Source organism: Archocentrus centrarchus, chromosome 13 (assembly GCF_007364275.1).
Source record: "Archocentrus centrarchus isolate MPI-CPG fArcCen1 chromosome 13, fArcCen1, whole genome shotgun sequence".
Classification (NCBI taxonomy): domain Eukaryota; kingdom Metazoa; phylum Chordata; class Actinopteri; order Cichliformes; family Cichlidae; genus Archocentrus; species Archocentrus centrarchus.
Window position 1 is genome coordinate 13,030,141 of NC_044358.1, and position 144,179 is coordinate 13,174,319.

General features: G+C 43.7%; 3 protein-coding genes across 4 annotated transcripts; 2 read left to right on the forward strand and 1 right to left on the reverse strand.

Annotated features, from left to right (window-relative positions):
• Positions 1 to 3,671: 3,671 nt before the first annotated feature.
• myo7aa (myosin VIIAa) lies at positions 3,672 to 75,485 on the reverse strand. The gene is made up of 49 exons (XM_030744374.1): positions 75,372 to 75,485; positions 55,516 to 55,629; positions 54,999 to 55,151; positions 52,612 to 52,796; positions 52,270 to 52,391; positions 50,662 to 50,804; positions 50,227 to 50,340; positions 49,938 to 50,006; positions 49,738 to 49,822; positions 49,437 to 49,513; positions 47,194 to 47,313; positions 46,794 to 46,936; positions 45,849 to 46,059; positions 44,585 to 44,720; positions 44,018 to 44,124; positions 41,563 to 41,700; positions 40,164 to 40,322; positions 39,724 to 39,816; positions 37,857 to 37,951; positions 37,620 to 37,704; positions 37,283 to 37,501; positions 34,365 to 34,472; positions 33,573 to 33,782; positions 32,885 to 33,091; positions 32,369 to 32,545; positions 31,504 to 31,593; positions 31,063 to 31,190; positions 28,887 to 29,013; positions 28,618 to 28,737; positions 27,821 to 27,994; positions 27,317 to 27,544; positions 26,804 to 26,971; positions 26,378 to 26,495; positions 21,640 to 21,766; positions 16,068 to 16,237; positions 15,556 to 15,746; positions 14,860 to 14,984; positions 13,859 to 14,016; positions 12,935 to 13,088; positions 12,380 to 12,535; positions 12,182 to 12,287; positions 11,993 to 12,106; positions 11,525 to 11,612; positions 8,118 to 8,224; positions 6,990 to 7,175; positions 6,748 to 6,864; positions 5,276 to 5,359; positions 5,016 to 5,135; positions 3,672 to 4,447 (listed from the first exon to the last, which is right to left on the reverse strand). The coding sequence occupies exons 1-49, from the start codon at positions 75,468 to 75,470 to the stop codon at positions 4,355 to 4,357; spliced, it is 6,618 nt and encodes a 2,205-aa protein (XP_030600234.1). The 5' UTR covers positions 75,471 to 75,485; the 3' UTR covers positions 3,672 to 4,354.
• Positions 75,486 to 94,618: 19,133 nt separating this feature from the next.
• Positions 94,619 to 107,795, forward strand: LOC115790535 (flotillin-2). 2 transcript variants are annotated; one of them, XM_030744331.1, is made up of 11 exons: positions 94,619 to 94,829; positions 97,252 to 97,333; positions 98,904 to 98,994; positions 99,930 to 100,053; positions 100,918 to 101,036; positions 103,218 to 103,331; positions 103,419 to 103,538; positions 103,817 to 104,031; positions 105,380 to 105,563; positions 106,607 to 106,756; positions 106,989 to 107,795. In XM_030744331.1, the coding sequence occupies exons 1-11, from the start codon at positions 94,781 to 94,783 to the stop codon at positions 107,019 to 107,021; spliced, it is 1,281 nt and encodes a 426-aa protein (XP_030600191.1). In that variant the 5' UTR covers positions 94,619 to 94,780; the 3' UTR covers positions 107,022 to 107,795. The 2 variants fall into 2 exon arrangements, with proteins under 2 accessions (XP_030600191.1, XP_030600192.1); XM_030744332.1 differs by lacking the exon at positions 97,252 to 97,333.
• Positions 107,796 to 112,297: 4,502 nt separating this feature from the next.
• LOC115791263 (protein FAM222B-like) lies at positions 112,298 to 122,177 on the forward strand. Its single transcript, XM_030745437.1, has 3 exons — positions 112,298 to 112,435; positions 114,777 to 114,904; positions 117,057 to 122,177. The coding sequence occupies exons 2-3, from the start codon at positions 114,823 to 114,825 to the stop codon at positions 119,000 to 119,002; spliced, it is 2,028 nt and encodes a 675-aa protein (XP_030601297.1). The 5' UTR covers positions 112,298 to 112,435; positions 114,777 to 114,822; the 3' UTR covers positions 119,003 to 122,177.
• The last annotated feature ends 22,002 nt before the right edge of the window (positions 122,178 to 144,179 follow it).

Here is a 144,179-nt window from a genome sequence, read left to right on the forward strand (position 1 = left end):
AGCTGCTGGGCGGGGTGCTCGAGGGTGCTCCATCCGTGACTCCATCGTCCTGCTGGGAGACTTCAGCGCTCACGTGGGCAATGACAGCGAGACTTGGAGGGGCGTGATTGGGAGGAGCGGCCTGCACGATCTGAACCCAAATGGTGTTTTGTTATTGGACTTCTGTGTAAACCACAGTTTGTCCATAATGAACACCATGTTCAAACATAAGGATGTCCATAAGTGCACGTGACACTAGGACACCCTAGGTCGCAGGTCAATGATAATTTTGTATCATCAGATCTCTGGCCATATGTTTTGGACACTCAGGTGAAGAGAGGAGCTGAGCTGTCAACTGATCAACACCGGGTGGTGAGTTGGATCAGGCGGCGGGGGATGCTGGACAGACCCGGTGCACCTAAACGTATCATGATGGTGAGCTGGGAACGGGGAGGACATTGAGGACCATGTTCCGCACCTCCATTGTTGAAACTGCTGCTCAGAGCTGCGGCTGCAAGGTGGTTGGTTCCCATCGTGGTGGTAACCCCCGAACCAGATGGTGGTCACCGGAGGTGAAGGAAGCCATCAAGCTGAAGAAGGAGTCCTGTGGAAGTCCGGAAGCAGCTGACGGGTACCAGTAGGCCAAGTGCAATGCAGCTCGGGCAGTGGCCGAAGCAAAAACTCGGGTGGATGACTTTCCCATCACTGGGGGTGAGGTCACTGAGGTGGTTAAACAACTCCTTGGTGGCAGGGCCCCTGGGGGTGGACGAGATTTGCCCCGAGTTCCTGAAGGCTCTGGGTGTTGTAGGGCTGTCTTGGTTGACATGCCTCTGCAACATCACGTGGAGATCTGGGGCAGGATATTCGAGTGTGCATGGGAGTTTGCCCATCCAGTGTACATGTGCTTTGTGGACTTGGAGAAGGCATTCGTCCATGTCCCCTGGGGTATACTGTGGGAGGTCCTGCGGGAGTATGGGGTGTCTGGCCCATTGTTGCAGGCCATTCAGTCCCTGTACAACTGCAGCAAGAGCTTGGTCCGTATAGCCGGCAATAAGTCGGACTCATTTCCTGTGGGTGTTGGACTTCGCCAGGGCTGCCCTTTGTCACCGATTCTGTTCATAATTTTTATGGACAAAATTTCTAGGTGTAGCCAAGTGGTGGAAGGCTTCCGCCTTGGTGGCCTCAGAGTCTCGTCTCTGCTCTTTGCAGATGATGCGGTCCTGTTGGCTTCATCAGGGGGTGGCCTCCAGCTCACAGTGGAACAGTTCGCAGCCGATTTTGAAATGGCTGGCATGAGAATCAGCACCTCTAAGTCTGAGGCCATGGTCCACAGCCAGAAAAGGGTGGAATGCCCACTCTGACTCAGGGACAAGTTCCTGGCCCAGGTGGAGGAGTTCAAGTATCTGGGGTTCTTTTTCACAAGTGATGGGAGAAGGGAGCTGGAGATTGACAGACGGATTGGGGCTGCATCTACAGTGATGCGGACGCTGCACCTGTCTGTAGTCCTGAAGAGGGAGCTGAGCGTAAAAGCAAAGCTGTCGCTTTACCAGTTGCTCTACGTTCCTACCCTCACCTATGGTCACAAGCTTTGGGTAGTGACTGAAAGAATAAGCAAATACAAGTGGCAGAAATGAGTTTGGCTGGCCTCTCTCTTAGAGATGGGGTGAATGGAGTGCATCCATTCAGGAAGGGCTCAAAGTAGAGCCGCTGTTCCTCCACAATGAAAGGAGCCAGTTGAGGTGGCTCGGGCATCTGACTAGGATGCCTCCTGGGCAACTCTTGAGTGAGGTGTTCCAGGCATGTCCTACTGGGAGCAGGCCCTGGGACAGACCCAGGACACGCTGGAGGGATTATATCTTTCGGCTGGCCTGGGAACACCTTGGGGTCCCTCCGGATGAGCTGGTGGAGGTGGTTGGGGAGAGGGAGGTCTGGGCTTCTCTGCTTAGGCTGCTGCCCCCGCAACCCGACCCTGGATAAGCGGAAGAAGATGGCTGGATGGATGGATGTTGAAATATTTTTACTGACAGTAGATTTGATATTACAGATGTTACGACTGTTCAGTGAAGTTAAAGTATGACAGCAATCAAATCTGGTGATCTATATTTTACAGTATGACAGTGATTAAGTATTAATTTATCAGTTGAGTCCAAATGAATTTATTTAACAATTTGTACAAAAGTGAGCACATATTACACAGAACATGGAAACAGGAAATGAGGAGGAGTTAATGATGCTCTGATAACAGCAGCACAACAGGCAAAAACATCAAACAGGAAGTATGAAATGAACTGGCACAGTTACAGGTTATCCCGTGCTGGTTCATGGAAGGACGGTTCAACAGATCCACTTAATGAGATTAAAGAAATCAGGCAGACTTCAGAGCGGCAGGCTGCTGTTTCACACGTTTATACAAAAAAAGGATCTGAAACTTAATAAACTGATAATTAACCTTTAACAGTTATTTAACTGTTGAATTACTGGTTTGTGCACCAGCTGAAACTCCACATTAAACATGCAGATAATGTTTGTAATACACATTTAAAGGTAAGCAAGCAAGCAGGTGCCAGAGGACACTTCAGTCTGAGACACCAGAAAAATCATTTCACACAAAAACTGAACCACAATCCAAACTGAAACCTTCGAGTATTTTCAGTGAATTTGTTTCTAGCAGGTAAACAGACGCAAACGTCTAAATCTGATATGGAGGTATGAGTGGTTCTCATTACTCTGGGTAATTATGGGACATTAAAGAGCTAATCTATGAAACTTTTTAACAGTGATGGAAAAACTGAAGCTTACAGGTCTGCGTGTCACAATGATCCCTGTGAGCGTACCGTACTCCAATCAAAGATGTCAGAGGATAAAAATCTATAAAGAGCATAAAAAGGCAGCACTGTTGTAAATCAGGTGAGATTAATGCTGTGGAAGATGGTTAATCTGGTGATTTTGCACACAGCAGTAAAATATTTGAATTCCAGTTTATTTGATCTGTGAGCGTGCTCGGTGCTCCTTTTAGACATGAACCACTGCGACTTACCGCGTAATGAAGGAGTTTTGACTGAACAGGTGTTCTCGATGTGTTCGAGTCGCTGCAGGTCCAGCAGATTAGAATCCAGCAGAACAACATTTAAACACTTTCTGCATGAGCAGTGAAATTCATGCACATCCCACTTAAGCAGCGCATTACTACAGAGTTCATATATCCAAGGTATTCCCACGGCAGAGAATCTACACTGCACTTAAAACATGCAACATGCATACAAGAATGGGTGAAAACGTGGCGCCGAGCAGGTTATACTGAACTTCAGCCAGAGAGACACTTTCATGAGACAGAAAACTGACTAAGCTCAGCATAGTTCACCAACTCCTCTGGTCCTCTCAGTTTGGATCTAAGGTCGGGGACTAAGCTAACACTTTAAATGATGAAATGCACTGAAAATGGCAGCAGGTACACAACAACACGAAATCTTAAATGTTTCTGAGCTCGGTTTACAGTCAGCGTCGCATCAATGAAAATAATCTTTTTTACCTCAAATATTTCAGAAACAAGCAAACATAAAATGAAGCTTCACTAAATCTGCTGTGGGGCTCTAATGAACAAACTAATGTGCGGAAATGAGGTTTTTCAGGGTCTTTGCAGAGTTCATCAGATCAAACGTGAAGTGCTGAATAAACATAAGGAACCAGCAGGAAATAGTCAACAATAATTTATTATGTGTTTGTACTAAAACATTGAAAGCAGCAGTCGCCTGTTAGTTTGACCTGAGTGGAGTTTAATGGATGAAGTAATGAGTCCTCTGGTTTCCTGCAGGTGCCTAAGACACGATGCTGTCCACATCAGGCAGAGCTAAAAGTATTAGGCTTTCTAAAAGCTGCATGGACCCGCTAACAGTAAATACCCCCTACAGCAGTTTGGCATGTTAGCTTGTTGCTATGCTAATATGTAAAAATGCTCAATTAGAAGTCAGGTTAGCATAACATGCTAATATAGGGTCATGGTCAGGGTCGCTGCAGGATGTGCTTAAGGCACAGACCTTCTAACTTCAACAGGGTCTCACTTTGATCTGGATCAGCTGAATCCAGGAGCCAATCAGAAAGAAGCATGGACAGTTCAGGGGTGTCAGAGGTAGTCATCCTCACTGGACGGCTCATCTTCGTCGTAGCTGTAGTAGTAAGAGTTGCTGGGGCCTTCACCGGGGTCGTTACTGCCGCTAGTGTTTGAACTCTCCCAGGTGAACTTTGACCCTTCTGAGCTAGCAGAAGGACTGCGGCTCATCCTCCATAGCTGGCTGGCAAAGCTCCGCCCCCAGCTGCAGTGCTGGCCAATGGGACGCAAGAGGCGGATGAGCTCAGCGGCCTCCTGCCAGTAAGACGTTCACTTGGTGTGGCCCCGCCCTGACCTGTGCTTGTTCATGGAAGTCAGCATCTGGCTGATGTAGGAGGTCAGCAGGTCGTCCATCTTGTAGCCCTGCAGGTATGATCACATGGTCAGCTGACCTCCCCACTTTAATGATAATGACTTTGTTTGGTTATTCTTCAAAAATCAAAAAACCACTAACAGAAAACAAAGAACTGAATCAGGTAGAAAGAACAATCATTGAGCTCCGGATACTTGGGAGATTGTTTTTACGATTAAAGCATTTCTGCTCTGTTGTTCTGTTTGGTTTGAAGTGTAAAGTGTTGCTCTCGCCGTTACCCAGTCAGGCCCAGCGGGGGGCGCCGTGGGGCAACAATCAAATCCTGCTTAGAAAGTGCTAAACAGCCACAGGAGAAGCTTTTTACTCATGCCTGTATGACTCCTCAAACAACCAAAATATTATTACAAATGATGGAGGAGCATTCAGTTTACTGGGGCTCCATCAGTTCAGCAGTCTCATATTTATTTATTATTATTATTTATTATTATTAAACCACTTCAGGCTTCCCAGCTGGAGCACCTGGACTCATTCTTCATTAGAGGAGAGAGGTTTCTCTTTGAGGTAGGTGTGTGTATGTGTGTGTGTGTGTGTGTGTGTGTGTGTGCTGCTGCCACCCACCAGTGAGGTCTCACACAGCAGTTTACTTCCTCTGACCAGGTTGCCGATGGTGATGTGGAAGTAGGTGTTCCCGCTGCTCCAGTTGGAGATCTTGGTGAAGGGGTGGGTGGTCAGTATGTCCTGCACAGATACACAGAGGACCTCAAAGCTACGCTGCCAACGTAACAGGTTAATGAACGCAGTAACGACAAGAAATCAAACATATCTGTGACAAAAACGTGTGATGCTGTGAAAGAATCAATGCTGGGAGATTATTAAACCTTTGATTTGGGATCGATGAGACTGACTCCGTGCTTGTTGATGGCGATCAGCAGGATCTCGGGGTAGTTGGGCTCTGTGGTTTGCTGAAGACAAAAGTCACATGTTACTATGTTACTATGTATGAAAACATCTACTGATCACCTCTAATATCATTTTAGATTTGCAGCATAAACGTGGACATCCCGTTTTTTATGTAATCATAGTTTCCTCAGGACTTCTCTGCAGCTCTGCTCCAATGCCAACAACTACACAACACAGTGATGCTCACTGTGTCAGATTAGGCCAACACACACACACACACACACACACACACACACACACACACACACACACACACACACACACACACACACGACAGTCCTGATCAACTATGGTGTACGATACTGGCCCGTCTGCTGCATTTCACTTCACTGCACCAGCAGCAGGAAATCAGAGTGCTCAGTGCTGAGACTGGAAGAACAATTCCAACATGGGGCTGCAACAATTCCTCGAGTAACTCAAATAATTCGATTATAAAAATACAAATTTGTTGCTTGGATGCTTTGTTTTAAACTCTGCGGCGCTCAGCTGTCTCTGTAAGCAGAGCGTTTCATCCACATTAGCAGCATTAAAGTTTTCCGTGGCTGTGACGGATTTCCTTCATTTGGGAAAAACGACCCTTTAACACCGAGTGGATCATCGCTGACACGTTTTTCCACACCTCCACTGCTCTCTGCCGTGTGTGTGTGTGTGTGTGTGTGTGTGTGTGTGTGTGTGTGTGTGTGTGTGTGTGTGTGTGTGTGTGTGTGTGTGTGTTGTGCTCGCTGTGCTGAGAATTTCAGCTGTTAGCTACTGGAACAGATTGCTAAAACCACAGTTTGCTAGTGGGCGCCACCGTGAGCACTAGCGATTGTTTGGTACCAACAGTAACCACCCCACCCCTGTTCCTGTAACCTCCATTAAACCTTTACTGGGAAACAGCTGGAGGTCCTTCATCAACCACCTGATCAGCAACATGTGAAGTGGCTGTTTGGCAGGTGTCTCTTTTGAAGACTTTAGTCAGTCGGTCCCTCTGATCAGAGGTTTTAGTCACAGACTAGGAGCTTATGAAAACCATTGGGGATCTTACAGGATAAACTAGATTTCTACTGAGATTATTTCCCATCATCTTAGTGGAAATTTACAGGAAGTTGAACAGGACCATGACGAGACTGCTCCCGTCTGTGAGTGCAGGTGGGTTGTTGCTCTGAGCAGGGACTGCGTGTCTGTGGTTTCTGACTGTTTGTGCAAATAGTGAAATGTATTCAAACAAAGATACAAAAAAACACACTGAACATGTTTCTGATTTTATCTGAATGTCAAGATGAGAATTTATGAACACCAAATTATGCTCTGATTTTATTTTAATATTAGACAAATGCAACCCTGACATCAGACAAACACTCAGGTCACAGTTACAATGCAACAGACTCAACGTAACAGGTGTGTTTACCTTGACCTCAAAGAAAGCGGAGCCAAAGGTGGGCCATTTGTAGATGATCTTCAGAAACATCAGTTTGGCCTCTTCCCTCGATTTCCCGGCATGTTTGTTGAAGTACGCGACCACAGACTGCAAACACACACAGTCTGCATCAGCTCTGCAGCTCTGACGACCAACAGCAGCAGAGCAGGAACTGCTTTTAAACACCAGCTGCTCAGCTTTAGCTCCTGATCAGTTTGTTCAGCGAGTTTTACCCTTTTCCAGTCATCTGGTGACATCTGCCGGACAAGGTCCTGGGGAACCAGCTCCCGGAGCATCTTGGGAATTGTGGGGAAGTGGGATTTGTCGTCCTCAAACTTGACACGATAGATGAGCGCTGCGAGTTGGAAAACCTCTTCACGTGAACATTTATGGTAGCCACGCAGGTATTTAGGCAGCTCCTGATTAAGGGCAGGGAAGGAGAGACAACAAAGCAACAACTCAGGCTGTGGTGCTAAAACAAAGTAGCACACAAAGACACACAAAGGTCACCTTTAAAACTGAAGGGCGTGGGGTGATGGGTAAGACAGGCTTTAGTGTTTCCCACAGAACTACATTTTATTTGTGGGGGCACACACACGTGCACCCATGCTTTTATAAAACACACTGTGACAGTGTACAAGTGGTTCTTCTGTGGACACAGGGCTGTTCAGTTATGGTAAATGTGATCATTACTGTGAGAACTGTGGCACGAGAGACTGAAGACAGCTGAATAACAAAAGATCACAAGAGCAGCCTGAGCAGACGGCCTGCTGATTACCCGATTACTGAACTTTCAGAATAAGAGCCCGAGAATCATCCAGTGTTGTCTCTGACAGATGAACCAATAATAAATCAGAAAATATGCCTGCGGGCCCACTAACATGAAGTCTTCATGTGAAGAACCAACAGAGGGAGGCCTGACACCGTCTGCTATCGTCGCACAAAGGAAACGTATTTAGCTGCATTCCCAGCCACACTGTACGCAGTGACAGTACATGGAACAGGAAGTGTCGGGTCAGGCGTCCTGCAACACTGAGGCCCGTTTACACGAGAACGTTTTCAGTGGAAACGGTGTCGTTTTACCGTTTTTGTTTTCAAAAAGTAACACGTTCAGACGGAAACGTTCCAAGACGATCTCAACGCAACGCAGGACGTTGAAAACGCTGTAGTCCTCACTGCCAGGCCACAAGCTGGCGGTGAGGATACAGGAGCCACAACCGTAGTGCTCACTCTGTTCTCGTGTAAACGGGAAGCTGAAAGTCATCAAAACTTTTTCATCTGAAAATGTTCTTGTGTAAACCTGAGGCCGAGTCATCGATCGATAGCCAATGGGCTCTCAGGACGGGTGTGACGAGACCCACCTGATAGTAATGGAAGATGGAGTCAGCGAAGGAGTCCTTCCCTGGAACTGTGTTAGTCCACAGCTTCTTCATGAAGAACACCTGATAGGTCAAAGAGGGAATGATTCCTGCATGATGAGAGGGAAGAAGGTCAAAGGTCAGCATGAAGAACCTTAAACTGGTCCTGATATTGCACAGTGAGCAAACCCCAACAAACACTAATGTGTGTTCAGCACAACCACAAAGAGGAGTGTGGCTGGAGTGTTCTTGACTGTTTAACAAACTGCTAACAGCATCAGGAGAAGGAGTCACTGAGGAACAGCAACCAGAGTCCCACAAATATCAGTTATTTCTCTCCTTTTTTGTTGTTCTTTGGCTTAGCTAACTACATGATGCTAACATAGCTATTACTATGGACCTGTGACAGTCGTGGTGATGATGTAGGGCAGTCATACTCATCTCACGGCCCGCGGGCCAAATCCGGCCCGTGATTGGCTGGTGACCGGCCCGCGGCCATTTCTTGTAATTGCTCAAAATTAAAATAATTTTCCCTTTTATTGTGTAACAAATGCTGAATAATTCCCCCTTGTGTTCACAAAGTGAACTGTCTGTAAGACAGAATCATTAGTTTGTACACGGCCCTTTAGGTCCTAATGATTTGGGCCTTTAAGGTAGTGAACAGTTTGCGCAGGTCAAGAATCACTGCTGATCTGCGAGGAAAAGACGTGTTCTTAAATGAATATCTTGGCAAAAAATGAGTGAGGTTAGTAAGCGGAGAAAAGTTGACGTCGAAAACAGACAGTTTAATAACAAATGGACAGATGATTTTGCATTCATTTTGCCACCTCATGCCAACGCAAAACCGTTGTGTTTAATTTGCCAAAAGACAGTTGCTGTATGCAAAGTTGCTAACATTAAGCGGCATTACGAGTCAAAACATGCTAGCTTCAGTGCAGCTTTCCCGGTTGGTAGCATTGCACGAAAAGACAAGACTGAGGCCTTAAAGTTGTCTTATGCTACCACATCAACAATCTTGACGACTTCCACTACTGCTGCTGAAAAAGCCACCGCTGCTTCACTGCGTGTAACCTGGGAGCTGGCTAAAAAGGGCAAGCCATTTGTGGACGCTGAGCTTGTGAAAGTGTGCACTTTGGGAATCGTGGAGGAGTTGTTTGCCGGTGACAAACACAAAGATGACATCGTTAACCGCGTGAAGCAGGTTCAGCTTTCGGATTCAACGGCGGCACGGAGACTAGAAACTTTGTATGAGGACAGTTTTTCTACTTTACTTGCTGAACTGAAGTGTGTGGATTACATGTCAATAGCTATGGACGAGTCTACAGATGCAACAGACACTGCACAGCTGTCCGTGTTTGTGAGATATTTTAACGGGGAGCTTTTCAAAGAGGAGCTGCTGTGCCTTTTGCCCATCAAGAGCAATGCAACAGGTGAGGCCATGTACAATTCTATGAAAAGTTTCTTTGATAAGAATTCTCTGGAGCTGGATAAAATCAACCTCCTTGTAACTGACGGTGGGCCATCTATGATAGGACGAGAGAGGGGCTTAGCATCACGTCTCATAGCGGACCACCCCACAGTTAGTTCACTACACTGCATCATTCACCAGACGGTGTTGTGTGCCAAACTGTCTGGTGAAATGAAAGGAGTGATGGACACAGTGATCAAAATTGTAAATCACATTCGCTCAACTTCAAGTTTACAGCACCGGCTTTTCAAAATGCTACTACAGGAGCAAGAAGCTCAATATTCAGAGCTACTACAGCACAATGATGTCAGATGGCTGAGCAGGGGGCGAGTCCTACAGCGCTTCTTTGCACTGCGCAAAGAAATCACAGAATTTCTTTCCGGTCAAAAAACAAAGAAAGCAGATGAGTTCTCTCAGTTTATGCAAGATCAGGAATCTGTGGCTCTGGTTGCATTTCTGTGTGATATCACTAATCACTTGAACCATCTTAACCTGCAGCTCCAAGGTGGGGATTCGGATGTGGGAGAGCTCTTTGAAAAAGTGAGCGCTTTTCAGACAACCTTGGGCGTATTCGTGACGGACATAGAGGGGAAAAAACTTCACTTCCCTACCCTGCGTGATGTTCCTACAAATGGGATTGTGCTGTCACGAATGGTAGCACTGTTAAAAAATCTGTCAGAGAACTTCAGATCGCGGTTTCACAACTTCAAAATCCCACAGCAACTGCTACTGTTTGTGCGCAACCCGTTCGCCGTTGCTGTCACCGGGAGCTGCCCAGCAGAGGCAAAAAACGCTGTGCCTGCTATCAGTGAGGGCGCTTTCCAGCTGGAACTGGTCCAGATGCAGGCTAATGATGTCCTAAAAGCCAAGTTCAGAGAGGAGAGACTGTGTGAATTTTGGGCACACTCTGTTCATCAGTATCCGAACTCTAAAAGACTCGCTATATACATTTTGACAATGTTCGGATCCACTTACATATGCGAGTCGGGGTTTTCAGTGATGAATCTAATTAAGGACAAAAAGCGCAATAGACTCACCGACTCACATCTCAACCAGTGCTTGCATATTGCCTTGACCTCTCAGAAACCAAACTTCAGTAAGCTCTCAAAGGAAATGAGATGTGTTACCTCACATTAAGCATGTAGTCAGTAACTAATAGTATGTGATGCATGAAGAGGTTAAAACATAAACATCTGATTACATACCTGTGCTGTCTGTTCCAAACTTTAAAATAACTGAAATATAGTAAAGCAGTTTTTTTTTTTTTTAAATTGTATTTCTGAACTATTCCAACATTTGGTGGCTTGCACTGTGCAGTTATGTGTTTAATATATTTTATAAACAGCTTTCACACCAAAAGAGCTGAAATATGTTCATTCTATGCCTAAGAACTGTTAATAATCATTTTCATTTTTGAATTTGTCCAATATTTGCCTGCATAATAGGAAACGTTCCAGCTATGCTGTTCAAGATGGTTCAAAATATATCTTGCTGAATTGCAGTGGAGCTAATAAAATGCATCAAAATATGAGCACAAGCTATCAGTCTTTTTTAAAGTTTGCTCATTTTATATGAATGTAGTTTAATGGCTGGCCCTCGGCCACTTCTCATTTTCCAAATGTGGCCCTCGGCTAGATCAAGTTGAGTATCCCTGATGTAGGGTCACATGAATAAGGTCCCAAACAGCCGCTGGCAGCCACCGGTCCTGAGGTGAAACTGGCCAATAAAAACCTTCCTTTGGTCGTTAGAATTCTGAGCAAATCAACCCCAAAGAATTGTGGGTAATATTTCACTGCTGCTGTACTTGCAAGTACACTAACAGTCCTTCCTGTGGGCTTCTGAGAACTTCTCATTAATATTCCACACTTTTATTTTCACAGAGGACAAAACTTGAAACATCCTGAACTCAACCAACGATATCTCACACAGACGCTGTACCGACCGTCTTTAGCCGGGCGAGATTTCTTGATCCAGTCCGTTAAATGTCTGACGAAGTCAAAGAAGAAATCTCCTTCAGGCACACTGATCACCTGCAGAAACACACACAGACACACGTTAATCACACATTAATCCACATCAATAATCCACAAGTTTTAGAAGGCGACAGGTTCCACCATCAGCTGGGCGAAGAATAAAGAAATCAAATGTAATACAACAGTGACACCTGCTGGACCAAATTGTGTCCTACATCATCTTAGTGGCTCCTAAACCAACACATCAGCTGTGTTTGTGTTCAGACACGTGCTGCGATTAAGGACACGCTCTGTGGTCACAGTGGATCTACAAGTTAAAGGGACATTAATCATATGCATGACTGCCAGTATTTCCTCAGAGCTGTATACGGGTTTGAGGGAAACCTCCCAGAAAGCTGCAATTTTCTCAGGCTCTGAAACCATCCATGACCTCTGACCTTGTCTGAGATCTTGACAAAGAGGCTGAAGCCTTCGGGAGATTTGAGCAGCAGTCTGGTTGAAATGTTCTGACAGAAATCCTTGGCCTTGGTGCTGGACTCCACCTCGAAGGCCTGCAGGTTTGAGACAGACACATGCTCATATTTTAAACAGCACTTTATTTACATCTGCAGCTTTGTGAGTCCCACCTCATCTGTGTCATCGGGGAAGTAGACTTTATGGAAGATCTGGGTGGTTTTATGTTGGATGGCCTCCACTTCCACCAAATGAGGAGGGTACTTCCTCGACCCGTTTCTGTTACAGCAACAACAAGCAGCAGAAAAAAAAGTGATTTTTTTTTCCCGATGTGATTTACGGTGTTTCAGGCTGAAAGTCTGAGGAGTTACCGTAGTGCTTTGTGTAGCCTCTGCATGCAGTCTCCAGACAGCGGGTGGTGCTTCTTGGACTGGAGGAAGCGTTGGATGTGCGGCAGCAGCACATTACTGGGAGGAAACAACCCAGTACACAACCAGAGCAGCTCCCAGCCTTTCTCCTCGCTGTACCTGCAGCATCACAAAACTCAGCTTCAGCTTTGACACATAAATCCAGAAAAAAGTCTCCTGTAACTGCAGGGATCACGAAACGATCACTGTCCACCGACTGCAGCAAGTAACGGCCCCGAGTCAGAGTTTTAGCTCATAATGCTCAATCCATGCATTTATTTTACACAAGAGATTAAACGTGAGTCACCTTCATCTCATTTATAGACATGCAAAATAAAGCAGCAACTCTGGAGCTGAAAAGGAAGCCAGTGTGGAAAATGCAGTTCCTCTAATGGCCACTAGAGGCTGAGCGCTCCTATAGACTCCCAGGTTAACGTGCACATCTTTGAGTTACATATACCTCATCATTCTTAAATCTATGGGAGAGGTGTAAAGTGTGACTGAGGTGATTTGACACACTTGACGTGGTTGTCTGTGAGCTGCTTGATGATCTGACAGTAGATCTCATCCTTCAGAGGCTCGGCCTTCAGCGCCCCTTCAAAGATCTGGTCCGTCAGCTCGTTCACAGAGCGCGTCCGTTTGGACGGGTAGTCGCCCATGTACTTCATGATGGGTAGGTTCAGCGTCAAGGACAGACACACAGGTGAAGCTCATCATAAAGACAAAGTGCATAAAAGCAGAGACAGATGATGGCAGAAGTTCAACTTCCAAAAAAGGTCTTTAAACATTATTTTGAAGCAAATTCAGAAACTTTTTAAGTGAGTCTTTACATGCAGTTTTTATGTCCTGTGATCACTGAAACTAAAGTTATTTTAGATAATGGTTCAAGGTAACTGCACAGGTAAGAGCACAAAGGTAACCAAAGTGGGAGCCAAGCTTCTAAAAGGTGCTTTCAGCTCCATCTGAAGGTACTTTATATGTAAGGGAAGGAGTAATAACAGGCCAAAGATAGCAGATCATCCCATTATAATGCAGGAGGGAAGCATTCATTGATTTCTGGGCCATGGTTTTGGTTTGCTTTAGAGGGGATGAATAATAAATCTCTGATGGTTAATGCATGCTGGTGACAGCTGTAATGTTTAAAGATTATTCAGGTAAGAAGTGAGCTGAAAATACGTCAGAATGATGCAGTTTAAATTTTCTTAATGATCCAATCATGATCAAGTAATCAGGGCTTTACTCATCTTACAGAAACACTGAGGTCTGAGTGGGTTTGGAGAACTGTTCCTGAGTAAAGGTCCCACAGAACATCAGATGATCCTCGTTACTGCTCAGGGTGAATGTTTGTGAGAGGCACAATGACCTGAAACCCTCCAGTGACTTTTACTTTAGTCTGACCACAACAAAATCACACACACAGGAGTGAGCTGTTTAACAGGATATCTATGAAGGACATGCAGGCGTCCTGAGCCAGCTCCTCATGGCCGACCACCTTCTTCAGCAGCGGCTGCTTTAGCGGCTCTCTGGTGCAGCTCCACAACTTGTCTTTCCCACGATTCTTAGTGACCATCACTCGACTCAATGTGTGTTTGGGAGGAGGCCTGAAAGAAGCAGGTAACACAAAGTGATCAACATGTCAACAGCGTGTCTTCTGTCCTGTCTCTCTCCCCCCTCAGCAGATGACTGCCCCTCCCTGAGCCTGGTTCTGCTGGAGTTTTTCCTTCCCACTGTCACCAAGTGCTGCTCATAGGGGGTCGTTTTGACTGTTGGGTTTTCTCTGTATTATTGTAGGGTCTTTACCCACAATACAAAGCGCCTTGAGGCGACTGTTTGTTGTGATTTGGTGTTTTATAAATAAAGGAAAAAAAAAACATATCTTCTTCTAACGGTGTTGTTTTACTGCCCGACCTTAATGGAGACGTTAACCATTTAAAATCAAAGTGTGGTCTGTGGAGTGAGCAGTGAATGATTCACACCATCAGAACCAGTTTAGCCTCCTGAGACGCCCTGTCTTCATACAGGGACGCTGCTTTTTCTTTGGTAAACACTTTATTGTGTTCTACTATAAAATAAAATCATTGCCACTCAGTATTTAAAAAACAAAGTTTTACTTTTCATACTTAGCAGGTTCAAGAAATCCCAAATAACTGAGAAATTCAAACTGCATCTTTAAGATGTCAGGAGGCTAAAATCTTCACTGAGCCCAGTTTGATGGAAACCTGAAATTTCAGATTAAATCTTCACAAACAGACACACAAAAACATTGTGTTGTGTGTCTACGAGACTTGAGTGCGTTCACAGTGTTTGTGTTGGAATAGCCAAAGCTTTTTAATTCCCACTACACTAAAAACGATGACACACAGTCTGAAAACAAGAGCACGGATCTCTCTGATCCACACAGGTGTGTAACAAAGCCTAGATACCTGCGCATTAACCACGCCCACCTGAAGTAGTCGTAGGAGAACTCCTCCAGGGTGTAGGGTTTCGTTCTGTCGTCGGTCTCCGTCACGACAATCTGAGAAACGCGGACCGACTCCTGCCGCTGCTCCGGTGTCATGGTAACCAGCGCCTGGTTTGGAGCACAGACTGCATTAAACGTCTCACACCACACCCACACAAATACACAGCGTGCCATCTTTTATATACAGAATAGAGGAAATGGAAGAACCATTTTGATGAAGCAGCATTAAAACACGATTAAAACATGCAGCTTTTTTATTTTAGTTTTAAAAAGTTATCATTGAGCTTCCTGTTGCCACGTGTACACTATCAGCTGATCCTTTTTACTCCTGTGAGACCGAACCTGAAGCTTTTCCTCCTCTTCAGCTGGTTTTTATTTGCTCATCCTGACATTCGTCTTTAAACATTTAAGAAGATGATGGAAAACAATTTAATAATGCTTCAGTTTGCTGCTCATCGGGAGGTTGGAGGAGCAACTGAAACTGCAGAACTTCTGGGTAAAGTGCACATTAATACAGTATTAACAGTAATATAGGATATTAATACAGTAATACAGTATATTAATATAGTATATTTTTTGCATGAATCTTTGAACATTAGAGAAAGATGACATTGGTGACAGAAGTCTGTGTGAGTGCTTCCTAAAAAGCTCCCAGATGTGTTCCTGTGTGTCCTCTCACCACTATGTCCTGCTGAGGTCGGGTCATGGTGGGCAGCACGTAGACGCAGTCAGCTGGGAAATCTCCTTTCTGATTGGTTCGTTCGTTAATGCCGTGTGCCCAGCCTGAATTGAGCACCTGCTCGCCCGTTTCCTGGTCCAATACAATCAGGTCTCCTTTCCGGAAGCTCAGGAACGTCGACTCCTCTCCAGCTGAGGGCGGAAACAGCAGTTTGTAATGAAACTTTAGTTCAGAGTAACAGAGTGACTGTGAATCTCTAACACATAATGTTTCAGTTTCAGATGGACCAATTTAAAGCTAAAATAAATGGAACCACAAAAGCATTTTAAAAGTTTCAAAGTTTGATACATAAATGTTTCCATCTCCTATAATTTAAATGATTAATGGGGCGCTTTGCTGCCTCAGCAGCTAGAGCATCAAACACTAACCATGAGAATATTAATCTCAGTATGAATCTCTTCCCCACTGAATTTATCTCTGTTCAAGCTGAACATGCTTCTCTGCTCTGTTACCGGGGTTGGGGTTGTCCTGCAGAGTGACCACAAACTTTGACCTCTTCCTCAGGCCTTCCAGGAAGGTCACCACCAGGTCGCGGATGTCCTCTGCATTGTTGGAGGTGAAGGTGTACTCGTCTCCTTTGATGGTCGCCAAAGTGAAACTCTGACCCTGCAGCTTTCCTCCCCTGAATCAACAACAAAACATACTGACTGTACAGTGTATGTGGGGATGACGCCTCCTCCAACGTCACAAACGGCTCTGAAACTGCTGCAGCTCAGCTTTACCTTCACAACCCTGCTGTCAGATACTGAAGTCTGAGGATCCGTCCATGCAGACGCCTCCCTCTGCTACAAAGTGAGCTTGGTACAGAGCTGCAAATGCTACTAACTGAGTTCGAACTGACGCAGGCATAAAGGGCTTCATAACTCGATATAAACTGAATCTCTGGAGCTTGAAAAAGGCGACTGGACTTCTTTTTGTTTCTTGAAGACGTTTCACCTCTCATCCGAAAGGCTTCTTCAGTTCTCAACCAAATGGTGGAGAGACCCAGGTATTTAAACCCCTGTGGGCGTAGTCCCCTGGAGGTGGTTATGACCCTCTATTGATCATGTGCGTGAACACATGTGCCCAGGTGTGAAGGGGGCGTGGGTCATATTTAATCAGTGGTTTCAGTTGAAACCAACTTAGGACTCCGCTCCATTGTTTCCTGTGGCCTATTGAGGTCACTGGAACAAAGGTGTGAATGGGGGTTGAGACGTCTGGGAAGGGAGCTCAGGACAGCACTGTAAGCGGGGGAAAGTTGGTGACGTAATCCACCTCCTCTGTTCAATGATGGTTGTTCACAGTGGACATAGATGGCTTCTTTCACTCCTCTTTCAAACCATCTGTTTTCCCTGTCCAAAATGTGGACATTGGCATCCTCAAAAGAGTGCCCTTTTTCCTTCAGATGCAGATGTACTGCTGAATCTTGTCCTGTCGAAGTGGCTCTTCTATGTTGTGCCATTCGTTTGTGAAGAGGCTGTTTGGTTTCACCAATGTAGAGGTCCGAGCACTCTTCACTGCACTGAACAGCATACACTACATCGCTGATCTTGTGTTTGGCGGGTTTGTCCTTGGGATGAACCAGTTTTTGTCTTAGGGTGTGACTTGGTTTGAAGTATACTGGGATGTCATGCTTGGAGAAAATTCTTCTGAGTTTCTCTGACAAGCCTGACACATATGGGATGACAATGTTGTTCCTCTTGTCCTTCCTATTCTCTGTAGTTTGTGTTTGGCCTTCATTCCTGTGCATCTTAGCTGATTTGATGAAGGCCCAGTTGGGGTAACCGCATGTTTTGAGGGCTTTCTTAATGTGTGTGTGTTCCTTATGCTTCCCTTCTGCCTTAGAGGGAACACTTTCCGCATGGTGTTGTAGGGTCCTGATCACCCCAAGTTTGTGTTCCAGAGGGTGGTGGGAGTCAAAGAGGAGATACTGGTCTGTGTGTGTGGGCTTCCGGTAAACTTCAATGTTGAGGCTTCCATCTTCCTCGATAAGCACCGCACAGTCCAGGAATGGTAACTTGTTATCTCTGGTGTCCTCCCTGGTAAAACGCATGTATTTATCCACTGAGTTGATGTGACGAGTGAAGGCTTCTACTTCTTGGGTTTTGATTTTGACCCAGGTGTCATCTACATATCTGTACCAGTGGCTAGGTGCCATCCCTTTGAAAGAACCAAGAGCTTTACTTTCCACTTCCTCCATGTAAAGGTTGGCTACAATGGGAGACACTGGGGAGCCCATGGCACATCCATGCTTCTGTCTGTAGAATCCATCATTGTATTTAAAATATGTTGTGGTAAGGCAGAGATCTAAAAGTGCACAAATCTGATCTGGGGTGAAGCTGGTTCTGTTCAGTAAGGAATCGTCTTCCTGTAGTCGTCTTCTGACGGTCTCCACTGCCTCAGTTGTAGGTATGCAAGTGAAAAGTGAAACCACATCAAAGGACACCATGGTTTCATCTGGATCCAGTACAAGATTCTGGACCTTGTTAGTAAAATCTGTAGAGTTTTCAATGTGGTGGGGTGTGATGCCAACAAGCGGTGATAAGATGGGGGCGAGGTGTTTGGAAATGTTGTAGGTGACCGAGTTTATACTGCTGATAATGGGTCGAAGTGGGACTCCTTCTTTGTGGATCTTTGGGAGTCCATAAATGCATGGAGTGGCTTCTCCAGGGTACAGGCGGTAGTAAGTGGGGGGGTCAATGGCTTTTTCCTTTTCAAGTTGTTGCAGGCAGCAAACAACTTTTTTCTTGTAGTTGCTTGTGGGATCACGTCTCAAGACCTCATAAGTATTGTTGTCACTGAGGAGTGTAGTAATTTTGTTGTGGTAATCCGATGAATTCAGCACAACCGTGCACCTCCCCTTGTCGGCTGGCAGTATGGTGATGTTTTGATCCTTGCTTAGGGCTGTGATGGCCTTCTTCTCCTGAATAGTGAGGTTGGATGGAGGAAGTCTTGCACTGGAGAGAGTGGCTGAAACTCTCTCCAGGTCCATTTCACCATAGATGCACTCCAGAACAAAATCCACCAGACTCAGCAGAAACTCTCATCACTCTTACCTCACACCATCGCAGAAGAAGTTTCTACATTTGTGGACAAAGCCCAGCTTGCACAACACATCAAAGGCAAGGAAAGACAACTACGTAAATTTCAAACTCTGCAAACCAAGGCATACCATTCATCTGTTAACAAACAGGACGACACGATAAGCAATGGAAACCAAGGAAAGTGGGTGAAGAACCTATCAGACAGGGTCCTCACCAAACCAGAAGAAAATGTGCTAGCCAAAGGACTCAACTTTGCCATAGCCCCACAACAGCTTCCTATAGTGGACCTCATCACAGCAACAGAAACCGCTATAAGAAATAACAAACTTTCTCATCCTGAAGCAGAACAGATCAGGATGAAAGTTTCAGCCACTCTCTCCAGTGCAAGACTTCCTCCATCCAACCTCACCATTCAGGAGAAGAAGGCCATCACAGCCCTAAGCAAGGATCAAAACATCACCATACTGCCAGCCGACAAGGGGAGGTGCACGGTTGTGCTGAATTCATCGGATTACCACAACAAAATTACTACACTCCTCAGTGACAACAATACTTATGAGGTCTTGAGACGTGATCCCACAAGCAACTACAAGAAAAAAGTTGTTTGCTGCCTGCAACAACTTGAAAAGGAAAAAGCCATTGACCGCCCCACTTACTACCGCCTGTACCCTGGAGAAGCCACTCCATGCATTTATGGACTCCCAAAGATCCACAAAGAAGGAGTCCCACTTCGACCCATTATCAGCAGTATAAACTCGGTCACCTACAACATTTCCAAACACCTCGCCACCATCTTATCACCGCTTGTTGGCATCACACCCCACCACATTGAAAACTCTACAGATTTTACTAACAAGGTCCAGAATCTTGTACTGGATCCAGATGAAACCATGGTGTCCTTTGATGTGGTTTCACTTTTCACTTGCATACCCACAACTGAGGCAGTGGAGACCGTCAGAAGACGACTACAGGAAGACGATTCCTTACTGAACAGAACCAGCTTCACCCCAGATCAGATTTGTGCACTTTTAGATCTCTGCCTTACCACAACATATTTTAAATACAATGATGGATTCTACAGACAGAAGCATGGATGTGCCATGGGCTCCCCAGTGTCTCCCATTGTAGCCAACCTTTACATGGAGGAAGTGGAAAGTAAAGCTCTTGGCTCTTTCAAAGGGATGGCACCTAGCCACTGGTACAGATATGTAGATGACACCTGGGTCAAAATCAAAACCCAAGAAGTAGAAGCCTTCACTCGTCACATTAACTCAGTGGATAAATACATATGTTTTACCAGGGAGGACACCAGAGATAACAAGTTACCATTCCTGGACTGTGCGGTGCTTATCGAGGAAGATGGAAGCCTCAACATTGAAGTTTACCGGAAGCCCACACACACAGACCAGTATCTCCTCTTTGACTCCCACCACCCTCTGGAACACAAACTTGGGGTGATCAGGACCCTACAACACCGTGCGGAAAGTGTTCCCTCTAAGGCAGAAGGGAAGCATAAGGAACACACACACATTAAGAAAGCCCTCAAAACATGCGGTTACCCCAACTGGGCCTTCATCAAATCAGCTAAGATGCACAGGAATGAAGGCCAAACACAAACTACAGAGAATAGGAAGGACAAGAGGAACAACATTGTCATCCCATATGTGTCAGGCTTGTCAGAGAAACTCAGAAGAATTTTCTCCAAGCATGACATCTCAGTATACTTCAAACCAAGTCACACCCTAAGACAAAAACTGGTTCATCCCAAGGACAAACCCGCCAAACACAAGATCAGCGATGTAGTGTATGCTGTTCAGTGCAGTGAAGAGTGCTCGGACCTCTACATTGGTGAAACCAAACAGCCTCTTCACAAACGAATGGCACAACATAGAAGAGCCACCTCGACAGGACAAGATTCAGCAGTACATCTGCATCTGAAGGAAAAAGGGCACTCTTTTGAGGATGCCAATGTCCACATTTTGGACAGGGAAAACAGATGGTTTGAAAGAGGAGTGAACGAAGCCATCTATGTCCACTGTGAACAACCATCATTGAACAGAGGAGGTGGATTACGTCACCAACTTTCCCCCGCTTACAGTGCTGTCCTGAGCTCCCTTCCCAGACGTCTCAACCCCCATTCACACCTTTGTTCCAGTGACCTCAATAGGCCACAGGAAACAATGGAGCGGAGTCCTAAATTGGTTTCAACTGAAACCACTGATTAAATATGACCCACGCCCCCTTCACACCTGGGCACATGTGTTCACGCACATGATCAATAGAGGGTCATAACCACCTCCAGGGGACCACGCCCACAGGGGTTTAATACCTGGGTCTCTCCACCATTTGGTTGAGAACTGAAGAAGCCTTTCGGATGAGAGGTGAAACGTCTTCAAGAAACAAAAAGAAGTCCAGTCGCCTTTTTCAAGCTCCAGAGACTACTATGACCTGGATGACTGAGAATCTACACAGACATATAAACTGAATATAAAATAAAACATGTTGTTGGGAATTTGGTAAAATTAGGTTTTTTTTCTTGGCAAATGTTAAAGAGATGATGTGCTTACATTGGAGGGCTGAAAGTATGTGATAGCAGGAAGTGGATGGAAGAGGAATTTAAGGGGACCTACTCTATTTTTATTCTTGGAGTAGCTTTGTGTGATTCACAATTAAAAATAAACCTTATTTATCTCATACTGGGTCTTCTACTGACGGCCCCTCAGTTCCTCCTCTGTCTGAAACATGCCATTTTAGCTCCTCCCCTTTTAAGGCAACACTTCCCTGACGTTTATGTCAACATACAAATACACAATTGAATGTATCCGTACACTGTAGTTATTGTATACATGCTCATTACTGTTAAATCACTAAATTGTGCTGGAACCCCACCCCCACCCCCACCCACACACACACACACACACACACACACACAATCCTCAGATCAGAAAACTCAGGTCACAGGTATGAATTTGATTGGTCAGGTGACTGCAGGAGGCCTCACCTGCTGCTGGAAACTGCTGTGATTTCTGGGAAGGAGAGCTCTAAGAGGACCTGTTCCTGCTCATCCACAAAATAAACCCCCGTCCAGTTCACGGCGACGATCAGGTCGTTTTTGGGTAGACTGGGACCTGAAAGGTAACAAAAAACATTAACAAAACCAAAACGGTAACACCCTTTGATGATGAGATGTTCCTGTTCCCACTAGGTGGCGCTGCGACGCTCAGTAAATGTTGTCATATGGATGTGTTCAGGGCCATATCCTACTGTAGAAGTTTGGGCCAGATTGGATAATGTGCAAAAAACATCCAACCAAAATTTTATGGTGAATGATTGAAATTTGTCAAGGCGCCATGGCCACGCCCTCCAACAAAAACTCACCAGTTTCATAATTTAGCTTCACGCATGCCTGTAGATTACACTGACCAAATATGAAGTTGGTCCCATTAAAACCCTGTTGGGTGCAGGGCATCGCTCCAGGATGATTTTTTGTGTGTCTTGACATGTTGTTACACACGTGTAATTTCATTAGTGTTGTAGTACTCGAGACCGGTCTTGGTCTCGAAACCACTTTTTGATGGTCTCAGTCTTGTCATGGCCTCGACCGCATTTGTACTTGGTCCTGTCTCAGTCTCAGACACTGAGGACTCTGGATTTTATTTCAAGACCAGTCAAGACCACAACTGTGGAAATATCACTAAATTGCCAGAATATTGTCCAATTTATTTGTTAACATCTTTGCTTTTATTGGATTCAAAACATACTGATTAAAATCCAACAAAGATTGCCTTCCTCTGCCCTCTCCCAGGCAGTGGCGGTTCTAGGGGCGAGGCCACAGGAGCATTGGCCCCATCTGAAATCTGATTGGCCCCCTGAAGTGCCCCTGTCCTGTCACTCATCTGTCCTTTGTCCGAGAGAGATGATCAGATTATAGGTAGATGCAATTCCATGCTGAAACACCAGTAGGGCTAATGAGCCAAATAAGAATATCCAGCGTGAATAAAGCTTACAGAAGAAGATTTGAACGATCTCGGGAAAAAAGTTTTTTTAACCGATGCAGTCTACATTTTGAGGAGTTTGTTGGTAATGATAAGTAGTGATGGGCAAAGCAAGGCTTTGTGAAACACTGAAGCGTTAGAGGCATTTGTGCCGGAATTGTATTGAAGCTTCGAAACAATCTGAAACCCATCTGCACAGTGACACCCTCTCATCAGACATTTCCCCATCAAGAGCAGGGGGTCCTGTGCAGCCTATTCTTAAGGTTTTCCCCAAGACACAACATGGCAACCGCAAGAGGGCATTCAATGAGTCGTGGTACAGAGACTACACATGGTTGGAGTACTCCATCAGTAGAGACTCTGTATTTTGTTATGCCTGCTGCCATTTTTCCCATGCTCTGTATTCAGAACAGAAACTGGCTTCTCGAACTGGAAGAAAGCTTTGTATAAGGAAGATGGCTTTAAAGACCACTCCAAATCAGAGCACCACCGAAATGCCATGTTTGCATGGAAGCAGCACGAAATGGCCACTCAAACAAAGTCATGCATAATAGATTCTATTAACAGAGATAGAGAAAAGAAAATTATGGAGAACCAGGCATATATTAAAACTATTGCAGAAGTCTTACTTTTAACTGCCACACAGAACATTTCCCAGAGGGGTCACTGTCATGTATCGTCTGTGTGGCAGACAGGAAGGAGGACCCCAAATGCAGGACACGTCAGGCACAGGTAAAAAGTAACTCTTCTTTTATTTTTAGGTGTTTAACAAAAAGGCCAAACTAGCAGAGCTAGTGGAAAAATACAAAGCAAAAATACGAAGGCGGAACAAGACACACAGCGGGAGACGAATACGGGACCACGACGCGACAACAGGCACTGGAAACACAAGACTTAAATACACTGGAGGGCTAATGAGGGAGGTGGAAACAGGTGGTAACACAGGTGACGCTGATAATACTGACTAGACCAGGGGAAGCAAAACTAAACACAAGAGACTGGGACTGGACAACTATCAAAATAAAACAGGAAGTAAGACGATGGAACAGAGACGCAGACCTGACACAGAATACAGAGAGAACACCAGGGACTGGAAATAACAGTTAAACCTCACAACCAAAAGAAATCCAAAAACAGAACAGACAAAATGAAGCAAAACAAAAACACACGGGGTCCTTTGGACCCCGGACCATGACAGTCACAGAGAGTCTGAGCACTCAGATAGCCGAGGCAACTTTTTGGCTATATTAGAAGAGATAGCCAAGCACGATTCATTTCTAGAGAAGCGCATGAAAGCTCATGGAAATGCGAAATACACCAGCAAAACCATTCAAAATGAAATATTGGAATGCCTGGCAGAAATGGTTCAAGAGGAAATAAGGGAAGTAAAACAGAGTGAGGTGTTCAGTGTAATAGCTGATGAAACCAAAGACCTTCAGGAGAAAGAACAAGTGTCACTGGTCATCAGATACTATTACAGAGGGGTCATACGTGACTTCATGAAAGCTGACAGCCTACATGCAGCAGGGCTCGCTGTTTTGATCATAAAATGCCTTCAAAAACATGGGCTAGAACAGGAATCCTCACATCCAGGCCTCGAGAGCCGGTGTCCTGCAGGTTTTAGATGTGTCTCTGCTTCAACACACCTGAGTCAAATCTAGAAGTCATTAGCAGGACTCTGGAAAACTTGACTGCATACTGAGGAGGTCATTCAGTCATTTGAATCAGGTATGTTGGATCAGGGAAACATCTAAAACCTGCAGGACACCGGCTCTCGAGGCCTGGATGTGAGGATCCCTGGGCTAGAATATCGTACCAACCTGATTGGTCAGGGCTACGACGGCGCTGCTGTCATGAGTGGCAAGCACACGGGTGTCTTCACAAGGATTCAGGAAGTTGCCAAATATGCTTTTTATGTGCATTGTAATGTTCATTGTTTGAACTTTGTGATTGTTGATAGTGTGAAGTCAGTCTATGAGGCTGATTGCTTTTTCTCACTTTTTCAAAAACTATGATGTTTTTTGTCTGGATCATATGTGCACACAAAATGACAAAACATTCAGAGAGAAATGTATGATGTCAGCCTTGTGAACGTCCTAAGCTAAGTGACACTAGGTGGGCTTGCAGGTACACAGCCTGTCACAATCTGCTTGATAGACTCGCAGCAGTGTACCGTTTACTGCAAGAAATTGGGCTGGAAAGTCAGGGTGATCGGGCGGTAGATGCTCGTGGCTTACTAACTCAAATTGATCTTAGCTTTTTTGGACTTTTGGTTACTTTCAAGAAGGTTCTGGGTCAGTCCAAGTTTTTGTCGGACATGCTACAGTCTCCCTCACTGGACCTCACAGCAGCGGTCAGTCTTTCCCCCAGGAGTGAGGCCTTTTTTGAGGTTGTGTGGAAAGAGGTGGAGGAAATGGCTGTAAAGTCTGATCTAAGTTTGGAAAAGACTGTGAGGAGGCAGCCTAAGGTGAATAGGCAGCTATGTGATTACATACTTACTACATCAACTGGTGAGCGTAGAGTTGATGGAAACGACAAGGAAAACTTTAAAAGACGTGCTTTCTATCCAGTGCTCGATTCAGTGATGGGTGAACTGCAAAGCCCAAAATCTCTAAGCCCAAAATCCAAGCACTGCACCCTCAAAGCATCACCTTTCTACAAGAAGAGGCTCTTTTTTCCTTTGCCAAGATTTTTGATTCAAATGTTGATGACTTGTCCAACGAGCTGGATCAGATCAAGAGAGTTTTGGAGGGGAAAGAAAGAAGTGGAATGCAGAGGCTTACTACACTTCTAGAATTTGTAGTACTCCTAGAACCATTCAAGGAGGTGTTTCATGAGTTGTTTAGGCTCAGAAAAATAGCTATAGTGGTACCAGTGAGCAGTGCTTCATGTGAGCGCAGCTTTTCAGCCCTAAGATTGATAAAAAAAAATCATCTACGGACAACAATGACAGATGAGAGTTTGAGTCATCTTGGAGTGCTGAGCACCGAGTCCAGACGAGCAAAAGCATTAGACATGAATGAATTTTTGAGACAGTTTAATGCCCAACACAAAAATCGTAGAATAATGCTGTTTTAGAGGAGCAAAGTGTACAGTGCAGCCATGTGGGTGACTTATATGTGTACGTTTGTGAGAGAGAGATGTTTTGAATTAACAGTATTTGTAAAAAAGTAAAAAGGTTTTTAAAAAATTAATAAAATGCTGGATTTTCTCACATGCTGTGTGTTTGAGAGTATTTTGTCTGCGTAAAGTAAAAATGCTTGTAAAATTGATAAGGAGATTTTACTTTGTAAGCTTTTTTTAATTAAGTGTTTGATCATGGTGTGACTGGTGAAATGTATATACCTTACCAAAACAGGGGATTGTCTGCAAGGATGTTGGACAAATACTTGGCCCCTCTATGAATACTGTGGCCTCTTGATGGCCGCTTACTCAGAAAAATCCTAGATCCACCACTGGCAGTGCCACAAACTGTGAGGGGGGATCTATTGCGTTTCGCTGCCCCTCATATTTTGAATCGCATGCCAAACCCATGGATTGTTTCCTGAATCAGTCACGTGGTACGGCTGGCTTGTGAGGCTTCAAACATCACCGACAGAAGCCTCAATACGCACTTCGAAACCTCAACACAGAACGTCACGTCACTACACCGGCCCTCGAGGTCTGGATTTAAGGATCCCTGCTGTAGAGACACTCTGAGTGATTTGGCACAGCAGTTCAGGTGTAAAAAAAAAAAAGTCTCACCTGAGAACTTAAAAGCTTCGTAGAAACGGGAGAAGAGCAGAGGCCACTTGTGGCGAGCAAAGTCCACCACTTCCTCCTTCACCTTCTGAGGGTCGAACCTCTTCTGGGTATAGATGCCCTGAGCAGAGAGCAATGAAGAAAGCGTTATAAAATACACTTGTTTATCAGTTCTTCTCTAATAAGAGCTGCCATAACACTGCAAATATTGGACAAGCTAAACAAGCTTGGATATGAAATTTCAACCTGATCATCACTCTAGAAGAAGAAAAAAAATCCATCAGCTGATTAAAATGCACCTCGAGGGAAACATGTAATCTAACAGCTGCTGAGTGAGTTCACTGAAAACAAGCTTTGAGGCTGCTGGTGGCACTCACAGACAAACAGACAAAGAGCGATGCTGATGGACTTCGCAGCCCTGACAATCACCTTTTTGTGAGCAGCCATGATGAAGTGAGCCCATTTCTCCACCGTCCTGGAGGTGCTGATCTCTCTGTCTGGGATGTAAGAAGGGATGAGGCTCAGCAGGCGCTCCAGGAGGATCTCTGAACCGTAGTCAATGTAATACTGCTGAGACGCCAGCTCCGCAAGGTCATCCTGGAGACAGAAAAGCCAAAACAGTTTGTTTTGTCCCCTCCTGCCTCTGCTGTCCCTCCCCATGCACCAAACTGCCATTATTATGGATTATACTCATTACCAGCTGATCAAGCAGCAGCTTAATGGGTCTGAAAACCAGCACTAAAATTCCTCTAAAGGCCATTTAAGACCAGCTCCAAAAGTCCCCCCAGACTCCCATAGTCTAATGTCCACAGCATTAATGAACATGCTTACAGCCTGCTACAAAAACTGTCTCAGTTTGCCCTCCTTTGCATATTTAATTGCTGAGTATTTATATCATGAGAAGAACGCGTGCACTTCCCAAACAAAGACAAACAGAGTCACCCTGTCACAGCGGTATTCTCCAAACTTGACACCCCTGACGGTTTGCTGGTAGATGAGGTTGGTGGCGACCTGGTCTTCTGTTGGCTCGTGCCACGGTGTAAAGATCTCTTTCCTGAAGAAAAGCCTCCAGGGGGCGTTCCTCTCCTGAGCGCCCTGCTCCTTTGCATACTGCTCACACTGCGACACGGCGTCCATCACATGGTCGCTCCCGCTGCCTAAAGAGGAGACCTGCAGGAGGAGAAACCGGTGACTACATCTTTCTCCCCGGAGAGCAGCGACCGTCACAGGGAATAATTAACAAAGACCAGGCTTTAGCTTTGCTTTCAGGGCTTAAAAACAAAGAAGCATCTTTTTTTAACTCACCAGTAAACATTTAGATTACATAAATATATAGGTATTATAATTCATTGTTATCAGGCTGTCCTAAAAGTTCTGTGGAGGGCCATCAGCTGATCCAAATCACATCAGAGTGAAAAAGAAGATTGTGTGTGTGTGTGTGTCCACCTTGTCAAACAATGCGATGTACAGCGAGAACCCGAAGCGGTCTCGCAGGTTGATCTTGTCGGCGAGGGCGTCGCAGAGCTCCTTTGCTGTGGTGGCCGAGTCAGTCAGCAGCGTTTTGGTCGTGCCGTCCATGAACGTCACGGGCAGCATGATGGGCTTCTTCGACTTGGTGGCCTGAAAATCCACACAGAGTGAGTTACTATCTGCTACATGTAAAGAACAGAGCGGTTTGGCATAATCTGATTCAAATGAGGCCCAAAAAATATTACATTAAAAAAATAAAAGGAAAAAACAAAACATAAGCTGGAAAATGTGCTAGTTTTAAAAATAGTAAAACATTACAGAACTGACTGATTCCATCCTTAACAAACAGCCTGAAGCAGGCTGCAGCCTCCAAGGCTGAAACATTAAACTGGCGCCTTCAAGCCAACAACTGCACTTCCTCTCATGCTGCTCGTTTCCTCCTTCAAACTCTGTTACATACCGACACAGACGACGGCAGCCAATCACAGCCTGCCCTCACGTTCTGTGTACTGTTGGTGCGTTTCTGATGCAATTATCTGACAATGTGGCGTAGTGGTGTACTGTGTGGTACAACAACAAGTTTGTAAGTGTTAACACTAATTAGCAGCATGTGTGCATTGCACCCATACAGTACGTGGATGAACTCTGCAAACCACTCTTACTAGCGTTTGCTAATGACTTAGCACCACCCCAGCTCCAAAGAAAAAAAAAGTCCAGCAAACAGTGGGTGATGTCACGATGGCCATCTTTTCTATACAGTCTGTGGTTTATACCTGCAGCTCCAGCCATGACGGAGGCTGCGTTCTGGTCCCGTTCACAAATGTTCGTCTCAGTCTTTCTTCACAGTACGGAGCGTAACCCGGAGGCCCGCTGCTGATGAAGTTCCTCAGATACTGCAACGAAAGGAAAACAGCAGCTGTGAGGTCAGAGGTCATATATAAATACCAAAAATCCCATCAGCTGTGATTACAGTGCATTTAGTGGTGTGTGTGTGTGTGTGTGTGTGTGTGTGTGTGTGTGTGTGTGTTCTTGATGTACTGACCTTGACAAATTTGTCTGATGGAGCGAAGCAGCCGACACACAGAGAGATGAGGATCCAGCCACGAGCGTGAGAACTCTTAGACGGGTTCTGACTTAGCTGCTTACAGATCTGACAGTAGATCTCATCCCTGACACACACACACACACACACACACACACACACACACACAGTTTGTGTTTACATCACTGTTTTGAGTAGAAGCATTCCTGGATCTGATGCTAACCTGCGGTTAATTAAACTCTACGTCTGCACAAAAACCAGCTTTTTAAGAATTGATGTTCAAATGTTTAAAAGGATCTACTGTGACATTATCACAGCCACGTCACTGTTTTTAAAAGAGCCAATTACTCATTATGAAAACTATTTTCTTTACATCCTTCAGACCTCCTTACCTCAAGGAAACAGGATTATTTATATTATTAGCTTTTTTTATGAGACAAAAAACAAAAAAACAACTACATATCCTTGCACTGGTGCAGCTTAAGGTTGGTTAGTCTCACTATAATAAAACCAATAAATCTCCTACAGGAGATTTATCGGCGTCAGGTGGAAATACCTAAAACATAACTGGAGACCCAGCAGCTGTTTTTAAAACATGTTGAAATAAATTTGATTTCCTCGTCACCCAGCTGAGGTAATCAACCTCAACAAGTTCACATCAGAAGCAACAAAAGAAAACAAAGGAACGACATCATCTCCAGGATCATCTGTGTGATGATCAGAGTTGTAAATACAAGTTTCAGCAGAAGATTTTTACATTTAAAAGTGCAGCAAAGTGGTCTGAAGTCTGAAGCCATTCATCACAGTACAGAAACAGCATTAGTGAAGCTTACAAATGATCTTCTTACAGCCTCTGACAGTGGACTCATCTCTGTTCTTGTCCTGTTGGACCTCAGTGCAGCTTTGATACTGAATGTCTTAAAGATATTAAGGCCTGGATGACCTCTAATTTCCTGCTTCTAAATTCAGATCAAACTGAAGTTCTTGTACTCGGCCCCACAAATCTTAGAAACATGGTGTCTAACCAGATACTTACTCTGGATGGCATTACTTTGGCCTCCAGTAACACTGTGAGAAATCTTGGAGTCATTTTTGACCAGGATATGTCCTTCAATGCACATATTAAACAAATATGTAGGACCGCTTTTTTGCATTTGCGCAATATTTCTAAAATCAGAAACATCTTTTCTCAGAGTGATGCTGAAAAGCTCATTCATGCAGTTATTACTTCTAGGCTGGATTATTGTAATTCGTTATTATCAGGCTGTCCTAAAAGCTCCCTGAAAAGCCTTCAGCTGATCCAAAATGCTGCAGCTAGAGTACTGACAGGGACTAGAAAGAGAGAGCAGATTTCTCCCATATTGGCTTCTCTTCATTGGCTCCCTGTTAAATCTAGAATAGAATTTAAAATTCTTCTCCTCACCTACAAGGTCTTGAATAATCAGGCCCCATCTTATCTCAAAGACCTCATAGTAACATATCACCCCAACAGAGCACTTCTCTCTCAGACTGCTGGCTTACTTGTGGTTCCTAGGATACGTAAGAGTAGAATGGGAGGCAGAGCCTTCAGCTTTCAGGCGCCTCTTCTGTGGAACCAGCTTCCAGCTTGGATTCAGGAGACAGACACCCTCTCTATTTTTAAGATTAGGCTTAAAACTTTCCTTTATGATAAAGCTTATAGTTAGGGCTGGATCAGGTGACCCTGAACCATCCCTTAGTTATGCTGCTATAGGCCTAGGCTGCTGGGGGGTTCCCATGATGCAATGTTTCTTTTCATTCACCTTATTTACTCTGTTTATACTCCACTCTGCATTTAATCATTAGTTATTATTAATCTCTGTCTCTCCCCCCTCAGCAGATGACCCCCCCTCCCTGAGCCTGGTTCTGATGGAGGTTTCTTCCTGTTAAAGGGAGTTTTTCCTTTCCACTGTCACCAAGTGCTGCTCATAGGGGGTCGTTTTGACTGTTGGGTTTTCTCTGTATTATTGTAGGGTCTTTACCCACAATACAAAGCACCTTGAGGCGACTGTTTGTTGTGATTTGTCGCTATATAAATAAAATTCAGTTTTATTTATGTCACTTGTATAAAATACAACAAATTTTAATTCTTTATATCAAAGCACAACAACACACTCATGATCACGTTTGGGAAACCTGATAATGAGTGTTTGTTTACCTCAGTCCTGGCCTCAGGATCCCGTTGCCGATGATAAAGTGAAGTTTTTCCAGGTTGGATGTGGGACGGTCCTCCAGCATGCTGTTGCCATGAAGACCGTACTCACCATCATTCAGGCGCTTGGTGACCTGAGAAGCATCAGATTATGTGATGAGTTCTGAGCAGGATCACTCAAAGTTAAAGATGGATCCGCCCAACTTAGAACTGATCCAGAGCTGGACTGAAACATCTCTACCTTCACCACTGCAACACTTCACTTCATATCTTCAGAAATGTGTATCAGTGTGAGATCAGAACAGATAAAGACATTGACTTGATGTTCTCAACATAATCTGATCCAAATCCAGACGTCCTCCTGCATCCAGAGGCTTAACTGCTGGATAATGTGGAGGGAATTTCCAGGCTGAGCGGTGGTGTCATTATAACACTGCTCTCGCTCACCTCTTCAGTGATCTTGGATTTCTTCTTCAGGGTGAGGGACACCAGTTTGTGTCGGACACTGTTTTTCTTGTGGCTGTCAGAGTGAGGTGTCTGGAGGGAAGATGGGGAAAACAGCTCAGAGACTCTTTATAATCCTGTTATTCTGTATCTTTGGAAAATATCCTGACTCACAAATGTTAAAAATGACATAAACTGAATTATACTCGCCATCCATTTCTTCTCTTAATATTTATTTTTAAGCTTGGTTATATTGTTACAAATAGTTTTTTCTTCCTGTTTAACTATTTAAGATGAAGATGCTAAATATCCATTCGCCCGTTTCCTAACCCCCGTTTAGGGTCCCGGGGTCGACCATCACAGAGACACAACCTCACAGAACATGTTTGAGTGTGTGAGGAAACTTTTTAACCCCTTAACTGGCAAGGGCCCGGTGACGGGCCGTTTGTAGTCCCTTTTATATGGCAGGCTAGACCCTCCCATTTTTATTGACACGTCATTCGGCCAATCATGTAACTGGCTGCACCAAATCACCTGACAAAGCTACGTGACGCCCTCTGAGTATTATTGGCTCTGGGAAACCCATTTCTTAACATGATTGGCCGAATGAGGTGTCAGTCAAAATGGGCGGGTCTAGCCTGCCATATAAATGCACTTCATTCGGCCCGCGGACCAGACGCAGCCGATTAATAGGCTATGAAATGGGTTGTTCAGAGCCAATAATAACCAGAGGGTGTTATGTAGTTGTTTCAGGTGATTTTATTTGCTGCCAGTTAAGGGGTTAAAGGAGGAGTCATAGACAGAAACGTCACTTTTAGCGTCACATTACAGAAATATTGCCCCGCCCATCACTCGTCATCCTCCTCACCTCCCCCTCCCCTTGCAGCGCCTGCAACTCCCTCTTGTATGTCTTTTTTCCCAGCGTCTCGTAGATTTTGGTCATGACGGGGATCTTCTCGCTTCCGTCGCTGATGGCCGTGTGGTACTTTGGCTCCGGCAGATCTCCCATGAACCTCAGCACTGTGATCCACACTGCCAGAGCCGCCTGAGCACACATACAAGCACAAAGTCCTGATGCTGTCTCAGAGAGTGTGACAGCAGTCAGATCCTCCCTGCACTCATGTCTCAGTTTAATGGCAGTAAAATCCATTTTTACATGTAGCAGTAAAAAGTGTGGCGCCGTTTGTTGAGTTAAACTTTGTTGTCACATTAAATTGAGGCAGATGTGAGAACTTTTAAGTCTACATTATTATTGACAGATAAATTGTGTTTCGTCAGACCATAAAAGACCTGAGCAAGAACAAAGCTCATGAGAGCCTCATTTGGTGTTTTACCTGTTTTATAAATAGATTTTCCCTTTCGTGGTGTCAGAGGTCAAACCTACCAGCTGGTCCCCCTCATCATCATGGAAGAGCAGCGGCTGTTTGAGAGGCCGTCGGACGTAGGTATGCGTGGTGGTGCCCTGGAAGTAGGTGGCAGCAAACTTGGCAAATTTGTACTCTGATAAATCCTCCTCATCATCATCCTCGGGCAGAGGAAGAGCCTCATCCAGATCCTCCTCCTCCAGCTCGTGATGGGTCTGCTCGAGATCCTGCAGAGAACATAAGACTTCATGAAGTTTGCAAACACTTTCCAAGTAATGATGCAGCGTCCCAGCCCTGCTACTGAAATAAAGTCTGTTATATTCTCATGCATCCAAAGCTGCATTTGCACAGGACCACGTGGTTAAAAACTGCTGAACTGTGTGTGATTTTAATCCCCTGAAAATCTCCCACATCTGTAATTCATAAACATATTCCAGCAAACAAAGGTCCTGTATTAATGTTCACATACAGAGGCTGCAAATATAAAAAACTGGCTGCAAACTGGTTCCTGCACAGCACAGAGACCTGTTAATAGAAAGAAAAGTTCACATTTATGAAAACATTGAATTGGTGAGATGGATTTATGGATGGCAGCAAATATAAGAGGATCAGCAGTTATTATGTAGCTGCATATGTGAGTTAAAAACATGCCACACGATGCAACAGAAAATGGTTCACTGTAACTTTATTAATAAGAGGTCGGCTCACCTCAAAGCCAGCGGGGGCTTGGCCCTCCTGACCCGGGAAAGAACTGGTAGATCCCAGGAAGCCGAACATCTTGTCCACCATGTCAGAGTCATTGACGGGTTCCATGCGGGCCTTCTCCATCTGCTCAACCATCTCCTTCTTTCTCCGAGCCTCCTCCTTCTCCTTCTTCTCCCGCTCAGCATCCTCTTTGGCCAGCTGAGCCAGACGCTCCTGGAAAAAGAAATCAGTTCTCAAAAGTGCAGAAACATCCGGGTTCCTTCAGTTTTTCCATCCAAGCCGAGATTGTTTCGAACTGAAAGAACACGCTGCAGTCCAAGAGTCCAAGAATAAAAGCATGGAAATATTTTACCTGTTGCTTTATTTCAGTTTAAAAGTGCTGAAGCAGTGAGCGGTGACCAAACACAGGCCGGCCTGAGTATGAAGCTGATCGGCAGCTCGATTCCCCCCACAGCTGATCATTATTATAGAAGCATGAATGTTCTGACATTATGTTGCACATTGTGTGAGAGCAAACAGGCAGACAGCCAGGCCACATTTAGTCTAACATTAAGTTTCAGTTTCAGTCAAACTTTGGGTGAATTCATTTAAACCTCAGGATGAATCACTGTCCTACCTGTCCACCGTATTTCCAGGTAACGTCTAATGAGGAAAAAAAACAGTTTCACAGCAGGAGCCGCGAGCATGATTAAACTAAACTTGCTGTCCAGTTATATGAAACCTTTGTGCACACTGTCACACTGAAGGGGAAAGATTTAACATGGAAAAGGGTTGAAATATGTTACATTTGTTCACCTGGTGTTTGCGCTCAGCCTCGGCCTTCGCTCTCTTTGCAGACATCTGGTTCCTGAGCTTGGCTTCTTCAGCCAGACGCATCTTCTCAGCCTCCAGCCTCCTCCGGTACTGAAAGGAGAGATGAAGGAGTCCAGCAGCCGGTGACCGACACATCCTCAGCACAGCAGCAAAGGACACTTTAACTGGAAAATGCCTCATTTTATAGTCTCTGAAGCTTGAAAAAGGCGACTGGACTTCTTTTTGTTTCTTGAAGATGTTTCACCTCTCATCTGAAAGGCTTCTTCAGTTCTCAAACCAAAGGTGGAGAGACCCAGGTATTTAAACCCCAGTGGGGTTTAAAACAGAAACAGCAATAAGAAATAACAAACTATCCCAACCTGAAGCAGAACAAATCAGGATGAAAGTTTCAGCCACCCTCTCCAGTGCAAGACTTCCTGCATCCAACCTCACCATTCAGGAGAAGGTCATCAAAGCCCTGAGTAAGGATCAAAACATCACCATACTACCAGCTGACAAGGGGAGGTGTATCATTGTTCTGAATTCAGCTGATTACCACTCCAAAATGACTACAGTCCTCAGTGACAATACTTATGAGGTCTTGAGACGTGATCCCACAAACACCTACAAGAAAAAAGTCATTTGCTGCCTGCAACAATTCAAAAAGGAAAAAGCCACTGACCCCCCCACTTACTACCGCCTGTACCCTGGAGAAACTACTCCATGCATTTATGGACTCCCGAAGATCCACAAAGGAGTCCCACACCCATCATCAGCAGCATAAACTCGGTCACCTACAACATTTCCAAACACCTCGCCACCATCTTATCTCCGCTTGTTGGCAACACACCACATCGAAAACTCCACAGATTTTATGAACAAGGTCCATAATCTTGTACTGAATCCAGATGAAACCATGGTGTCCTCTGATGTGGTTTCACTTTTCACTTGCATACCCACAACGGAGGCAGTGGAGACCTTCCTGTAGAAGACGACTACAGGAAGACGACTCCTTATAGAACAGCTTTACCCCAGATCAGATTTGTGCACCTCTGCCTTACCACAACATATTTCAAATACAATGATGGATTCTACAGACAGAAGCATGGATGTGCCATGGGCTCCCCAGTGTCTCCCACTGTAGCCAACCTTTACATGGAGGAAGTGGAAAGTAAAGCTCTTGGCTCTTTCAAAGGGAAGGCACCTAGCCACTGGTACAGATATGTAGATGACAGCTGGGTCAAAATCAAAACCCAAGAAGTAGAAGCCTTCACTGACCACATCAACTCAGTGGATAAATACATACATTTTACTGGGGAGGACACCAGAGATAACAAGTTACCTTTCCTGGACTGTGCGGTGCTTATCGAGGAAGATGGAAGCCTCAACACTGAAGTTTACTGGAAGCCCCCACACACAGACCAGTATCTCCTCTTTGACTCCCACCACCCTCTGGAACACAAACTTGGGGTGATCAGGACCCTACAACACCGGGCAGAAAGTGTTCCCTCTGAGGCAGAAGGGAAACAAAAGGAACACACACATATTAAGAAAACCCTCAAAACATGTGGTTACCCCAACTGGGCTTTCATCAAATCAGCCAAGATGCACAGGAATGAAGGCCAAACACAAACTAGGGAGAATATGAATGACAAGAGGAACAACATTGTCATGCCTTATGTGGCAGGCTTGTCAGAGAAACTCAGACATGACATCCCAGTATTTTTCAAACCAAGTCACACCCTAAGGCAAAAACTGGTCCATCCCAAGGACAAACCCCCCAAACACAAGATCAGCGATGTAGTGTATGCTGTTCAGTGCAGTGAAGAGTGCTCGGACCTCTACATTGGAGAAACCAAACAGCCTCTTCACAAACACACAACATAGAAGAGCCACCTCGACAGGACAAGACTCAGCTGTACATCTGCACCTAAATGTCAAAGGTCACTCTTTGAGGACGCCAATGTCCACATTTTGGACAGGGAAAACAGATGATTTGAAAAAGGAGTAAAAGAAGCATCTATGTCCACTGTGAACAACCATCATTGAACAGAGGAGGTGGATTACATCACCAACTTTCCCCCACCTACAGTGCTGCCCTGAGCTCCCTCCCCAGGTGCCTCAACTCCCATTCACACCTTTGTTCAGGTGACCTCAGTAGATCACTTGATACAATGGAGCAAAGTCCCAAATTGGTTTCACCTGAAACCACTGATTGTAATGACCCACGCTTCCTTTCACACCTGGGCACATGTGATTACGCACATGATCAATAGAGGGTCATAACCACCTCCAGGGGACTACGCCCACTGGGTTTAAATACCTGAGTCTCTGCACCTTTGGTTTGAGAACTGAAGAAGCCTTTGGGATGAGAGGAGGAACGTCTTCAAGAAACAAAAAGAAGTCCAGTCGCCTTTTTTTCAGGCTCCAGAGATACTATGACCTGGATGACTGAGAACCTACACAAATATATCGCCTCATTTTATACATTATATGTAATAAAGTAACGAATTAGGTGGTTACAGATGATCACAATCCTGCTCCACAAAACAGGGCCTAGAGTATGTGTAAAAGTAAAGGTGTATAAATGTGAAAGTATAGTGAAAGTATTAGTTATGCAGCAGATTGATTAACTTTTCTTTATACACTGTTTTATATGACCTATGATGAAATGGTCTTGCTGGTGTGTAAATATATCAGAAGTATGTTAATGTTAGAACTCAATGATAAGTTCACTTATACAACTTTACATCCTCTTAGACACTTCGATCTATCAGCATGCATTGATTTGATGAACTGATGACATAAATTCATGTGAGTAAACCCAGCGTCCCCCTCTGACAGGTAGTGGGGCAGGTATGCTGTGTGTGTGTGTGTGTGTGTGTGGGGGGGGGGGGGGGGGGGGTATTCTGTGTGTGCACCTCTCCCTTCAGCCTCTTGTACAGTCGCCGAGCGATCATTCCTCTCGTGTAGGCCTGGATGGTGATGACGGCCCACAGCCGGTGCCTGAATGCCCGACGCACCAGGAAGCCCCGACAGCGACCCTGGAAGGCCGTGATTCGCTGACGGGCCACGTGATACGATGTGCACAACTTCCTTGACCGAACGAGAGCTTGGAGGCGAGAGAAGCCAGCTCGCATCTGAGAAGGTACAGAAATAGGACGACGGGACGAGAAAAGAAAGACTTCAGCAAAGCGCCTCATTTGACAGGTTTCTCTAACTGAATGATGTAGAGTGAAACATGTAGAGGATGCTCACAGCGCCATAGTTCTTCCTACAGTGATATCCTCTCCACAGCTTCTGGATCAACATCGCCGACTTCTTCATCTTTAGAAAGTTCGATCTGAAATGGAAAATACTGTCAGTACTTTCAGGTGGAGACCACCCCTGCTGCTGGCTGCAGTCTAAGATGCTGGATAAGAATCACACTTTGGTGGAGCTGCAGTATTCCCTCCACAAATAAATCTCAATCTGTGGGAAACCCTGAAGACCCACCTGTCCTTGAACCCTCGAACCACCTTCTGGATGAGGATGACCTTGTCTGTGATGGCTTTGTCTCTCTCGATCTCCAGCAACATGTCGTGGTGGTCCTGGACAGTTGGAGGAAAAAGATGCACAAACAAACACAAAATGCACTTCAGGTTCTCGGCTCTGACTCAGCAGATCTGTGAGGGTGTAATCTGGTACAGTGGGGACAGTCCGAGTACTGAAACTGTTGCTTCTCACACATAAACAACAGAACACAAAAATCAAATCAGTCTGAGTGTGAAATAATTTAATAAGAGTAAATGCTGTACTCCTGAAATCAGAGGAAGGAGATTTAGTCCTGCTGCTTTCAGAGGAGGAGGAGGAGGAGGAGGAGGAGGAGCGTTCCACTCACTGTTACTGTAAGAATGATGAAGACCACAGTACAGGGATCAGTGCAGTCTGCTTCCTGCTTTAAAGTGGTTTTCATTCACACATTAAAACTCTGTGCTCAGCTCAAACTGTTTAAACTGTTACAGCTGTGTGTAAATATTAGGGGGTCTGGGTGTGGATCGAGCTAATATTCAAGGTTAGAGGTCAAGGTCTGACATGAAAACATTGTATAATGTGATTTGTTGGACATCATCAGGACACCAAACATAAGAAACTTGTTCTTTGCTCTCCCTCCTCTCTGTAACATCCACACAGGCGCTCCAACTGACCCACCTGAACCAGGGAGAAAAGGTGACTCGTACCAGAGATGGAGGCTCGGATGACTCAGCAAGACTTTCATAAAGCGTCCTAAGTTTCCAGCTAACGCAGCAAAATAAAAATATCAAATATGTGCAGACAGGACACAGAGACCAGCGAGCTTTAATCTGACAGTTTTCAACATAAAACTGAATGTAAACACCTCAAACTTCTGTCCATCCGCCCGCAGCCCTGTCCGACCACGTCCTGTCGGGGAAGTGTGGGCGCTGCTCTGCTTTCACCCGCTGAACTTTCTCCTTCCTGCTGTGCTTCCTTTCTGGCCAGCAGGAAGGCCTGAGAGAGGAGCCTCAGCTGCACCACAGTCAACAGTCCTCAGTGCTCCAAGCTCCTCACTTTAAAACACTTTAATGGTGTCACATTATATTCACTGCAAGGGGCTGAAGATTCACCCCCCGTTCGCCAAAATGAGTTTTCAGTCTCTGGAACAATCAGTGATGGTGAAGGAGGACGTGAGGAAATCAAAACATGACACACCTGAGCAGCATTTGGCTCTAACATCAGCTGAACAGCTGTGTGAGGAGAGGTGAACATAATCACGGTGCTGCGATCTCTGAGAGAATCAAACAAAAGACAGGCTGTGCTGTCCACAGCAGACCAGCCGTGACCTCTGACCCGGTCTGCAAAGATAAACAAATACACACCTGGAAACCAAAACACAAAATGTTCCCCTCAGCAGGCGTGAGCTGGAAACAAACAGCGCTGGGATGAAGCGGCTCACACAAAGAGGAGAATCTGAGCTCTGGGTCTGCACATCCTGTCGGAAAGCTAAGAGAAGCACAGCGGCTGCAGTGACGTGCTGCGGCACTGCCGCGTGTTTGCACCCAGTCATGTGATAACTTCACCTCACAGTGGGTGTGACGGGACTGAGATGAGAATCCTCCAAACTGAGGCTCTGGTTTGCTTCGAGCACGGGCCCGGGGATCAGTTCACATATGTTGGGGTTAAAGGGACAGTGAATGAGTGAGGAGAGCAGAGTGTATCTATGTTCCCACCATCCCCCTGGGAGGGGGACGGACTGACAAAATAAGAGTGTAAGCAGAGGAAATGAGCTTCCTCAAACACCCCTTGAGAGGGCTTCACTGTCAGAGAAAGCTCTGTACAGACACATGCCTGCATGCAGGAGTACCTTGAGGAAGATCTTGGTCTTTCCCATCTGCCAGTCATCGTCTCTGCCGAGCACGGCCTCAGCGATCCTCTGACAGGTTCCCCTCAGGTCCTCCTGATGGAACGAGACGATCCCACAGTGAGAGGGACGGAGGTCAGCATGGTACATCACTTTCTCATTAACATTTAAGCACGAGTCCACCCAGTACCATGTTCATATCCCTGGACTGTAAGAATATAATAATGCTCACTGATCTGATACTGGGCCTCAGTGCAGCAGTTCATCCTGTCTGAAACAAGCTGGTTTAAGCCTTCAAGCCAGCCTTCTTCTGACTGGCTGCCCCTCACAAACAAAGGTTTGGAATGAAAAGTGACTGAACAGAGTTTTTTCACACAAACTGGTGATTAAAAAAAGCCCAGAATGCGGCCAGTCCACAGACCCGTCAACACACCTGCAATTACCTGTTTGTACGCCGGTTTGACTCCCGGCATGAGCACCCGGTACCGGTCAACAAACTCCACAAAGGTGTAGCGGATGGGATATCCGGCTCGGCGGATTCGGATGGTCTCCATCATTCCCGAGTACCTCAGCTGGCGGACACACAGCTCCCTGTCAAACAGCTGCGCGCACGCACACACACACACACACACACACACACTGTGTCATGTGCTGATGAAGGTCAAAGGTCATAGTTTTAGACTTGGTCCTTAGAGCTGGTTCACACAGGTGAACTGGGATCACCATGAAACTGATTGCTGATCATTTACTTATTATGGTTAAACATGATGTTTACAGTAAATATGATTTCTGCATGTTTTAAAACAAACTTTGCAGAGAAGCAGATTCAAACGTCTGACAGACTCAGACTTTTTCACAGAGGGTTTGAGTCTTTATCACTCTAAATTGATCAATATTTGACACACTTTGAATAAATTGTTGATCTGTGATTTCTGCTTCAGAGTGTGAGGAAAACAACCTTAAAAACTCCGCGCTGTAATTTTAATCATCAGATTTACAGGTGTACTGTAGATCTGATGAAGCAGCGTTTAAATTGATGTTTGGATGTTTTCACTGTTTTCTCCCCACATGAATCAGGAAATACTGAAAAAGTCATTTTTGGTGTTTCTGGGAATAAACTGCTCTTTAAATCAGACTCATGATTACAGACAGAAATAAACGTTCCCGTCTGATTTTAACGACCTGAGGTGAACATGTCTCTGTCCTGTTTCTGTACTTTTATGGTTAAACATAAATTATTTAATACATTTTTTAAGTTCACACTGATTTGCAGACTTGGATAAATTCAGATTCATCATCCTTGTTTCATTTTGATTTAATGATTTTATTTTTATTTATTTGCATTTGAACTGGAAACTTTGCATCTAAATGCACAAATGAGGTATTCTCTCAATAAATATGCAGTGATTTTAACACAGAAAAGCCAAACATTCTTATATGAATGCATCATAGTGCTGACTCGAGCAGAATTATTTTAAATTCAGCAGCAGAAGAAAAAAACCCGAATAAACTGAAACTGTATTAAAACAACGTTAAACGTAATCTTGTCACTCTGCAAGCTTCGACTAAATGATCTGACAGCATTAGAATTACAGATGTCAGTGTCCCCGCTTAAAAAGAAACGTTTGTGCCGCAGCACAGCAGAGATCCCTTCAGCTCCAGCACAGCCTGAATATCGCTCACCTCCTCTGTGGGGTCAAACGTCAGGCACAGAATCAGGCAGACATGGAGGAAAAATGAGCAGAATCTCCACTGAGCATTAACTTCCTGTTTTAAAGACATTTTTACGCTTCTCAAAATTCATTTTAACAAATAAAGGAGCTGTGTCAGTGCTGGACTCACCATGGGCTTCTTGTATTCATTGGGTTTGATGCAGCGGACGAAGAACGGCTGACAGACGCTCAGAGTTCTCATCAGCAGCTCCAGAGATCTCTTAAACTGACTGCTCAGGGTGGGCGAGCGCTTCCTGGTCTCTGCCCCCTACACACACACACACACACACACACACACACACACACACACACACACACAGTGAAACAGCAACAACAGTGTCAGTCAGAAACAATGAGGAGACTCCTCCTGCTCTTCCTGAGCTCCACACTGACCTGTTTCCTCTCAGCTTCACTCACATGTCAATCTGACCTGTGTCACAAGGAGGGAGCTGCAAGCAATTAACTCATCAAGCAATTAACTCATCAACCAGTTAATCAACTAATGAATTAACGGATGAATCAAGAGAAAATTCACCAGCTTTTTTTTTTAAAGTTTGTGGTTCAGCTTTTCTAATGTTTTTCTTTCCTCCATCACAATAATAAACTGAATATATTTGGACTCCAAGGCTGGTGGAAAAGATCAATTAGCATAAATCATTTGGTCGTTTTTCTCCACAGCTGACTGAAACTTAATAAATCAAATATTTATCTGAAGAGAATTAAGCACAAATAATACATGCTGGGTTTGTTGCAGTGCTTTTTAAAACTATTGGTACATTTATTTAATACAAAAATTAGAATTTATATTCAAACAAAAAAAATAAAATAGCTTCACTCACAGAAATCTCTTTATTACCAGCATGTGGGTTATTTATGTATTTAAACACATAAATTATTCATTTTCCTCCTTCGTTACGAATAAAAAACATGATTTAAAATAAATAAAAACACATTTTGTTGGGACAATATTGAGCAACATTATATTATTTCAAATATGATGACATCACTGCCCATCAGTCATTACAGGAGTCCTATTTAACATATTTACCTGACAGAGTGAGTGATGTTAGGATTTATAGACTTACATTAGTCAGTTATTATAATACAAAGAGTGAACTTTGCTGAGCTGTGAACACAACAACTTTATAATATTTCTCCATCATGTGTTGAAGTTGATATCTGAGCTGTTACTATTACAAACCCCCCGACTATAAGTAAATACATATTTATTGAGGTGGAGCTCCTGTAGCATCAGGAGGCTTCCTGCCCTATTTCCTCTGAACCATTAAAAATAAAAACCAAGAGTACAGTAAAAGTACAGTAATCTCTCTCTACTTCACGAACTCGCTGTTTTGCAGGTTTTCAATCAATATTAGTGTAAAATATTTATCGCAGTATTTTCGCTGTTTCGCGGGTTTTTGCGGTACTCGTTCTTCACATGTGTAGTACGTGTTGTACAGTAATGTATACATGTGGTGTATAAGTGTGTGGGGAGGGTTTACTACTAAAATAATGTATAAGTATTAAAATAAATATAGCGTCCCTACTTCGTGGATTTTCACTTATCGCGGGAAAGTGAGGGATTACTGTAAATATTTTTAACTGTTTTCTCCTTTTAGAAAGGAAATGTAGTCCTATAAAGTCTGCCTTAAACTTTATAATGTTAGCCAGCAACATGTGATGTCACTAATGAATATCAGCGACAGCAGGGCCAAAGACTTAAATACATGTACGTTAAAACCCTTTTCAAAGGCAGAGAATAAAAACAGTGGAATAAAGTATCTTTGGATGATACTGATGAATAAAAGTACTGCAGTATGAAGTATCAGAGTACATGGAGTGGTATTCATTACCATCAGACCTGATGTCTGATCCTGCTGTGATGGAGAGATGGAGGTATGGAGGTTCAGACCATGTTTGAAGTCAGAGATGAAAGAATGAGAGGAAAGTAGGAGGAAATGAAGAGGAGGAGAGGATGAAGAGGAGGTGCTGATCATTTTTACCTTGGAGGCAGCTGTGGCTGAACTAACAGCAGCGTAACCACACAGAAACTGGCAAGAAGCAGCACACAGACATGCAGGTGGAAACACACACACAGACACACACAGAGACACACGGGGAGGGAGGACAGAGAAGACAGGCGTGTTATCTCTGGGCTGGATTTAAAGAGAAACATGCAGAGAAGAAACTGCAGCTTCAGAGGTGAAACTACATCAGTGTCACAGCTTCATGTGTCATTCAGTCCAAAGCTTCCATGATGGGTACCCACACGTTTTACTGCTGCAGCCCACAGAGGGTCCCTGTTATCATCAGGGGGGCTAGGTCTGTGGTTCTCCCACAGCTCTGAATAATGTTCACATGCTGCTGTGGACTGTGGACACCTTAAATAGGTCATTAAACTGTTACAGTAACAGACACAAAGAAACACAACCTGCTGTGATGCTTCCCCCTCCCACAGTCCACCGATCACATCTTTACTGGGTTCTAAGTTCCAGTGTTGGACATGTGATCACACAGACCTGGCAACCCTGACTGCCCTCTGCTTAATATCCTGACGAGTGTGTGTGTGCGTGTGTGTGTGTTACCATAGCAACATCAGCCTGGAAGATTTGTTTGATGAACTTGTTTTTGGAGGAGTGAACCAGCTGAATGATGTCACCATACAGAGTATCCCTGTTCTTCTCCAGGAAACCTGCAGGACACACACACACACACGCACGCACACACACACACACACACGCACGCACTGAGTGAACAGATGAGTGATGGAAAGTAACTGAGTACTTCCTCGTGTTGAGCCTGAGCAGTTTGGAGGCGTGTTACTCAAGGTTTTAAATATTATTCTTATTACTCCTCTACTTTAATGTGTCATTTGTAACTAAAGTTTTTGTAGGATTAATGTTTTAAAATGGTGACTGAGTAGAAAAAATGTGCTCACACTGATCACTTATGCGTGCACCAACCTCATGAGGCCAAACTACGGTCACAGGATTCAAACATTTTAGACTCAAAGTATTTTTGGTCGTTTTATGTTAGCAGAGACTTGGAAACCATTATGACTGTTTTTGTAAAATGTACCAAATATACAAAGAAAGGGAAATTTCAGGTAACTGCATCTTTTCATGCTGTGGTGTGTGTGGAGGGACTCTGACCTCTCGTCTCATAGTAAACCACCCCAGCAAAGTGCTGGATCCCAAACTGAGTCTCATAGCTGTTCTTCGGAGGGATGTAGTTTGTGTTCAGCTTATGCTGAAAGTTCAGCTTGTTCAGCATGGTGGTGTCTGTGCCCTGCAGGAGACACACACACACACACACACACACACACACACACACACACACACACACACACACACACACACACACACACACACACACACACACACACACACACACACACACACACACACACACAGAGGAAGAATTCAAGGTTTTCATGATCAAAAATGAGGTGCAAACACTGGCTTTGGTGGCAGCAGAAGCTAAAAGCTTGTCTGTGTGCAGCACATTGAGCATTCAGTGTGTTTTGTGCAGTTCATGCACTTTTATTACAGAAGCAGGAACTACTGTATCTACAGGACACTCAGCCAGTCGGCCTGCTCGCCGCTATAAAAGACTTTTAAGAGACCACAGTGTGATTGTGTACCATTCTTTCACTGAGTTCCTGTGTGTCTCATCTAAGCTAAACAAATGTGGTGCTAATTCTCTCAGCATCCATGCAATCATTTTCAGACTGTAAAATAAACACACATTGAGTCAAATGTTCACATCTACTCACCTATTACTACAAATTAATGTAATTGTCCATTAGTATTTGTAGGCTGTCACCAGCATGTCAAAGATCCAGGAAGTGAGACAGGAAATGATGGATTCCAACATTTTCGGGTGGGTTTTGGAGTTTAACAAGTCCATAGAAAATAGAAGGAGGCTGGGCTGTTTTCAGTGAGCAGCATTTTATACATCACAACCAAACTTTGTGTTTGTGTTTCATGTGTGGCAACTGTACAAATGTAACTGTACAAATGTTGTTTTTGAAAGAAAATGTCACCTGATAACTGCACACATGCTCTGTTGCACGAGCTTAGATACTCCTACAGAGTTCATGTTGCACTTGATGCTGGTTTTGTTTCTTTGTGTTCTTTTGGTTTGTGCAGACTCCATAAACCCAAACATGATGTTACAGTGGCGATGCCATTTTTTATCTACAGTCTGTTGCTGCTTATTTGGCCCCAGCAGTTTTATAATGACTTCATGTTTTATCTGGAGTCGTGTTTTAGTCCACATGTTAAATGTAAGCCATGTTTTTACTCTCTATTCGATGTGTTTCTGGTCTCCATCAGCTCCTGCAGGAAATCTCTGCTTACAGAAGTAAACTTTGAGGAAACACAAACCAGCAGGGTCAAAGATGGGAGCACACACCTTGGGGAATTTGCTCTCCTCGTCAATGAGTGAGATGATGTTCATGGGTTTGATGGCGATCATGTCCAGAGCGTCCTGGTTGTCTGTGAACTCAATGTGCTGCCAGTTGATGTTCTCCAGGTTGTACTCCTCCTGCTCCAGCTTGAAGACGTGACGCACGAAGAACTGCTGCAGGTTCTCGTTGGCAAAGTTTATGCACAGCTGCTCGAAGCTGCAGGAAGGAGGCCGAGAAGTGACGATAAAGCCGACAGTGATGACAAAATATTTCATTCTCCAGATGCTCTTCAAGTGAAGAAGAAGTATATGCACCAACAGTTTAATAAGGACAATAACTTAGATTTCATGTTATTATCAGGGTCTGCTGATCCCAGCAGCTTGGACTCAACGGGCAGATTTGATCCCACAGGTGTGAGAACAGACTCGCTTTATCTGAAAATATAAGTTTTGTTTTTTTAATAAAAATAATATCGTGTATAAAACATGTGCCAGTTTCATCAGAATGTCCCTGTTAGCACCTCTTATCAGCTACAGCACAATGTATGATACAATAGATGATTCTAATATTACTCATAATTAGTAAAGATTATTTTTTATCATTTCATCAACAGCGACCCCTGCTGGTCTGTGGTGATGCTGCATGATTCAGTGTTGGGTTCAAACTGCTCCTCTCATGATGTTTCCATGTTAACGCTCATAAGCTATCAGTCACATTTAATGTTTAATGTTTTTATGTGCTTACGTTTTGGTTTCTTCATATAACCATGTGATCATTTAAAGGTTGGTCACATGGGTATGGGCGCTGATATTGAGCGTGAAGACGAGGAGGGCAGAGGTTTGTGTTTGCAGGGTTTGGGTTGTATTTGTAGCAGGCTTTGGAGAGCCCACAGCACACAAATGCAGGGGGTGGGCTGACAGCATCACCGTGGGGGAGTTTGTGTCATGTACCTGTTTACTGTGAAGTTTTCAAAGCCAAAGATGTCCAGAAGGCCGATGGAGCGTCTGAGAGCTTTGGGCTGAGACGATGGAGGCTTATAGATCGCTGCATTGATCTTCTCCACAATCCACACAAACAGGCGCCCATAAATACCCTGCACACACACACACACACACACACACACACACACACACACACACACACACACACACACACACACACACACACACACACAAACACAGAGCAGATACATAAATATATCTATAAGGACATACGATCCTTTGAAAAGAGGATTTTGTAGGAAAGGAAAAAGCTTCATCCCAGAGTTTTGCTGGAGAATCTCTGAATGGTCTCATTTATCATCTGGTGATAAACAAAAATTAATAACAGTGTAATAATTATGTGCTGTACCTTAACAAAAGCGTCCCGTACATCCAGAGCTTGTTCCATGCTGAGAGGGGTGGAGACCGTCTCTCCTCTGGTGATGAGCGTTCGGCTGGTCAGACAGTTCATCAGGTCCTTAACATCCACCTGAACACACAGAGTCACCTGAACAAGGAGCTCCTGAAACCACAATTCAGCTTTAAAAGGCTGTAAAATTATACAGAATAATTGCTGTTATTATAACACCTGAACAGTGATAAAGACCTGCAGGTGTCTGTGATTTACTGTGTGGAAATACTCCTCTCAGTGAGAATATATCCTATTTTTATTTGACTACAGGACCCAACAGTCCCACGATGGGGAAATTGAGTGTAGCAGCAGCAAAGGTGTACAAACAACGAGTAAAAACTTTAAGTAAAAAGTAGAAGGATAAAAAAATTAATATAAACAATAACAGAGGACTAAATATTTAACAGCTTATGCTAGAAAATGGATTATTATATTACACCTGTTTATTCCCTAATAAATCCTTTACATGCAGTACACTGCACGGTGGTGATAACAGCAGTAATCATAATGGTCTAATTGGATTTCTGGGAACAGTGCTGGTTAAAAAGTCTGCGTGCTGCCGGAGAAAAATCTGTGATCGCGCTCCCTCAAACATTTTGGGTGCAGCAGCCTATCAGTGATGCTTGCTGCACAGCCAGCTCTGTCCTTAATGAGTCTCCTCCTGTTAGCAGCTGTAGTACTGCTCCCCCTGCAGACCACACTGGAAAAAGGGCTGAAGCCAGCACAGAGCCATAAAAGGTTTTCAGAAGTGCCTCCTGCACCCCAGAAGGGCTCAGTCTCCTGAGGAGGCAGAGTCTGCTCTGGCCTCTCTTGTAAAGTGCAGCACTGTCTGATCGGTGCAGTTTATTGTTCAGGTGAACACCCAGGTACTCACTCCTAAGATGTAACCCAATCAATGTCCATTCCCAGGATGTTCACCAGTGTGGGGGAAATCCAGCACCAGCTCTTCGGCTTTCCCACACTGATCTGGAGGTGGTTCCTTTGGCACTAGGCTGAGAATCCCTGAGTCAGCTCTCTGTATCTCTCATCATCACCATCATTTATGATGCCTGGTCAAATATCTATTGAAGAATAAGTTTAGGAATAAGTCCCCTCAGCCTGTGCACTGGAGTCTCTGAAGCCTGATGCCCCCCCCCCCCCCCCCCCCCCCCCCCCCGATCTTTCTCCTTAACTCCTGCTGCACAGCCTTCAGCTCCTCTCTGCTGCCTGACCTGAAGGCTCTCTTCTTCTCCTTGAGAATCAGGATTTACCCAGTTTGTTATTTGAGAGTCCTGGTGGGCACAGTGTTAATATAAGCTGTAATAAGGTTAGTGAGACTGTCAGTGTCCTCCCCCGTGTGGATCACACTATTACTTCAAAACAGCCTCTCAGAGCCTCCTCTGACTCAGACCCTCCTCTCACTGAGGCCTCGTTTACAGTTGTCGTTTCCAAAAGGTGTCGCATTTACATGGAGATGTTTCATAAATGATCTCCGTTTACACGGAAACACAAAAATGCTGAAAACGCTGCAGTTCACACTGCCAAGCCACAAGTTGGCATTGTGGATATAGAAGCTGCAACCATAGTGCGAATGTGCAAGTGCCCCTGTTTCCAAAGGTATCGTTTTCACTCTGTTTGTGTGTAAACGGGAGGCTGAAACACATCAAAACTGTGCTGCTTTCATTTTGAAACGGTGTCGTGTAAACAAGGCCTGAGACAGCAGGGTGCCTCTGTGCACGAGATCAATGCCTCTGTGGTGCTGACATAGAAGGGATCCAGGATTTTATTGTGTCTGGTGTGGCATATTACACACTGGGTGAGTGTGGCCAAGGTGGAGGTTGGAGAGGCATGACTGAAGACTCCAGAGATAAGGAGAAGGGCCTGAGGGTGGTGTTTGTGTAGCCTGCTAATAACTGAGTGAAGGACCTCACAGGCATCTTCAGCGACAGCAGAAGTCCTACCAACGTGTTGTACAACCTTCGTTTATGATGGGCAGAAAATTAGAAGAAAATCTGCTTAAAAAGAGAAGCAAGAGGGACAAAACAGGCCAAACAGCTTGTCTCAGTCAGAGGAGGCGATGAAGGGCTGCAGCTTTCAGGCCCAGCATGAGCTAAAGAAGGATCATTTTGAACTGTCAGTCATGCAAAGCTACTCTAGTAGAGCCCAGCAATAACACTGTGCTGGTGGAACAGTGTGTGTGTGCGTGCGTGTCTGTGTGTTACCTCTAACAGTGTAGCAGCAGTGGTGGGATGAGGGCTCCGCACCACCTCACAAGCATCCAGGTTGTCATAGGTGCGTGCTGAAATGTCAAAGGTCAGCAGAGTGTCTAAAGAGGTTTTCATTTAAACAATAAAGTTAAAATTTAAAAGCACAAATAACTTTTTAAAGTAACTTCTTCTTTACTGTAAATGCTCAGAGTGGATTGTCAGGAAGTGGAGCTACAGGAAGCTGAAGGCAGCAGAAGAATAGATGGGAACAAATATGAGGATAAAATGAGTTCACTGAGAATATCTGTGGCTTTACCCTCGTATCTCAGGTTCCCCATGTGCAGGATGGCAGCCAGCAGCTTAGAAATCTCCCAGTTCTCTTTGTCTGTGAACATAAGCACCTGAGAAACCAGAGGAACAGTCTTCACCTTCCAGGTATGACATGAAGTGCAGGATCCCAGTGAGGGTAATATAGAATATTATCTTTAGGTTGCTCACTGATAGAGCAGCACACACCTTCATTGCAGAACGGATGTTTGAGTACTCTTTCATATCATCTCGGCCATCACAGACTGTACAGTTACCCTGCAGAGAAACAGAGGGATGGACGTCTTTCTATATTCTATTTTACATTTCTGAAAGCTTTTTATTGACATAGCCTCTGATTTTTTCTCCTTTAGCATCTGTTATAAAGAGCTTCAGCGGGCACTGGCTGAGCGGCAGAATGTCCTAATAAGAGCCATAAAGATCAAAGCTCCTCTTATTCGATAAGGTGATCGAAGACAGAAGAATGAGACGAACTCACGATGGTCAGGTAGGTGTAGTCGTTGGCTTTACTCAGCCCCAGTTTCTTCTTCTCATCTGCAGTCATTCCCTTCAGCATGCAGTAGAAGATGTGGTAGTTCCTCTCATCAGAGGCCTGCAGATAAAATATTAATTCTTCATGAACCGCAACAGACTGTAACAGTAATAATTTGGCACATTGTGTGTGTGTGTGTGTGTGTGTGTGTGTGTGTGTGTGTGTGTGTGTGTGTGTGTGTGTGTGTGTGTGATCCCTGCAGAAAATCAACAAACAGCTGGATTAAAACAGAAAAAATCATCTTAAAAACTTTTTATTCTACAATTTTGTCATGTTTCTTTTATTTTAATTCCAGAGAATCAAAGTTTTTAAGTCACGGTTACTGAGAAAACACCGAGGCGTTCAGCCTTCGGGCAGGTGCACAGGTGTAATCGGCCTCACCTGTCGGCAGACTCTGGATTTCTCCAGCAGGTACTGCTCTATCTTGGCTCCTTCTATGGCTCCTCTCTTGTTGAAATGGATGTCGATGTATTTCCCAAAACGAGATGAGTTGTCGTTGCGGATTGTTTTGGCGTTTCCAAAGGCTGGACAGAAAAACAGAAACCAGAGAAAAATAGATCACATGACCATCTCTGTGTGTACAAGTGTGTGAAGAAGCAGAGCAGACATTTCTGCAGAGGTTTAATTCCCCTCCTGAGATATTAATGATGACTCTTTAGGAAGTCTGCTCTGATCTGGGTGTAAATGTGTTCACTGAAGGAGAACTGAGAGCCTGACAGGAGGCTCAGACATGTGATGCATGCAACATGGTGTGATGTTGCAGTATTGTTTTTCTCTGAGGTGAGACAGTCATACTACACTGGATCAGAGTGTAAATGATGCCTGCGTTGCACCCACAGTGCAGAGGACAATAGGCGGCGTGCTTTTATCACCACTTGGATATAAAGTAGACTGGCCGGGTGACATTTTATCAACTTGTCCCACATTTAAGCCTGAGTTCACTTCACTTTGATCACCCTGAATATCCAACTGACAGAGAACTGAGCAGTAATGTGGAACAATGGGTTACTCTGGCTAGTCTGGTTTCTGATCAATATTTTATGATGAGTATCTTCTTTGTCTTTAGGTTACCTGGTTATTCTAAATTGCCCACAGGTGTGACTGTGAGAGTCAATGGTTTCTGTCTCTCTGTGTTAGCCCTGTGACAGATTGGTGACCTGTCAAGGGTGTACCCTGCCCCTCGCCCTATGACAGCTGGAATAGGCCCCTCCCCCTCCAAGACCCTGAATTGGATAGGCAGAAGAAAATGGCTGGATGGATACATACAGTGTATTGGCAGGGAACTGATTTCTGAATATTTCTACAGGAGAAATAAATAAAACAAATGTTTTAGTCTTAAAGGAAATAATAAAAACAGCTTTCCACTGGAGGAACGCTCCTGATTGGTTACTGTTAACTCACAGATGATCATCAAGATTCAATGAAGTGGTGACAGACATGTTTTCCTCCAATAATCTTGGAGTTCACTTTTACAGCAACCTAACACAACAGCACACACAGACAACTTATGGACCATTTACACATGTACTGTATGTACCTGTGAGTATTTTATATTAGCTTCAATCAGAAGAGTAAACCACTGTCAGCTCATATCTGTGAAATGTTACTCCCTCTTTCTTGGTTTGCTGCAGCAGTACAGAGACAGCAGAAACACACCTCTCAGGCACCGGGATGCACCCACGCATATTTTACTGTTAATGCATATAAACTGTCAGACTCCATGACAAGGAAAAGACTGGATTCTAACCTGGGACCTTCTTGTTGTGAGGCAGTGGTGCTAACCACCACACCACCATGCTGACCCACTGCATGCCTATTTAAAAAAAAGACTTAAGACTTTAAAAGACTTAAAAAGAGGATTTATAGAGATGTATTTTCCTCCAGATAATGACAGACGTGTGTGTGTGCGCGTGTGCGTGTGTGTGTGTGTGTGTGTGTGTGTGTGTGTGTGTGTGTGTGTGTGTGTGTGTGTGTGTGTGTGTGTGTTACCTTCTAGTATAGGGTTGGCCTCCAGGCCCTGCTGCTCTATCCAGGAGTGCTGCCCACTGATGGCTGCCAGGAACTGAAGGATGAGTTTGGTGCTTTCTGTTTTTCCTGCTCCAGATTCTCCGCTGTGAAATCCAAACATCAGGATGAAGACAGCAAAGATCTGAAAAGGTTGTGTATGATCTGAAAGTCTCTGATGATGCTTCAGCACCTTTGTTTTTATCAGTGTCTGTCAATCACAGATGTTAAATGCACAGCGCTGACTGACAAACTTTTTGGTCTGCTTGGCTAAAAGTCAGATCCTTGTTGTGTGTTTCTGTTCCTGCAGTCTGAGTGTTTTCCAACCTGATGATGCAGCACTGGTCACGGTTGTTCCTCTGCATGTTGAAGTAACAGTTGTCAGCAATGGCAAAGATGTGAGGCGGCATTTCACCGATCTTCTTGTTGGTGTAGAGGCGGATCTGGTCAGCTGCGTAAATGGGCAGCAGCTGGTAAGGGTTGACGGCCACGAGGATGGAGCCTGTGTATGTCTGCACAGAGAACGAGAACAAAGTGAATTACAGCTTTTAGGATGCTGCTGACTGACACTGCTGGTACTGATGTATAACAGAAGACATTTTGCAGGAGTATTGAAATCAAATGAACAAATCCTCCAGACATCTTCAACCTTGCGCTTCAACATGCCATTCTGGGAACAATCCTGCAGAAACTTGACCGTGAAAGAGTCCAAAAAGCTGGTTTGGCAGTTCTTGAGTCCAAAGCGGAGGACGTGCAGTCAGAAGCCAACAAATATTTCAAAAACACATCTTAAAGCTCAGCTACCGTAAACATGTCAGCACTGCGTGCTGCGTGTTAACAGATTACAGCACCTCTCAACGAAACCAGCCGCAGGTCCTTTAACAAAGTACACGCAATAAACTATATAAAATACTCCATTACAAGAAAAAGCATTTAAAATATCAGAAGTACAGTAGCATTGGCACAATGTCTTCAGTGTACTGTTGCATGCATGTGCTGCACAAACTCTGACACACAGGGTGTTATTGTGGTTCTTACTCTTCTTTAACCTGTTACAGCTGAATTTGAAAGCCTGTACAGGGAGCTGCCTGCTGTTGGAGGTGTTGGAGGATACATGAGCTGATGCAGTTCTCACAGCTCCAATGTTGAAGGGCGACAGTGAGAATGTATCATTATTCACCAGAAGGGAGCATGCTGGAAACAAATGGCTGCAGCACTGAGTTCAGTTGTTGGTGAGCCAAAGTGAGTCAGAGGTTTGACTTCTACTGAAATATGCAGCAAACATGCAGCTTAAAGATGATGAAGTAATGTATTACAGGCTGCTGTATACTGTGGCTGAGGCCATGCAGCATGCATTAAATCTATGCACTGAGTGTGAATGCTTGCATATTTTTTAGCCTCCAGTCATGCTTGGGTTTAAGGGGCTGACTTACCCTGCCACCACAGTTTGTCTTCAGAGGCAGCAGGAAAGGAAAAGCAGGACAACAAACAGGAAAAGGAGAAAATAAAGAAGGAAGGTTTGAAGACAAGAGGAGAGCTGAGAGTGAAGTCCTGCGCGGAGTGTTAAAAAGCTCCTTAAAGAGGCAGAAAGTTCCTGTAGCAGCAGGTAAACAGTGACACTGATGCTGTATAAATGAGGGCTGTATTAAACACATATAATTCATTGTTCATTCCTGTCTCCTCACATTTCACACTGTGGGGATAAATTCATCAGTTTTTTACAAAAAGAACCACATACATTATTACCAATGGTTGTTATGATGGCCACACACATCTGCTGTTTCTCAAGTCCACATGTTATGAATAATAATAATAACAATAATAATAATAATGTGGTTTATTATAAAATAATCAGAGTTTGCAGGAGAGCAAATCTGTTTTCTCTGTGTAAAAAAATCTTTTTAAAGGAATCAAAGAAAGCTGAATTTCTATTGGTGGAATAATGTCGATTCATTAATTCAAAATCTTTTGGTCTCCAGAAGAATTACTGAGGGTTACAAGTGTAAATGTTTCAGTTTATTTATTTAATGCTTCAGTTTCTTATTTCTGAATGGAACATGAAGGCTTGGTGTATTCATGGGTGAAAGTAGTTTTAAATTCTTGCCATGACAAAAACCACACAAAAAAAATATTCGGCCAATCATGTTAAGAAATGGATTTTCCAGAGCCAATAAGATCCAGAGGGCGTCACCTTTTTCAGGTGATGTTGGTACAGCCATTTACATGATTGGCCAAATGAGGTGTCAATCAAAATGGGAGGGTCTACCCTGCCATATAAGAGGCACTACATACGTCCTGTGGATGTGACTAAACGTAGTAAAGGCTGGCCATTGATGAAAGCCTCGAGCTCCGAGGGGAGAGAAGTTAGAGAATTGAGGCTCCAACAGTTCAGAAATGAGAAAAATGAGAAAAAAAGCTATTTATTAACTGATTAAGTCGTGTTTTAGACTGCTTATTGCTAGCAGATCTGTTCTGACCCAAAGTGCAGCCATGCACTTAACAGCTGCTTCTGCCTGAGCCTCTTCACTCATCACCACTATCTGCAAGATGACTCTACAGGCTGAGCCACATGCTGACTCTAATATGACTGCACTGGTGACCTGTCCAGGGTCTACCCCACCCAGTGTGAGCTGTGACAGCCCTCCAGCCCTCCTGGGACCCTGAACTAAGGAAATAGGTGAACTGCATTGGAACAGCACAGCAGCAACACTCACATATATCAGCTTTTCTCTGTATCTGATGAGCAGGTTACGGAGGATCCCGGCTTCATTGAGGTCTCCCAGGCGAATCATGTCCTCCACACCGTGGATGGAGGTGGGATGCATCGGCTTGATGTTGGTGGCATTTTGGGGGGAGATCCAGTGCTCCTGAAGAAGGAGGAGATGTTATGATGAGTTGTACAGGAAAAAGAAGCCCACTTTTCATCCAAAACAAACATGTTTTCTTTATTGTCTCAACAGTCAGACGGCATCTAAAGTTATATTTGTTCCAGGTTCTAATGTACAGCTTAGTGTTCCTGTTAATGTATATTTTTGGCAGTGACAGCTTTAACTAACTGCAGCCTAATAAAACCATCAGACACACAGTCCATCTGAACTGAAGCCTACAGTGCTGAGACATAAAGAGGTCAAGTACAGCCAGTACACACTAAAACTATACAGGATTATTTCAGACTTGGAACTTCCTGAGACATAAAGGAACCTTTTTTTAATGAACACATCTAATGCTTACATTTCCTTCATCATCCACCACCTGGATCTGTCCTGAGTCACAGAGTTTGACCACTGCGCCGATCGGCACCTCAAACTCCCGCCCAGTCTTCAGGTCCAGCCAGACATAATCGCCCTTAAGTCAGAAACCAGAAGCAGGATTAGGACAGTAGCCATAATTTAGTTACATCGTTTAGCATCAGCAGTGACAGTCATCACGAGATTTCCTGAAGGAAATCATGAGGGGACTGCAGCGCTGACAGGAACACAGTTTTAGTATTTGCAGAACAATCATATCCATCACTAGAACATGTATTTATTATCTTTATTTATTTATTAAACCAAGAACCAGCTTACAGGTTAATTACGTCTCTCCACACAGCAGCCATCCAAAAATATAACTTTTATTTCAGTGTCCATGAGGACATAAAACCTGCATGTATAAAATGACCTGTGAAATCTAATAATACTGCTTAAAGCTTTTGCTGACTCTGCTCTATAATAAAGCTTTAAAAGCTTCATTCTCTTGGAGAAGGGTTAGGGTGCACCGTGTCTCTATAATAATGCCTCTGCTGTCATCCCACCTACCCTGGACTGGTTTAATACAATAAACGATCTTCAGGGTCGTGGCCTGAAAGTTTGTTTCGAAGGTTTCTGTCTGACCTTTAATCAGTTCCAAAGTTTTCTAACAGTAAAACACGCTCACTACTAGATGTAACCTCAGCCATGTCAGTTATTTTGGTTATTTTGGTTTTAGATTTGGCTGATACTCCCCCCAGTATGAACCTGCTGGCTACAATAACTCTGATTGTGTGGAAGAAGAAGACGAGCTCTTTCTCGACTCCTGACAGTCAAAAACACAGATGTGAGACAGCAGAGGGCAGCGGGACACCAAAGCTCTACAGCTGAAGACTGCACGAGAATTCAGCACCAGCAGCAATCATGGAACCAAAACGCTTTGTCTCAACAGTCCAGACTGTCTCTGCTGCACCCGGTGCAGTGATCCAGAGAACGATTTCAGGGCACACTGTGCACCCATCAGTCATGGTCTGCATGCTGCAGCTGAAGCATACCGCCACCAACATGAACTAGTTTATAGCTACAGTTGATCTTCTTTTTTTTTTCTTTTTTAAAATTTTTTGGCCACAGCAGTTTTATTTTGCAGTATAGACAGACAGGAAACGGGGGAAAGATAAGCATGCAAAACGGCGACAGGCCAGGACTCGAACCTGAACCACCTACGGTGATTTTAAAATCCATGCAGATGCTGAAAATGACAGCCTCAACACTGCATTTAATCTAAAATTAGACATTTTATTACAGTAGAAGTCTTTGTGAAAGTGCTGTAACTAAGTTTAAGGATCTAATTCCTTCATTATGATGCTCTTCAGTGCCATGTGCCAACACAGTGCAGAGCAGCTACCTAAACTCTGCTCCCAGTGAGGTCGATTATCTCGTCAATAGTTTTACATCCTCACTGCGTATAACTTTGGATACTGTGGCTCCTCTGAAAAGGAAAGCTTCAAATCAGAAGTGCCTGACTCCGTGGTATAATTCACAAACGCACAGCTTAAAGCAGATAACCCGAAAGCTGGAGAGGGAATGGCGTCTCACTAAATTAGAAGATGCTCATTTAGCCTGGAAAAAGAGTTTGTTGCTCTATAAAAAAGCCCTCCGTAAAGCTAGGACATCTTACTATTCATCATTAATTGAAGAAAATAAGAACAACCCCAGGTTTGTTTTCAGCACTGTAGCCAGGCTGACAAAGAGTCAGAGCTCTGTAGAGCCGAGTATTCCTTTCACGTTAACTAGTAGTGACTTCATGGATTTCTTTACAAATAAAATTTTAGACATTAGAGAAAAAATTATTCATAACCATCTCAAAGATTATTCTTCATGTTCGGCTGCTTTCAGCACTGCTGGTATTTGTTTAGACTCTTTGGCTCCAGTTGATCTTTCAGAGTTAACTTCAATAGTTACTTCCTCCAAACCAGCAACATGTTTGTTAGATCCCATTCCTACTAGACTGTTCAAAGAAGTCTTTCCAATTATTGATGCTTCAATCTTAAAAATGATCAATCAGTCTTTATTAGTTGGCTGTGTACCACAGACCTTCAAGGTGGCTGTAATTAAACCTCTACTTAAAAAGCCATCAGTGACCCAGCTGTCTTAGCTAATTATAGGCCAATCTCCAACCTTCCTTTTCTCTCAAAGACTCTTGAAAGAGTAGTTGTAAAACAGCTAACTGATCATCTGCAGAGGAACGGTTTATTTGAAGAGTTTCAGTCAGGTTTCAGAATTCATCACAGTACAGAAACAGCATTAGTGAAGGTTACAAATGATCTTCTTACAGCCTCTGACAGTGGACTCATCTCTGTTCTTGTCCTGTTGGACCTCAGTGCAGCTTTGATACTGTTGACCATAACATTTAATTACAGAGATTAGAGCATACTATAGGTATTAAAGGTACTGCACTGCAGTGGTTTGAATCATATTTATCTCATAGACTCCAATTTGTTCATGTAAATGGGGAGTCTTCTTCACACACTAGGGACCTCATAGTCCCATATCACCCCAACAGAGCACTTCTCTCTCAGACTGCTGGCTTACTTGTGGTTCCTCGGATACTTAAGAGTAGAATGGGAGGCAGAGCCTTCAGCTTTCAGGTGCCTCTTCTGTGGAACCAGCTTCCAGCTTGGATTCAGGAGACAGACACCCTCTCTATTTTTAAGATTAGGCTTAAAACTTTCCTTTATGATCAAGCTTATAGTTAGGGCTGGATCAGGTGACCCTGAACCCTCCCTTAGTTATGCTGCTATAGGCCTAGGCTGCTGGGGGGTTCCCATAATGCACTGAGTGTTTCTTCTTCATTCACCTCTTTTTACTGTTTATACAGATGACTGCCCCTCCCTGAGCCTGGTTTTTCCTTCCCACTGTCACCAAGTGCTGTTCTTAGGGGGTCGTTTTGACTGTTGGGTTTTCTCTGTATTGTTGTAGGGTCTTTACCCACAATATAAAGCACCTTGAGGCGACCGTTTGTTGTGATTTGATGCTATATAAATAAAATTGAATTGAATTGGAAGTGGACGTGGAGAAAAGACACAAGTGGCTCAGCAGCACCACTAAGGGAGGGTTCAGGGTCACCTGATCAGGCCTAAAAAGGGAAAGTTTTAAATTCAATTCTGGATTTAACAGGGAGACAATGCAGAGAAGCCAATATGGGAAACATAAGTAATAGAAGTATAAACACACACACACACACACACACACACACACACACACACACACACACACAGAAAAGACTTAAACATAATTTTCAGATGTACAATTATTCAGAACAGAAAACTGTGCATTATTATTTTAACATGCAGTTATGCATTATTAGATTAGTATTTCTCTCTCTCACATACACACGTATTAAAAAAAAAGCCACACACATTCAGTTAGTGTTTGATATACAAAGCAAGGGAGCAACACAATTTCTACAGATAATTCTGCAGTCATACAGTTATGACTCATGATGCTGAAGCCTTTGTCTCTCACACACAGTCAGCATACCGGCAGCAGAGTGCTTTGCTTCATCACCGTGTTGACGTTACGTATCAGCGCCCATTTGGCCTGATCCTTCTCATAAAGCTCCACATAATCCCGACGCTTATACATCTTCACGTGCACGGTGAAAACTTACATCCAAGCACGCGCAGACAGTGATATCCTGTGGTAACAGTCTCCTGAACACAAACACAGGCGATATCCACACGTATGAACTGTTCAGATATTCACAGAAGTTCAGTTTCTTCTGTATGCAGCAGTTTGCCACAAAAACTCCAAAATCTTCATGGATTAACTGGTTCAATTCCTCTCATATTCAACTCTTGAAGATCACAGGCTTCTCTGCTCGGGGGTTATCTACAAAAGCTGAAGTGTCATTTACATGATGGGGAAAATAACCACAGGAAAAACAGGTCCAACATCAGCCATCAGCAGCACAAAGGAGTCTCCTGTTTTCTGACCTTGCTGAATCTAAAAATGTCTATAAAGAAATACATTTGAGAACATCCAGTAAGTTTCCAGACGAGGAACATTTTGGGAGTAACAATCCTCCTGTTCTCTCCCTCTCTTCCACATCACACTCACACTTTGTTAACCCATCCCCTGCTGCCCATGGCAACAAGGTGTCACATCCTCCTCAGGTGTGTCCTATGGTGTTGGATTTCTGTCTAGATAAACCCACTACAGACTGTAATATTGATTCTGTAGTTACCACAGGATAAGCTACATCAGGAAAATAATGGTCTTTCACTGATGGTCGTGTAATAAGGAGCATAAATGTAGCAGAAGGGAAGTGTCCGCACTCTTAATGTTACTGATAACCAAGCCAAACTGAGACAAAGTTAACACATTTACTATAACGGATGCTGACCACAAAGAAACTCACTGAAAAGAGGCCTAAAGGACTTTGAGATCTGGCTAAACTGTGTCAGATAGAAGGCAGTGAAAACACGCCCCTCTGCATCCAAATTTGGTTAAAGTGACAGCATTTACCCCAGTGGACACCTTTACAAACACCTCAGATAAACAGCAGACTCAAAGCCTGACCCTCCTCACTGTGAGCCTACACTGCTAACATTACATCAGTGCACTGGCCTGGTATGTAGGAACCTGTGCTTTTACTGTCCTTACTGTTGGTTTGTAGATTTGAAACAGTGTTATGAACTAAACTTTAACTTCTGAACCCAGTGTTTTCTTTTCTTTCATGTATTGGGGTGGCTGTGGCTCAGGAGGCAGAGCAGGTCGCCCACTAATTGGAAGGTTGGTGGTTCGATTCCTGGCTGCTCCAGTCTGCGTGCCAAAGTATCCTTGGGCAACATACTGACCCCTGACTCTCTGATGCAACCATCAGAGTGTGAATGTTAGATAGTAAACACTTAGCTGTAGAAGGAAGTGCTTGTACGAATGGGTGAATGTAAACATGTCATATAATACGTGTTGAGTAGAAAAGTGCTATAAAGGAACAAGTTCATTGACCATGTTTCTGATGCCTTTAAAACATATTTGTAAAGGTTGTGAGTGGCAGACCATGTTTATGCAACTCACATAAACATGGAAAACTCCCCATCCAGAGACTAACGCTGCACCGCCACATTAAAGCCAAACGTGCGTCCCTTTCAAAGCAAAATGATGAAGGACTCACATGTTTCATGTGGTAAGTTCCACTTAGTTTCTAACTCATGGTTCAGGAATGAATAGAAACATTTCGAAATAATGAGTCAAAACTAATTTTTTGCTTTTAGTTATTGTGATTTGTTTATGTTTGTTTCCCATCTTAAATCTAAATATGTGTTTCATGTGGTGTTGGCTCATAATGTGTTAAAACTGCAGGATGAAACATTCACCTTCATTCATGAGACGGGAGCTCGGACTCAGGGTTCAGTGTGTCTGTTGGAGTATGTGTTACATACAAGTCCCTTTAATTAAGTAAATACTCCGTCTGGCAAACTGAGACACCTGAACATTACACCACCCAGCATCTGTTACACACACACACACACACACACACACACACACACACACACACACACACACACACACACACACACACACACACACACACACACACACACACACACACACACACAGAGTGAGGAGGAGCGGCAGGCTGATGGTGAACTATCAGAAAGCAAACACTGAATTATTTACCACAGAGGATCTGTTTGGTGTCTTTTTTTTATATTTCTTTGTCTCTCTCTGCTCCATGTTCCCTGTTTGTTGTTATTTCTAACACTCAGGTGTATCTTACAGTGCTGAGGATATACTTTAAGTTTGCATGGTAACTGATCGGCTTATGGAAACAACCCTGAAGTCAGAGAGCTTTTACACTGATGAGTCTGTCACTTGAGTAGAAGTCAAATTACACACTACAAACAAAGTTTAGTAAATATTATTACTTATATGTGCGTTCGTTCATTCATTGCGGTCGTAGGGAGGCATGAGAGATCCTGAAACAGCTGTCTACGTCATGGCAGATGCTGTCATTACTGTCTGTCTCCACTTTAGTCTGTCCTTGACTTCACACAGCAGGCTGCTCAGACCCTGACCAATCCAGACCTTGACGTCGTCTGTCCAGCGTTTTTGTGGTCGGCCTCGTCGTCTTCCTCCTTCGACTGCTCCCTGAAGGATTGTTTTGGACAAGGAGTCGTGTCTAGCAATGTGCCCAAACCACTGAAGCTTCTGTCTTTTCCCCATTGAGAGCAGGTGTTCTTGAAGTCCTGCTAAGGTGCTGACTTGTCCTCTGACATACTCATTGGTCTTATGTTCCATCCATGAGATGCCAAGGAGCCTGCGGTAGCTCTTCATGTCAAATGCTTGAGACTTACAGAGCTTGAGTTTGGTCTTGAAGCTTAGTTCTTTACCTCGCCATATCTTACTGAGGCCTGACATGGCTGATCCTGCTTTTTATCTGTGCAGTGCATCTGCCATCTTTCGTTAGAGTGTGGAACCGATTTACTTGAATCCCTCGACTTCTTCTAGCTGTTTTCCATTCATTGTAGCACTGGCACTGTTGTTGTTGTTGCTGTTTGTCTGAGATTACTTCCATGCCATATGCTTCTGCTCTGTCTACCGGTTTGTCTGTTAGCATCTGGAGTTCTTGGTTGCTGCCTCCCATCAAGTCAATGTCGTCTGCAAAGTGGAGGTTGCAAAGTGGACGGCCACCAATGGAGATGGATGTATGGTGCCCTTCAAGTGCCTCTCTCATGATGTTCTCGAGGTATAGATTGAAGTTTGAAGCACACTGGAGACAGCAAGCAGCCTTGTCTGACACCTACTGTGGTCTTGAAGATCTACTTGGCTATTGAGTAGAACAGCACTGTTTGCATTGTAGAATAGAATAGAATAGAATGCCTTTATTGTCATTAAACAGAATGTACAGTGAGATTGGAGGGCCACTCCTGTTCAGTGCCATGCAGTAGAAAGTCACACTTTCTAAAATATAAAATAGAACTTCTAAAAAGATACAGAAAATAAAGCAGAAAGTATAAAAATATATATGCTGTAAAAAATAAAATAAGTATATACATATAATAATGAAGATGGAGATGGATGAGTATTGCACTAGTAAATGAATATTGGATATTGCACATTATAGGGCTGATAGATATTCATTCAGATTCAGATTCAGATTCAGAAAACTTTATTCATCCCCGAAGGGAAATTGAGGGCACACAGAGCAACAAAATCATAATAAATATAAAATATAATTAAGAGTAAAATATAAATAACCAATACTACAATAAATATGTCACATCTGTATATCACAACCAAGTAGTAGTCAGTGTAAGTTAATGGTCCAAAGAGATATAAGATATCAATGATGGAGTGTTAGAGATATACACAGTGCAAAGTGATAGTGAACTGAGCATTGGAAATATACAAGGTGGGTGCAAACTGCAATGAGAGTTAATGCAATATGAATGTATATATATCAGTCAGTCAGTCAGTCAGTCAGAATACTTTATTGATCCCAAAGGGAAATTATATTTACATACTCATACATTTACATACTCATACACATACATATATATATACAGTATATGTATGTGTATGAGTATGTAAATGTGTGTGTGTGTGTGTGTGTGTGTGTGTGTGTGTGTGTGTGTGTGTGTGTGTGTGTGTAGTATGAAAGAGTAGAGTCCACAACAGTCCGTCTTATGATGGGGATAATATTAAAATGGGGGAACTATAAGTTGAGGAGCTGGACAGCTCTGGGTACAAAGGTCGCCCTTCTCCTCTGTGTCTTGCATGCCGGACAACGAAGCCGACGACCTGAGGGGAGCCACTGAAATGCTGAATGAAGAACATGAGAAGGATCCTGGATAATCCGGTGTGCTAACCTTCATGTTAAATGTTCATACACTGAAGACAGATTCCTGAGTGGCAGTCCAATGATTTTTCTGCAGATCGTGATGTTCCTCTGCAGGCGGTTCCTATTTTGAAGACTGGTTGAATGAAACCAGCAGGTGATGGAGAAGGTGATGATACTCTCAATGAATGAGTAATAAAAAGTCCGCATGATGTTTTTACTCACACCAAAGGAATTGAGCTTCCTGAGGAGATACTGTCTCTGATGACATTTCCTGAAGATCTCCGTATTGGCTGAGAATTTCAAGTGGCTGTCAAAGATGGTACCCAGATATTTGTATTCCTCCACCAGTTCACTAGGCATGCCATGGATTGAGGTGGTGACTGATGAAACCAGCTCCAGCTGCTTTTTGGAAAAGGTTATCACCATCTCCTTAGGTTTGCTGACATTCAACTCAAGGCACGAGTTATCACACCAGTCCACAAACTTCTGGAGGGCTGTACCGTGGGATTGTGATGCACCCAACAACATGGATAGAAGAACTGTGTCGTCGGCATACTTGACCAGGAGGGAATTGGATTGAGTGGATCTACAGTCATCAGTGTATAAGATAAAAAAGCAGCGGAGAAAGGACACAGCCCTGAGGGGAGCGAGTGGATGAGTATCGTAGGTCAGAAGAGGTCATATTGACCAGCACTCTCTGTGATCTATGGGTTAGAAAGTCCAGTAACCACAGAATGAGCTGATCCTCCAGGTGAAAGTGTGAAGAGAATTTGTGGGCCAAGATGTGAGGCTGAAGGGTGTTAAAAGCCGAAGAAAAATCTGCAAACAGGAGTCTGGCTGAAGTGTTTGGGCGTTCCAAATGTTTATGAACTGTGTCCATGATGAATATCTTGGCATCATCAACACCTTTATTCATGCGATAGGCAAACTGGAGAGGATCCATCTGTGAGTTGGTAACTCCGATGATGTCAAGTCAAGTCAAGTCAAGTTTATTTATAAAGCACATTTAAAACAACGACGTTGACCAAAGTGCTGTACAAGATCTGTAACCCCAAGGACTATACTAAATAAAAATAAAAATATATAAATAAATAAATAAAATAATAAAATAAAAATAAATAAATAAAAACATTAAGAACAATAAATAACATAAGAAAATTAAAAATTAAAACGTTTAAAACAAGTACCATAAAATACCATAAAACAATCATCTAAAAGGAGGTAGCACTGCAGCCAAATGCCAAGAAAAAGAAATGTGTTTTTAATAGAGATTTAAATGTGTGTATCGTCTGTGGCGTTTAACAATCCTCTCCATGGCTTTCATCACGAGGGAGGTGAGAGCCACAGGTCTGAAGTCATTGAGTATCTTGGCTGTGCTTTTCTTAGGAATAGGAATAACTGTTGAGTGTTTCCATAGTTGTGGGACTGTGCAGCTGTCAAAGGAGCTTTGAAACAGGGTCTGAAAAACGTCACCAAACTGTTCCGCGCAGTGCTTTAGCACACGACCACTGATGTTATCCGGGCCAGGTGAGCTGGTCTTTCTGGTCCTCCTTAGGTCCGCTTTAGGACCTAAGAAGGACCTAAGGAGTTCAGTATGAATGATGTGGGTATTGCGCAGTTAGAGTGGGGTAGTGTGTAGTGTGTAGAGCCTTCCAGAGGTCAGTGGTAAAGCGTCTGGATTCACCTGGACTAGCCCTTCCTCGACTGAGAGGTCACAGAGGACTTTCCACAAGCCTTTGTGCCAGACTCGATCAAATGCTTCCTTGAAATCTATGAAGTTGTGGTAGAGGTTCTTTTGTTGTTCAAGGTGTTTTCCGTTGAGCAGTCTGCAGTTGAAGACCTGTTCCACTGTACTGCATTCAGCTCAAAAGCCAGCTTATCCTCCAGCCAGGAAGCCCTCAGCTTGACACTTCAGTCTCTGCAGGATTATCTTGAGCATGACCTTGCTTGGATGGCTAATGAGGCTTATTGTCCTGTAGTTCTGGCATTGATGAAGATTACCTTTCTTTGGCAGTGGAATAATGAAGGACTGGGTCCATTCTTCTGGCCATTCTTTGGACTCTCAAATCCTCTGACATACTGCAGTGAGGATCCCGACTGTCTCCTTTCCACCGTACTTTAGAAGTTCAGCTGGAATATTATCTGGCCCTGGTGACTTCCCCTGTTTCAGACCATGTACTGCATGTTTCACCTCTTCTTTCAGAGCTGGTAAATCGTCTGTCTCTCTCATGCTTCTATCCTTGTCTAGCAGTGTGGTGACCGGAGTGATTGGGTAGTTGTACAGCTCCTTGCAGTACTTGGTCCATCTCTCTAAGACTGCTTTTTTTTTGTGCAGACTGACATAAAAAAGAAAATTATGCATATTATGCAGTGGCTTCAATTCAACTATGTGGCTACATTTAAATGGACAACTTCCAAAATAAGATATTTCCTCCCCATCTACCAGCCACCATGATGCCCTTATCTGATGTTTCTGTGGTGATTCATCTCTTCCTCACAATCACTGCTCAAAGTGTTGGCGTACTCTTTTCCTGTGACTTCACATCTTTGAAGCTATGATTCTGGTTTTTAAGAGACACATTTATGCCTTAAGTTTGTCCTTGTTGCGGTGCTTTACCACAGTTTTATCAAAGTATTAGAACTTTTAAATGTTCTCAGGGTAAACCTAATGGCTGAAAGTAAACTGAAACTCATGGATATAGGAAAAGCATTTCAATCCAGACTCAGGGTTAAACTAAAGGCACACATCCATCCATCCATCCATCCATCCATCCATCCATCCATCCATCCATCTTCTTCTGCTTGTCCACTTCAGGACTGCGTTGGTCCTGAGCCTATCCCAGCTGTCACAGGGTGAGAGGCGGTGTACACCCAGCAAAGGTCACCAGTGTGTCACATGCAGACTTCATGCTCACATTCACACCGACAGCCAATTTAGAGTCACCAACATGCACCTACGCAGGCATGGGGACACCGTGCCCAGAACTCCAGCCAGTGGATTCACACCCAGGATCTTTTTGCTGTAAGTGGCAGTGCTAACCACTGGAAACAATGGAAACATGATTGGTTGATCTTTTTGGGAAGCATGTGATTAATTCCCTTACCCAAAGGTGGATAGATGCTCTGTACATACACACCTATACATTTGCTGCCAGCACATTCAGTAGTACAGCAGTAATATAACCATTATTAGCTCATTCTAGCAGTGGCTCTGTAGTGCAGAGATTAACACACTGTTCATTTCTGGGATGAGACAGAAATAACTTGGGATTGTATCATGTGTTGTAAATGATGAGGAGCTGCAGTCACTGCTATGGTGACCTTTGTGAATAAAGGAGCAGCTGAAAGCAGTTCAAAGTTTAAAGATCAAAACCAACAATTGCCCAAACCTAATATATCTTGTTTTTCTGAGCCATGAAGATCCATAAAATATATTTTTGGAAATTATTTTAACTATGAATGTATTTGGGACGCCCGTCACCCCAGGACCCTGGGATGGGCTCAAATGGGCCCGTAAGCATGTTTCAGGGCAATCTTCAATCTCACATTCACAGAGGCTTTTCAAAGAAGCCATTTAAAGATCAATAAAGCCCCCAAGTGAACTAACCAGACAGCAAATGGGGACAGCAGTGGGGTAATAATTCATGACCCAGTGAACAGCACAGTGAACTCAGTGTGACCAACCAGGACATCCACATGAGGTCTGCAGGGTTTCTCTAAGAGAACGCAGTGTTTCCTTATTTTGTCATCTATACTCTGATCTAATGGAGGATGCTCATATTAAAGGAGATATTTCAAATAATGATGTGTGTATATTAACCATAGCAGCGTTCATTCAAATAATAATAGAGAATAAACCTGAGACTGTGCAGTAAACTACACACAGACTTGTGAAAGGACACACACCCTGATGAGCTCACTCACACCAAACACGAGTGAGACGAGCACGGCGTTGGCTCTGATGTAAACTCCAAGCTGCCTGTGCTGCTCTCATCATTTCTTTCATCAGCTAAATAATTCAGGCCCGACACGAGCCAGGTATTCACTTGCAGCTGCCAATGCCTCTGCTGTGTGCACAGGTAACAACACACAGATGGATCCACGATGTCCCCACGTCCTGCCTGTTATTTCTGTTTGAAATGATAAACTATACTTCAGTCTCAATCCTCCTGTTAAATATCTCACACTTTATCTGTTCCTTCAATAGAAACAAAGCAAACACAGAAACATGAAGGATGGAGAGTTGGTCACACTTTATCTTCTCAACCTGAAGATGTCATTTTATCCTCTCAGTTATTAGGATTACTGATATTTAAAAGTATATTGCTAACACAATATACTTTTCCATGACTTTGGCTGCAAGCATTTAATAACTCTGATATTCAATATGTGAAAATGTGATCATAATGTCACAAAATCTGAGTCTAAAGTTGCAGCATTTATGTTACTGTCAGAGCTTCAGCACAAGTTATCCAAGCTCACGTTACAGAGCGCACACGTCTGTCTGCAGCTGTCAGGCCTCCTTCATTTAAAACTCTGCCCTCTGCTGGAGGTTATGAGACATTCTACTCAAAAGGGCCCCACAGTCAGCAGATCCCAGTGCAGCAGAGCATCTCTGGGATGTGCTGGAACCATTCACACGTGCATGTGTCAAAATGGACCGGACTCTCTGAGCAGTGTTTCCATCTACACCCTGAAGAATGAATGCAGCTCTGAAGCCAGCCCAACCCAGTGTGTGCATTTCTTTAAAGCCTTTTTAACCATGACGTTAAAAAAGCTTTAAAGAAAGGCTTAGACTCTGTTTTGCAAGAGTTTCCTGGTCAAGATTTGCAGAATGAAGTTAGCATGAGATTAATGGAAGGAGGAACCAGAGCTTACAGAACAAAGTCCCACACAGCAGTGACAGGGAAAACATGCAAACTCCAGACAGAAGGACACAAAGCCAGAACTCTCCTGCTGAGAGGAAAGAGAACAAACCACTCAGCCAACATAGTGTCAGTGCATCTCCACAGTCTCCTAACATTTGGATGGGAATAAAAACCAGCCTCCTCATTGCAGGAATCCTGATTAATCCAATCATTTAAGACTAAGGTGGACGAGACATCTATTAAGTGAGTATACGACCCCATTTGCATTTAGATCAGAGTGGCAAATCAAAGGTCACAGGATGAAATATGGTGATGTGATAATTGTGCCATAAAATCTTTTTGCTTCAGTGAACAAACACTCTGCGGCTCTGCCTGGACAAAGAAACAAAGCAGGGACACACAGCAGACAGACAGACAAAATAATATTTTAACAATAAATTCACAACACTTAATGTTAACTTTCAAAGTGCAATAAGCTGGTATGTCTAGCTGGGGCAGCTGTGGCTCAGTTATCTACTAAGTGGAAGGTTGGTAGTTCGATCCCCGACTGCTCCAGGCTCTACCCAAAGGTACTGAACCCCGAGTTGCTCCTGATGCACTCAGTGAAGTGTGAATGTTAGAAAGTGCTCCGAGTGCCTGTGTAGAAAAGCAGGATGTAAGAAGCAGTCCTTTTAGCATGAAGTAAAGTTTTCACACGGTGCAACTACAGAAACTGTGAAAACCATCAGCTCAGACTCTCTGGGGGCCGCTGATGACCACAGATGGAGGAAAGCGTGTTGTTGCTGTCTGTGCGCAGCTGAACCATTAAACTTTGCTTTTATGGAGAGACGGGACAAAAAAGGAGAAAGCTCTGAGATGAGCAGGTAACATGTTACTGACACTGAATCCCAGCTGGTGTGTTTGTATTTTGGAAGAAAGAAGCTAATGTTATATCTTAACAAATACATATTTGGTTAATGCTGTGCCCCTCTGCACCCCCTACTGGTCTTCCAGTGACATTGCAGGTTGTGGATAAAGGTACACCTTAAGATTAAGATAAGATTAAGATAGTGTTTATTTGTCACATGCACAGTTATACACAGTACAATGCACAGTGAAATGTATTTTGTACCTGCAACAATATATATACACACACATATAAATAAGAAGAATAAAAATAAAAAAAAGTAATTCACACTATACACTATACTCTATATACTATACACTATACTCTATATACTATACACTATGCACACTTTTATAAATTATAATATTTACACTGTGCAATAATGGTCCAGTTAGGGCTCAGAGTTGAGCAGACGGATGGCTTGTGGGTAAAAACTCTTCTTCAACCTTTCAGTCTTAGCCCTCAGGCAGCGGTAACGCCGGCCTGATGGGAGCAGGGAGAAGAGAGAGTGTCCGGGGTGGCTGGGCTGTTTTAGGATCTTCATGGCCCTCAGCCTGCACTGCTTGGTGTAAATGTCCTGCAGGTTGGGGAGGGTGGTTCTGATGGTCCGTTCAGCTGAACGAACCACCCTTTTTAGGGCCATGAAGTCCTGCTTGGTGCAGTTTCCCATCCAGGTGGTGATGCTCCCACGCATGATGCTCTCAATGGTGCAGGTGTAAAAGTTCCTGAGCACCTTGAGTGGGAGCTTGAAGTCTCTCAGCCGCCTGAGGAGGTAGAGACGCTGTCTGGCCTTCTTCACAGTGATGTTTATGTGATGAGTCCAGGACAGGTCCTGTGAGATGGTCACTCCCAGGTATTTGAAGGTGTCCACTCTTTCCACCTCAGCACCACTGATGACAAGTGGATGGTAGTCCCTCTGCTGCTTCCTGCTGAAATCCACGATCAGTTCCTTCGTTTTGCTGACGTTGAGCAGGAGGTGGTTCTCCTGGCACCAGTTCTCCAGGCGGGAGACCTCCTGAGGTTGTCATGGCTTCTTTGCACCAGGAAGCGCAGATACAAATTCAAAACATGGATATCCACAGGATTAATGACCTCTATTTTCCAGTCTGACATGTTTATGTCCTTTGGGGAATTACAATCTCAGTTTAATCTTGATTAAAAAAAAAAACACTTAAATATAGGTGAGACGTTTTGTGAAAGTAAATCTAAGCAATCTTAATAAATGTCCCCAGTCAGTGTTGGAAAAAGTGATTGTTAAAAATAGCTTAAGAAAAGACATCACATCAGATTTCTATAATATGCTGATCTCTAATGGGGAATTCAAAAGCTAAATGAATGTCCTGGAAAGAGGATTTGACACAAATTTTAAGAGAGCAACAGTACTGAAGCTCATACAATGACTATAAACAGTCGTCTTAGAGTCCTACAATTAAAATGGCTTATGCATGTATATGTTACACCTGTGCAATCAAATAAATACAATAAAAACATCCGAGACAGATGTATAAAGTGACTCCAGAGGAACATTAATACATGTGGGAATGCTGAAATGAGAGTGATGTGATTGTTCTGTTATGTTGCACCTTTGAGTGGAGCCATAAAGGTTCACGGGTCCTGGCTAATTCAGTCAATTATCACTCTTCTTTTCACTGAGTTTGTGATCGTCACCGAGCTCTGAGGGAAACTGAGTAATGAATGGCGTTGTTCATCAGCTGGTCTCTAACTGAACTTTCAGTATTTCATCACATCAAGTGTACATGTCTACACAGTTATTCTAGCTTGATTTAACGTCCACAGAGGCTTTTTAAGACTCTGTTGAGGTTACACCTGCAGCTTCAGGTATCCTGTTACCCTCTCTGTGAGCATCATGTCACCACTACAGATGGCCCAGTGTCTGCCTGTGAGTGATGCTCTGCCCTCTGCTGCTGATCATGAACAAAACACTGCTCTCCCAAAACTCAAGCAGGCATGGTTTGTAAAGAAATCTGACTTGTAGTTGATCACAGTGGCTGGTTTCAGTTTGGCTGCTTCCATGAGCAGATACAAGGATGGATGTTTGGCTGCTGTCCTTCACAGAAAAAAGGAAACAAGCAAGTGTGTTTATTCTTTGGTGCTACATGGACTCACCCTGCTGACAAGCACACAAACACACACATGCGCACACACTCTGTGGTTGTTCAGTGAATGAAAAGATCAACAAATAACAAGCTCCATCACAGTGACCTAAACAAGAACCTTTCAGTGACTTTGTAAATGACAGCATATTAAAATGTGAATATAAGTGTTTAAATCAAATTATTGTCAGTATCATTACTCAGGAGTTACTCATTTATATGATCTTTTTAATATAATATAATCTTATGAATGGATGGTATTATTTTGATGTCAAGCTTAAAGTTTATGCTGTGTAGTATTTGATACTGACTTATTTTAAAAGCAGCTGTGAAATGAACCATTAAATTAGCACTCAAATTCTGTATGATAGCAGCAGTGTGGTCATTATTGCTATCAGTGTCCATCCGTCCATCCATCATCCATCCGTCTGTCCATCCGTCTGTCCATCCGTCTGTCCGTCCATCCTTCCATCCGTCCATCTGTCTGTCCATCCGTCTGTCCATCCATCCATCCGTCCGTCCGTCCGTCCGTCCGTCCGTCCGTCCGTCCATCCATCCATCCATCCGTCTGTCCGTCCATCTATCCATGCATCCAGCCATCAACCATCCATCCATCCATCCATCCATCCGTCCATCCATCCATCCATCCATCCATCATCATCCATCTGTCCCTCCCTCCGTCCGTCCGTCCATCCATCCATCCATCCATCATCCATCTATCTGTCCATCCATCATCCATCCATCCATCCATCCATCCATCCGTCCATCCATCCATCCAGCCATCATCCATCCATCCATCCATCCATCCATCCATCATCCATCTATCTGTCCATCCATCATCCATCCATCCATCCGTCCATCCATCATCCATCCATCCGTCCGTCCGTCCATCCATCCATCCATCATCATCCATCTGTCCCTCCTTCCATCCGTCCATCCATTTTCTTCCCCTTATCCAGGGCCTGGTCATGGGGGTACCAGTCTAAGCAGAGAAACCCAGAGCTTCATCTCCCTAGCCACCTCCTCCAGCTTATCAGACAGGACTCTTTCTTCAGCTTGATGGCTCCTTTCACCTCCAGCCTGGTTCGGGCATTACCACTAGCCATTTGGGCCAAAGGCACAAATGACAGTCAGGACCCATTACCAAACCCAAAGGTGGGGGGAAGCAACCCTGCATATTGTATAATTATTCTGGTAGTGCAGTCCAAACTCCACAGCGTGGCAATCTGCCATAAATGTTTGTTTTTCTTTAAATAATTGCTCAGCTCATGCCCACCTCTACTGTGTGCAGCCAACCACAAGAAATGGATGTGCTTCTAATGATCCCACATCACAAGGCCATCTTCATAGATCCCAGAGTTTCCCACAGTCTGTGAACTGAAGCGCACTTTAAACAGGTCGCCTGATGATCAGAGGCTTTATAAGAAGACACGCTGCTCAACAGCAGTCAAACTCTTGGAAATTATGGCATCACAAATCAAACAGCCTGGACTTAGGCATAGGCCACAGTAGACTTAGATTTTAGTTTGAGGGTTGATTCATTTGAACAGGATTGAGCTGCTCTCACTCGCTCCCTGATATCGTTCCCAGGACAAGAGTGGTAAAGTGAGGGTGGGTGGGGAAGCAAGAAGGACGCACAGGTCAAAGGGAGAGGCTGAATTTTGGAAAGTGATGCTTCAGTGGGTGATGACTGATCTTCAGCTGGATTTCAAACATGGATTCCCCTTGGTGTAAATGTGAGGGTACGTCAAAGTGGTTCATTTGGGGCACCCCGGTGGCTTAGTGGTGAAGCTGCCGCCTGCACCGCAACGAGTCCCGGCCTGTCGCCAATTTGCCCGCGTGTCTTCCCCTGTATCTTTCCCTCATTTCCTGTCTTTCTCCACTGCCGATAAAAGCCGCTGTGGCCAAAAATGCAAAAAAAAGTGGTTCATTCGTCCTGAAATCAGCAGATGTATGATAGATAAATGGATCATTGACCCTCACCACATACCTGATGGACTTCTCACAACACCATCAGTGAGCTGAGCAGTGAGCATGGACCGAACAATTATTTAAAGAAAGCTCATCAATGGCAGATCACTATAACAGTACAGCAGACACGTGGGCCGACAGTAAATTTGAAATATACTCGTCATGAAATCATGCTTCAGATGGTCTAAGGTGCTGAGGCTGATGTCTCAGGTCACGTGCACCTGTTTGAAGTGATATCAGTTTGATCAGTCACCATGTGACCTGGTAACAGGTCATCAAATTAATTTTATATTAGAAAAAAAAAAAAATATTTATTTTGTTTTACAAAATTTTACAGAATTTGCAAAATATTTTAAGACAGATACATGTGCTTAAAAGGGAGAAACTCCCAAGAAGCTGCTTTAGCTTATAATGGAACCCCCCCTCCCCCCAAAAAACCCCCCAAAAACAAACAAACAAACAAAAAAAACCCATTACATTTACAAGAACAATACAGTTAATTCATACCCCCACACCAACATCTGGTCAAAACATTATTCTTATTTCACATCCTCCACATACACTCGTACATTCCCTTACCTAGTTATTGTTTGAACATGATATTGCACTTATCAAACCTTATCACATTGATTAATTTCATACTTCTTACAGCCATATTCACAAAGCACCCAATTCAAACCCAATTATTCAAAGTGAGAAATTCATCCTTATACTTTCTATGCAGATATTATTAAGACATTATATTAGATATAATTATTAAATGATGATGATTTACTGATTTTTTGTATCCAGTTTTACTGTTAGTTATGCAGCCATTTGAGTTTGTCTGAGTATAATGTTGTAACAGTTCATTTTTCAATGGTTTATTAAATATCTTTAAAGAAGATGATTTTTGTGTTGTGCTGTTAATTTCATTCCAGATCTCTGGACCTTTGCATGTGATGCTAAAGCTCATACATTTCAGTTTGCACTGTTTCCCCCTTCAGCTGATTTTTTCTTCTTGTATTGTGTTTGTGGGTCGGATAAATTATTGAAATAAGTTGGCAAAGTCTTTCATTTAGTCTGTATACTACATTAAACATCATGCATGCATTATGAAAAGTGTTGCTTTCAGTGAGCTTCAGAAGCTGAAGCCTATAAAAGAGAGGATCGGAGGGATCATTGAACTCAGACCATGTTATGGCACGTATCACTTTCTTCTGCAAAGTGAGCAGTTTATCAAGATAGCTTGGATACGTGTTGCACCATATGATACTGCAGTAATTCAAATGTCGTTCAAATAAGGTGTGATACAAGGTTATGAGAGCTTCAAGATGGAGATAATGTCAAATTCTATAAAATTAGCAAACCTGTTTAGATAATTTAGTTGTCAATTCATCAATATGTTTTTTGAAATTTAAAAATTCATCAATACATATTCCTAAAAATTTTATGTGTTGAACTCTTTCAATGATCCTTAATAACCTGAGTAAACACACGGTGCAGCTTTAAATAAATGATGATTTCATTTATGAAATGAAACAAAGTTATCCAAACCTGCCCAGAAACAGCAGCTGCACCCTAATCCTGATGACTGGCTGTGCCTCCTCAGCAGCAAGAACTGCAGTACAGTGTTTGTGAGTCTTTCACATCTCTGTGGAGGAACTTTAGTCCACTCTGCTGTACAGAATTGTTTGAATTCAGTCTCATTGGAGGGTTTTCCTGCATGACTGAGGTCAAAGCCTCTCAGTCTGATTCAAGATAAAGCTTTGACCTTTATTTTGTTTTGTTTTCTAACCATTCACACGTGGAGCTGCATAACCTGAGCAAAATTTACGGTTCCATCAATTACAGCAGCCCCAGACCATCACACCACCACCACGTTTGACTGTTGGTCTGATGTTCTTTTTATGAAATGCTGTGTTAGTTTATGCAGATGCAGATGTGTTTTCTTGATTCAGCAGGTCTGGCAGGGATCAGGTCTGAAACAGCAGGCAGGTTTGGAGAGCTTTGCTCCCTTAATAAAGTGAAGCTGAACTTTTCATTCCTGTGTTTTTGTTCTACATGAATTGCCAGTTTCTCAGTTTTCATTTGTGCATAAATGGCAGTTTAATAGTTTCACAGTCATTAATGAACACATTAATTTATGTTTGTAAATAAAAAAAAAATCATTTCCCAGCTGAAACCCACGTTTACCTTGATGAGGGTGGTGCATCTGTAGCTGAGGCGGCGTATGTCTGGATCCCAGCCTTCCAGCGGCCAATCAGATCCCTTCTTGTTAATTTTCATTGCCATGGTTACCACATTAACATCTGTATACCATTCATGGCATGCGAGTGTCCTTCACGTTGTAAAAAAATTCATAATCTTCAGGCCAGACTTCAGGCAAGAAGGAATTTTTCCAAAGAATATATACATAAAAATTCCTTTTCAACGTTGTCTTCCAAATCAGTTATTCCCAAAACTTTACTCCACAATGGAAGCAGAAATTTCCTGCTGCTGAAATAATCCCCCAGCTGCCTTTTTTTCCCACATAAATCCACTGACGGTGGTTTTAACCCCCCCACACACACGCTTCCTGCCCCCTTCAGTTTGGTTAAACCTTTGCAGACCGGATGAGGTCAGAGTGTGTGTGATGGGACAAACACCCACAGAAGAGATGGCTGACGTATTATCGAATGTGTTTGCTCATCCTACCGGCTCGCCCCGTTTGTGCCTCCACAGCAGGGGGATGCTGTCAGAGCTCGTTAGCAGACGCTTCAGCAGCACATTAACTGAGTATCAAAGAGGCCGATGCTGAGGCCGTGCACGCACACACACACAACACTGCTACTGGGTCGATTTCCCTGCCTACAGTGTGTGCATGTGGGAACAATGCAGCCGAGGAGCTGTTTTTAACATAGATCTATTATAGTCATTATTTTCTGTAGTATAAAGTACATATTATTACAATGGTGAATGCTCATGTTAAATATTACAAAAGTTTCAAACCATGAGAACAGTTTGCACGCTGAGTAATCCCCATGAGACTAAAGCTCAGGCAGAAAAACCCACCAGTAACAGTTTGAGCAGGCAAGAGGAAAGCCGGGGGGGGGGGGGGGAACTCCAGTCCAAGAGTGAAAAATATGTAACAGAATCACACATACAGGTGAGTTTATGAAATGTGTGTGTGTGTGTGTGTGTGTGTGTGTGTGTGTGTGTGTGTGTGTGTGTCACCTGCTGTAAAATGACCATGGCTCTTGTTTTTATCCTTGTTCCTGGACATGAGCAGACACCTGTAGACCCTAATAAAGGCAAAGAGAGTGAAAAAAAAATCACTTTTTAAGACAACTGAAGAATTCAAATGTAAATCATCAGAGTAAACACATTATAATGTATATCATTATAAATACATTATAGGTATAAATACATTATAAGCTACTGAATCTGATGTGTAATTAAAAATAATCTGGACAGGAAAAAAGAGACTGGTACAACCTGACTGCAACACAATCACATATACAATTTCCCTTCAAGGACAACTGCCTGAATGTGTCATGGTCCTGGGCCGTCTGCTCAGCGTTTTGTGTTTAGTTTTATTTTCCCTGAGTTTTGTTATTTCCCAGTTTGTTTTGATGCTCTTGTTCCCTTTGTCTCTGTCTCCCCTGCTTCAATGGTCTTGTCTGTTTTGTCATTTTGTCTTGACCTCCTGTGTTTTCATGTTGAGTTTTATTCCTAGTGTTGTGACTAGTCTGCGTCTCCGTTCCCAGTATGTAGTCTGCATGTACCTTGGTTAGTCACTTCCTGTTTTATTTTGCCAGTCTTGTGTTTAGTTTTGCTTCCCCTATGTTATTAGTCTCATTTGCTTCATCTGCTGTGCCCTGCTGTTTCCTCTTGCCCTGATTACCTATTGTGTATTTAAGCCCTCAGTTTTCATCTGTTCTTGGTCGCGTTGTCATCATTGCTCCCTATTCTGTGTGTCTCCCTGTTCCTCCTCGGTTTTTGTCTAGCTCCCGTCCCAGTGTAGGTTCGTTTTTGCCTTTTTTTGTTCCATCTTCCAAATAAACCACCTAAGTTCACCCTCTGCTGAGTCCTGCATTTTGGGTCTAACCCCTCCAGCCACACAGCCTGACATGACAGAATGAAGTTATAAAATAAACTTTGTGTCAGGTTTGATGTGTTTCATGTCAATATGGCTGAACAAAACATCCACTTACTCACTGCACAAACATGCCAAATGAAATTCAGCCAAAAATCATGAAAAGAGGCCTGATGTAAACTGGCAGTACATTCTTTGGACTCATGAACTCACAATAAATGAGTTTGGGTCAAATGAGGTCCAGAATGTCTGGCAAGGGCGAGGTTGGGACTCATCACAGTGACTGCATAGCACAAAAACATGGGGGAGAGTGTGACAAGAGGACAGTCATAGAAGGCACAAAAAAGTGTTTGAAATACTATAAATACTGATGGGAAATATATAAAAACTTTAATCCCAAATACAACTACAAGAGTTTTTAGTGAGGAATGAAGGGACACCTAAGATCATGCCAAACACACACACAAGCACGCACGCGCGCGCACGCACACACACACGCACACGCACACGCACACGCACACACACACACACAGCAGAGACACCTGAACACCTCAGTACTCAGCTTTTGTTTAGTTCAGGTCACACACATGCAAATAGTGTTTGTGTGTGTGTGTGTGTGTGAGCACGTGTATGTGTGTGTGTGTGTGGTGGTGGTGGGGGTGTTAATTATTCAGGCTCCTCTTAATGAAACTTCAGGCTGATCCTTTGACTCTTTGACATGTAACAGCTGTGACAGCTCAACCTCATTATTCACTGTGTTTGGGCTTCTCTTTGAAATGCAGTGAAGCTTCAGTTACAGCAGAGCTCCAAACAGAGTTTGTCCTGCAAACAGAGTCAGTGCTGCAAACAGAGTGAGACCTGCAAACAGAGTCAGCGCTCCAAACAAAGTCTGTGCTGCAAACAGAGTCAGCGCTCCAAACAAGTCTATGCTGCAAACAGACTCAGAGCTGTAAACAGAATCTGTGCTGCAAACAGAGTCAGAGCTGCAAACAGAGTCTGTGCTGCAAACAGAGTCAGACCTGCAAACAGAGTCAGAGCTGCAAACAGAGTCAGCGCTCCAAACAAAGTCTGTGCTGCAGAGTCAGCGCTCCAAACAGAGTCTGTGCTGTAAACAGTCAGAGCTGCAAACAGTCTGTGCTGCAAACAGAGTCAGCGCTCCAAACAGTCAGTGCTGCAAACAGAGTCAGCGCTCCAAACAGAGTCAGTGCTGCAAACAGAGTAAGACCTGCAAACAGAGTCAGTGCTGCAAACAGAGTGAGACCTGCAAACAGAGTCAGTGCTGCAAACAGAGTGAGACCTGCAAACAGAGTCAGAGCTGCAAACAGAGTCAGCGCTCCAAACAAAGTCTGTGCTGCAAACAGAGTCAGTGCTGCAAACAAAGTGAGACCTGCAAACAGAGTCAGAGCTGCAAACAGAGTCAGAGCTGCAAACAGAGTCAGTGCTCCAAACAAAGTCTGTGCTGCAAACAGAGTCAGTGCTCCAAACAGAGTCTGTGCTGTAAACAGTCAGAGCTGCAAACAGTCTGTGCTGCAAACAGAGTCAGTGCTGCAAACAGAGTGAGACCTGCAAACAGAGTCAGCACTCCAAACAAAGTCTGTGCTGCAAACAGAGTCAGCGCTCCAAACAAAGTCTATGCTGCAAACAGAGTCAGAGCTGTAAACAGAATCTGTGCTGCAAACAGAGTCAGAGCTGCAAACAGAGTCTGTGCTGCAAACAGAGTCAGCGCTCCAAACAGTCTGTGCTGCAGAGTCAGCGCTCCAAATAGAGTCAGAGCTGTAAACAGAGTCTGTGCTGCAAACAGTCAGAGCTGCAAACAGTCTGTGCTGCAAACAGAGTCTGTGCTGCAAACAGAGTCAGACCTGCAAACAAAGTCTGTGCTGCAAACAGAGTGAGACCTGCAAACAGAGTCAACACTCCAAACAGAGTCTGTGCTGCAAACAGTCAGAGCTGCAAATAGTCTGTGTTGCAAACAGAGTCAGTGCTGCAAACAGAATGAGACCTGCAAACAGAGTCAGTGCTCCAAACAGAGTCTGTGTTGCAAACAGACTCAGAGCTGTAAACAGAGTCTGTGCTGCAAACAGAGTCAGAGCTGCAAACAGAGTCAGCGCTCCAAACAGTCTGTGCTGCAGAGTCAGCGCTCCAAATAGAGTCAGAGCTGTAAACAGAGTCTGTGCTGCAAACTGAGTCAGAGCTGCAAACAGAGTCTGTGCTGCAGAGTCAGCGCTCCAAATAGAGTCAGAGCTGTAAACAGAGTCTGTGCTGCAAACTGAGTCAGACCTGTAAACAGAGTCAGAGCTGCAAACAAATTCAGAGTTGTGAACAGAGTCAGCGCTGCAGTGTCAGAGCTTCAAACAGAGTCAGAGCTGTAAACAGAGTCGATGCTATAAACAGAGTGTTGACCTTAAAGACCTAAAAGGTTCTCCAGTAACTCAGGTGTTTAGTGCAAATCAGCAGGATGATATTTGATTTCTTGCTTTTCGTCACTTCATTTTCCTTAATTATGATATTCAGCATTTTTAAGCAAAACTACAACTAACGGTAGTTTTGACTTTGCAGCTGTAGTAATCAGTGTGTTTTCTAATGGGTGTTTTAATGGACTTTAGTGAGTTTGTATTTTTTCTTTAACAATCATCTCTCAGCTCATACACTGTGTGCACCTTTCAGAAGGGTTTACAGCCACAAAGTCTGCAAGCTTTCCTCTTTGGGCACAGGTGCATGACCAAAGTGAAGATATCAATGTGTCTCTGCAACAATGCAAGTTAAAGTATACAAGTACAGTCAGGTTAATACACTTAAAGCATTAAGTACACAAATGCCCTGTGATGGTCGGACTACATATTTTTTACTGTATTTTTCATTATTCATTTATTAACATGAAATCAGGATTTTCCTGTTGTATTTAGTAATTTGAAGTACTTTGCGTAGAACTGCTACTAATGATTATTTTCATTAGGGATTTATGTTTTTGTGTTCATAATGTTTCTGAAAATGCTGAGTTGGCTTTATTATAACTAACTAAATTCAATCAATCAAAATTAATACAAAATAAAAATGTAGGAAATGTCAGTTTTGTTCTTCATCATTTTGTTCAGTTTTTCCAGGCTTTGGGGCTCTGAGTGAATAAAATGTCATCATAAAGTGCTGTGTTTGTCTTTTAATACTTATTATTGAACTTTTTTAGTCTCACAAATATTTAAACGAGTAAAAATATGGAAATCATTTTAAAAGTAAGTGGGTAAAATCGTGAAATGTTTTGAAAGAAAGAGAATCCCTTAACAAGGATCCAAATACAAAGTAAATACTTAAATCATAAATCTAGTGGAATAAACTGTAAGCAGCAGTGATGAAAGGAGTCTCAGTACATTTAAACATCAGATCAGGGCAAAGCTACGCCATGACATCAACAGCTATTGTTGCATTTAACTTTCTTTTGTCTCTCTCCCTGACTGACCTTTGCTAATCCTTCAATGACTTAAAGGTCACAAAAATGGTCTAATTATAACAGAAAGAATTACCATCACGTGCATCTCTCTCTCTCTCTCTCTCTCTCTCTCTCTCTCTCTCTCTCTCTCTCACACACACACACACACACACACACACTATCAATATTTCAGCATCTAATTACCCCAGCAGGGATCTGGGACAGGGGTTGTGTGCAGTCATGCCCTGTATGTCTGCACGTATCACATTTTATAGCTGTGCATTAACACACATGAGCAAGAAACAAGCAACAGTGGACGTGAAACACCCTCGAACAGAGAGATGATGATCGGGGTGGCTGTGAGGAAGTAAACGCAGAGAAACGTGCAGAAGAAAGAGCAGGAAGAGGAGGCTGATGTTTATAGAGAATTAAAAGCTGTATGAAAACAGAAACATGGAACGCCGCTCTCAGGCTCACTTTTTTCACAGTATCTGCATTTCTCTGTAAAGTTCATCTCTCTCTCCTTATCAGAACAAAGTGTGGAAGTTTTGGTTTTGGAAAACTGCAGAAATTCTCGGACACAGCTCTCATCTGACAGACATAAATGCTTCATTCACCTAAACTTTATTAGCCTGAATAACCAGAGCTTGGCAAAAAATCTGTGGACCTAAATCTAATTCCTGCCTGCCCTTCATGGCCTACTGATAGGCCTGAGGGAGACATTGCCCACCCCCCACTGAGTGAGGCACACTGGCTAAATTAAAACCCTTTAATGGGACAGCTGTGCAGTAATATGGATCCTAAAGCCAATCGGTTATGGGTAGCTTTCCAGGACAGCCGCACCAGAGAGAGACTGGACACACTTCCAGTGTGAGAAGCCTTTTGGCTCCTTTTCTTGTTGTGTTGTTGTTTGGGGGATGGGAAATTAAATGATGATGTTGTAAGCATAAAAACTTTCATGCATTGCAATTAGGGAAGCTGCAGCAGCAGTCGCTGTCACCTATGGGGGAGCAGGTGTCCCATGTTATGTGGGATTGAACAGCATTTGTATCTTTGTTTTCTCCATTCAGCAACAGTGAGACTGCCATATTTACAGAGTTCAGCATCCTTGGCTCACAATAAACACGGCTCCAAAGCAACGTGCAGATCTTTGGATGCCAAAGATGAGCAGAAAAAGGCTAAAGCTACAAAAACTTTGGTTTCCATCTTTTTACTTTGTGACACAATCTGAAATATTGCATTGTGGTGACCTGGTCGGCACATAGAAGTGAACAAGTCCCTCGAGCTGTGAAGGAGCCTGCCCGATCAGTGATCACATAATCAGGTAACGACTGAATCTGAGTGCTGTGATTTAGTTTATAATGATGCAAATTCAAAGATGAGCCTCAGCATTTCTGACCAGATGCAAACACAGAATAAATAACATATTAGGACAAATACAGCGTGCATTATGGCGTCTGAAATGAAAGCATGTTTGAGTACCCGCAGCTCTTTCAAAAGAAGGAATCATTTAACTCAAAATCAGCTCATTTAAAAATATTTGGCTGCACCGGCTGCTTTAATGGTTTTGATGCAATGTCCCAACATTTGCAGTGAGAAATACAATCATGGAAAAGAAACAGAATTTACTGCGTGCTTTCCACCCTCTCTGATTCTTCCTATGTGCATTATAATGTTACACAACTGAGGTGTGAGCTTCATGCTGAACTTTACTCCCTTGTGATGAGATTGTATCACTCACACCAAAGAGCCACATATCCTAAAACAACTGTTTCTCCATACCTGCTCACTGTGCTGTATGAAAGACTGTGACGTATCAGATATTGTATTTTCAGTGTGATTCTCTGGCTCCACACACACACACACACACACACACACACACACACACACACACACACACACACACACACACACACACACACACAGTGATACTGTTACTGCTCACATTAGCTGCTTGTGCTGAAACACTAACATCAACATGACCTTTTGCTGTTGCCCAGTTCAGGAAATATATGCTGTAATGTGCAAATTAAGATAAGAATATAAAAGCTTGTGATACTGAGGGAGGAAGCAGGAGTCAAAGCCAACCTGCAACACTTCCAATTTAAAGGTACCACAAACACAGGTTTGACACATATATACAGGGTGATGAGTACAAAAATGTAAAAGTGTAGGAGAAGTATTAAAAATGAGCCATCAAAACATGAACAACAAGGGACAAAAGAGCCCCCAAAATAATCTGTTTACAATTCAAAAACAATGCTCCAAAACCCTGAACAAGCCATACTTCAGCCAAATAAGATGCTAGCAGGCAGGGCATATATGGAACGCCATAACCAAGTGGCCGGCATAGTATACAGGAACACCTGTGCCGAGTGTGACCTGGAAGTCCCGAGGTCAAAATGAGATTACACCTTTGTGTTGCAGTCCTTCCCTTTAACTCTAACCTCTCTTCTTCCTCTCCTTCCTCTTTCTCCATCTCTGAGTGAACTTCTCTCTCTTTGCTCTCCCTGAAATACAGCAGCTCTTCTTTTAGCTAGCAGACACACTGTGTGACAAACTGCACACACTTTGTGTGTTTGCTGATATTTGTTGAGCATGTTGCATTTAAAATTACCTGCCACAGTTACTCCCTTTATTTTCACTCCTCTTCAGTAGTGCTAGCTAAGATGCTGAAGTACCGAGACCACATCTGCCCTCAGTCCAACCCCCTGTAACCCCTGATATATATATATATATATATATATATATATATATATATATATATATATATATATATATATATATATATATTGTAACGTTCCGTTATGTCACCCAAGCACCAGGCAGAGGTTTCGTTACTAACACCATTTAATCAGGCCGGACACACACAGAACAGCTCTCGCCGGATACAGCCAACTCTAACTCACGCAAGAAAAAAGAGACCTCCCTCCCAAGAGCGACCCCCCACATCTCCTTCCGGTTCAACCCCAAAACAACCTAACTTAAAGAGAACAATAACTGACACACATTTAGCAATAACGTCCATCATGGATCATTACACTGCTCCCCCAACAAAAAGTTCCTCGTCCTCGAGGGAAAAACACAGTCTCTGAGGCGGGGAGGCAGTTGACGTCGCCTCTTTGGCTTCCGAGGGGTGGCATGAACTACAGGAAACTGAGGGGGAGAACAAGGGGATGGGGAGGGAGCCATGTCCGGCTGGGAGTCCAGCTGAGCTGGAGTGTGGGGGATTTGCACGCATCCCTCAGAGAAAGGGGAAGGAGAACGACCCTTATAAGGGGCCATCCTGTCTCTGTGCAGGACCACTTTCCTGCCTCTAGGTGGTAACTGTACTCTATAAACCACTTCCCCAACTCGTTCCAGGACACTGCAGGGTCCAACCCAGTTGCTGTCCAGTTTAGGACACCGTCCTTTTTTTCTCTTCGGGCTGTAGACCCACACCAGCTCTCCAGCACGGAAGTGCCTCCCTTTAGTAGTCAGGTCGTAGTTTCTCTTTTGCCGCAGTCCCGCCTTTGCCAGCTGGTCCCGAGCATAGGAATGCGCCGACTCCAGTCGGTCCTGCAGCTTCCTGGCATAGCTTTGACCCGGTGGCGCATCCGGAGCATCAGGAGGTTTCCCAAAAGCCAGTTCAGCAGGGGTCCTTAGTTCTCTCCCTAACATGAGCAGGGCGGGTGTGCACTGGGTGGAGTCCTGGACGGCCGACCTGTAGGCCATTAGGATGAGTGGGAGGTGAGTGTCCCAGTCACGCTGGTGTTCTGACGTGATGATGGCTAACTGCTGGGCCAGTGTCCTATTAAACCTTTCCACCAGGCCATCACTCTGGGGGTGGAGTGGCGTGGTGCGGGTCTTCTGAATTCCAAGGCGTTCGCACATGGCAGCAAACACCCTGGACTCAAAGTTACGGCCTTGGTCACTGTGAAGAACCCCTGCCGTTCCAAATCTGCTGAGCATTCCCTCCACTAATGTGTCAGCCACTGTCTCCGCCTCCTGGTCCGGGATGGCGTATGCTTCCGGCCATTTGGTAAAATAGTCCATAGCAGCAACCACATAGCGGTTTCCCCTATCAGTCCGGGGAAATGGCCCCATGATGTCCACAGCCACTCGCTCCATCGGTGCACCTGCCGGTTGCTGTTGAAGTTGAGCACGGGACTGGTCCAGCGGACCTTTGTGGGCGGCACAGGAGTCACAGCTTCGGCAGAAGCCCTCCACATCTCTACGCTGCTGGCCCCAATAGTAACCCTGGCGCAGGCGGCGAAGGGTCTTTGACACGCCAAAGTGGCCAGCGCCTCTACTCCCATGGCAGGCTTCCAGCACCGCTGGCCTTAGCGACTTGGGTACCACAACTTGCCACCTTTCCTCACCTGTAGCAGGATCTTTCCAGCCGCGCTGCAGCACTCCCTTGTCCAACCTTAGAGCATTGAACTTGGCCCACAGCCCTTTGGTGGCGATAGAGAGCCCGGTAACCTCATCCCAGTTAGGTCGCTGCTCGTTCTCAAGCCATCGTAGTACTGGTAGCAGGTCGGTGTCTTGCTCCTGCTGGGCCCTCCATTCTGCCATGTCCACCACTAGGAGTGCCCTGCAGGAGAGCTGTGCAGGATTATCTGTTGCTGTGAGTTCCCTCTCCTTCTCCTCCCGCTTCCCACAATAGCGGCAGCCTGTCGCGGCACATGGGCGGCGGGATAGTGCATCTGCATTGGAGTGGTGTGCCCCTGCTCTGTGCTCCACAGTGAAATTAAAGGCCTGGAGCTCCTCCAGCCAACGAGCCACCTGCCCCTCTGGTTCTCTGAAAGACATAAGCCACTGAAGGGCGGCATGATCAGTCCTGATGATAAAAGGCGTGCCACATAGGTAGTACTTAAAGTGTCTCACTGCCATCACCACAGCCAGGAGCTCTCGCAGTGTGACACAATAGCGTCGCTCACTCTTATTCAGGACCCGGCTGAAGTATGCCACCACCTTCTCACCTTCAGGTCCGACCTGCGACAGCACGGCTCCCAGTCCCACACTACTTGCATCTGTGTCCAGGACAAATGGTAGTGCGGGGTCAGGTGGGGCAAGGATCGGAGACTCCGTCAGGGATCTGCGCAGGGTGTCGAATGCCTGCTGACAGTCTTGGGTCCAGCTGAAGTCGTGATCCTTCTGCAGCAGGCGAAAGAGTGGTGCAGCTATGGAGGAGAAGCCTTTTACAAACCTCCTGTAATATGACGCCAGTCCCAGGAAGCTTTTTAGTTGCACCTGGTCTGCGGGAGTGGGCCAGTCCCTAATGGTCTGCACTTTTTCCTCCAAAGTGCTGATGCCCTCCCGACCCAACCTGTGACCAAGGAACTCCACCTCCCTCCTCATGAAGTGACACTTGTCCGGGTGCAGCTTAAGGCCTGCGGCCCTTACTCTCTCCATTACCTGTCTCAGGGTATCCATGGTGGTTTCAAAAGAGGTCCCATGCACCAGGAGGTCGTCCAGGTAGACCAGACACTGCTGTCTTGGGACACCAGCCAGCACACCGTCCATAAGTCTCTCAAAGGTGGCTGGGGCGTTGCACAGGCCAAAGCTCAGGACTCTGAACTGCCACAGTCCCCTGTTCGTGCAAAAGGCCGTCTTTGGTCTAGAATCTGGGGACAGAGGCACCTGCCAGTAACCACTTCGCAGGTCCAGGGTGGAGAACCAGGAAGACCCTGCCACCAGGTCGAGAGACTCATCGATTCTGGGAAGGGGATAAGAGTCCTTTTTAGTAACTTTATTAAGTGGCCTGTAGTCCACGCAGAAGCGCATTCGTGGACTGTTCTTCTTGGGCACCATCACCACAGCAGATGCCCAGGGACTTTCAGATGGCTCTATGATGCCCATCTTTAGCATCTCACGCAGTTCTTGGTCAGCCGCCTCCTGATGAGCCAGAGGAAGGCGACGAGGACGCATTTTAACAGGTACGAGCATCCCCAGTGTCAATAACGTGTTCCACCAAGTGTGTCAGGCCTACATCACACTCTGTGAGGGCAAAAATGTCTTTAAAGTCCAAGAGCACCTGCCATAGACTTCCTTGCTGCTGCTGAGTCAGGCCCTCACAGTTCCTGGACCAGACGTTTCTCACTGCTGACAGCCTCTCCTCTTCATCAGTTCGCTGTTCAACTAGTGGTAATACAGGGGACTCCGAGGTGCAAGCCGCTATTACAGCAGGGGATGGGTTTAAAGGTGGGGGTTTAAGCTGCACCCTCTCTCCTCCCGGGAGTAACAGACAGCCTTCCCCGAGGTCCAGCACACCATCAATGGCTCGTAAAAAGTCCAGCCCCAGGATGCAGGCATCCTGGACGTCAGCCACCCAGGCAGCAAAAGGCATGGTTAGGTCTCCAACCTTAAACTGAAACATCCCCTCCCTTTTATGGGGGCCAGGTCACCAGTCACTGTCTTAAGCTGCACATTGGTTGTTTGCATGGCAGTCCCAGCTGGAATGATGTCAGGTCGGACCAGTGTTGTGTTGGACCCTGTGTCGAGGAGTGCTGTGCAGGATACCCCATCAACCACCACCGGAATGTGGCAAAAGTCACCAACTTGGGTCCAGCCTACAGTAATGACCATGCCAGGTGACAATGTGGGTGGTGTGGGGGTGTTGGTCACGACGGCCCGTGTACTCCCACCTACACGGGCCCCTGACCGTTTCCCTGCGCCGCTGCAAACCTGGGGCACTGCCTGATGAGATGTCCAGCTTGTCCACATCCCCAGCAGCTTTGTGGTCGGCGGCGTGTGCCAGCACGGGGAGAAGGTGACTGAAGAGCAGCCGCCTGGGTCATGCTGTGTGGTCCCCCCTGCCTCTCCGTCCGCTCAGCAGGTGCAGATGTTGCTCTGACCACTGGTGAATCCTCAGCCCCTCCAGGAGGTCCTGTCAGCATCTCCCTCTCCAACGCCAACTCCAGAGCTGCACTGAGTGTGGTTGGACGAGCAAGCTGTGTCTGAATACGGAGCTCTTTGGGACTGAGGGCCTGTAGGAACTGATCACGGGCGAGCTCTGTCTGCACTGCAAGGGGCATGTTGTCATAGGCCCGCCTGCAGAGGCACTCAATGTCATGGGCCAGGATACGCAGCGGTTCTCCAGGCAGTCTCCGTCTGTTGTGAAACTCTGACCTCAGTAGCACAGGCTGGTTATACTGCCCAAACCGTCTCTGGAGTGCCCCAACTAGAGCAGTATAGTCTCCCCTCTCTCTTTCACTCAGCAGCAGCAGGCATGCTGCTGCATCCTCACACAGGCACAGAGCTAATTGCAATGCTTTATGTTCGACAGACCAGCCAGCTGCAGCAGCTAATAGTTCAAACTGAGCAATAAACACTTCCCACGGCGTCTTACCGCTGAACTTGGGTGTCTTTATGTTTACCGTAGCCGGCTGTGCATGGGCGCCGCCATCATTGTTTACATCACATGACCTCCGCTCCGTCCCGCCGAAATGGCGATCATGGCGCGAACGGCCCTCCAGCCGAGACAAACCTGGGGAGAACCCAGCCTCAGCGGCCAGCTGGAGCGCCGCTTCCCTCACGCTGCGAGCGGGTCGGATATCCATCTCCTGCTCCTCCTTCTTAACAGTGTTCCTCCGCATAATCGGGAGTTGTGTCCCTGAGCCGTGAGCAGAGCCGCTGGTAATAGATCCAGGCGTGGTAGTTCGTAGTTTAAGCTTCTGACACCAGTGTAACGTTCCGTTATGTCACCCAAGCACCAGGCAGAGGTTTCGTTACTAACACCATTTAATCAGGCCGGACACACACAGAACAGCTCTCGCCGGATACAGCCAACTCTAACTCACGCAAGAAAAAAGAGACCTCCCTCCCAAGAGCGACCCCCCACATCTCCTTCCGGTTCAACCCCAAAACAACCTAACTTAAAGAGAACAATAACTGACACACATTTAGCAATAACGTCCATCATGGATCATTACACTATATATATATATATATATATATATATTAGGGCTGCACGATATATCGAAAAAATATCGTCATCGTGATATTGGCACGTGCGATAGGCATATCTAAAAAATGCGCGATAATTTCTAATTATTTAATGTATAAATCACGTCTTTCTTTATGTCCGCACTTTGACCAATCCCGCGCGACCTTAAATGTGAAGGTGCCGCGTTGCTATTGGCCAGAGCGAGCACATGCTCTCAGCGGCGCAGGGAGCACGTACACACACAGAAGGAAAACAAGCATGGCGGGAATTGAAGAGACGAGTCGAGACGAAAACAGAGAGCATTTGGGACGACTACGGTTTTTCCACACAGGACGAGTCACAGACACAAGTTCTTTGCAAGTCATGCCGAAAAATCGTGGCTATGTCAAGAGGAAACACGACAAACCTCCTTCAATACAACTACAAGGAACTTTACAACGTATATTTAACATCTAAAAACCCACAGCCTACTCCGGTAAAGTCAAGCAAACGAAAGGCAAGTTCACAAACTAACATAAATGATAGTTTCGCTTCTGCCGCTCCTTATGAGAAGGCAGAGCTCAGTGAAGTGGATTTTTATGCTAGCACTACTGACTTGTGGTCCAGTCGAACCACTGAGCCATACATGAGTTTTACCGTGCACTTTTTGACATGCAAATTTGAGCTCATTACACGCTGCCTATAAGTAGCATACTTCCCCGAGACACACACTGGTGAAAACATTGCTGCTGCCCTGCGGGATGTTTTGAACAACTGGAACTTGCCCAAACACAAACAAGTGGCCATCACAACAGATAACGGAGCGAACGTGGTGAAGGCTGCTGAGGTCAACAACTGGTTCAGAGTGCAGTGCTTTGGCCATCGCCTGCATCTGGCAATTGGTAAGTGTTAAAGATAAAAAATTACTCTCAAGACATATAGCCCTAATGTACTATAACATTTAAATGAAAAACAAACAAACATGTGAACATGTTTGTTTATATGTTAAATAAATGCAACATTTGAAATGCATATTTGTTGTTGGTATACATTTTATAGATTTTTTTTTTCTTATTGGTCAAGTATATTGCATTTTTAGGTAAAAAGAAAAAATATCGCGACAATATCGTTATCGCAATACTAGACCTCCATATCGCATATCGCACTAATTTCCAATATCGTGCAGCCCTAATATATATATATATATATATATATATATATATATATATATTAGGGGTGGGAGTCGATTAAAAAAATTAATCGAATTAATTACAAGCTTTGTAATTAATTAATCGAAATTAATCGCATTTTAATCGCATTTCAATATTTGACATGATAAATATTAATTTAAGTTTAGTTGATGAATAAATCAATATACATAACTTTAAACTTCAAAATTTTGTTTATTTTCCCACCAGTCTACTACACAGACCAATGAAGGGTGGAAGTGCTCCTGTGATAAGCAAACTCCTGAAATTAAATTTAAGCATCATAACTGGATAGTTTTATTCAACATTAATGTCTCACTTGTTATAGTTGGAAATTAATCATTCTCTCAGCTGTATTCCTTGATGTTGAAATGTGTTATGCTTGTTTTAACAGCTTATTTTGAATTAAAGACTTAAAATTAAACCACAAAAAGGAGCAAAAGTTCGTTCTCCGTTTAACAGCTGCTTTTACACAGCTGTGCTTCACACTCACGGTTGCTAGGCGACATGAGCTACGCAGAGGTGACGGCAGCTGATATGAAGGCTAGCTGCTCACTTCCGGCCTTTGTGGGCTGCGAAAGACGTGGGCCGGGTCCTTCGCAGGATGCGGCCCCTAATTTGGACATTGTGCGTCGATATAATCTGTATGCCGGGAACTCGTGCACTGAGAAACGTTCCACGGTGCAAAGTGCGATTAAAATGCGTTAAAATTTTTAACGCGTTAATTTCCCTGTAATTAATTAATCGAAATTAACGCGTTAAAGTCCCACCCCTAATATATATATATAAACTGAGTAAAAAACAATCCCTAACAATATGTCATAAAAACTGCCAAATCAAACCTGTGGAGCTACCTGCTGTGGAGAGGGAGTATCCTGTTAGCAGCCTGTTAGCGGTGCAGCTACTAACAGATTCAGACAGATCTCAGTCTGATTCACTAGTTTGTAAATGTTTCGTGACTTATTTATGGCAACAAATATCTACGTCCAACCCCTTCATCATCCTGGTGTCTGAATGTGAGGAAAAAGGCAGAACAGTGTGCTGGATATTTTCTTTAAGATAAGATAAGATAAAACTTTAATAATCCCACGACGGGGAAATTTGTGCATTACAGCAGCTCAATACAGAGAAAAAATGAAAAGGATGAGTAAGAACAAATAACTAAACTAAAAACTAAAATTCAATAGAATAAAATAAAATAGCAAAAAAACTATACACATATACATAAGCACTATATACATAAATATATATATCAGTGTCAATACCCACATTTACATATACACACATATACACACATATACACACACGTCAAAACACTATATAAAGATATCAAAATATTATATACATTTGTAGCCGGTAAGGTACACAGCATACACGGTATGCATTATATGGGTGAGTGTAATAAATAAAATGTATCTGACTGTATGGATAAAGTGATGGCAGTGGAGGTAAAGAGGTTTATTTCCTGTATAATAAAACTGATCGCTGTAATATGTTTATTATTGTTGTGATTAGTCTAAATACAAGTCCTTTTTCATAGATTATAAAAGCACACAGACTCACTGTTCATTACTCTGCTGTTTGAGGAATACTGAAATGCTGATTCTGCCCTGTGTTTTCTCTGTGTGGTTCCTGCATGTATATATTTAAACACAGTGTAAAATTGATAAATATTTCTGCTAATATCTGAAGAAATAAAAAAAAAACATTCCACCTGGAACACACCATGAGCCTTTAAATCACACACACACACAGAGTAAGGAGATTATGCATAAAGCCAACATGCCAGTGTAAGCCTCACCCTTTTGCGTGATCTGAACTCTTCTCGCCTCTTCTGTTTCCCTCTCTGTTGTTCTGGGCTCTCCTCGGACAGTCTGTGTGGTGGATGAAAGGATAAAGAACAGGATAAGACAGTCAGACTGCCCACGAGGTGGTACCTTCTCCTTTTCTTGCCCTTTTTTTAGTCCTTTCCGCACTTTTTCCCCTATTTATGTGAATCTCCAGTTCCTTATTTTCTGTATTTGATCATCTCTCTCTTTTCTTCTTGCTTGCAGGCTAAATGTTCATGACAAGTTTTTTCTTCTGAGGGCTGTTTTCACCCTCCCCCCTGCAAAGTTATACAGAGGTACGAGAGGTGAATGGCTCCCCTCTCCTTCCTCCCTTTCTTGCTGGTATTAACAGTGACACGGCAAGCTGCTCATTCACTGCCACTGATCCCTGTTTCTGTGTGTGTGTGTGTGTGTGTGTGTGTGTGTGTGTGTGTGTGTGTGTGTGTGTGTGTGTGTGTGTGTGTGTGTGTGTGTGAGAGAGAGAGAGAGAGAGAGAGTTAGTGGGGGGTGATGTGGTTCAGCATAGAGGAGGTTGTAATTAGACACAACAACACACACACACACACACACACACACACAAAAGCATTTTCTGGACATTCATAAATAACTACAGTAAAAGTCTCTGTGTCCTTACAGGTAGAGTCTACACAGGTGTACCCTCCTAATGTGTACGCTTTGAAGGACCAAACAGCTCAATATGCAGAAGTACACATTTACTGACCTCGAGCTCCACTATATGGAGAGAATTCTGTTGGAAAAACACTGTTCGATACTTTGTAACTCCAGCTCAGCAAACATATCAAGGCAGGGGAGACACCTGTTGGAGACTCTGTGGGACAAACGAGGCAAACCATCATCATATTTTCTGGGGTTGCCCAGTGATTGAGGCATTTTGGGAGCAGTTATGTGTTCACTTGAATAACATTTTCACTGAGAGAATCCCCTGTGAATGTGAAGCCTTGTACTTTGGAGACATCCCATGCAATAACTGGTCTATGAAAGATAAAAAACTGTTGTTAATGCTTCTGGCGGCAGGCAAAAAGACTATCACTAGGAAATGGTTAAAACCTGAAGCATCTACAATTGAAGAGTGGTTCGTAATTGTTCAGGAAATTTACATTCTAGAGAAGTTGTCATTCACTTTTAAAGGTCAAAGGGAATCTATTTTTAGGATCTGGTCAAAATGGACAAATTATGTTAAACCAGTAATCCCAGTGGATTAAACATGTCTGTTACACGAAAATACTGTCATGTTAGATGAGGTATCCCTGTTTTGATCCTGGCATACATACACACTTGACTGTGTTTTCCCTTTACATGATGAGAGTGGGAGTCACCCCTCCTATTTTACAGGTTATATTTACATGTTTGGTTATTTTACTTAATCTAGGATTGTAGTTTTTTTTTGTGCCTCCACCGGGTTTTTCTCCCGACACGTTAAGATTCGGAGCCCCCCCCCCAGGTTATGTTCATTTGTTTGGTTATTCTATTCAAAACTGGATTAGCAACTGACTTTTGGATGTGGAATTTAAACTGTACACAGAAGATACTGTCTGTAACATTTGCTTCTCCAAATAAAAAAAAAAAAAAAAAAAGAAGTACACATTTACTACTACTTCTGTCAGAATACATGTTCTGCCAAATAAATGGTAACTCTGTAAAATCCAAGTCAAATTTAAAGCATTTAATAAAATGTGTCCATTTCATTGTTTATCTGTGTATCAGTGGTGAGCACAGTGACCTAAGACAGGGAAGGCTCTGGGGCTTTTGTTTGGACCTGCTGGGTTTCTGGATGCTCTGCTTTCCTCTCACCGTCCAAAGACGTGCATGTCAGGGTAATTTTAGGTTGCTGTAGGTGCACATACGAAATGGTCAGTAAGACGAGAAAAGCGCTGTCCAGATTGGAGTCCACTTCCAGTTTTGTGCAATAATAACAATACTTAATAGAAATGACTAGAAACCCTGTAATGAATTCTGAAATACCCACTTTTGTTCTGTAACATCACACAGCAGAATCGACATCAGACGTTCAGCACTGGTCCCAAAAGCTACAAACCAGTGCCCCCCACCCAGGATACAGTTTCAGCACCTCACCGATCCAGTGACACGCTGGTGTACCTGAAAGCTAGTGATACAGCAATGACCTAAAATAGCCTAAAATACTTTAAGCTCTAACTTTTCATAATAATCATCCTGGTCAGCCTATGACAGAGCCTGCAGGAAAACCTGCTGCTGGTTGGCTGAGTGTGTGGAGTGTGGGAGTTGTGCCTGTGTGTGTGTGTGTGTGTGTGTGTGTGTGTGTGTGTGTGTGTGTGTGTGTGTGTGTGTGTGTGTGTGTGTGTGTGTTGTTTTGAGGCAGCAGTAGCCTGTCCGGCTCTGAATAAACAGCAGGTAAACGCTGTGTTCTGTTGGATCGATGCTACAATATAAAGGCCTTCGCTTCATCTTTATTTATCTTTATTTCAGGTGCTATACCTGAGAAATGTAGTAATACAGTTATAAAGGCTTAGAAATAATCATTAGCAGCTTAATGTATTGCAGTATAACTAAACAACTGTATTGTAATACAGCTAAAAAGTAAAATCCAGTTTCCTCTGGATAAACTTTAATTTAATTTAAAAAGGAAACCATTTCTTCTATTTTTCGATCTAATATTTTAAAAGCACAGCATGAAACACCCAATAAGAGCTGCTTTCATCCCACATGTTTGGCAGATTTTTCGCCTCCTGACCCAAACCCAAAGGGATTTGTCTCAGTCTGGGACTGAATTCGGATCTTTCGGTTCGTGTGAACCACAACATTAATATCGACAGTAGATTTGGTCTTAAAGCAGTTCTGTGATGTTATCACTAAGGTAGTACGTCAATGACACGTGACCAAAACATTGTTTTTATTTTATTGATCCTGACCGTCTGCTTTTATTGGTAATAATTTTCTTTTCTTTTTTAGGCGAGCTGTTGACAAACATGACGTCAGTGCGTCGTCGCTGGCGGGGCGGGGCTGCGTTGTTGTTGCTGTGGTGCTGAACGTGAAGGCTCTTTAAACACACGATTCGCGCTCATTTAAAACCCCAGATAACGCCATCACCGTCACCATCTTCACCTCCGTGACGGACTCCGTGTGTGCCGTTTCTTCCCGTTCCTCTTCATCCTGAGTCAGCATGGGAAGCTGCCTAACTGTGGGGCCAAACGAAGCGTTGGTGGTCTCTGGTAGGTGTTTCCCGTTGTGCTGATGGAGCCAGCTAGCTGTGATGGTGAGAGAGGAGCTAACGGTACTAGCTAGAAAACCAAACCAGGTATTTTTATTGTTGTTGTTTACAACAGCAAAGCGAGCCGGCGCTCTCTAAGCAGACAGCGTGTAAAGTGAATAAATTAGAGCTTAGTTAGCTTAAAAACTGCGACGCTAATCATGGTGAGCAGGCTGGTTAGCAGTGATTTGGGTCATGCGATTGCAAAGCTTTGGCTCGCCACCCCAGATATTGGAGTAAGTCGTGTTTTTATGCTTTATTGATAACCGATGTGGGTTATTAATACGCAATAGTGGAAATCAACAAAGTACATTTATTCAAGAATTGAACGAATACACAAATGTTACCTGCTTGAGTATTTACGGTACTTGAAAGCTAATGAGTAAAGGCAGCCATGGTCCTTTCTGTTCCTCTGTGTGACAATAATTGGTTAGTTTAAAGATGAATGTTTCACAAACACATGATTAAAGATGAAATGAAGTGGCCGGTGAGTGTATATAACCCTATGAGTCAGGGGTACCTGAACGTTACTGCACTTTTATCAACTTCTTCTCAAGTAGAAGAACTTCCATGCAGGACTTGTATCCATCCATCCTCTTCTGCTTATCCTGTTCAGGGTCGCGGGGGGGCTGACATAGGGGGAGAGGCAGGGTACACCTGTACAGGTCGCCAGCCTGTCGCAGGGCCAACACAGAAAGACAGCCAACCATTCACACCTGTGGGCAATTTAGAGTGACCAGTTAACCTAACCCCACTAACTGCATGTCTCTGGACTGTGGGAGGAAACCCACGCAGACACGGGGAGAACATGCAAACTCCACACAGAGACGCCCGGGCTGAGGTGGAATCAAACCACAGCTAGATGTCATTCTAGCTGTGAGGCAGTAGTGCTGCCCGTCACGCCACCGTGCTGCCCGCAGTTTTAATTAAGTAAATAATGTAACTGCATCTTCCACCTCTGTTAATGAGCATGGTGTACGGAAAGGTAACAGGTTTCCTCGTCCTCACCAAGTGTAGCTGCTTTATGATGAATTTGAGAGAAATCAGGGAAAAGAACCCCCATATACTTCAGATGGACTGTACAGGTTTAACATTGAAAACAAACTGTACAACCTGAAGAACATTTTTATATGAAGATCTTCACTAAGGGGAAAAGGACATCTTTAAAAAGCACTAGATAAATGTCCGTTTCATTAACAGTTTGTCCGGCCGGGGTCACAGCTGGGTGGAGCCAGCGTTGAGTGAGTGGTGTGCTAGCCCATCACAGCGCTAACACAGAAATTAGATCCACACCTACAGCCAATTTAGCCTCACTGCTTAACCTGACATGTCTTTGGACTATGTGAGAAAACTGGAGGAAACCAGGAACAGGGAGGACACAGAAACTCCACACAGAAAGGTCCAGAGCCAACCACTGCATTACCACACAGCCCCAGCTGTTTATTTTCAACTGTGTAGTGAGGAGCATAATAATAAAAAAAAATCCACTATGGAGACAATATTGTGCTGCATAACAATGGCCCGAGCCACATATGTAAACCACTGGATCTGTTCTGGATCGGGGGGCGTGGGGGTGGCAGTCTTGAGCCTTGATTGTACTCTGTTGCAGAGACAGCTGGAAACACCAAGGCCGAGTATTCATGGCTGTCAGCCTTCTTTGAAGTCTGCTGCTTGGGGGTGCATGTGTATTGGTGCCTGATAATGTAAATGCTCTGTGGACGAGTCCGTGTGGTCACAGAACAGAGATGGGCACACGGACCCCGAGATGATCCGAGAAGACATATTCTCTTCAGCACGACCTCGGTCTGCCCTGGAGTCTCCTCCCAGTTGGAATCACCTTGGAGACATCCAGGAGGCTTCCTAGTCAGACTGCCCTCAGTGGGCTCTGACTCTGAGTCCCACCCAAATGTCCCTCTGTGGGCCCACTGCCTACAAGAGGGGCTGTAAGTGAGGCAGTATGTTGGTTGGAAGTGGAGGCCATGGTGGTCCGATCCCCTGTAGTCAAAATTGGCTCTTGGGACGTAAAAAAGAAGAATGTACAGCTGTTCAGTAACTCTCTGAAACAGCTGTATGTGTTTATTTCCTCTGCCTGAGAACACAGCTGGATCAAATAGAACTATCACAATAACTCATTTGGTTTTCCTGTGGCTTTTACACATGACAGGTTTTAAACAAGCTGTTTACTTAAAGTAGTGTAATAATAATAATCATACTTGTAAACCACTTTTCTAAAAACATGTTAAAAAGGGTTAATAAGGACCATCCTCACAGAGCTCAGTGTAGATCCTTTGACTGAGTTTTGCCGTTCCTGTTGTTCGCTCTCATTTCTTGTTGTGGTCAGAGATTTACTGAAGTGTCCTCATGGTGCTGTCCTCTCTCCTCAGGTGGTTGTTGTGGCTCTGATGATAAAATCTACGTGGTGGGAGGATGGGCCTGGGCTTGGTGGCTCATCTCAGACGCCCAAAGGTGACTGTGTACCAGAAGCAGTGATGTAATGTTATGTTGACATATAATTTGGAGCAAGCTTTCTAATTAGACCACAGCTGAAAAAAATCACCACAGGAAAGTCAGTGCCATTATCTGCATGCAGTCAGGAAGCTGTTCTCTCACACTCTGTCTCATGTTACACACACTGTGTTTCCAGTTTATTATATACAAACATTTCCACTCACATGAGTGGTGTAGTGTTACTGACAACTAAATGTATTCTGCTCTCTCGGTGTGCACTGTCCGAAGAAACGTACATTTCTCAGATCATTTTTTTGCCTGAGTTGCAGGATTTATATTTGACACAGAAATGAACCAAACACACTGTGAAACGCTTTATGACATCATTTGGTTTGTAATGCACGATTGTAATATTTGGTATTACTGCAGAAATGATTTACAGATGAAAAAATGTTGGATAAATGAGATGGCTGTGAGTAGTGAAATGCTTTGATGTGCAGCATCGATGTGCTGCTTCAACTCTGTGTTGAACTGTGTCTGAATGAGCTGTGAAATGGAACAAAACACAGCTGCATGTGGACAGTGTAAACAGACTCTTTGGCAAACAAGTACAGTCATTGGACAGCTGTGTGGAAATGTGAATTAGCAGGAGGGATCCACCCTGAATTCAATACAGTTCAATTCAGTTTTATTTACAGTCGTGGGAAAAAAAAAAAAAAGGTACGCTCTCACTTCCATAGGAATAAAGCCAGGTGCTGCAAATCCAATGTACCTGACTAACTGATCATCAGCATGTGTGAGCACCTCTATAGCAGCAGGTGTTTTGGCAGTTTGTTGGTCTGGAGCATTCAGGTGTGTTAACACAGTTATTCAGGAGACGACGTCCCAGCAGATTCATCCCAAGGTCTGACCGTACAAAGCTCAGAGAAACTACCAAAAACAGGAGAGCTAAATCTCAGACTCTACAGGCCTCAGTATGCATGAAACATGTTAAAGTTCACGACAGCACAATTATATAAAGACTGAACAACTATGGCTGGTTTGGAAGGGCTGCAGGAGAAAGCCTCTTCTCCCTAAAAAGAAACAGTCTCCTCAAGTGCTTCACGTTTGGAGGTAAAGACGATGTCAGAGAGAAGCCCAGCAGTCAGGTGATCCCCTATAAATGAGACAGTGGGGAGGAAGAACTTTTTACACAGGAAGACACCTGTTCATCTGTTGTGAGTTGCTGGGGAAAGAAAATTTTTGCTAGTGTTTTTTTTTTAAATTTTATTAAACTTTTATTTAACCAGTGTAAAGTGCTCCTTGAAATTTTAAATCTCTTTTACAATCGTGTTCAATACAAATTGATATACAGTAGACGTGCAGCCAGTCATTGTGGAAAAATGAGGTGCAGCAACATCAAAATTAGCAACTTCAAAAATAGAGGTATGAAGGGGCTCTTTATATAGTTTGCCCCCCAGAGGCCCATTCTGAGGCAGGAAAACTCTTAGTGTTAAATATTTAAAGGGTCCACAGCCTGCTCTTATTATTTCAAAGCCCTCAGGCAGGACCAGCAGCCTAATAAATGTGCCTTTGTTTGTCGCTGCAGGCTAAGCCTGGAGATAATGACTCTGCAGCCACGATGTGAGGATGTGGAGACAGCAGAAGGAGTAGCCATCACTGTCACAGGGGTGGCTCAGGTGAGACCACCTCCCAGTGTCTCCTCTGGGAATCCTGGGATAGTTACTGAAATGTGTCCCTATGATATGATGATGGATGGATGAACAGTAACTTTAGCATACTTAATGAACCACTTCAGCCACTAAAACTCGTGTTTCGTTCTGTAAATAAATAACTGGAATTTGGCATCTTAATAAAAAAATCATCTTTATGTAAAACAGTAAATGAGAGAATTCATGGATAATAACAGTAAATATAATTTAGCATTAATTGTGATTGTGATTAAAGAGCTTCCGCATACTGGTGGATTAAGCATTGACCAATACCGTTAATTTATGGCAGCTGTGGGTGGTGGGCTAATAAATCTGTTAGGGGGTCAGCTGGCAGTTTCAATTACAATCTAAAGTCTTGTTTTTGTTCAGGAACTTTTTCCTTTAACTGACTTTCAGGGTTCTAGCCAGAACCCAGAATCACGTACCGAACGGCCTCGCCGCCAGCTGACTGTGATGACGGCGATCTGTTCTGGTATATAACACCGGAAATTCTCAGCCAGGCGTGACGGAACCTCAACGAGGTGCAGCGCCAGGCGGTCAGGCGCTAGCTAGAACCCTGACTCTGATGGGATGGATCATAGCCTCACTAACAAAACTGCACCGGTTCAACATCAGTGATGGAAAACTTAACCTGGAGTTTTATCTGTCCTCTGATAATTGGCTAGAGAAAAGTGTGTATGTGGGACAGTGCCTGGTCAAACAAAGTTAAAGCATATGAAAGTGCTATTTTTGGTGTCCAGATTTATGTAATGCTGTAATGCTTTGGACAAACACACTAAAACTTTTTTTTCTTCAGGTTCACTTTGCTTGATTGTTTCAAGTTGCAGTGATGAGGCAGAATCTGCTGCTCGGTGTGGAAAGTTTGGTGTGAGGACCTGACTCTGAACCTGTGTCTCCATCAGGTGAAAGTGATGACGGAGCAGGACCTGCTGGCTGTAGCGTGTGAGCAGTTTCTGGGTAAATCAATCATGGAGATCAAAGGTGTGCTGCTGCAGACTTTGGAGGGACATCTGCGCTCCATTCTAGGTGTGGGCACTTACCACCACCACAGCAGCAACAATACTTTCAGAAAGAAATGAATTCAGTATCCTGGTTATTTTCTTGGTTATTTATTTATTTATTTGTTGTCCAGAGTAACGTCTACACATGTTTCTGTTTTCCAACCAACTTACCAAAACCAAAAGATTTATACAACAGAGGAAAAGAAGCAAAGTATGAATGAATTCATTATTGGTGTAGTCCCTGCCTTTATGGTACAGCTAATCAGGATGTGTGGAAGCAAACCTAATGACTCTTTGAGTGCTGAATTAGAGTCCTTAGAGTAGTAAAGTGTTACTAAGTATTAGAGCTGTACCCTTTGCAGTTTTCTAGGTGTGACCTGCTGCTGACAACACATATAAACAAAAATCAAATAAAAGAAATGATTAAACTTTACATTTTTCTCCAATCTGCAGGAACTTAAATAATCTTCTGTCACTTAAACTACTGAAAATAAAGTGTTCTGTTACTGGAAAGCAGTGCAAATAATCACACCCACCTTTACCTGACATATCTTTGTGACTCATGTAATAAAGCAAGTGTCAGGTACTTATGTTCATAACAGGACAGTAACCCATTTCCCTTTTTCACTTGTCTCTATAATTTTCTTCAGAAGTGCTTCGATCCTCTGACTGCACATACCGAGGCTGCTGCCTCTGAGCTTTGGCTAGCTTTAGCTTTAGCCACATTTCCTTTGTTAGCTTCTTTAAAATGTCGAGCTGAGTGCAGATGATTTAAGGACCTGATTAGGTTTGCTGTTACCAACGTTTTCATGGACATTTAGACCAAGAATGAAAGTTCACAGCACAGACCTGACTTGTGCATAAAGACATTAATGTCTGTCTGCTGCAGGTACTCTGACGGTGGAGCAGATCTATCAGGACAGGGATCAGTTTGCCAAACTGGTGAGGGACGTAGCAGCTCCTGACGTTGGCAGGATGGGCATTGAGATTCTGAGCTTTACCATTAAGGTGAGTTAACGAGGCTTTGAGAGGTTACAGCAGCAATAACTCTGACTTCATCCTCTAACTCCAGTGATAAGACTACCTGAGGAAAAGGCTCATGTAGATAAGAAAGGCCACAGCAGTACAACACAGACTCTGACTTCAATACAAAGAGAGCATGTGTCGAGACTTGTAACAGGCTTGTAATAGGAGTAAACTAGTAAACTAGTACATATGCTTCTTCAGCACCTGTGAGAGGGCTCAGTGACACTTTCATGTAGGTCAGCAGAGTTCAGTTTTAGTAGGAACATCAAATGAGCAGTGGTAAAAAGTGGAGTCTAAAAAATAAAAGAGCCCCTCAGCTCAGCCTCTGTTTCCAACAAGCTGTTTTAGTGTTTAAGGCCACCCTCTCTTAAACACTAAAACCACCCACCCACCCACCCACCCTCACTAACAGGAGCGGCGGTGGGTGTGGCAGCTGTGTTTGCAGGTGAAGCTGTGACGGGATTAAGCATTTCCACTCAGTGACACCAACAGAGCCACATTAAAAAAACAGTGAAACTGAGCATTTAGAGCGGTCTGTCTCACAGGTATTACTGTAGATATGCTGGTCATGTTTAATATGAGCATCTACCGTAGTAACAGTACATCTGTGAGAGAAAACGGGGGAAATGCTGTACTGGGTGGATTTTTGCAGCATTGGGGTTACACTGATTGTAGTGGATAGCAAGAAGAAAAATGAAACTGCGGATACAACTAGAGGAGATTACCTTCCTCTGAGAGGTGAGTAAATGGAACCCTGGATGCCTCTCAGAAGAGTTGTTTTGGGCATGTGCAATTGGGAAGAGTCCCCGGGGCAGAAAAGGTTGTAAGGTGGAAAGGTTGTATCTCTTGGTTGGCCTGGGAATGCTTTGGTGTACCCCCTGGATGAGCTAGGGGAGGTGGCGGGGGAGGTCTGGGCGTCTCTGCTCATTTTGATGTTATGTTGAATTTCTAATCTATGATTTGTTTGTGTTCACACCTGAAGAAATCAATAATCTGCCAGCACACATGTAAGATTCCTGTATTTGAAACTAGACACATCTGTGATGGCAGAATGGGACATTGGGACATTTTCTCATCAAACATCAAATCTGACTCAGACAAACTAAACTATTGTCTTTGTGGTGACTGATTGCAGTGCATGTGAAAGTGATCACCTTCTTCTCTTTGGTCCAGCCTTTCTTCTCCTTCGTCTTTCAGCCACACCCTTTAGGGCTCTCCAGAATGGATCATGTGCCTCCATCTCACCCTATCCCCAGCATCCTCCTCTGCCTCCTCCTTCTCTGAGGTCTTCCTCTTTTCCTCCTGCCTGTCAGTGCCATCTTCAACATCCTTTATCCAGTATATCCATTCTCCCTCCTCTGCACATGTCCCAACCATGTCAGCCTCACCTTTCTTTATTTCTGAACTGTTCACCCTGAGCTGTCCCTCTGATGCACTCATTTCTAATCCTGTTACCCCCCACGAAAAACAACACCTTCAACTCTGCCACCATCACAGCAGGTCTCACTACCATCTTATAAACCTTCCTGCTCTCCTTCTGTCACAAATCACCCCTGATACTCTGTCCCTGTCTCCACCCACTCCACCCTGCCTGCATGCTGTCCTTCACTGCCTCTGCTCCTCACAGCTTCACTGTCACACCTGCCTCCCTCTCATTCACACACCTGTATTCTGTCTCACTTCTACTCTCCTCTTCTCTCCAGAGCATACCTTCAGCTCTCCAGGCTCTCCTCCACCTGCTCCCCGCTCTCACTACAGATCACAACCTCATCTGTCAGCCTGTCCATCACCACTGCAAACAAAAAGGGGCTCCGAACAGATCCCTGATGTAATCCCACCTCCACCTTGAATCCATCTGTCACCTTCCACCTCTCTGTCCTCATACATGTCCTGCGCCACCCACACATACTCCTGAGTTCCTCATGCAATCCCACAGTTCCTCTCTCAGTTCCTATCATCTGCTCTCCTGGATCCACAAAGGCCCAGCCTTTTATATTTGTTTTATATTTTGGCTTCATGACCTTGTTAATCACTTCATTAACTGGGAAAGATTGCTGTATACGTCGCACCCAGCTGAATTAGAAGTCTCCTGTGGTTCTGTGTTGACAGGATGCTAAGCTGTGTTGCTTATAGCTTTGTTTGCTTGTTTGTCTGTCTTCACAGGATGTGTATGATAAACTGGACTACCTGAGCTCCCTTGGGAAGACCCAGATTGCAGCCGTCCAGAGGGATGCAGACATTGGTGTCGCCGAGGCAGAGAGGGATGCTGGGATACGGGTAAAGAAACTCTGGCAGGTTTGAAGTGGATTATGTTGTGCACAAAGACCAGCTGATCACAGCTTTATTTCTTTATCATCTCTGTAGGAAGCAGAATGCAAGAAGGAGATGATGGATGTTAAATTCCAGGCCGACACCAAGATGGCCGACTCCAAACGAGAGCTGGAGTTGCAGAAAGCTTCGTTCAACCAAGAAGTCAATGCAAGGGTTGGTACCTGAGTTTTCAGTTGGAATTGAAAAGTTCACTGCACACAATTCAAAAAATCCTTGGTATTAATAACACTGGTGGTGGCACAGCTTTAGCCTTGCTTATGGCTGCCCCCTAAAAGTACACTGAAGAATATAAATACCAGTCTGTATGAAATCACTGCTCTGCAAACAGTTTACCTCAAATCTTCAGTTAGATGATCAGAATAACACATGAAATAATCAATTAAAATGAACAAAAACCACACTGCTCACAGTCTCTCTGCTGATGTCTTCAGAAAGCAGAGGCCCAGCTGGCATATGAGCTGCAGGCTGCCAAAGAGCAGCAGAAGATCCGGCTGGAGGAGATTGAGATCCAAGTGGTACAGAGGAAGAAAGAGATCACGATTGAGGAGAAGGAGATTGACCGGACAGACAAAGAGCTCATCGCCACTGTGAAGAGGCCTGCTGAGGCTGAGGCCTATAAAATGCAGCAGCTGGCTGAGGGCGAGAAGTGAGTAAAAAGGCATTTAGTTGGATTTAGGAGATTTTGAAATGAAAATGAGTAGAAATTCCAAAATCTGACAAAACTAAACTGTTTAGTTTTTTAGACATCATGCAGAGGATGGATGATGGATGGATGATGGATAGATAGATGATAACAGTATTTTGCAGTATCCTGCAAAACAAACACCTGGAAGGTTTGGATTTAGGTAACTAACATGGTTGCATTTTAAAACTAGAATCCATATTTCCAGGTTAAAAACTTGTAATTAAAAAAGTAGACCATGAATGTTTTTCTTCCATCAAGTGTTTCCTCGGTAAAGTGTCTCACATAATTCCCAGGTGCTCACTAGGAAAAAGTCTGTAGGTTGCAGTGATGTGTGAATGGCTGATATTCCTGTGCTTCTGCCTGTGGTAGATGCAGTGTGAAGGGCTTTGAAGCAGATGACATCCTACTATGTGCTTTGTGTGAGAAAGGAAAACCGTAGAAAATATCCCAGGATTGTTAAATTATCCCAAGTGTGTGTGTGTGAAGACAGCTTAAAGGACACATATCATGCTTTTAAATCCTTCTTTTTCATATGTAAATCATTCATTGAGGTCTTTATAAAGTAGAACTGCAATGCTTTGGTCTGAATTCCTCGTTATTGCAGCTCCACAGACCCCTCGTTTACACCTGTTCTGAGTCTTAGAGCAGCTCGTTTTGGTGTGGTCTCTTTAAATGTGAATGAGACATTTCACGCCCTGCCCCCCCCCCCCAGGTTGCAGAGCATTCCACTCCACCCCGTTTGGCCATTTTTGTAGTTTGATAGCAGGAACACGATTATCTACCGGCAGAGAAACAGGCACATCGAGCAGGCTCTGATGCCGGGGGAGGGGGGGGGGGTTAATACACCCAACGAACGAACATTTTGACTTGTCTACTTTCAACTTTGGCATGACTGAACTTGGACTACAAAGAAAAAAAATGGTGGATTCACGAATTCGTTAAGCCAGATGTCCATGCCCATGTTTAGCAGTTCCAAGGCAAATACTGTGACGTCACAGGACAGAAAACATCACAGGGACTAGAGAAAACTGAACAGCCTGAAAAATATGACCCAGAAAGAATATAAAGATATCTACGCAGCACTGGAACAGAATGCATTTAAATTTCCTTCACTGCTACACACTGAAAGTACACAACAAAATGTATTTAAGGGCTAAAAAAGTGGACTTTGCATGATACGTGTCCTTTAACACATGGCACATCACTAAGCAGCATGTTGTGTCAAAAAGCTGCACTCCTCCCCACTCAGGAAGTGTTCTTGATTACAGCAAAGACGAGTTCTTTTAATGAGTCTGTTTCCCTGCTTCAGACTGAAGAAAGTGCTGATTGCCCAGGCCGAGGCAGAGACGATCAAAAAGCTCGGTGAGGCGGAGGCTTGCTCCATCAAAGCGGTGGGAAAGGCGGAGGCAGAGAAGATGAGGCTGAAGGCCGAGGCCTACGAGCAGTACGGAGAGGCAGCTAAGACCGCTCTGGTCCTCGAGGCCCTGCCTAAGGTAACACACACAGGTGTTCCTACAGCTCCTCAAACACAGTCTGACTCTTATGTTGTATAATACGCATGAACCTAGCACTGGGTGATGCTTCCCAGTGCTAGGTTCCCAGCAGGTTAATGCATGAACCCCATATCAGCCATGTTTTTATGTCCACATGAGCTTAACACATTTTTCCTCACCCTAGCAAAAACACACTGATACAAACTGTATTACTAAGAGTTAAAGGATGTGAGGTCATAAAGTATCATAACTCCATTAAAAAGAAAAGGGACCGATTTTATTTGGCCAGACTTTCCTTCTTGCTCATGGTGCACCTTTGCAGTGCTCCCAGCGCTCCTGCTGTCGACCTCACCTTGTACAGAAAGCAAACGTCGACTTCTGCTGGCATTTCATCTTCTGTGCCAAACTCACTCGGTGATGAGAGCCGTGTCTCCGTCTACAATCCAGAGTACGAACAGCAGTTTTTAGAGTACACGGTGATCGAGCTCAAAGATGTCATCAGGTGTTAGCTGCTGTTCCTGTTTGTTTCTGTAAATTCAAAATTATGCTCCTTGACTTGATTCCTCGGGTGAGAGTGCTGAGATCTACTATAAGGTCTGAGACATTCAGCAGAAACAGCCTGAACAGGTGCCATGCTCACCACCTGCCAGATTTCCCTCCTTTGACTTGGACTGCCCACTTCCTCAAAATGAAATTCAAGACCCAGCACACACCGTGGAGGCACAAGGACAGATTCCCAAAACCTGATGATCTTGCCTTGTCTGACAGCCACGAGCCAACCATCTCAGGACAGTTGGCTCCGCTTAGCTAAAGTCTGGAAGTGGCTGTGACTAATTTTTGAAAAATCAGCCTACCAGCTGTTTTAAGTTTAGTGATAGAGCTTTGATTAAGGACCTGGAAAAGTGTCGTCATGGTTTATTTGACAAGTTTGTCCAGGTAGAAACGTTCACCAGAGGAAAGTATTTTCCTTCAAGGTATTCTCATGTATCACATAAACCCAGATCTTTATTATTTCCTGTAAACTTTTAACAATGTTTTTGCAGATTGCTTCCAAAGTGGCCGCGCCCTTAGCCAAGACGAATGAGATCGTCATTCTTAGTGGGGAGGGCAGCCGCGTGACGGGCGAGGTGAACCGGCTTTTGGCTGAACTTCCTGTGTCTGTCAATGCGCTCACTGGAGTGGATTTGTCAAAGGTAACGTCTTTAGCTTTTATAAATGTCTGACACTACTAAGACGTGTTCATAGCAACCTTTTTGAATCAGCACTTATTTAGAGGCAGTTTCATAGATATATGGTCAAAATTAAAGTCTCATCTTAGTGTGGATGTAATTTAGAAACAGCTGGAGCCGTGTTGGGATGAGCCTAAAAGAAGCTGAGCTTCAGTGAAGAACACCAGGATCAGTAACGTGTTCTTTTCTTTGACAGATCCCTCTGTTGCAGAAGGTGACCAGCTCTTAAGCCTGAGAACTGAAGACTACACATGATTCCAGTCTCTGTATGCACTCTCATAGACTGCCTTTACTACACTTGAAGATTTTTGTTGTTTTATACGTATACTCTGTATACCAAGTGAATTTTGGAAACCTCTGGTGCCTTACTTTATACAGGACCAGAAAATCTGCATGCACTGCTGCTCATTCAAAGATTTATTTTCTGTTTAAACTGGAATATTTTGTGATTTATATTTATTTGATGTGTTTGAATTGTATTTATTGGCTGGCTTGTATAAAACATAAATGAACAAGAGTGCTGATATTAGACTGAAAGCTGAAGCAGGTTATATTTGTTATTTATTATATCATAACACCTACTCTTTGGTAATTATACACTGAGGCCAGTTTGTACACTTTGTGTGTTTCAGGCCTTTTGTTAAGTTGCATACCTCTTTCTTGTGAGACGTCTGTATCCCTGGATAATCTCAGTCTTTTCCCTGTATGTGCTACATGTTGTAATTTTTACCAAACACTGTTTTGTGTCTCAGAAGTTGAGACAAAGGTGCTCTCAGTCTGAAAAAAAAGAAGCCACCTTGAACTGCTCAAATTTCCACCTTCGATCTGTTTTTGTTTCCCTCTGAATGAAGTTTGATTCTCCACAAACTGTCGATCTGAAGCATGACACATTTTACTGTCATTTATATGCTGACATGGAAACGGGTAGCAAATCCTTGTGCTAATGTGGTTAGCTTGTAATGTGTGTGACCTTTTATTTATGTATGTATTTATGTATGTATGTGTGTGTATATATATATATATATATATATATATATATATATATATATATATATATATATATATATATATATATATATATATATATATATATATATATATATATAGTTTTAATGTAAAATGTAGCTCCTGATTTTGGCCTTGATTGAAAGTAGAAATGAAAGAGGGACGAGGATCACAGGGAAAATGACCGGCTCAGAGAAAGGAAAATGTTTATGTTGTGAAAATATTAGATTTAGGAAATGAAAGGCCAAACAGTGATGCCAAATACAAACAGGCTGGCTTTGTTTATCTGAAGGAGGGATTGTGCATTTGACAGGATGTTTAATTTGACACCAGTTACTTATAGATGCCAAGCCATGTTCAACAGTGTGTCAACAAACCAAACGTCACCTTTTTAGAGATGCTCCTTTCTGTTTGTACATATCTGCAGTGATTAGTTTTCTTAACTGTGGCATCAGATATACAATGATGTTTTAGCTGGGTGCTTATCAGACTTATCATAAATGATGTTATATCTATTAGAAATGATTGCTGTTTGTAACTGTCACAGAGCTTCTTTGTTTTGAGGTGTAAATCCACTGCGGCAGCTTTCAGAAGCCGTCCTCGTTCAGCATATTTCCATCCACTCATGCTTCCAGACGACCTGAGTGAGACCTGGCAGGGATGCTTGGTTTGAGTAGTTATGTGTATGGATGATGATACAGTCTGGGGGAATTGAAAGAAGACTGTTATTATTGTTGTTGATGCTTTTTTTTTTTTCTCAGTCTCTTATTTTCACTTTCGTCACACTTTATGTGTCTCAAATGGTCATAAGTGTGCTCCTGCTGCATGTCATCCATCTGTATCCAATAGAGTCTGCTCACTCTCAAATTATTGTCATTCTAATAAATCAAACTGCCATGATTTATTTATTTTTTATTTCCTGTCCTTTAAATTGAAGTAAAAATATGTGTGAGGTGGGAGTTGAAGATCTCGCAGACTGGGGCCTCTGCCAGGTGTTCCCAGCATACGTTTAGGTGCACCGGGTCCGTCCAGCATCGTCCGCACCACCTGATCCAACTCATCACCAGGTGGTGATCAGCTGACAGCTCAGCTCCTCTCTTCACCCGAGTGTCAAGAGCATATGGCTACAGATCTGCTGATACAATTACAAAATCGATCATCGACCTGCGACCTAGGGTGTTCTGGTGCCACGTGCACTTATGGACATCCTTATGTTCAAACATGGTGTTTGTTCTGGACAAATTGTGGTTTGTGCAGATGTCCAGTAACACCGAATTCAGATCAGGCAGGCTGTTCCTCCCTATCACACCTCTCGAGTCTCATTGTCGTCGCCCACGTGAACCTTGAAGTCTCCCAGCAGGGAGTCACCAGATGGAGCATCCCACCCAGCAACTCCACAAAGGCTGGGTACTCTGGACTGACAGTCAGTACTCATTCCCTGGCCCAAAGGCACAGGGAACCAACCCTCTCGTCCACCAGTGAAAACTCCAACATACAGGCAGCAAGCCGAGGGGACACAAGGATACCCACCTCAGCTCGCCACCTCTCACCGAAGGCAACTCCAGACTGGTTCCAGAGCCCAGGCCATGCGTTGAGGTGATCCCGACTACATCTGGCCAGTATTTCTCAACTTCAAGCACTAGTTCAGGCTCTGTCCCCACCAGAGAGGTGACATTCCATGGCCCGATAGCCAGGTCCACCAGGGCCTCCGCCCTTGGCTGTCGCCCGACACACACTGCATTCAACCCCTACAGCACCTCCTGCGGGTGTTTGGCCCTACAGGATGGCAAACCCATATCTTCTCTTTGGGCTGCACCTGGTCGGGCCCCACAGGCCAAGGCCTGGTCACCAGGCACTCTCTCTCGAGTACCCTCCCCAATCCTGGCTCCAGGGTGGGGCCCTGGTAACCCTATCCCAAGCAGGATAAACTGTTCTCTTGATCTTCGTCTCATAAGGGTCGTCTGAATCGCTCTTTGTCTGGCCCCTCACCCAGGACTAATTTTCCTTAGGCGATTCTACCAGGGGGCAAAAGCCTCCGGACAACATAGCCCCTGGGATTCCTGGGACACACAAACCCCTGCACCGTGACAAGGTGGCGATTCACAGTGAGGAGTAGTAGTAGTACTGCCTCGAAACAATTCTGGCAAACCGTCAGGCGTCTCAGGAGAGGAAAGTGGTGCAGGTTTATAGTGCAGGGTGCAGCTGACTTCAGCTGAGGCAGTGTTATAGTCAAGACCGCCTAACTCAAGACCAAGACTGTTAGAGTCCAAGACCGAGGGAAGGTGAGACCGAGTCAAGACCAAGACCAGTGCCCCACGCTACATGACACAATAAAATATGAAACATGATCAAAACACTTCTCATTTATCACAGAATGTAAAACAATTATTCATAGTTCATCACAATAGTCTTTACTTTTCTCTCCCTTTCATAAACAATACATAAAGTTATGTTGTTTTTAAACCAACAACAATCTTTGTAAAAATGGGTGCTATTTCAAAACCACATAGCTAGATGTGTAAAACTGAAAAAAATGGCAGTCATCAACAGTAAGAACTAAAGCCACAAGTTTCTCTCTTATACAGATTAAAGCTGCAGTATGTAACTTTATAAATCTGTTTTTTACATATTTGTTGAAACTGTCACCTTGTCACAACAGTATGAAACAGATAATCTGAAAAAAATTGAGCCCCTCCACCTCCAAAAAAAAAGAGCTGCTGCGGAAATGCACCCTCCTGGTCAAAAACAACCAATCAGAGCCAGGAGGAGGGTCTTAGCGCTGCTCAATGTACTAATGTCGCAGAGACAGAACTTTAATGCTGCTAATGTGGAGGAAATGCTCCGCTTACACGGAGACACCTGAGCTGCAGAGTTAAAACGAAACATCAAAGCAACAAATTTGTGTCGAGGATATTTAATAATCGGATTGAGTTCCTCGAGGAGTCGTTGCAGCCCTAAAATTTGCATTAAATTTTCAGTTTGTGTATGAAAATACACGACGGTTGTTATTAACCCTTCATTCTGGGATTTTTTTTTTGTTGTTGTTGTTGAATTGGAAACCTGAAATTTTTTTCCTCTTACTTCTCCTCGGTTCATGCTGGTTGTTATTTCGATTTCTGTAGCCCCCGAATCAAGCGCACGCCCGACCGTAGTGAGATCAAACGTGCACACTGTGAATGAAACTGTCCGTGCTCTGTGGTAGACTGTAAATTGCAGTGAAATGATACAGGCGCAAGCAGCGATAACAGCAGCACCCAGCCGGGGCGGAGTCTGTGGGGCTGCGCTCCTTTGAGAGGCAGAGGAGCTCAATCTTTGTTGGATTTGAATCAGTACGTTTTGCATCCAATAAAAGCAAAGATGTTAACAAATAAATTGGACAATATTCTTGTCAATTTAGTGATATTTCCACAGCTGTGGTCTTGACTGGTCTTGAAATAAAATCCAGAGTCTTCAATGTCCGAGTCCATGACAACACTGAGACCATTCAAAAGCGGTCTCGAGATCGGTCTTGAGTACTACAACACTAAACTGAGGCTATAGTCAGGTGGTTTAATACTTCGAGGACCTCCTTAATCCCACAGACACACCTTCTGTGTGTGTGTGTGTGTGTGGGGGGGGGGATATTCGACTGTGCGTGGGAGTTTGCTCATCCAGTCTACATGCATTTTGTGGACTTGTAGAACTCTAGAAGTCTGGGGTCTTTCTGTGTGGAATCCAAAGACATGAATGGGGTTAGATTAATTGGTGATTTTAAATTGGCCATAGGTGTGAATGGATGGATGCTGCTCTGCCAGACACATGTATCATAGTTATTGCTTGTGGTACGAAAGAGGTTGAACATTATAAGGTAACATGCCAGCTTTTGTCAGAGTTTGAGTGAAGGCGTAAACTCAAATCTACTTCAGCCATTTTATTTTTTCCATTTATCAGAGTAATTATACAGTAGTTTTGTAGTTTTCATGATCTTTCATTTTTATGCTTTTTGTTTGTTTGTAAACTCAGTTTAGTTTTAATTAGTTTCCAGAGTGGAGCTGCTTGTTTCAGTTTTTATTACTTTCATGTTGAATTTTTACTTTGTTCTTATAATATTAGTGGTGCCAGACTACATTATTGTATTAATGTGCTGAATCTTATACAGGCATATCACACAGTCATTCCAGCCGAGTTAATCATCTGCATCAGTCTCCTCAGTCTGCTTGTGCTGGAAAATATGACCAAGCTGATAAAGCTAAAACATTTACTGAACATTTTAATTTTGTTACAATACAGTTTTGTTAGGTTTTTAAGTCACTATAATAACCTAATTTATTTTTTAACACCTCTCCTGACCTGCGTGCACCTAAACATAAGGCTGACGTGAAGAGAGTAACAGAGTAACCGGACTTATTAAAGTTTATATGATCTATTTAGGTGAAAACGATGTTCTTAAGTTTTAATAACGTCTCATCTGTGGGGATTATTGGACAGGCGTTCAGCGTCAATGCCTTAAATGCAGAAACGGGGTCCTGTCTGTCTGCGCATGTCCGACAGATGCTGCTTTAGCAGACAGCAGCACGAAGAGCTGACCCGCTGATTACAACCTTTATCAACGTTATGTCGCCACAAAATGAAGTTTCCTTGCTTAGAAACTCCTGAGGAGTAAGTATCGCTCTCATTAACGCGGGTCACGGCGGCGCTTTCCGTCACTGAGGAGCTAAAGTTGGCTAACCAGCTGGCCTGGTCACAATAAGCACAAAGGGGCTCCTTTTATTGTGGTGCTTGACTCGAGGTAACCCTTTGAACGATTGAACGTCACAGTTTATTGAAGATGTCTTGATTCTGCGTGGGGTTCACGCCGTGTTTGGTCCCTGGAAGCGTCCAGCTTCGGTCAGCAGACGGCTACAGGCGCTAAGCTAACTGTTAGAAACTGCAGCAGATTGGTAGACAGATGGCTAACGTTACCTAGCTGCAGACCGGCTGTCAGAAAGTTCACCTCTCCCGCTCTAAGACCACCCTCAGAGTGCGGGTCAACCATAGGAAGAAGGATTTAGCCGCTGTGGCCTGTGTTTGGAAGGTTGGGTCCGATTTTAATCGCCCCTTTCCTCCCTCCACAAGGTAAAAAGGTGCATACAGCCAGCACTGAAGCATCGATCTGTAGCCAAATGCTTTTTCATTAAGATTAAATTGTCTTTGTGAACAAACACTGTTTCTCAGCAGTAGACTTGAAAGCTCTGGGAGATTGTGCCAAAATAAATGCACCTGTGTAGTAGAAGGGATGGTATTGATAAGATTTTATTGATTCCTGATTGAAAGTAAGTTTTCAGTATAACAGACAGTTTATGTTCTGAATCTGAATACAGAATAGAAATAATAGAAGTGGTAGAAAATAGACTTTGGTGTGAGCGTGAATGTGACGCCGGAGGCCGACAGCTCTCAAGGACTGACGGTTTATAACTGGTTCATCATTCCCATCCCAGGGCCTTATTCATCTGAACAGTGGAAGTGAACTCATGATGAATCATGAACTGCAAATGCAGGATGATTCGGCAGTTACTTATGAGATTCCTTCCTCTTCCAGGAGCTGGGAGAGGAATTCTGCAGTAGGGCTGAAACAAATGGTTATTTTTGCAGTCCATTAATCTGACACCTGTTTTCTTGATTGTTGGCCTATTACAAATCCCTGGTAATATTATAACATGCGGGCAGAGGTTTCAGTGACACATGCAGTACTGTGCAGAAGGCTTGAGACAGCCTTTCGGGCTTATTTGTTGGAATATGTAGAAAAAACATAGAGTACGTAACAGAGTTTGTATAGTTCTTGGAGCTTGAGTGTCAGTACTCGGCGTGGCCTCCTTTATTCTTCAGTCTGAACTCTCTGAGGCAGCTTCCTGTTGTTTCTTTAAGCAGTCTGCAGGAACCGTTCCCCAGGCTTCCTGAAGGACATTCAAAGCTCTTCTTTGGATGTTTCTGCCTTTGGTTCTGTCCTCTGTCAGGATGATCCCACACTGCTTCAGTCATGCTGAGGTCCGGGCTCTGAGGAGGCCGATCCATGGCTGATAGTGTTCACTGTTTACTGCACTGGCAGTGTGTTGGAGATCACTGTCATGCTGGAAAATGAAGCTGTTTCCAATCAGACACTTTCCACATGGTATTGCAGGGTGGATCCAAATCTGTTGGTACTTTTCTGTGTTTATAATTTCATCAATTTTAACGAGATCTCCAACACCTCTGGCTGAAATGCAGCCCAAACCCTGACAGAGCCTCTGCCGTGTTTAACAGATGGCTGCAGACTCTGTGTTGAACCTCTCTGCTGACCTCCTTCGTACATGCTGATGATGATTTGATCCCAAACTTTCCCATTTGGATCCTTCGCTCCATCAGACCTGTTACCACAGACTTTTTTTTTTCCCAGTCCAGTTCTTGTATAATGTGGCATACCTCAGCTTTTCCTCTTCACTGAGACCATTTCTGACGAGGGTTCAGTAACCAGCAGACGGATCAACTGAAGGCCAAATGCATCTCTCAGGTCCCGTTTCCGGTCTTTGATGGACTTTTTTTTTTTTTTTTTTTTTTTACTATTTTGTAAGGACACGACTTTCAGATATTGAAGATGGTTGTTTGTTGTTGTTCTTGTTTTCCCAGCTTTCCACTTCTTTTGTCCTCCACTTGTCCAGTTTCCTTAATTCCTCAGCGCGGCTCTGGGCTCTCCTAAATCAATCCCTTTAATTTTCTGTTTAAACCTCCTGAGTTTGAGAGCGAGGGCTGGCTGGCTCACAGTCTGCCATCACTCTGCAACTATGTGCTGCTCTGTTCATCTCCTCTCAGCTCCTTGCTGCCTGCAGTATGGACACAGTAAGCTTTTACAGAGCCTCTTTATTACATGCTGCCATTTGCAAAAGGTCAAACTGAGCTGTGAAAATCAGTGATACCAAAGTCATTTCACACCAGTGTAAGTGTGTGCGTGTTACAGCTGACGTTCACCTGCTCTGTCTGTCCCCAGTATGGTGAGGAAAAGGTGTCCTGTGCTGCATTAGCTGAAGAGTGACATGCTGGCCCGTCTGCCAGCATCAGTTAAGCCTACCATCAGACTTCTTTCCCGCACGCAGATGAACACTGGACCTCCAAAATGTAAGTGCCATCTTCATCATGTTCTGGTGTTACTTCTCATTATCCTGCAGTAGATGAGTGTGTTTGGCCAAGCAGGCGGAGGTTCTCTGTAACATTCCTGCTTTACAGAGACTTGCAGCGCCGGGGGGGCTGGAGCCTATTCCAGCTGTCATAGGGTGAGAGGCGGGGTGAATTAAACAAAAGTTTAATTCAAAATATTTGATCACTGACCACCTGAAACCTGTAGCGGGAATTTCAAGAACGTTGCCAAAGAAATGGTGTAAATGACAAGTTACCTGTAAGTAACGTCACAGGTGACCAGCTTTACCTGCAAGAATAAAATGCAGGTGAATTGTGTACATAAGAAGTTCAAGCTTTTCACTCAAGCTGACTTTTAAGTGCATCTTTCATTTGTGGAAAACATTCATGTAGGCAAAGTGGATTTTGTCGCGAGCTTAGTTTAAGTGCACAGGTGGTGACAAATTAATGAAAAATTCAGAATTTTTGCAGCATTTCTCACAGAATTGGACTGTATTTTTGGCTATATTGCATAAAAGGAAGCACAACCATGCTTTACTAAATAAACTGGATGATACCATATTTACTTTGTGGCTGCACCTCAATTAAATTCTTCATTCCATGAACACACCCAAACTCCCCCATTGTGGATTGTAGCTGTGGTGGATGTCCTTGGTGAGATTGGCATAGCGGCACCAGCTCTCCACCTGCTGTGGATTCTGGTCTGAGAGGCTCTCCAGAGCAGCTACAGTCCAGTACAGTGGAGTGGAAGTCTGTCTGATGGATTACAAATTACAGTGTAATCCATCAGCCAGACTAAATTACAGTGAAAACTGCACAGCCTGCCCAAAGGGAAGCACCACATGGGAAAGACTAGTGCAGCAAATCAGCTGTCAGAAACCGTTTTTCTCTCTCTGCAGTCCTGTTGGAGACAGATTGAAGACACCATCAAGATGTAATTGAAGTGCAGACTTTAAGCTTTCATTCAAGTTTACATGAACTTTTTACATTTATATATGTAATCATCCATTTTACTGGCCCAAATGAACTGAACAAACATTATTTTAAATATAAGGATTGTTTTTAATAAAAATCGTTTGCAGTGAAGTCTCAAACTCATGGATGTCACATCTGCTGACATATTTGAGATGCTCTGCCAGGCTTTTCCTGCAGCCACCTTCAGTTCCTGCTTAGTTGTGGGTCTGTCTGCGTTCTGTTGTGTATTTAATAACTGAAAAGCTGCTCTGTTTAGTTGAGATCACGTGTCTGATTTTGACCATTGAAGGATATCTGATTTCTTGTCTTCGGAAACTGTGAAGTTGCTTTTGCAGCATGTTTTGGATCCTTATCATGAGACCTTGGTGTCTGATCAGTCTGCAGCTTCAGACAGTCGAGCCTGCTCAGATTTCATACTGAAGCAGCTTCATGGCCAGGTGTGATCTGTTCCCTTATTATTTCATGACAAATGAAGCAGACGTGATATTCTGAATAGTGGGAGGAAAAACATTCTTGGGACCGATGAAAGCAAGATTTTTGATGAGAAAAGTAAAAGTGAGAAACGGCTCAGGATCATCTAACATGGTGGAAACAGTGTTACAGTATGAAGTTGAAGCAGGTCACCACTGTAGCACGGGGTTCTGTGATTGGACAGCACTCGAGTGCAAATTGAGAATGACCACAAAACTGAATGCAGAAAGACTCACAAACAAGTAGCAACTGAAGATGGCTGCTGGGGGGGGGGGCTTGTTGGTGTGGTTTGGGTCCTCCTGTTCCATTTGTGAGAGGCTGCTGCAAATAAGAACCAAGTTCTTCTGAGTGATCACCTTCATAAAGCATTTACAGGTGCGAGGGCTCACTGAATAGTGTCAGGATGGAAATTGTATGTTTTTTTTTTTTTGTTTTTTTTTTAATAATTTGACAGCATGTTTGGACTGAAACGTTCTCTATGATCAAAACACCAGTGCAGGGAACGTGTTACAGAACACAGATGTATCAAAGCTTCTGTTAATGAGACATGGTTCTACGTCATTTGCTTCCCCTCCACAGCTCACATTGAAGAACGTGTAAAACGTGCAGTCTGACAGCACGTATGTGAGATCCCAGTCAATGTGCTTTTCTAAGAATTCCTGTTTGTCTGACTTTGTGCACATTGCAGGGGAAACTACACAGAAAATGAGATCTGCCAGCTATCCAACCCCAGCAGAGTTGGATGCCTATGCTAAGAAAGTTGCCAACAACCCTTTGACCATCCAGATCTTCCCAAGCAGTGTCAAAGTACCTCAGAAGAAGCACATTCGCCGCACAGTCAACGGGCTTGACACATCCTTGTCCAACCAACGCCAGAGTTCCTACTCCTCTCAGGTCGGCACCAGTGGGGGGCTCCTGGCTGTCCTCCGTGCACCTGTCAAAGAGTCAGACGCTAGCCATACCCGGCAACTACATAATTCAGTCATGAATCCTCACAGTGGGCCCTATGCCACTGAAAGCACTTTAAACCATCCTCAGCCTGCTCCTCAGCTACAGGGTCCATCTCAGTCTGCACCCCAGAAGCAGGGCTTAACTCACCCACAAGCACTACAGCAACAGCATCGTATGACTCATCCAATGGCTTTACAGCAGCCTCACCCACAAGCTTTGCAGCAAAGGAACATGGCTCGTTCACAAGCGATCCAGCAGCAGCAGAGCTTGTCCCAGATTCAGACACCACAGCAGCAAATACTGGCTCATCCACAAGGTATGCAGAGACAGCAGAGCCTGCCTCACACCCAGGCTCTGCAGCAGCCGCCACAGCAGGGGCAGTCGTGTTCATCCGTTGTACCACAGCAGCATCTTTCACATCTACAGTCACTAAAGCATCAGGTGGCTCCTCCACAAGCTTTACTTTCACAACAAGGAGTGACTCAGGATCTGCAACGCATGTCTGATGGACCTCAGCTTCCAAGCCTGCAGCACACCCAGGGGCTGGTTGGGTCACAGGCCCTTCCACAGCCTGTTGCTGCAGGCCCTCCTACCATACCTAATTGCCCCCAGCAACCCAGACTTGGACCTTATGGGCCTCAGAAGCTCCCTGACCCAGATGCCCCACCAAATATAACTGTATCTACCTCCACCATCCCACTGTCCATGGCAACCAGTCTGCATCAGAACCGGCCTGGTGACCTGAGTGTTATTGTGCACCAAATCAACCAACTGTGCCAGGCTCGGGCTGGTATGGGCACCACCTCAGTCTGTGAGGGACAGATTGCAAATCCCAGCCCCATCAGCCGCAACCTGCTTATCAATGCCAGCTCAAGGGTGTCCTCTCACCACCCAGCTCTGGGCAATGTACCCAGCGCCGTCATGGTGGGACCACCAGACAAAGCTGCAGCTCAAGCTCCCAGTGTTGCTCTCAGTTCACAGCCTAGTATAGCTGCTGCTAATAGTATGTCTGCCTTTCACACCAACCCTGAGAAGGTGCAGCAGCTTCACCAACATGTACATCAGCAGAAACAGCAGCAGCAGCAACATTTCCAACAGCTGCAGCAGCTGCAGCAGCAGCGCTCCTGGGCCCAGCATCAGTTATCCCACATGCAGCAGCATCCTGAGGGGGCCAATCCCTGCAAGAACCCAAGGATGGAGCCAACAGCTGAGTGTGCTTTCCCCTCCAGAAACCTCACCTACAGCCACAAGCTACCAAACACTGTACAAAGCTTTCCCTTAAATCATCCTGCAGAAAAGCCACAACCTTCATCCCCTGTTAAATGTCAAGCAGGTTCTATGCCTTACATTAATGGCCACTACATGAAGCCACCGTGGAGCAGCGTCCCACCCACAGCAGGAAACAATAGATCTGGCACTCAGGACCTCTCAATGGCTTTCCAGGGAGGGCAGGCTGCTGCCACCAGAGACCGAATCCCAGGGGCAAAGTACAGGCCCGGGAAAGAGGGTCCTAATGACCAGTCAGAGTTAATGCAGAATTTCTTAGGAGGGGACTTCCAGATGTCCAATTTTCAGGAGCAGAATGTGGATACGATGGGGAATATACACAGATCTGCCAGAGGCCAGGTTCAGGAACCTGGCAGCAGCAGCGCGGTCCATGCTCATCGCCCACGCTACTGTTAAAAGTGTGCGTTTATGCCCATGTGGCTTTGGTTTTTGTCAACCGCTGCTTTCAGCTTCTGTATTTTACTCCTTCAAATCTTTCAAGTGAGCATTTAAATTGCTTTAGAGCTCGATTTGGAGACCCACCTGGTGTGATGTTTCAAAGTATTCCTCAGGTCTTAAGCCATGTCGTACTTTTGTTGCAGAAGAAGGATTTTTGAGCTTGATGTCCACATTCTTTGGCACAGATGTGCTGCTGTTTGTTCATATATCTGTGGTGTTCACAAATGTTCGTCTGCAGCTCAGAGTATGCCTGTATCATGATTGTCACAGTGCTTTTCATAGGTTGACATGGAACAACTCAACTTTTATTAGCATTTGTGGCCTTAGAACTGCCCAAAGGCGAGCTAGAATAGGATCTCCTTGTGTAATGTTTTTATTTACAATTATTTATGTCCCAACAGCTTTGAATGGGGGTTACTTGTATATGCAATTATTAGGACTGTTGATAGACTTGTAGTCCCAGGGGCTCATTCCCATAGCTGCAGTGTACATTAAGGGGCCACGGCTCATCTATCAGGAATACAAACATGGCTTCTGAATGGCATTTTGCTGCTCCAGGTCATTTTTGCATTGTGGATTAAGATGATGTGCATGTTGGTTTAAAAGCCAGCACTAGCAAAAAAAACCCCTCCATTTCTGAGATTCTTATAGTTTTAAAGCGCCCCCTGGTGAGAGAGTTGCTTTTAAGTAGTTATTTTGTTACTTTTTTTTTTTTTTTTTTCATCGTTGTTGCATCTCTGAACATTCTTACTTGAATTGTAGAATTTTCTTTTAAATTTCATGCTTAACATTTGGAAAAAGGGGCAGAAACTGCCCCCACCCTGGGTTTAACTTTAGCTAATAGCATCCATTATTTAAACTGTGTTTGTATGTGGAAAGTAAACTGATCACGTGGGTGCATGCAGACACTTTGGATCATGCAAAAATGTGTCCCTTCCCCTTCAGCACACGTTCTCACCATTTTACTACTGTGACGCAGGTGAACTGTGATGTGGATGTTGTTCCTCTGCTGTGGGGCTTGTGGTAAGGTGTTCATCTACTAATCACTGGCCTTACTGTGTCGTGTTTCTGTGACCTACAAGGAAAGAAATGAGAACGTGTAATGCAGGTTATGTTTTATTAGATGTATCATAGTTAATGTTGTCTGGGCTTGTGTTGCTGTACTATCCTCGAGCCTTCTGAAAAAGCCTTAAATGACACACTGGTTATAATCTATAACAGTTTCTTTGCCAGGATCTTGGTGTGTGTGTGTGTGTGTGTGTGTGTGTGTGTGTGTGTGTGTGTGTGTGTGTGTGTGTGTGTGTGGCTTCATTGTGAGGAAAAGGTTTGTTAGTTTTTCTTTTCCCTGATTTATTTTTTTTTTGCTGTTCAATCTCATGTTTGAGCGTTTGGGTAGTGTTTACATGTACAGGCAGTAGGAGTGGATTATGTTGCCTTAAGGTAATAATGCTACTCATCCCCTTCTCTGAATCACCCATCCTACTGTCTGAAATGTTGCCCATCCATCAAGGATTTAAGATGATGATGATGATAGAGAAAACAGTAAATGATTTCATAGGTATTTAGAATGGGGATGTAGCAGTTATTTTTAAGCTATTTGAACTGTGTTTTTAGTTGTTACACTTAATAAATATCTTATACACTCTTTATTTTTTGGACCACTGCATCCTGAAGCCATAGGTGTTTTCACATTAGGTGCCATAGGTGACCCACACGATGCAGACGATAGGTTTGCATCCACGCTTTAATGTCTTTCAAACAGCAGGCTCTTTTTTCTGACTGAACTTTCTCAGAACATCCTGCCGATCAAAAGGGAGAAAGAATTACGAAATGAGAAATCTTCTTCAAAGTGACGGCTTTCGTGCAAGCTGGAGCTTTGCTGGAGTTTGGTCTTTATACTTGATGGCAGTTTATTTTTATTTTTTCCTGGCTCTCATTTTTGATGTGCCTGCCCCTTGAAGCTGCTATTAAATTAAAGTGTGTGTGTGAGAATGGTGATTGATATATGGGCTGTATCAGTGAAATAAGTTCCTATTTATTTGATGGGTGAAAGTTGTCACCAGTCAAATGCAGGTATATTTGGCTGTTTGTATGTCTTACGAGCCAAATTTGGAGAAGAGAAGATTAATAATTAAAGCTGACCAGTATTCAAAGTGGCAGAGTGAAGTCTGACCCACTGTGGCCTAAAGACCTTCCAAGCCTGTTTGGGTTTCTTGAACATTTAGTCGACTGGGTGAAGACACTAAAGGATTGGACAGACCGCCCTGTTCATGCTGAACTGCCTCATTACAGCCCGCCACAGTCAGGTTCTACAGTTCTGCAGTTTCATATGAAGTGCCTCCACTGGGTGTCGTACGGAGAAATGTGTGAATGGGTGCTTGCATGTATGTTAAGCTTGGGTACTTGCACACAGGTGTGCATGCTGGCAGAGGTGCACATAGTTGATCTCTGATGGGGGACCAAGCTGCTTAGTATAACTACTGATACTGTGTTATGGACTGAAGTCCTGAAGCGTGCCACGATTCTCAAACACTGTCGGGATGTGTGAACTGTTTGCTGCTGACTCACTGACCAAAGTGACCAAGAGTCCCTCTCTAACCACCCCGGCTGAAAGCGTTCAGAGGCTCGTTAATGAGCAGCATCCTGGGAACACGGAGAGCTGCTGCCCTCTGCTGGGCAGTGAAAGAAAGTCTTGTGAAGTAAAAGTAACATGAAATGAGCATTTGAAAAAAAATCTAGAGTGAGTAGTTTGTTTCTGCAGAGTGCACCCAAAGATTCTGTTGTTTTGGTTTTAACCACAAATCTGGTTTCACAGTGATAAATTACAGAACCTGTTCTCCACAGAACGTCAGACTCTCCAAGAATCACGTCTGCTTAAGCATGTTGTAGCTCAGTGTGTCCGTCATCTTCAGTGGTATTTATCGGGCACAGGCATCTAACAACTCTCTCTAGATTTTTTTTTTTTTTCCTCTTTACTGATTTATTTAATCGTCTTTGGTCCTCAGAGGCGTGTTGTGAATGGTGGTGGAGGGGGCTTTGTTTCTCTACTTTGAAAATGTGATATTCCAGTTTTGCCTAACCTTCAGGAATAAAAATGTCTTGCACAAACATTCCCCTAACCAAAATAAAGTTTTCAAACACAAAGCTTTTGAATGACTTTTTCTTTTAATGTTTCAAGGGCATAACAAAGTTAATACAGCTGCATATATTTAATTTCAGCTGAATCAGAATTCAGTGCAATAAGTAGACATTTTCTTTGCATGTGAATATTTATCAGATTAGGAATTTGATGATGTAACCTCAGTGTTTTTTTTCTTTTTTTTTTTTTTAAAAAAGCTGTTTTTTAAATCCATCCATCCATCCATTCGCTTCCGCTTATCCTGGTCAGGGTCGCGGGGGGGCCGGAGCCTATCCCAGCTGTCATAGGGCGAGAGGCAGGGTACACCCTGAACAGGTCGCCAGCCTGTCACAGGGCCAACACAGAGAGACGAACAACCTTTCACACTCACATTCACACCTACGGGCAATTTAGAATAGCCAATTAACCTAACCCCAGTAAGTGCATGTCTTTGGAATGTGGGAGGAAACCGGAGTACCCGGAGGAAACCCACGCAAGCACGGGGAGAACATGCAAACTCCACACAGAGAGAGGGAGAGGCCTGGGCCAAGGTGGAATCGAACCCAGGCCTTCCAGATGGTATTCTATCTGTGAGGCAACAGCGCTAACCACTGCGCCACCGTGCTGCCCTGTTTTTTAAATTTATTTATTTTATTTTTTTAAATCCTAAACCCCCCCGATGTGCAGCTTATGGATATTAATGGAGACATTTTGTTCATGCACTAAAACTGGTTAAACTATAGAAGTCAGTGAAATAAACTGCAGTGGTCTCAGCTGTCCTGCACAAACAGCACATGCAGTCTGACCATGTTCGGTCTGTCTGGATAATCAGAAACGTAGACTTCATGTTCAATCCTGTGGAAAAGCTTTGTGTTTTTTCATAATTCTCACTTAAATGTTTTATATCAAACTAATTTTAATATTAGAGCCTGAGTAAATACAAAATGCATTTTTTTCTAATTATTTCATTTGAGAATAAGTCATCCATGCTTGTGCAGCATGTACAGCTTGCAAGTTGTAAATTGGAAGACCAAAATATTTTATCTATATATAAAAATTATTCCCCACAGTTAAACCATCAAGTCTGTTGAAAGCAGGAGCTGCCTCGTGGCCCCGCATCGGCCACCACCTGGCCCCACAGGAGCTACAACCTGGCCCCACAGGAGCTACCACCTGGCCCCACAGGAGCCACCACCTGGCCCCACAGGAGCCACCACCAGGCCCCGCAGCGGCTAACACCAGGCCCCACAGGAGCTACCACCAGGCCCCGCAGCAGCGACCACCAGGCCCCGCAGCAGCGACCACCAGGCCCCGCAGCGGCTAACACCAGGCCCCGCAGCAGCGACCACCAGGCCCCGCAGCGGCTAACACCAGGCCCCGCAGCGGCTACCACCTGGCCCCGCAGCAGCTACCACCAGGCCCCGCAGCACTACCACCGGGCCCCGCAGGAGCTACCACCAAGCTTCGCATCGGCTACTGCCAGGCCCTGCAGCAGCTGCCCTGCAGGCTTTGTTACCGGGCTCCAGCCATCTTTATTCTTTTTTTTCTTTTTTGACAGTTTGGTATTAGATCTAATAAAATAAGGATGTTAGATAATGATAATGATTTAGATCCTGATCAAAATTTTCTAAATAATATGGAAACTAACTTTTGCTACTATAATGAGCAACAGTTAGATGACGCAATTAAAAAGGTTCATGGAATTTCACTTATTCATTTTAATAGCAGGAGTCTATATAGAAATTTCCAGAACATAAAAGATTATTTAGTGCAGTTTAGAAAACCATTTAATATTATTGCAATCTCTGAAACATGGCTTACAGCTGATAAGGTAATGAATACTGAGTTAGATGGATATGAATTAATGTGTATGAATAGAAAGTCCAAAAAAGGGGGTGGTGTGGCTCTGTATGTTCAAAAGAGCCTTAGATATAGGATTGTGGATAGTATGACATTAGCCATTGATGACTTATTGGAGTGCCTTACTATTGAAATAGAGATGGAAAAAATGAAAAACATAGTTGTTAGTTGTGTGTACAGAACACCAGGATCTAATATTGAATTGTTTATTAATATAATGGAGGATCTGTTCTCATTAAAAATGCAAAAGATTAATTTAATTTGTGGGGATTTTAATATAGATCTGCTGAATCCCAACAAACACAAACGGACGGATGATTTTATTGAGTGCATGTACAGCATGAGTCTTTTTCCAACAATCACAAAGCCAAGTAGAATAACACCTTACAGTGCCACTCTGATTGATAATATCTTTATAAATAATATAGACAGTAATGTAATCAGTGGATTGTTGATGAATGACATTAGTGATCACCTACCTGTTTTTTTAGTATTAGAATGTAGCTATAGGAGAGAAATTGTGAAACAGGAGGTGCTATATAGAAGGGTGAGAACTGAGGAGGCCATATCCGCTTTCAAAATGAATTTACTAAACTATAACTGGAAGAGTGTATATGAAGAAGGTGATGTAAACAAAGCATATGAATTGTTCATACATACTTTTAAAACCTTGTACAATAAACACTGTCCAATACAACAATATTGTCACAAAAACAAGTTCTCAAAATGTCCTTGGATGTCCAAAGGATTACAGAATGCTTGTAAAAAAAAAAAAACTCTTTATAGGCAATTTATAAACTGTAGAACGAAACATAATGAACAAAGGTATAAAACATACAAGAATAGGTTAATCAGTATCATTAGGAAATCCAAAATTGAGTATTATAATAAGATATTTAATGAAAATAAGGACAATATTAAAGAAACATGGAATATATTAAATATTATTCGAAATAAATCAAGCAAAAATAATTATCCTGATTATTTTATAGAAAATAATATGACAATTACAAATAGGAATGTGGTGGTTAATAGATTTAATGATTTTTTTGTTAAGGTGGGTCCAAGACTGACCAAGGAAATACAAAATATACCATCAGAGCAGAAAAGTGTAAGTGAGTTTTGTGGACTTAATAATTCAAATTCATTATTTTTGAAACCGGTAGAAGAAAGAGATTACTGAAATGGTAAATAAATGTAAAAATAAACTTTCCACAGACTGTGATGATATTGATATGATGGTAGTAAAAAAGGTAATTGATGGAATTGTGTCCCCTTTAACATATCTGTGTAATTTATCATTCAGAACAGGTACACTCCCTGAGAGAATGAAAATTGCTAAAGTTATTCCTTTACATAAAGCCGGTGATGTTCATGACTTTACTAACTATAGGCCAGTCTCTTTACTTTCACAGTTCTCTAAGATAATGGAGAAATTGTTTGTGGCAAGGCTTGACAATTTTAATGAAAAATGCAATGTATTAATGGAAAGTCAGTATGGTTTTAGGGCAGCCAGGTCAACAACATTGGCAATGATAGAGTTAGTGGAACATATAACGGAATATATACAAAACAGAAAATATGCAGTGGGGATATTTATTGACTTAAAAAAGGCCTTTGATACTATTGATCATAAAATATTAATATATAAAATGGAAAGATATGGAGTGAGAGGGGTAGCAAATAACTGGCTGAAAAGTTATCTTGACAACAGACAGCAATATGTACAAATTGGTCAGTCCAAATCTTTATGTTTGAATATTACATGTGGGGTTCCACAAGGCTCAGTATTGGGTCCCAAATTGTTTATTATGTATATTAATGATATATGTAGAGTGACTAATGTTTTGAATTTTGTTATATTTGCTGATGATACAACTATTTTTTATACTGGGGATGATCTAAAACAGGTTTTGGATGATGTTGGTAAAGAAATTGATAAACTTAAATATTGGTTTGACAGAAATAAATTATCTTTAAATTTAACTAAGACAAAATTTATGTTGTTTGGAAATAAAGAAATTAATACTATGGTAAAGTTAGAAATTAATAATGTAAGGATTGAGCAAGTTTTTCAACATAAGTTTCTAGGAGTAATATTGGACCACAAGTTATGTTGGAAACCCCATATCAAACATGTGTGTAATAAGATGGCAAAAATTATAGGGATATTAGGGAAAAATAGGCATATCTTGAATATTAAAACTTTGCACACTTTATACTGTACAATGTTACTACCATATTTGGAGTATTGTGTTGAAGTTTGGGGTAACACATATAAGAGTTCTCTACAAAAAATATGTATTATGCAAAAAAGAGCACTGAGAATGATATATAATGTTGGGTATAGGGAACACACAAATCCACTATTCTTTAAATCAAAACTTATGAAATTTATGGATTTAGTAAAATTTAAAACTGCTCAGATGATGTTTAAAGCAAAAAACAGTATGCTTCCAAAGAATATTCTAAATTTCTTTAAAAATAGAGAAGGAAGGTTTGATCTAAGAGGGAAATGTAACTTTGTTCAACCATGTGTTCGCTCAAATCTTAAAAGTATGTGTGTATCAGTTTGTGGAGTGCGTTTGTGGAATGGTCTAGATGATGAAATTAAGTTAAGTACAACTATTGCACAATTCAAGAAAAAATATAAGGAGCATATAAATAATGTGTATAAATACGAATGAGATGTTTTGTTATTTTTGTTATTGTTGGATTGTAGCTTCATGTACATTAAAATGATCTATAGAAGATTGGGTAGATTGTATCACAGGGCACTTTGGCATGGGTAGGTGTGTGTAGCCATGCATGCTGGTGTTAGAGTATGCATGTTTGGTTAAAATGTTTGGTTAATATTATAATTCAGTTTAATTATGAACTTGTAAAAGGCAATGGGGACAGGACTAGATAAGCTATTGCTTCTTCCTGCTCCCTTTTCGAACACCTTGAGATTGTTATAAAATACATTGCTGGTCATTTTATTTATTTATTTATTGATGTTTGATTTGCATTTGTTATAATGGTGAATATGTGTATATATGCATATATGGATATATGTATGTTTTATTTTCCTACACGTTTATTTATTTTTCGTTGTTGTTTTTTATTTTATTTTGATTGTTCGAAATAAATTGAATAAAAAAAAAAATAAAAAAAAAAATGTGTACGTGCCTCTGAACCAGCTGTGGCTTTAACTTCTTTTCCTGAACCTGATGATTAAGAATAAATTTGACAAATGTGGCTTCGTTCTAATTGTTTATGAATCTCAGAACATACAAACTGAAAAGATTCAAAGAATAAACTTGGAACAGTTCAAACAGGCTCCTGCTGCCATCATCGCCTCGCCTGCAGCCGGGGCAGACCGCCGTTTCCAAGACTTTGATGATGATCTGAAAAACAGTTCAATAATCAACTTCACTTTAATTGGCTTTGCAGCCAAGCAAGAACAGAAACAGAGAAAACAGACATTTAGAGGAAGATATGAAATAACAAATATGATAAATATGCTAATGCTAATATGAGCATCAGGAAGCTGAGGGTGTAACTGCAGTTTTAAACACCACCTTTAAAACCAGCAGTTAAACCTTATTGAACAGGAGGGGAGCCCGGCACTGGAGTCTGATGGTTTGATGGCCTGAGTCATGAATGACCTCATCTTTGGTAACCTGCATCAAATTCACTGAGGAGGAGATCTTGGGGACAGTGTATGATGTCCCCAGGCCTTAGCTGTAGCCTGCTTCATAAAGGTGAACAAGGAACTCAGTACCAGAATCAGAATCAGAATCAGAAGGTTTTTATTGCCATATGGGTGAACAGGTTCACAGCATTAGGAAATTGCTGCGGTACTTCGTGCTTACAGAAAAAAACAAATAAGTATAAAAACTATAAGACAATATACAAGTATACAAATTGCAAATATACAGAGATATTAGAGCTATAACTATAGCACAATATTACAAAATTACAAAATATACAGTGCAGAGACTAATTAAAAGATAAAAGAATGTAAACTATATTCCACTAATATGTACATCAGTGCAGTCAGACAGGTGCATAGACATAGGGTCATCAGTGTTTGTGGAGGGTGGTGGTAACAGTCTTAGGGTAATTGTTCATGAGTCCAACAGCAGAGGGGAAGAAACTGTTCTTATGGCGGGAGGTTCTGGTCCGTATGGACCGTAGCCTCCTGCCTGAGGGGAGAGGGTCAAAAAGTCTGTGCCCAGGGTGAGAGTGGTCGGCTGTGATCCGACCTGCACGCCCCAGTGTCCTGGAGGTGTACAGGTCCTGGAGAGATGGGAGGTTACAGCCAATCACCTTCTCAGCAGAGTGCACAACGCGCTGTAGTCTCTGTTTGTCCCTAGTGGTGGCTCCAGCGTACCACACAGTGATGGAGGAGGTGAGGATGGACTCAATGATGGCAGTATAGAACTGCACCATGGTCCTTGCTGGCAAGTTGAATTTCTTCAACTGCCGCAGGAAGTACATCCTCTGCTGGGCCTTTTTGATGACAGAGGTGATGGTGGGCTCCCACTTGAGGTCCTGGGTGATGGTAGTTCCCAGGAAGCGAAAAGAGTCCACTGTGGTGATGGGGGTGTCAGTCAGGATGATGGAGGGTAGAGGGGCTGTGTGCTTCCTAAAGTCCACTATAATCTCCACTGTCTTCTGGGCGTTCAGTACCAGGTTATTGTGGCTGCACCAGGACACCAGACGTTTGACCTCCATCCTGTAGGCCGACTCGTCCCCGTCTGAGATGAGTCCGATGAGAGTCATGTCGTCTGCAAACTTAATAAGCTTGACAGACTGGTGGTCAGAGGTGCAGCAGTTGGTATACAGGGAGAAGAGCAGAGGAGAGAGGACACAGCCCTGAGGAGTGCCGGTGCTGATGGTCCGGGAGTCCGAGACATTCTTCCCCAGCCTCACGTGCTGCTTCCTGTTCATCAGGAAGTCAATGATCCACCTGCAGATGGGATCTGGCACGTTCATCTGGGACAGCTTGTCTTGGAGGAGATCAGGGATGATGGTGTTGAAGGCAGAGCTGAAGTCCACAAACAGGATCCTGGCGTAGGTTCCCTGGGAGTCCAGATGCTGTAGGATGAAGTGCAGAGTCAGGTTGATGGCGTCGTCCACAGACCTGTTGGCTCTGTAGGCAAACTGCAGGGGGTCCAGAAGGGGGGCTGTGAGGGACTTGAGGTGGGACAGCACCAGACGCTCAAATGACTTCATGACCACAGAAGTCAGTGCCACAGGTCTGTAGTCATTTAGTCCAGTGATCCTTGGCTTCTTGGGGACAGGAACAATGGTAGCGGTTTTAAAGCAGACAGGCACGTGGCAAGCCTCCAGTGAGGAGTTGAAGATGTTCGTGAACAATGGGGCAAGCTCGTTAGCACAGTGTCTCAGTGTGGCAGGTGAGACACCATCTGGACCTGGAGCTTTGCGAGCTTTGACACTCCTGAACTGCTTTAGCACCTGGTCCTCCTGAATACAAAAGACTGTGGGGGTGGGGGAGGAGGGGGACTCTGGGGTGGGAGTCCTTGATGATGTGGGCTTCTCTGAGGTGTGGGGAGTGGGGGAGGTTGGGGGGTGAATATTTGTGTTGGCTGTATTGTAGTTGGGACTGGTGGAGGTGTGAAGGCTGCTGAACTGACCATCAAAACGACAATAGAACTCGTTCAGTCTATTTGCAGTTTGTAGGTCGTCTGTGGAGTGGGGGGTTTTAGGCTTGTAGTTGGTAATCTGCCTAAAGCTTTTCCATACAGAGGCCGCGTCGTTCTCTGAGATCTGCTGCTGTACAGATGCAGCCACCGAAAATGGCCGGCCGATCCGTGACGCGACCTTGGCCGGTCCTTGGCCGATTCGTGGCCGAACCTTGGCCTAAACGCGATCCCCCGCTAATGACGTAGGAATTCCGGCCACTGGTGGGAACGCCCCTAAGCAGCATTTGGGGAAAATGGTGGTAATGTCTTGTTGATCCACCAGGAGGAGCAGTAATAGTGGAAGCGCATTCATTTACAGCCCGCTGTATACTGTACCAAGGATCCTCACATCATTGAACTGTAATTGTAAGCGGAACTGTCCATTAAAAACAATAGAAAGATGAGAGTAAAGCGGTCATTATAGTGGAGCAGTGAGTATTGTCTGGAGGGACGGGCTGGGCTTGAAGTTCAGCCCGGGACCTCGGACAGGCTCTGAGCGCTGCACCGCCAGCGAAACTGGGTAAAAAAATAATTTAAATAATTCTGATCACCAGCAGGTTTTGCCTGGGAATGACCTGGGAAGCCTAATCCTCTCATCAGTGTCACATTGTTCTTCCAAGTCTTCACAATGTTAAGCTTTTTGTTTGTTTATATTTTCCCTTTTATTTTATAATCAAAACTGCGACCAAAATGACTCCTTCCCAAACTAATAATACCGGCAGTCGTTATTGTATGCTGAGCTAGGGTTAGGGTTAGTAATTGCATAATAAGTGGATTAATATTTACTTCTTTGACTCTCCTCCACCTGCTTCATCAAACCTCAGCAGTAAACATATATGAAGGCAGCAGCTGACACAGTAACAGTGAGCGCAGCACACTGTGCAGTCTAAACTCTGCTCTGATTAATTATAGGAATGTACAGCGAGTCAATCAGGATTGTGAAACGTCAGCTGCAGAGCCTCCATCATCAGAGCCCTGCCCGGTTCATTTTCCATTTTATAAACAATACTTTAGAGGTTTTAGTGAAGTCACACTGTGACAGTGACGTGCATTAGTGTGTGTGTGTCATCAGTGGCTATAAAAGGCCTTTTCTTAAAGGATAAAGTGGTGTTTGAGCCACAGTTACGACGGAGCGGCGGCTCTTTGAAATGGGACGCAGCCTTCCTGCGGCAGACAGCTAGCAGCAGGAACCGGACGCGCCAGGTTAGCCTAAGAAGCTGCTGAGGCGTCCGTGACAACCACCATAGAAACAGCCTTTTAAGACCGTTTTAAAAACATCCTCAGAGTTCAAACGAGCAAAAATATATGATTTGAAACAGTTACAGCTGCAGAGCTGTGGCGGCTTCTTTAAACGTTGTTTACATAGATGATCATGAATGATACGATGTAGCTAGCAGTGTAGCTAGCAGTGAATGAGGTGACGTCATTGTGTGCGCATTTCACAGCTGTCTGTCTCAGTCTGTTGTTGATATTACTCCAATTAACATGTGTTTACTTTCTCTGGACCATCTCAGGTCCACCGTTACAATTTCAGCCTACAAAATGATTTAAATATGAACACACACTCTAACATCAGTGCGCTTTATGAAGTCCAATCCTTAAAATAAATATTATGTTTGTAAACATTCATGTCTCTGAAATAAGTACAGATGTTCATGTTTGTCATTACCATTTTATTTGTTTAGAGAATTGTGAACTTCACATTGTGGATCTAATCAGAGTCTCAGCAACCTTCAGTCAGAGACTGAGACTGGATCACAGCTTTAACCTCTGCAGAGTCACAGACAGACACAAACCTTCCAAATCACACACAAGCAGCCCAGTCTCATCATTTTTGGATGCCTCTACGGTACACTACACTGTGATCAATATATTAAAAATTATAAATGAAAAGATAACATTCACATAAAGCTGTTTGAAAGTAAAATTAAGAGGTACTTTCCAATAATATTTTTAAGGATCTCTGTCAGAGACCAGACAGAGCCATGACTCTCAAGAACCAGAGACTGAAATATGGAAAGAAAAAATCCCTATGAGAAATAAATGTGCAACAGTAAATATTTTGTCCAGTGGAAAATAAACGTTTTGAATCAAAAGCTTCGGATATCATCAAACCAGAAATATAGAACTCATTTTTTTCTTTAATAACACACCTTAGCATGTAGTAATGTGACACATTTCCAAACAACAATACATAGATTTTATTCAATGTTTTGATTGTGGCAGTGAAAACACATGTTGCTGTGCACTGAGACCATGAAGCCCACTTCTCTGAAGCAGCTTCTTCTTCTTCTTGGCATCAAAACAGAGGTGGGAGAAATCTACCAAAAGGAGAAAGAACATCTGAGGTGAAACCAGTCAGGACAAATGATTAAATTATATATAGTAGTTCAATACAGCCTCTCAGGTAGCTTTGTGTTGATTTCAGCTCACTGATCCTGTCTGTGGACCCGTGGTTTTTATGTTTGTAACCATTTAACTTCCATTCATCTATTTAACTCAGGGAGGAGAAATGTCAGGTTGGTGCAGCTGGTGAGTTTAGGAGGGAGGTGCGTTTGGTTCTCTGTTGTCATTATCTGAAAGATTTGGTTCACCCTGTGGCTGGGCTGTATCTGGGGTTACGTTGGACCTGTCACACTTAGCAGGTTTCCCAGGTTGGTGTTTATGGTTTAGAACTTCTAGCTCTGGAGCAACATCTGTGGCTGTGTAGGGTCCCGTTGGTTTTTGCTGTTTCTCCAGATCTGCGTTGGAAATTAGGTTATTGATCTCAGTGCATTCCTAAACAGGCTGAACAAGGTTATATAGCGTCACCCTCCTAAAAAAATGGTCAAAGACATTTTTTAAATTTTATTTTTGTCCAAATTAAATTTTCAACATTCAGTTCAGTTTTTTGTGTTTTCTGAAAAGCCTGAAAAAAATCAAGGGAGGGTGATGACATGTTTCATGGCTAAATAACATAACTGCTGCAGTCTGATGGTGATAGCAAGATCTGAAGCAGTGGGTGACGAGGAAGAGGAGGAATACAACAATTTGAAGAGATCCCTCAGTCTACAGTCAGCACAACGGCTACATTAGTGGCTGTTTGAGTTTCCTTCCATCTGCTGTGAACCTGAAGCACGGAGAACACAAAACATCTCTTCAAAATCTGGGATCTCAATTACAAATTTGTTCTTATTAAAGGTGAAATATGTGTTGTGACCTGGCTTTTTATACACCTGGCGACCCTGGGTCATCAGTGGTAACCCATCCCCACCCCCACACCCATCCCACACACATTCCGATCTACTGGCCCCGTGTACATAACAAAAGGTGGCCTAATGAGATGTAAACTGCCATTTGGAGGCGCTTGGTAGAAAAAGGAGTAGTGTGAAAATGCTGGTAGTTCTAGTGGTCCAAGTTGTTCACCCACTCTACTCTAAGGTGCCGTTTACACGAGACCGTTTTCATTTTGAAACGGTGTCGTTTTGATGCGTTTCGGCCTTGCGTTTACACGACAACGGTGTCGTTTTGATGCGTTTCGCCCTTCTGTTTACACGACAACCGAGTGAAAACGATGTGTTTCAGAAACGGGGTCCAGAGTGGAGCGTTTCAGAAACGCACCGGCTTGCGTTTTCGTGTAAACACTTGAAACCGGGGTGATTTGAAAACGCTCGACTCGCACATGCGCACTATGGTTGCGACGGCCAGTTTTTCGCGCACGCGCAAACTGATAAGTAGTACTCGCGGATTCACGAGTGCTTCTTATGCTTTTCCTGTGTTTTTACCGTTTTGTAATTCAGCGTTGTGTGCAGCAGCGATCCAACCTCATCATCTGTCCACACAAAACCTCTCACATTGGCCGTTTTGTAAGTAATGAACAATTTGCCGCACTACCTACTGTGTCACTCCACGCATGCGCGTCTTGCGTAAACAAACTGCAAAGAGAAAACCAACGCCAACTTGTGGCCTGGCATGGGAACTACATCGTTTTCATCGTTTCACATGTCCTCGTGTAAACGCGGATCGTTTCTGAAACGCCATCGTGTAAACGAAAGGCTGAAACGCATCAAAACGACACCGTTTCCAGTGAAAACGGCTTCGTGTAAACGGCACCTAAGTCTCAGAGTGGGCTTGGTTTGTGGCCTGAACTTGAGTTCAAGCTTCTCCAAACTCCACTGGTGTTGCTCTGCTGTAGCTGGTCCTCCATCTTCTTTCTGTAGGTGTTTTTTCCATCCCTGATTTTCCTTCTGTGATCCTTCTGCACAGCTCTCAGCTCCTCCTTATTTCCTGATCTAAAGGCTCTCTTCTTCTCCTTCAGGAGAGCCTTTGTTTCAGAGCCACAGTTATGTACAACAAGTAATACTCAAGTGAATGTTAAACATGTATTAAAAGAAAAATGATTCAGCTCAGCTCACAAGAAACTGCTGGATACTATTCTGGAAATGCCTAATGAATACAAGGCCACTGTGAGCAATGACAAACCTTTAAACATGATAACCAAAAAGTACACATTAAGTATCATTGCTCACCTTTATTTATGAGAGTGTCACTTCTCAAAATGATTGCATGCTGTCAGCTCTCATGGGTGAAGTTTGGCTTTGAGGGTTGGAGAAGAAGCTTTCCAGCACCTTTGGATTTCCAATTCAGTTCTGAAAGAGCAAAGACACAAACTACAATGATGTATGAAGTGGAAATGTTTGATTGTTGCTGCAGCACTAAACAGGTTTACAAACTGGTAGCTGATATAGCCTGAATATTAAAGATGAACCTCCTCTTCCACAAAAATGCCAAAAATTACTGATTCATTAATATGTAAAACATATTAATGAATCAGTAACAAAATTATGGTGTTGAAAGTAAGTAGCCTGATGCTTCTAGATTAGTGATTCCAAAGCAGGCTGAGTCAAAACCTGAGATGGAGACTGGGTTTGTTTAAAGCTGAGGACAGTGAATCAGTCCCTGCTCACTGACAGGATTCCCAGAGTCTGGAAGCTAATACACTGTAAGTAATACACTGTAATACACTGTAAGTTTCAGCTCATTGTCAGGTGCTGGCAGGTTTCATGGATCCTCAGGTTTGTCACAGAGGATCACAACAGTCACCTCAAGGCTCTTTCCACAGAAGAGCTGAAGGCTCTGCATCCCATTCTACTCTTAAGTATCATAGGAACCACAAGTAAGCCAGCAGTCTGAAGTATAAACAGACTGCTCTTTGTTTATATAGTGAATATAAGAAACTTGCTAATATAAGGTTTGTTTACAGTGAATATAAAGAAATCACGGGAACCTCCCCAGCAGTCTAGGCCTATAGCAGCATAACTAAGAGAGGCTTCAGGGTCACCTGATCCAGCAACTGTGTTCAGACCAGTATCATTTTATTTTACATTGTGATAAGCCTGGGTCAGTTCAATGCAGATTAAACGAAGCACTGTACTCGCAGATATTGAATATGGATGCACTGAAGCTCATCAGGATATTTATTTGGAATCTGTGGCTGAAAATAATCATTTTACTTAACTAGTAAGTCCAGAAGCTCATATTTCTGTCATAACATTGTGTAAATAGTGAACGCTTTCCTACGATATCCGCTAACATTTGCACAGAAAATTTAAGCTAGCGTCTCAAAGACGGCAAAACCCGCAATAATCTCTACAAATGCATCTCAGAGTTGGGATATCAGCGCTCTCTTACACCACATTAATCTAATTCCAAGTGCTTATTGAACTCACTGCCTTAATAATATCACTATATAAACGCTGTCCATTGAAATCCTCTTACCTGAACACTGCAGCATCCGCCGGAAGTCAGCGAGCATGGCTTCTGTAGTCCTTCGTCTGTAGTCCTTCTCTGTCAGTGATCCTCCGTTAGAACGATAACTACCTTCTCGACTGACTACGAGGTGCAGACGGCCCTTGCTGGCCCATATCTACAGGCCTGAAAACCGCTAATAAAGTCAGTAATTACCTGATAACACCCGAAGCGGGTGAACTAATGCAATTAGCTGGACAGCAACGGGAATACGCGTGACCATGGTTACGGCCGATGGGGTGATGGGTACTGTAGTTCATTTATTTATTCATCGTTGGTTCATGGATTTAACAGAGGAAAAACGGCTTCAGACCACGGAACTCACAGAAAAAATTGGACACCGAATATAGCACTAACCATAAACACGTAAATATAAATTTAGACCTAAAAAGCCCCACAAATGTCATCGTTACAACCATAAGCAGCACCCCACATTAAATGAAACAAGGAGAAATTCATGTCAAAAGGAAAAGTGGCGCTTAAGGATCGCAATTAAAGGCATAATTCAGCTTCTGAGCTTCCAGTTCAAAAGAAAAGGGGGGAAAACAGGGGGACAGGGGCAAAAAAAAAAAAAAAACTATACTGCAGCTTAGAAGCCGTGCTCAGAGGCACGAACTTTATCCCACTGCATTTCAGGCAGAATAGAAGTCGTGCCGAGTAACACGAAAAAAGAGGGAATTCGTGTTCATGAGCACGAATCAATAGATTAAATTTCGTGACTACTGCACGAACTGCCGTGAGACCGGGTTGGCTCAGCGCAGCACCGCTTCTTTTTTAACCTACTGTATTTATTTACTTATTTAGTTAAAAGATGAAGTGAAACAAAGGAATCTTTTGGTGATTCGCAATGGAAATGTGTGAAAGGTCATACTGACAAAAATTTTAGGCATCTATTTTAGGTTTTCAAAACTTGATACTTCACCAAAACTTTTTTGAATCACAGAACTCAACGTTTTTGTTAAGAAGGCGCCACCTTTTGGTGACAGTCTACAATTGAGGGAAAGGGGTGTGTTCATGCTGGAAAGTAGATACGCCCAGGAGAAGGAGGGGGACTTCCAGCCCGACGACAGCCGGACGTCGGCCAGCTGGGAGCTGGACTTCAGCTGGCCGACGTCTGGCTGGATGCGGCAACATTAGGTGGCTGCATCTGTATATTCTCAGAGTGATGTGATCTAGCAGTGGCCACTTCCTTGCTAAACATGTACTTGGCCTCTTTGTAGCAGTCTTTGTCCCCGCTTTTAAAAGCCTCCCTCTTCTCTATCCACAGCTGCTTCAGTTTGGGAGTAAACCAGGGTTTGTCACTGTTATAACTCACCCTGGTGCGTGATGGCACAATGCTGTCCTCGCAGAAGTGGATATACGAGGTTACAGTGTCCGTGTAGTCATCCAGACTGTCACAGGCAGCCCTCATTGAGTCCCAGTCTGTAGTTTCGAAGCATGTGCGGAGCTCCTCCACAGCCTCACGGGTCCACTGCTTTGTTGTCCTCACCACAGGTTTTGAGAGCTTCAGCCTCTGTCTGTACGCGGGGATCAGGTGGATCATGTCGTGGTCAGAGAGGCCGAGTGCAGCGCGGGGCACTGCGTGATAAGCCCCGCTTATCGTGCTGTAGCAGTGGTCTAGTGTCTTCTCCTCTCTGGTCGGACATGTGATATACTGTTTATATTTGGGAAGTTCCTGTCTCAGGCTGGCTTTGTTAAAGTCCCCAAGTACGATGATAAGAGAGTCCGGGTATGTCCGCTCCATGCACAGAATCTGCTCTGTGAGCGCGCACTGGGCCTCGTGCACGTCCGCGTCCGGCGGGATGTAAACAGCAGCCAGTATGAATGAAGCGAACTCCCGTGGAGAGTAGAACGGTTTACAGTGAATGAAAAGATATTCCAGTGAGGGAGAGCAGTGCTTAGCAATCTCTGTCACATCCGTACACCAGCCACTGTTTATGTAGAAGCAGACTCCTCCACCTGTAGCCTTGCCGGAAAGCGCAGCTTGCCGGTCTGCGCGGAGGAGATGAAATCCCTCCAACTGGAGCGCGCAGTCCGGTATCTCCTCACACAGCCATGACTCCGTGAAGCATAACACACAGGATATGGAAAAGTCTCTATTCATGCTCCTCATCAGTATCAGTTCGTCCATTTTGTTCCTAAGTGAACGCACGTTGGAGAGGAAAATCCCAGGTAAGGCTGTGCGTAATCCACGTCTCCTTAGCCTCACAAGCACGCCAGCGCGCTTCCCTCTCTTTCGGCGTCTCACTTTCTGGGCCAGAGTGTGTAATAAATCCGCCGCAGATGCGACAAAAACAAGAAAATAAATCCGAAGGTGTTGTGGACCTAATGTTGAAAAGCTCTTCTCTGGTGTAAGAATACCCAGAAGAGTGTCCAGACACAGAAATAACGCACAAAAACAAACAAAACAGAGCGCACCGAAGTACCAGGGCATCCATTCGCGGCGCCATCTTGGAAACAGTGATTATACAACTGTTTTTTTAACTCGTGATTAGAGTGATTTATATCAAACCGAGGATAAATACTTAAAATTAATCAGTTGACTCCTTGTCTGATTTAGTGACCTGTAGGCACTGATCAGCCTGAAATAGCCTCAGTATGGGCAGCCACCTTCCTGAAAAACAGACTTATAGACTGGAAAAAAAAAAAAAAAAAATTTAAATGCTACAAATTCCTTTTTCTCAGTCAAATAAGTTAATTAGCATATCCCGTTAAGCCAAGCATGTATCACATGACTTTACAGGTTTTGCAAAGTGCCTCAAACTGGCAGCATCCTTGAACAATTAAGTTGGTGGCAGGACACATCTTCCATAAATTCCCCAGAGCGCCGATGAGTCGCGACACATGATTCTAGGAGAGAACAGAAGAATAAGGGGAAATTATTCAGAATATTGACACAAAGAAAACAATAAGTTCTCCCATGAAATAACTATGTGCTCAGAAATCCAAGTAATGGTTGAAGAAACAGTAAGATTACCTTTTTATGGTTCTTTTTTTTTTTTTAAGGCCTGTCATGTCTGGCACTGTTTGCAAGCAGAATTGTGATCTGAATACATTGTTGTGCCAAACATATTTATTCTTCCAAGATAAGCTCTATAGAGTCTCTATAAGCTTTTCTTGTTAATGTTTTGTGTTTTGTGTTTTTGTTGTTTGTTTGTTTGTTTTACTTTATTTATTTATTTATTTGTGTACATATACATTTAATTCCAGTGGACAGGCTGGGGGAGAAGAAGAAAAAAAAAAGAGAGAGAGGGGAGAAAACAGAAAAAGGTTCTGGTTATGGTTCTAACAGATGTTACGGTAAACATTCGTGGCCACATAAGTAACAACACATATTGTTTATCAGCCCTGCTTTACACACACCTGGAGATTGGGCCTCAGGTACAGACAAAGCTGCAGAGTTAGGATGACATAGTCACTGAAATGTTGCAGACCATCTCTCCACTCCTGGTACTGTAAGTTACACCAGCTGGTGCACCTTCTGTTGTCTGTAATGGAAAGAAATACAAACATTAGGACATTAAATTAGCTGCACATGGTGAAGATAAAGATATATTTAACTTCCTCTGTATGACACCATCCATGCCAACTATTCCGGCTTTGTTTGGGATTTGTTCTGCCTTCTCTGATGTTGGATTTCCTGGGCACAGCATGCATGTAGTTCCAGCTGGTATCAGCTCATGTGGGAAAGCTGTCATGGCTCTTGGAGTGGTGGCCTCTTCAGGTAGAGTGGAAGGTGTTTTTTTGATCTTGTAAACATTTCACAGCTCACTCCTGTTACATCTGTAAGGGTATATGTGTGTGTGTGTGTCTCTGTTATATGCTAATTTGTCTGTGCAGGTGCTCGGGTTCGATTGGTGCAGTGTGCTCCCGCCTGCTGACAGTTGGCTACGATAGAGGGACACGCCCTACTTAGGAGGCTGGAGGGACCACGCGGACCCGAGAGCATCATTTGTGTCCCAAGCGTCCAACCAGCCACCCTACTAAACATATGTTCTGTTCCAGAGTGGGTAGGGGTGAGCCGCCAGTTTGTTTCTTCAGTTTTCTCCTGTGTTGTTATAGGTAGGGGGGTAAGCAAGTGTCATTTGTTTTGTTTCTTTTTGGTTTAGGTTAGACGCCGGATCACGGTAGTTTTTAGTTCTCGTTTTGTTTGTTGTTTTGGCCTGGGCTCACCCTGATGTGAATCGCTCTGTGTGTTTGTCTGTGAACCAATAAAGCATTGTGTATATATATTTGCAGACGGTTGTTGTATGGCTGCTTGGGTCTTGGGGGGCGAATGGTGTTCTTAGTCATGTTGCGCTCCAGGCCCCTAGACGGGTCGTAACATGAATTGGGGGCTCGTCCTCTGTTTTTTCGCTTGGTTTTTTGTGTGTTGTTCGGTGGTTGTGGTTTTTTTCTTGTGCTGTGGGGGGGGGGGTTATATGGAGTTTTCTCTAGGGATGCGCCGATCTGATATTCAGTATCGGTATCGGTCCGATACTGGCCCAAATTACTGGATCGGATATCGGAAAGAAATTTAAAAAATGTAATCCGATACATTAAATAACGTTTCGCTCACATTAGCTGCATTACAGTGCTCAGTCGTCGTCTTCTTCTTGTCGGTTTGCGGTTGACCAAACCAGCTTAGAGCTGCATTACCGCCACCTACTGGAATGGAGTGGGGATCAGGAGTTAGAAAACAACCCCCTCAGATCCTCCGTCGCTGCGACGGATTACCTTTGACACTGAGCGATCATCGCTGACATGTTTTTCCACCTCCACCGCTCTCTGCCTTGTTCGTGTGTTGTGCTCACTGTGCTGAGAATCAGCTGTTATCAGCTCTCGGACATACTGCTAGCGAGCGCAGCTATTAGCACTGGTGACCATCCGGTACCGGAAGGACCCCTTCCCCGTCAAAATATTTTTGATACTTTAATCTCTGATTTGTGACTAAATATAGACCTGCAGTAGAAACCTATTTAGGAGAATGCTTGTGAATATAAAGCATTACAAGATTGCGCTCACGTAGCCCCTAGTTTTTCACGTGAACACTGATGACGCAACAGCAGCAGTCAGCTGATTTACTGCAGTCTGTCTGCACAAGCAAAGAGGCGGAGGCTGCGCGCTCAGATGGAGCAGAAGGAAATGTTTTTCTAGTGTCCAAAAGAAGCCTTTTCGTCCCTGTAACCTCCATTAAACCTTTACTGGGAAACAGCTGGAGATCCTTCATCAACCACCTGATCAGTAAGTGAAGAAAAGAGAACTTTGTAGCTGCTCCATCCACCCTGTTTGTTTCACACAGGGAAAAACTGCAGTACGGAAGTTAAAATATGCAGATGAACTGTTAATATGAAAAAAAGTATTTCTTATCCAGTTACTTGGGTAATCAATATTGTTTTATTGCTAAAATAATCGATAGTTGCAGCCCTAATGAAATTTGCAACATGCCATAAGCATCACCTTCTCACACAGAAGCAACAGGATTCAGGTGACAGTTATTGTTGTAAGTAAGTAAAGTTTATTTATATGGCATTTTTCACAGACAGAAAAGCGCTGTACAATAATTAAAACACAATATCACCCCCCCCCCCCACACCCCCAGAAAACACTATGTTAAAAACATCATAACATTACCATATTAAAAGAAAAAGAATAAAAATAAAGTCAGAAACCAGAAAGCCTGGTTAAACAGAAGAGTTTTCAACTATTTTTTTAAATGATGACACAGAGTCAGCTAAATGGAGCTGGAGTGGTAAACAGTTCCAGAGCTTTGGTGCCACTGTCTAAAAAGCTCTGTCCGCCCTGGTCCTTAGTCTTGTATGTGGGACAACTAAAAGACTTTGATTTTGTTGTGTGAGAGACTGTTGACTTCTTTTTTTTTTTTTTTTTATGTTTTTAAGTGCCTGGATCAATTTTAAATATCGGATTTATATCGGTATCGGCCGATATCCAAATGTAAAATATTGGTATCGGTATCAGACATAAAAAAGTGGTATCGTGCCATCCCTAGTTTTCTCTAGATGATTTTGTTACTGCTCCTTCATGGGATAAGCTGGAGAATTGTAGGAAGGCAGATTTGTTAATTATCGCCAATTGTTATGACATTGCTGTGTCTTACAGTGCCCGTAAAGCGGATGTGATGGCAGCTCTGGGTGCAGGGTTGGTGGACAAAGGCGTGCTTCCTTTGCAGGTAGTGGTTGCTAAGCAACCAGCGGAGGCTGATGCGGGGGATGACTCACAGGCTGTCCCGGGGGTTGCTGGCGCGCCTACGGCTGGGTTGGAGCCGAGTGCGGGGTTAGGTCCTCCTTCGGGTATGTCCACAGAAGATCTGCGTTTAACTTTGCGGTTAAAGGAACTTGATATACAGGTGATGCATCTCTGCATCAGGGCTTTAGAGCTTTAGCGGAATGGTCCGCCTGTGGTTTCTACTGGACCCCCTTACTGCGCTGGTAAGCCCTCTAAAGCCGTTTGTATGGACATCCGTGTGTCAGTCTGCTTTTGATTCTGCGAAGACCCTGTTGTGTGGATCACTGGTCCTTGTCGCTCCATATCTCCATATCTGCAGTAGGTGGATGAGTGACAGAGCAGTCACAGATGATAATATTGTTGTTAGTGGTGCAGCAATAAATCAGAATCAGAATCAGAATACTTGATTGATCCCAGAGGGAAATTTCTGTTGTTACAGCTGCAACCGTTTCATTTAGACGAGTAAACCAAAAACACAATAACATACACTAAGGCATAAAAATATAAAGACTAAAGAGATAATTTGACTATAAACACATCTAAATCTATACACATTTGAAACTTGTGAGTGCAAAAAAAAATTTTTTTTAAATAGGTGTCATTATATATATATATGCACAGTCCTTTTTGTACAATGTATAAGTGTATGTACAATGTATATAGTGTATGTACAATGTATGTGGAAATTTAAACAATTTTATGTACAATTGAATACTGATAAGTGAATGACACTGATGAACCACAATGTCACCTATTAAGGGAGGAGTTATAGAGTCTGATGGCCACAGGTAGAAATGACCTCCTGTGGCGCTCTGTGGTGCATTTTGGTGGGATGAGTCTTGCACTGAATGTGCTCCTGTGTCCCATCACTGTGTTGTAGAGTGGGTGGGAGCCATTGTTCATAATGGCCTGCAGCTTAGACAGCATCCTCCTCTCCGACACTGCCATAAGCGAATCCAGCTCCACTCCCACCACATCACTGGCTTTGTGGATCAGTTTATTGAGTCTGTTAGCGTCTGCCGCCCTCAGTCTGCTGCCCCAGCATGCAACAGCATAGAGGATGGCACTCGCCACCACAGACTCATAGAAGATCCTGAGCATAGTCCGGCAGATATTGAAGGACCTCAGGCGTCTCAGAAAATAGAGACGACTTTGGCCCTTCCTGTATAGGGCATCAGTGTTCTTAGCCCAGTCCAGTTTGTTGTCAATGTGTACTCCCAGATATTTGTAGTCCTCTACGGTGTCCACACTGACCCCCCCGATGGACATAGGGACCACCGGTGCCTTGTCTTTCCTCAAGTGCACCACCAGTTCCTTTGTCTTTGTCACGTTGAGCTCTAGATGGTTCCGTTTGCACCATGTGACAAAGTCCTTCACTGTCCTCCTGTACTCATCCTCATCACCCCTGCTGATACATCCAACTACTGCAGAGTCATCAGAAAACTTCTGAAGATGGCAGGTCTCTGAGCAGTAGCTGAAGTCTGTGGTGTAGAGGGTAAAGAGGAAGGGAGAGAGGACAGTCCCTTGTGGGGCTCCAGTGTTGCTAAATACTCTAAATACTCCCATAATGCACTGTTTCTTTTCATTCACCTTATTTACTTTGTTTATGCTCCACTCTGCATTTAATCATTAGTTATTATTAATCTCTCTCTCTCCCCCCTCAGCAGATGACCCCCCCTCTCCCTGAGCCTGGTTCTGCTGGAGGTTTCTTCCTGTTAGAGGGAGTTTTTCCTTTCCACTGTCACCAAGTGCTGCTCATAGGGGGTCGTTTTTGACTGTTGGGTTTTCTCTGTATTATTGTAGGGTCTTTACCCGCAATACAAAGCAGCTTGAGGCGACTGTTGTGATTTGGCGCTATATAAATAAAATTGAATTGAATTGAATTTGCTTCCCCATTCACAAACCCAGGCTCCATTATTTTAGCTCATTAGGCAGACTCATCGTGACCTACAACATAAAAAATAATAAGCGGCATTGCCCGTGTGCAAAAGCATGTATGTCTTTTCCCCATATATGCCAAATGGCACCTTTTTTGAAACAAGGAGAGAACTTTTTAACTTTTTTTGCAGCACTGTGTGTCTGACCCCCCCCCAGCAGCCTAGAAGTAATAAATGCATGAATGAGCTTTTCAGCATCACTCTGAGAAAGAATGTTTCTAATTTTAGAAATATTGCGCAAATGCAAAAAAGCGGTCCTACATATTTGTTTAATATGTGCATTGAAGGACATATCCTGGTCAAAAATGACTCCAATATTTCTCACAGTGTTACTGGAGGCCAAAGTAATGCCATCCAGAGTAAGTATCTGGTTAGACACCATGTTTCTAAGATTTGTGGGGCTGAGAACAAGAATTTCAGTTTGATCTGAATTTAGAAGCAGGAAATTAGAGGTCATCCAGGCCTTAATGTCTTTAAGACATTCCTGTAGTTTAACTAATTGATGTGTGTCATCT

Excerpts from the sequence above, each read along its gene's own strand:
- myo7aa (XM_030744374.1), bottom strand. The coding sequence starts at position 75,470 with ATGGCAATGAAAATTAACAAGAAGGGATCTGATTGGCCGCTGGAAGGC. Across the intron at positions 34,473-37,282 it reads ACAAGAGGCTGAAGGGAGAG|TACCGGAGGAGGCTGGAGGC; the intron begins GTGCACACACAG and ends CTCTCCTTTCAG. Across the intron at positions 33,092-33,572 it reads AAGCCCCCGCTGGCTTTGAG|GATCTCGAGCAGACCCATCA; the intron begins GTGAGCCGACCT and ends TGTTCTCTGCAG.
- LOC115790535 (XM_030744331.1), top strand. The coding sequence starts at position 94,781 with ATGGGAAGCTGCCTAACTGTGGGGCCAAACGAAGCGTTGGTGGTCTCT. Across the intron at positions 100,054-100,917 it reads ACATCTGCGCTCCATTCTAG|GTACTCTGACGGTGGAGCAG; the intron begins GTGTGGGCACTT and ends TGTCTGCTGCAG. Across the intron at positions 103,332-103,418 it reads AGAGGGATGCTGGGATACGG|GAAGCAGAATGCAAGAAGGA; the intron begins GTAAAGAAACTC and ends TCATCTCTGTAG.
- LOC115791263 (XM_030745437.1), top strand. The coding sequence starts at position 114,823 with ATGCTGGCCCGTCTGCCAGCATCAGTTAAGCCTACCATCAGACTTCTT. Across the intron at positions 114,905-117,056 it reads GAACACTGGACCTCCAAAAT|GGGAAACTACACAGAAAATG; the intron begins GTAAGTGCCATC and ends TGCACATTGCAG.